This window comes from Saccostrea cucullata, unplaced genomic scaffold, assembly GCF_032062105.1.
Source record: "Saccostrea cucullata isolate Sc308-1 unplaced genomic scaffold, CSIRO_AGI_Scuc_v1 ctg197, whole genome shotgun sequence".
Classification (NCBI taxonomy): domain Eukaryota; kingdom Metazoa; phylum Mollusca; class Bivalvia; order Ostreida; family Ostreidae; genus Saccostrea; species Saccostrea cuccullata.
In genome coordinates, this window is record NW_026938805.1 from 1 (window position 1) to 144,179 (window position 144,179).

Here is a 144,179-nt window from a genome sequence, read left to right on the forward strand (position 1 = left end):
CGCCCTAGTACTAGAACCCCTGACCCTGGAGCCATGAATTTCATAATTTTGGTAGAGGACCCAATGCTCATTACATTCATCCTAACAGTTTGCCTACTTGATGTCCAGGAGTAAAGAAGAAGATTTTTAAATATTTCATTAATTTTAGTGGTTTTGGCCCCACCCCTCAGGCCCCAGGGGGGCAGGGACCATGAAATTCACAATATATGTTTCCCTTTACCCATAAATTCTGTTTACCAATTTTGGTTTAAATTTATTCAGTGGTTTCAGAGAAGAAGCTGAAAATGTTCAAATGTTAACACACGACACACGATGCACGACGGACGACGACGGACGAAAACGGAGAGCAATAGGTCACCTGAGTGACTCAGGTGACCTAAAAACACATGTGGTGTATTTTGGCACCTGATACCCCTGATGTTTTGAAGGTTCATGTTTGCTCTGCTCCTATTTTGTATTGTTGAATGGACTTTAAAAAGTTAAGGATTTCCATCCCCAATGGGACCAAATTCTCTACCCTTAAATGTCCGTCAAGTACACAATACTCTGATATTATATTAAGGCATTTTATAGTGGAAAAGGTTTTCCCGCGATAAATTTTCAAAAAATTCATTAATGAAGCAGTAGTTAATTAACAAAGATTGCATTGAAGTCTATGGGGAAAAGCGTTTTTTCAAAATAAAAATTCAAATAATTTGAATATTAATAAATCCTGAGGTGGAAAGACGCATTAACACATTAAAAATAGAATGACAATTGAAAACAATTTTTTTAAATTGATTTTTTGTATTAATTAAAAAAGGGGAGATAACTCTTACTAAAATTCAAGGTCATGAAGTAGGACACATCCCACTATACATACTTATAGTAATAAATGGGAAGTATGTCTAAACAAACTGAGTATTCAATGCCTACATATCTGTTATGTTTTTAATTTCTTTGAATTTGTTCCTATTAGGGATTGAAGACCTTAAGTGGAACGATGGGAGCATAGAAGTATCAAAGAGGGTTTTGTTTAGTGAAATATAAGAAAGTTTCAGTATTTCTGGCTAGAACTGGTGATAAGACGTATGCTTTGACAAATGCAGGGAAGTGTTGGAAGATTGCAAAACACAATGCACGTTACAGAAATACTCCGTGTTCCCCAGAACTGTGATATGCCATTTATGGAACCGATATTTAATAACAGGCAGGAAATTGAACAAGAGGCCACATCGCTCACCTGAGTAACTTCGGTGATGCAGCTCTTTACCAGATTCCCCCTCTTGCTATACCTATCATGCCCCACTACCCCCTTCCCTTTTATGATTTTAAAACTTAAGAATCTACACTACCCCAGGATGCTTCCACATAAGTTTCAGCTTTCCTGGCCCAGTGGTTCTTGAGAAGAAGATTTTTAAAGATTTGTTTGATATATTTCTATGTAAAACACGGATTCCCTATTGTGGCCCCGCCCTACCCCCGGGGGTTATGATTTTAACAATTTAATATCTGCACTACCCAAGGATGTTTCCACATAAGTTTCAGCTTTCCTGGCCCAGTGGTTCTTGAGAAGATTTTTAAAGATTTGTTTTATATATTTCTATGTAAAATTTGGGTTCCCTATTGTGGCCCCGCCCTACCTCTGGGGGTCATGATTTTAACAATTTAATATCTACACTACCCCAGGATGCTTCCACATAAGTTTCAGCTTTCCTGGCCCTGTGGTTCTTGAGAAGATTTTTAAAGATTTGTTTTATATACTTCTATGTAAAATTTGGGTTCCCTATTGTGGCCCCGCCCTACCCCTGGGGGTCATGATTTTAACAATTTAATACCTATTTTACCCAAGGATGCTTCCACATAAGTTTCAGCTTTCCTGGCCCAGTGGTTCTTGAGAAGAAGATTTTTAAAGATTTGTTTTATATATTTCTATGTAAAACTTGGATTCCATATTGTGGCCCCGCCCTACCCCCGGGTGTCATGATTTTAACAATTTAATATCTAAACTACCCAAGGATGCTTCCACATAAGTTTCAGCTTTCCTGGCCCAGTGGTTCTTGAGAAGAAGATTTTTTAGTGACCCCACCCTATTTTTGTCTTTTCTTGATTATCTCCCCTTGTAAGGGGACTTGGCCCTTCATTTTAACAATTTAAACTCCCCTTTTACCAAGAATGCTTTGTACCAAGTATGGTTAAAATTGGCCCATTGATTCTTGAGAAGAAGTCGAAAATGTGAAAAGTTAACAGACGGACGGACAGATGGACGGACGACGGAGAAAATGTGATCAGAAAAGCTCACTTGAGCCTTCGGCTCAGGTGAGCTAAAAATGAGTACTAGTGCTTCAATTATAATGCATATTTATGCGGATAATTAATCGAAAGGAGGTATGGATGTTTTTGCTTCCATGAACGTTGAATGCATCTTGAGAAGGCACGCCACTTAGAGCAGAAAATTGAAAATAGAACTACAAGAAAAGATATCGAGTTTGTGGTCAAAAGGTCAAAGGCCAAGGTCATAAATTCATAATTTTAATTCTCTGTTTTAATACTTTCGTTTCCATGCGATATTTTTGAGGTAAAAAAGGTCAAGATTGAAAATTCATACATTCTGTGTGTAAAAACTTTCATTCCGGACGATATCTCAAGAAGCTTTTAAAATGAATTTTATTCTATTACTCCCTTCGGACTCGCCTGTCCTTAAAGTCCCCACCCCCGAGATCAGCACATGTTCTTCCTTTTCCTCAAGCGGGGGGCAAAAATTTTTGAATTAGCTTGTTGATACATGAACGTGCATGGGACAATTTGATGATTAGAAAAGCGGGGTGAAGCAGGTTTTAAATAAAAATTTCTCCGCCAAATCAAGAAAAAAAGTGAAATACGAGAAAAACCCTTTCACCACCTATTCAAGGGTTATGACCAAAGTTAACATTTTTAAAGGTAGGACAAACTCCGGGGTCAAGGTCAAAGGGTCAAGGTTGTTGGTTTCTAAAGAAAGGCCTTGTCTCAAAGATTACATATGGGAAGTATGAAAGCGCTAGCCCTTACCGTTTTAAAGTTATGGCCAAGGTTAAAGTGTGTAAAACGTAGGTCACACTCCAAGGTCAAAGGGTCAAGGTACTTGATATCCATTGAAAGGTCTTGTCACAAGGATTACATATGTGAAATATGAAAGTCCTAGCCCCTACTGTTCAAAAGTTATGACCAAGGTTAAAGTTTGTAAAAAAAAATAGGTCAAACTCCAAGATCAAGGTCAAAGTTGTTGATATTCAATGAAAGGTCCTCTCACAAGGATTACTTATTTGAAATATGAAAGCCGTAGCTCTTACCGTTCAAAAGTTATAAACAAGGTTAAATATTTTTTATAAGTACAGAAATCTCCAAGGTCAAGGTCAAAATGCCGAAATTCTTTGTTCAAATGAAAGGTCTTACCAGAAAGAGTCGATATTTGAAATATGAGATCCTTAGTATCTACCATTTAAAAATTAGGGCTAAAGTAAAAATTTGGAATTTTTGTGTAAAAGTGGGTCAAACTCCAAGGTCAGGGTCAAAGGGTCAAGGTTCTTGATATCAAATGAAAGGTCTTGTCACAAGGATTAAATATGTGAAGTATGAAAGCCCTAGTTCTAACCCTTTAAAAATATGGTCATTGTATTTTTAAAGTAGATCAAACTCCAAGGTCAAAGGGTCAAGGTTCTTGGTATCCACTGAGAGGTCTTCTCACAAGGATTACATATGCGAAGTATAAAAGTCTTAGCATTTACTATTAAAAAGCTATAGCAAAGGTTAAAGTTTTTTCATAAGTTCAGAAATCTACAAGGTAAAGGTCAAGAGGTCAAGGTTGTTGATATCCAATGAAAGGTTTTCTACAAAGAATACACATGTCAAGTATAAATGTCCTGGTTTTTTTACTGTTCAAAAGATATGGCCAAAGTAAAAGTTCAAAATTTTTGTATAAATTGGGTCAAACTCCAAAGTGTCAAATTTGGTGGTACCCAAAAGAAAGGTCTTGTCTTAAGGAATATACATGTGAAATATGAAAGTCATAGCTCCAGTAAATCAAAAGTTAAAGGCAAGGTTAAAGTTTTTGCGGACAAACAGACAAACAGACAGACAGACGGAGGGACATGACAAAAACTATATACCCCCAAAACTTCGTTTACGGGGGTATAAAAATTAAAATGAAAGGTATAACAAAACATTTATTACTGTGTTCTCGGGCAAAATGCGTTTTGTCGACCCTCGAAACAAACTGTCTACCTTCGACCTAACGGCCTCAGGCAGACAGTTTGGTTCTCGGGTCCGACAAAACGCATGTTGCCCTCGAACTCAGTCAATAAATGTATAATGTCGTGTATATGGAGTTTATGTCGAACAGTTGATTTGATACGAGAGCGTGCCTGTTCTATAAATTTCTAAAACGCGGTAAGCTCCTGACAAATAAGTTAACGATACAAGGATATTAAAATTCTTTTTATAGAGTAAACATTTCACAAATTCTATTCTTGTCAGCAAATACAGATATCGTTCAGTTGAATGCTGTCTGGCGTTTTTTACTCTAAATTGTCTATGGAATTTTCGTTTTCCCGCATTACAAATACTACACCGCGGATGTGATCGATCAACAGGGGATGCTTACTTCTCCACGGCACCTGATCCCACATCTGATGTCTTCAGAGGTTTACCCATTCTCTCAAGCCACGGTTAACGTTTGCAGTCTGCATATAGCTCTCTCCTACCAGAATGGAGAGGATCATACATTTTGGCCGTGTTTTGAGACGATGAAGTTACCCTGATTCCATATGTGCATTGTGCTAGTGGATTTTTTAACTTGATTACTCACTGTACGTTATTTCATTTAATTATTAGATGCCCAAGAATCTTCAACGTCACTCGAAAACATTACTTGTGATTTTTAATATACTAGTATTTCTTTAAGTAAATATGTAAATATAATTTAAGAGTTATTCCTCTGTACACATTACCGTAAAACAATATACATGTATGGCAACACATGGACATTATGGGAGGCGGGGGGTATCGTTTAGTGAGCTCATTGCTCACAGTACCTCTAGTTTCTATTACTAAAATTTGAAATGCTTTCAACTGCTTAAAAAATACATGTACATGAAACAATGTCATGAAATATCTTTTATGTTAATCCTATTTAATTATATGAGATTAGATAAGGTATTTTATTAAATTTTTATTATAAAATTTATTTTATCATTTTTCGGGTATGTATAATGTTTACAAGTTTAGGTATGGATAAACTAAAAAATATTACGGCTTTAAATTCATAAAGGCACAAATTAATTACAAACACGTTGAAAACATGTGCAATTTTACAGAAAGCATGCTTATGTTCAATTGCTGGAAACCTTCTATAGTTGAATTATTCACATTTTTCTGCTAAGGACAAAAAATGATACTTAGAGAAAGAACTTCACGATACATGTAAAACAGTTTCTCTATAGTTAATCGTTACGTTTTGGATGGGGGTGGGGTGCTTACGTTTATTTAGTTGTTAACGTCACAATTCAATTGACTTCACAACCTAACAAAAGGAACAAGATGTGTTTGTGAAACACTGATGCCCCCGTATGGCAACATAGCAAAGATTATGCTTTTCATAAATGCAAATTTAATTAATTCGTACCAAAAGTAGGGTATTCTCACTGGAAAACGATTATGAATTTTGAAAGTAAGCCAATGTTAAAGTTTTTAAATAAGTTCAAAAATCTCCAAGGTCTAGGTTAAAAGGTCAATGTAATTAGTATCAAATGAAAGGTCTTGCCACATAGAATACTTAAGTAGAGCATGAAAGCCCTAGCCCTAACCGTTCAGAAGTTATGGCCAACGTTCAATTTTTTTTAAAAAGTAGGTCAAACTCCAAGGTCAAGGTCAAAGGATCAAAGTTCTTGTTATCAAATAAACGGTCTTGTCATAAGGATCAAATATGTAAAGTATGAAAGCACTGGCTCTAACTCTTTAAAAATGATGGTCAAGGTTTGCTTTTTTAAAGTAGGTCAATCTCAAAGGTCAGGGTCAAGGGGTCAAAGTTCTTGGTATCCAATGAAAGGTCTTCTCACAAGAATTACGTATATGAAGTATGAAAGTCCTATCCCTTACCGTTCAAAAGTAATGGCCAAGGTTAAAGTTTTTTCACAAGTACGGAAATCTACAAGGTCAAAGGGTCAAGGTTGTTGGTATCCAATGAAAGGTCTTTTAACAAACATTGCATATGTGAAGTATAAATGTCCTGGTATCTATTGTTCAAAAGATATGGCCAAAGTAAAAGTTTAAAATTTTCATGTTTAAGTGGGTCAAACTCCAAGGTCAAGGTCAAAAGGTCAAATTTGGTGGTACCCAAAGAAAGGTCTTGTCACAAGGAATACACATATGAAATATGAAAATTATTCCTCCACTAAATCAAAAGTTATGGGCAAGGTTAAAGTTTTTGCGGACAAACAGAGAGACAGAGAGACAGACAGACAGACGGACACGACAAAAACTATATACCCCCGAAACTTCGTTTACGGGGGCATAAAAAATAAGTCTAGACCTAATAAAACAATATGTGTTTGTGAAACACTGATGTCCCCGTATGGCAACATAGCAAAGATTAATCTTTTTTAACTGCAAATTCAATTAATTGGTACCAAAAGTAAGGTATTCTCACTGGAAAACAATTGTGAAATTTGAAAGTAAGCCAATGCTGACATTTTTTTTCAATTAGTACAAAAATCTTCAAGGTCAAGGTCAAAAGGTCAATGTAATTGGTATCAAATGAAAGGTCTTGCCACATGGAATACTTATGTAGAGCATGAAAGCCCTAGCCCTAACCGTTCAGAAGTTATGGCCAAGGTTCAATTTAAAAAAAAATAGATCAAACTCCAAGGTCAAGGTCAAAGTTCTTGTTTTCAAATGAAAGGTCTTGTCACAAGGATTAAATATGTAAAGTATGAAAGCACTAGCCCTAGCCCTTTAAAAGTTATGGTCAAGGTGTGCTTTTTTAAAGTTGGTCAATTAAGGTCAAACTCAAAGGGTCAAAGTTCTTGGTATCCAATGAAAGGTCTTCTCACAAGAATTACATATATGAAGTATGAAAGCCCTATCCCTTACCGTGCAAAAGTTATGGCCAAGGTTAAAATTTTTTCACAAGTACGGAAATCTACAAGGTCAAGGTCAAAGGGTCAAGGTTGTTGGTATCCAATGAAAGGTTTTTCAACAAAGATTACATACGTGAAGTATAAATGTCCTGGTATCTACTGTTCAAAAGATATGCTAAAGTAAAAATTTAAAATGTTCATGTAAAAGTGGGTCAAACTCCAAGGTCAAGGTCAAAAGATCAAATTTGGTGGTACCCAAAGAAAGGTCTTGTCACAAGGAATACACATATGAAATATGAAAGTCATAGTTCCACTAAATGAAAAGTTATGGGCAAGGTTAAAGTTTTTGCGGACAAACAGACAAACTGAGAGGCAGAGAGACAGACAGAGAGACAGCTAGACAGACCGACGGAAACGACAAAAACTATATACCCCCGAAACTTCGTTTATGGGGGCATAAAAATGTACAAAAAATGAGTACTTCAATTATAATGCATATTCATGCAGATTATTAATCGAAAGGGGAGGGGGGTACGGATGTTTTTGCTTCCATGAACGTTGAATGCATCTTCAGACGGCACGCCACTTAGAGCAGAAAATTGAAAATAGAACTACAAGAAAAGGTATGTACATGTTGGTAAATGCCCTTCCTAAGTATATATAGTATAAAAATTGTTTCATTTTCTAGGGAGTCTGTAAATAAACTTTTAAATATTTTTTTAGTTGTCAATCCTTTTGATTTACATGCCTAAGTACTAGTTTGTCTTGGGATCATCCTTTTCCCCAAGATCATTCTCGGGAACTTTCTTGATCAAACCGCAATTGCACACACTAACATGTACGTATCAAATGATAGAAATATGTACAAGTGCTTTCTCCTGATAAAAAAACGTACATGTGCGTATTTACTGCTAGAAAAGGGTACATGGGCGTGTCTACTGATACAGAAAATGTACATGTCCGTATCTGCTGATAGAAAAAAGACACATGTGCGTATCTCCTGAGAGAAAATTTAAGGTACATGTGCCTTTACTTATATTTTTACTGATAGAAAAGGGTACATGTGCCCATCTACTGATAGAAAAAGGTACATCTGCGTGTCTACTGATACAAAAAAAAGTACAAGTACGTATCTACCAATAGAAAAAGGTACATGTGCGTATCTACTGATAGAAAAAGGTACATGTGCGTATTCACGACTGAAATTTAAGACATGTACCCATTAATACAATCACAAATTATTATTTGAAGATTTTTTGAGCCAAAAATCTTAGCAATATATACATTGGAGAAATAAAGTAAATCGTCCGTATTAAAATTCGGAGAATGAAAATTAAAATTACATTTCAGTTAAAAGCTGTGATCATGCAAATGAGGACACTTACAGGAAAAGGAATTTTTATTGCAATATAAAATTTTTTCTAAGTAAAACTTTAACGATGTGTTTGCTAATTAACGTTTTTTTATGCCCCCGTAAACGAAGTTTCGGGGTTGTATAGTTTTTGTCGTGTCCGTCCGTCTCTCTGTTTGTCCGCAAAAACTTTAACCTTGCCCATAACTTTTGATTTAGTGGAACTATGACTTTCATATGTGTATTCCTTGTGACAAGACCTTTCTTTGTATTCCTTGTGACAAGACCTTTCTTTGGGTACCACCAAATTTGACCTTTTGACCTTGACCTTGGAGTTTGACCCACTTTTACAGGAAAAATTTAAACTTTTACTTTGGCCATATCTTTTGAACAGGAGAAACCAGGACATTTATACTTCACATATGTAATGTTTGTTTAAAGACCTTTCATTGGATACCAACAACCTTGACCCTTTGACCTTGACCTTGTAGATTTCCGTACTTGTGAAAAAACTTTAACCTTGGCCATAACTTCTGAACGGTAAGAAATAGGGCTTTTATACTTCATATATGTAATTCTTGTGAGAAGACCCTTCATTAGATACCAAAAACTTTGTCCCTTAGACCTTGGCCTTTGAGATTGACCTACTTTAAAAAAGCAAACCTTGACCATAACTTATAAAGAGTTTTGGCTAGTGCTTTTATACTTCACATGTTTGATTCCTATGACAAGACCTTTCATTTGATAACAAGAACTTTGACCCTTTGACCTTGACCTATTTTTTTAAAAATTGAACGTTGGCCATAACTTCTGAATGGTTAGGGCTAGGGCCTTCATGCTCTATATAAGTATTCTATGTGGCAAGATTTTTCATTAGATACTAATTACATTGAACTTTTGACCTTGACCTTGGAGATTTTTGTACTTATTAAAAAAACTTTAACATTGGCTTACTTTCAAATTTCACAATTGTTTTCCAGTGAGAATACCCTACTTTTGGTACCAATTAATTAAATTTGCATTTCGAAAAGCTTAATCTTTGATATGTTGCCGTACGGGGGCATCAGTGTTTCACAAACACATCTTGTTTTTCTAATTTTTTAAACTAGTTTTATGTTGTTCGAAATTTAACGAGGACATTTTACTAGTTTTTATGCGTTGCTACTCGGATTTTGTAATTGATAACCTGAACTTTTTCTGGGTTGGGGTGAGGTGGTGGTTGGTGGGTGTGGGTGTCTGAATTTCACATGGTTATGGGAAAAGCTCATAGACTACCCTTCCCCCTTATCTTTTCCCGTCTCTAAAGTTTATAGATTACATGTGACCCAAGCACATTCCTCTTTTCCACGAGTAATTATAAGTATTTTACATCTAAAACCAGTGAAGCGGACTATGAAGTCGTAAATTTCAAATAATCTAACGTCATATTCATTTATTTTCACAGGATATTCAATGAATTAACGGCACGACATCAAAGCATCTCCACTTTGAAAACACAGCTTCCTAGTTTTCCGATGTAAACATGCCCCGCCCCTTTTGCCAAATACAGACAGATGAACTCCGCTGGCACCCCATCGAGGGCACACGAATGATAGTTCCCCCAACATCCATCACTTGTCGAGCTGAGAGCAGAAAAATCGGTTTGGTAGGGTGAACCTCTTTGGCAGTCATGGATACTTACCAACAGTATCCGTCCCAAATGTTGATGAATTGGGGAGTTTATTTGACTGACCAAGGAGCCATGCAAGGGGGACAGGGCGTCTACTCGGACCCCTGGTCTAACCCCGTTTCGACAGTAAACACGGTCAACACGGTCACATCTCTTCTGAAGAATGGCCAAACTATATTTGGCCAGGATTGGAATACGGTACCCATCAACGGATACAATACTGTAAGTGACCATTTTATTATTTTTTTCACTTCAATTTTTATGTCGTTAAAACGTTTCAGAATGTGAAGAATGTCTAGAATCCAAGAGGCAATACTTTATAGATCTATACAAATTGCAATGGACGAAGTATGACAGATAAGATCAGAATTATAATGTGGGAGAGGGATACCCCGCTGGTAATCCTCTGTGAGGAGTTTAGTGAGGGATATCGTGTTTCAGAGTCAAACCTCTTTGAATGTTTATATCAGAAGTAACGCAGCTAGAAACTCAGCATGCAATCGAAATGGTAAAAGCTCACCCCCAACCGCGAGTCTCTGTTGCAAATTGGAACACATAAATCCTAAAAGATAAAGAATTCAGTCAATGTTGTATTAAATTACAAGAATGTATAAATGTTGCACATTTGACATTCGTAACCAACTGTCAAATGTTTATTCTTTTTTCAGCACCCCTATACAGCGGCTCTGCCTGCAGCTGGTTACGATAACATTAACGAGCTGGCGGATCAGTTCTGCGAGCTGTCGCTATCCGTTACCGACAGAAAACCCAATAAACGTCCACCCAGCACCTACCTCTGTCATCTCTGTTTTACCAAAGGTCACTTCATCAGAGACTGCCCTCAGGTGAGAAAAACAGACTATGGTTTCAGAAGAACCCCATTCCAAATGGTTTTTGGAGAAAATTAAAAATTTTGTTAATTTGAAATTGTCTGTTAAAACCGTCAAAAAAGAAAAATGATGAGTTTGAAATCTGTAAATACCCCCCCCCCCCAAAAAAAAATCATAATCAAAAGAAAGACTAATGCTTCAGACTCCAGGAAAGATGTACTTTAGCAAAAAATTGGTCAAGAAGCCCTTACTACACTGAATTGTCAAATAACCCCAATAATTGCAGACAACAGGTCATCCGACTGTTTTAGTAAATGTATACATTCCAGGGTAAAGCAGGTGCTTTGATGTTTATATCGATATGAATTTTTTGAGCTGGTATGAATCAGGAGCTGCCATGTTTTTCCCATCACAGCAGCGTGTGTGTTTATAACACACTTACATGTCCTATCAGCTGTTTGTGCCTTATCACTGGTAACCAAAATAGAGCTGTAACCCTCCTAGTGCAGTGTTACCTTCATTACTGTACAGTACCAAACTATCATCACATTGTTATCTGATGCTCAACATCAGCATCACGTTTTTGATGCACAAAAGTGATGATTTTTGTGTGCATGCATATAGGCTGGTAAAGTGTTCGTTAAAATATCGTAATAAAAGAGGAATTCTTGAGTTTTCTGGAGTTTGTGTGTGGTAGTCATTTTAATCCTGTAGTACATTGTATTTTAAATGTAACTGTCCCAATCTTATCACAAAAAAAAATCACCTAGTTAAGAGAGAAATTACCAATATTATGAAGCTAAATATTCATTAATTTTAATTCTTTAATAATGAATGCAATATACATGTAGTTGGGTGGGGGCAGGGGTGATCATGACATTTGTTTGAAGGAAGTGCAATATTGATGAAACAATCCAAACCATACTGCATGTAAGAAATGCGTAAAACTTGGTATAAGTTATCATTTCAAGAATTTGAACTTTTAATCGATATCATGTTGAACTGTATATCAATTCAGTTTTTATATTAAAAGTGAGGAATATTGATTTCAGTCTGTCTGTCCATTTATCTGTCTTTCTGTGACAGTTTCATTTCAATAAGATATCTCGAGAAGCCATCAAGCATTTGAAATATTTTTCATTATAACTCCCTATGGCCTAAAGAAGACCCAGAGGTCAAAGGGTCAAGGTCATAAATTCTGTGTTTTAACACGTTCGTTTCCATGTGATATCTCCAGAAGCCTTTGAGCTTTTGCAGTGAAATTTAAGACCTAACCACCTATGGCCTAAGGAACACCCTTATGTATTTTGAGGTCAAAAGGTCTAAGGTGAAGGTCTGTGTGTGTGTTTAAAACTTTTATCTGGGCAATATATCAAAAAGTCCCAAGTTTGGCAATTAAATTTTTTACACCACCCACCCTTCTGAAAGTGACCCCATTGACCCCCACCCCTCTATCAATGCATTATCTTGAACTGGGGACACAGATTCTCTGAATTAGCTTGTGTCTTGCATTTCAATCATGCAACTCTTGTATTATATGTGTATATGAATTTGTACAAGCAAATGACATTTTCATGTTGCCCTTTTGGAACCTTCATTTGGTAAACAAACAAACATGTTGCGCTAAGCAAAGAAATCTTGGTTCCATGGTATGGGCCTACTGTGAATTATTTATGTGGAGTATATCATTTGCGGGTATTACTTTTGCAATAAATTTTATTTAGTATTAATAGAAATACAGTACCTGGTGTGACCAGGGACCTACTGTAAAATCACATATTTTCATGGAGGCAAATTTTCGAGGTTTGAGAAGAATTAATGGTTTGTTGGGAATTGATTTTGAGGATGGACAAGTGTTGAGAAGTAATGTATGTGAAATTTTACATTTTGAGCTGTCCATGTATTTAAGGGTTTCTCCATACCTCGAAAAAAAAAGATAATTAACCCCCCATGAAAATTAGTGATACACAGTATACAGCATAAGCATAATTTTTAGCGGGATTTAATTTCGGCATTATTTGCAAGGGTGCTAAGATTGCTAGAATTGAATATTGCTAAATATTAAATGTGCTTTATTTGCAATTTTAAAATCACTAAAATTACATTTCACTAGAAATAAAATACCAGTTTTTAGGAACAAATTTCTAAATTTTCATCTCTCTAAAATGTCCACTTGTACAGTACATGTATAATGTAATTTACAAAGTGCAGGGAGCACCAATAAGGAATTACAAGACCTTTGATTAAATATGTCTTCAAATTATTCAGATAACAAATGGCAGGAAATTTTAAATGGACATCAGAATCTTGAGATTAAAAATACTGAGCATTCTTAAAAACACAAATACAGCAAAATATTATTTGAATATTGTGTACATCAAGGCTGCCCAAAGAACTATTGGTGATTCAAATGAGCCATGGTATAAATGTTCATCAAATATGTTTTTTGTCTGCCAAAACATATGCTTTTATTATTACTGAAGGCATTCAGGTTTTCATCAAGAGGATTTTGTGGGTTTTATGCATCTTTCAACATAAATTTTCATATGAGTAGGATATTAAATGGATTAATACAGAGTCTGCAATGAGAAAATCGGAAATTATCCTTATTTAATGGCTTTGTTGTCTTCCGAGCGAAGATGTGCATCAATTTCTCTCCTCCCCCCCTTCCCCAATATCCAAGCTATCTTGCATATATGGAGTTAATTCAATATAATAAATATAATATGATATGCAGCATGTATGAATTAATTTTCCTCTAATTTTGCAATTTCTAATCTAATTAACTTACTGAGAAATAACTATGCAAATCATATTTAAACAGGCCAGACCAAAGGGGGAAGGACTGACACCCTACCAAGGAAAGAAGAGATGTTTTGGCGAGTACAAGTGTCCTAAATGTAAGAGGAAGTGGATGAGTGGCAATAGCTGGGCCAACACAGGACAGTCGTGTATCAAATGTAACATCATGGTATACCCGCACAAACAGGTACGCAGCCTTAGCTCAATGCAAAGAAGCCATTCGTGACTCAAAAGTGAAATGTTTGAAATTCAGTTTTTTGCAACATATGGGATTGAATGATTAATCTTTAAGATGATTCATACTGTATATCTAATAATAGAGTTACATGTACTTGGTATTTGTATAATTGTGGAGATATATGTGTTCCTAACCCCTTCCTTGTTCCTTTTCCAGAGACCCCTGGATATGCCTGATGGACTGGATGTTTCTGACCAAAGTAAGGTCCACCCTCAACATCTGTGTGAGAAATGCAAGAGTCTGGGGTTCTACTGTAGGAGAACTACATAAAAATCACATGCTTTCGATCTCCTCAAAATAACCTATCTCTTACTTCCCCATTAAAGTCTATATATACACCAGTATATACACCTCTGTATGTGGTGAGATTGACGAGTCCATACATTTTTTGGAGTTGGTTTATTTTTTAGTAAATATATGTTATATGTTTTTAAAGTAATCCCCAAATCTTTTTGAATGGATTTTTTTAACATTTTACACCTTTGTTAATAACTTAGATTTAGATTTTTTTTTAAAAGGAGGGAACATGATCGAAACTAAAGTCAATCATCTTAAAAAAAAATGAGAAATATTAAAATTGAAAAAAATAGAAAAAAAATACTTTTGAAAAATAGTTATTAATTAATGACTTTTAGGACTTTCCTTGTTTTCTCATGTAATGTTCCATATAATCAATAATCCATCTAGTCATATTAATTTACTAGTAGTAAAAATCCCATTAAGGGAGGCAACCTCTGTCAATGTGGAAGATCCTTGTGAGAATGTCTGTTTCAATCTTGAGAATTGCCATTTACATGGAATATGATATATATGAATAATTTTCATACCTTTTGACATTTATATATTAAGGATCAGAATACAAAGGTTTCTGATAACCATTTTGCTTAGAACTTGACTAAATTAATTGTCATATCAAGTTATCAACAACATATGTCCAGATGGTTTGAAAAATTCACATACCATGAAAATGCATTACATAATATTCCTATTTGATGATTTACAATTATTTAAGTACCGGGGGTATTTGCAAATATTTAAATATGTAAAAGTATTTGAAAAAAAAAAAAATTATAAATTTTTCATGAAAAGAACTTGAATAATGTATGGTAATTGAATTATGTAATAAACTTTGTACTTTGAAATTGTAAAAGTATGAATCTACCCTTTGATATTTTGTATACTTTTTTCTACTTCATTTTCCAATTCAAAGGAAAAACCATTTTTCACCATAAAAATCTATGCCTAATTTAAGGCTACATATTGACACATTTGTCAAAAATTGTTGATGCACTATATGCTATTTAAAAGTTGAGATCTGGGATTATTGCACATTCCTGATGTACAGGATTCAATATAAAAAGAAAAACGTTAATGTATAACATTTACATTAGTATCTGATTAGCATTGTCAGGAAAAAACAAGATTCATAGCGATTATAAGATGCTTCCAAAGGCAGCTGAGGCTTGGTTAACAACCGTGCATCAAATATCCATCTTTTGTGTTGAAACTAAGTGATTTGCTGTCCATCTATGATTTACAAGATGTCAAGTATATAATAAAATTTGAAGAAAAAACAGTCCTGTATGTAAATGAACTTTAGTTATAATTAACTGGGTCAGTAGTTTAGTAAACAAAATGTTATATTGTGATATAAGGAAGGACATGTATGTAAATTTGGGAACATAACATAATATGTCAGCTTTATATATTAGGAAGACGATTGATTTGTATATTGTAGAGGATTTGCTTTGTAAACACCAGAGCTATTTGTATATATTTGCTGTGGGTTTTATAGTTTTTATTTGAGGTTTCATATACTTTAAACATTTCCATTGTTGTGGTTTATTTGTGTATGGTGTAGATAATGTAATATATTATTTAAGTTTTTCTTTATTTAGTTACGTGTAGGTTTTTTCTTTCATACTTCATTTTTGTACCAAAGGAATAGAATGTGATTATGTGTATATAGATTGAATTGTGAGTTTGTCTCTCTAAGCCAGGCAGGGAATTGTAAGCCCAGAGACAGTGTCCTATCGTGCCAAACAAGATGTACTTATATCATTTTCAATTTCTGCATGCTATTTGTTGTGAATTCATTGCCATTAAAATATAATCAAATTTTGATACTTTTCTTGAATTTCATTCAGTAAACCAAACTCACTGAATACCGGTACTTATGATGAAGAAAACTCATCGTAATTTTCATCTTTTACTTCCAAGTGTAAAAAAAAGATGCCCATGTTGATCTTACAAACAAAATATAAAAAATCAGAGTATTTGATAACTGGGACTAGTGAGTATTATACTGAGATCAGTCTTGCATTGTGTCTGCTGTCAACTTGAACACATATGACATACTTTCACTGGATGCTTGGGCTTGTGTGCCTGAAACAAATTATAAAATGTCATTAAAGTCAAAATCTTCATTAAAATTAAATTGAATTGCTTGAGTCAGAAAGGCTGTACAAAGTTACATGATACTAGTATCTTTGACATTTACAAAATTAATCATTCAGATAATGTGACTCAGTCCCTAATTGCTAATTGAGAAACTCCATAAATCAGCCCTTACAATCTGATTAGGTGTAGAAATAGTAAAACTAGATGAAGCTAACAAAATAAATTACCACAGTATTATCACAAGGTGGATACCCTTTAATATGAAAATTTGTAAAACCATTTTTTTCCTTGTTAAATATAATAATATTAGACTACCTACACATTTTACATCAAGCCAACATTTTCACAGCAACTTGTTTGCAGATAATGCAGAAAGTATGAACGAAATGGATTTTGTGTAAAATAAAGATGACTGATGGAGGCTCCAAAATGAAATGTCAGAAAGTACAAGAGGTGGATTTTCTAATGTTAAGATGATGCAAGGGGTGGAGAATCATGCAATTTTAGTAATTGGTTATTAGATTTGTCAACTTTTATTTCTAATTTGTTTAAATTGGTAGAATGTCAAAATATCCAAGCAATTAAAAGATAATTAATAGAAGTTGACAGAATGAAAATATTTTATGCTGAAACTCAATCTTGTGTAGACCATTTTACAATATATTGTTAAGTACATGTAAGTTAATGAGAAGCAGCTAGGACACAGTGAAACAATATAGGACCATCACATATCAACAAAGGGAAGACCTTTGCTCTTGAGTTTTTAAGATAATAGAGACTGAATGTAAAAGCATTAGAATTATCCTTAAGTGCATTGGTGTCATTTTAAAGAATCTAGAAACAACAAAATCAGATCCTCAATTAAAGTGACCTGGAGCAAGGGAAACATCTGTAAGAGTTGTGTCCCATGCTGCTATCCCAGAGGAACTTGAGAAGTCCTAATAACAGATAGATTGGCTTGTCTGTTTGATATCCATGATGTTTGTAAGAATGAGACATTAATTTATTTTCAGACAATGTAACACCCCCCTCCCCTGACCCAGGGGGCATGAAATTAACCATTTTGCTAGATGCACCTTTCTTCATCATAAATATATATACTTGGATCATTAGCATAATAGCCAGGAGCAAAGGAAAAGATTTTCAAAGAATTAATGTATTTTTACTGTATAATCAAAAGACCTCCCCCCCCCTACACCAAATGGCAAAACCTCCGAAACAGGGGCCATAAAATTCACAATTTTGAAAGAGGCACCCTTGCTCATCATAACTATGTACTTAGTTAGTTTATTTAAAACCCAGAAGCAGAGAAGAAGATTTTCAAAGAATTAATGCATTTTCACTATATGATCAATAGTGCCCCGCCCTATCACCAGAACCCCTGACCCGGGGCCATAAAATTCACAATTTTGGAAGAGGCATTCTTGCTCATCATAACTCTGTACTAATTTCGTTTTTTTAATACCCAGGAGCAGAGAAAAGGATTTCAAAGAAATAATGCATTTTCACTATATAATCTATATTGCCCTGCCCTAACTTCAGAACCCCTGACCCTGGGGCCATAACATTCATAATTTAGGAAGAGGCACTCTTGCTCATCATAACTATGTGCTTAGTTAGTTTTTTTTAATACCCAGGAGCAGAAAAGAAGATTTTTGAGGAATTAATGCATTTTCACTATATAATCAATAGAGCCCCACCCTAACACCAGAACCTCTGACCCTGGGGCCATAAAATTCAAAATTTTGGAAGAGGGGCTCTTGCTCATCATAACTATGTACTTACTTAGCTTATTCAATACCCAGGAGCAGAAAAGAAGATTTTCAAAGAAATAATGCATTTTCACTATATAATCTATATAGCCCCGCCCTAGCACTAAAACCCCTGACCCTTGGGCCATGAATTTCACAATTTTGGTTGAGATCCAGGAGAAAAGAAGATGATTTTTAAAGATTGCATTAATTTTAGTGGTTTTGGCCCCACCCCTCAGGCCCCAGGGGGGCAGGGACCATGAAATTCACAATTTTTGTTCCCCTTCACCCACAGATGCTGTATACAAAATTTGGTTGAAATTGGTTTAGCGGTTTCAGAGAAGAAGCTGAAAATGTTCAAATGTTAACACACGACGGACGACGAAAGCCGACGGACAAACACGGATGGCAATAGGTCACCTGAGTGACTCAGGTGCACCTGAGTGACTCAGGTGACCTAAAAAGGCTCCACCCCTTGCACTTTGAGACACTCCATTTTGGAGCCTCCATCCCCTGCATTTTACACTTTTTCATTTACAAGGGGGATAAAAATAGCAACAAATGGTCCATAGATCCTATCATGACATATTCTCCAGACATAAACAGTTTTTGCACTTAGTATTAGCTTCCATTGATTTTCCATTGCAAAGTACTTGCTCAGACAAGATCACATGCAAGTTCTTTTACACCCTCAAATTTTGTTTGCATGGGGTATAATAATGCATTTCAAATCAAATTTTAGGACAAATCCATGCAATAATCTAAGAGAACATGTTAAGACAAAATTCAGTTTACAGACATGGACAGACAGATGGACATGCTGAATCCAAAATACCCTCTCCCAACTAAGCTTCGTTTGTGTGGGTATAATTACTTTTTTAAAAATCACAAACCTTATTGGTCAGGATCCATGGTAGTACACATATAAGAATTTTTCTCATTTATAAAGTAGGAGACTGGAGGGGTAGCTGTAGATTTCTTCTTTCGTATTGTCAATCTTTTGTTTAAATATCTTGATTTTTCAAATTTTTCTACAGATTGACTGAAAAAAAGAAGCATTTGTATCATCAGAAGTGTCAGGACGTATGTGCAAACATTTATACTACTTGCATGAATAGGACACTTCCCATCTTTCCTTGGTTAAGAATATCAATTTGATTCTTTCAATCTTTGAATGTCTCTATTAGTTAATGACTATACCAGGGTATATTAACAATAATGACTACATATTAGATAGCTCTTTTTCTGTGTGTGGGAATACTCTCACTGATTTGAAACAAAGAGGCATGTCACTGAAAAATCTACCAATAATACTATAAAAGCATATATCTTTAATCTTTTGAATACCTAGCTGAAATGGGAGGCCTTTTCATTTGTAAACACATTTTGACTGGCATCTCTGCAAAGTCCACATCAGTTTGGAAGTCAATAAAAGCCTCTGATTCTGTTGAAAATTTTATTCCTGATCTAAGTTCCCTGGAGTCAATTTGAAGGGATCCTTCCACAACCATTGCCCCACTGTTAGAAAAATAACATCAAGCAATTTTATATTGAAAAAAAAAAAATTAAAGTGTACCGAGCATATGAAGAAAAAAGCATTTATGTAGAATATAAATGATGCCTTAGTAGAGAACTTACCTGTTAGTGATGACTGAGTGAGAATTTTTGTACCACAAACTAATGCTGATACTTCCTGACAGATCAATAGAAGCCACCCCTAAAACACTGGCATCAACAATCAAGCCATTGGACAGATGTATCTTATGGGAATAGTCTTGCAGAAGTAAATTTCCCTGAAATGAAATTGTCTTCTTGTATTAAAAAAAACGTATTACATTTGGCAGTGTATTCTTTTTAGCGCATTTGGCGGAAAGATACTTCCACTAATTCAAGTACATCGCTAAATGTCTTAAACAATGATTCATGAATAAGAACATCAAGATATGCGCTAAATCAAATCTACGCTTACTTGTTTAAAAATCATTTTCCGCTAAATATCATACACGCTAAATATAATACATTTACAGTATGTTGCATATTTATCTGTAACGTAAGCAGAAGTACCCCCCTATACAAAAAAAAAAATACATTGTACATAACTTATAACCTCACATAGTGCACTGTGTCTTATTCAAAGAACTACAAAGAAGATGTAATTTATACAAATACCATTACTTCTTGCTTTTAATATTTTTTCCTGCAAAAAAAGAAACCATACAAATTGCATCAGCATGTAACAAAGGGACATTGCTGTACCTGTAGAGCTGAGACTGGTTCCGAGGGGGCATTCCACACAGCTGACATCAGTCCACTCATCCCTCGGAAGAACTCCACGGGGCGGAGCAGGACGTCCATCATAGTCAGGGACAGCCCAGCTGTGGCCTCAACAGACTCCTCCCCTTCCGCCGCATCCCCTACCAGGGCCTCTATCCCCTCAGCATATATCCCAAACTAAATGATTAAAAAAAATTAATTCAGGTGAATTGGATATCTTATTTGAAAAATATATTCTTGGTTGTACAATTACCAGTTAAAATTTTCAGAAGACATTGCTGAAGAATACATTACCGTTAATAGTGGTTGTGTCGCCAGTTTGTTTAAAACATTAACAACCATTGCACTTTTCTTCATGACTCCTGTCTTTGTATTTTCCTGGTATAAACCATATGTGCAGTTTGTTCCTGAAGTCACTGAAAGACACAATCAGATAGCAATTAATATACAACAATGTACTTAGCCAAATGTATACCAAAAATGTTGGAAATACACTTTATATTTTCATACTTTCAGAAAAATTTCAATTCTTTAAAATATCAATACCTAAAGTGGTTAATACCATTGCAGGAAATATAAAGGTCACATAAAATTTTCTAACCTGCAAGATATCCAGTGAATGCACTTGATTTTCCTTTTTGGGCAAAAAGATAGTAGTTATTTACTCTAGGATCAGCAAGCACTGAACTTAATCTTGATCTATCAAAATAAGAAAGTTTAATAATTCATCCGGATTCTTGTCCACAGACTTATTCATGATGATTTAAAAGGCAGGAACTATACATATATTTCACATGACTTTATGTGTCTTTTCGTAACTAGTTTTACCTGAACTTTGGATCTGATTCTGACAGGTCTTGTAGTCTTTTAATTAGGTAAGTTGAAACTTCAAATTCTGTTTGATCATACATCGCTGATAACACAATATTACACAATTCTCCTGTTGAGAGTCCATTTTGTAGAAGAATTTCAAGAGCAGCAATTCTAACACTTGAATCATAATTTCTTTTATTCTGATGAAATATGTACTTCAGCACTGGAATTATCTGTAAATCAAGAGTGAAAACAGAATACAGTCAAACTCATTTAGTAAGAACATGGATATAGCAAATTTATGGATGAAGCAAAATTTCTCCACAATTCCTCATTAAATTTTTTGGTTACATTGAACCCTGTTGAACTCTGATGTACAGTCAAATCTTGTTATCCAATGATTCGAGATATGGAGGGTAAAATACTTAAAGAATAAGTGGATGGGACTTTCAAATCACTTCAACATATCCATGATATTCAAGATATCGGTGTTTGAGATACAGAAGTTCAACTGTTTTAAATTTATGGATATATGCATGGAACTGATTTTCCATCCAGTAGAGGTTAAAAATCACAATACATGTACATACTTCTTTTATGAAGAAATTTCAGATGTTAAATTTAAAATATTAATCTGACACCATTTTCATAAGTATTTAAGTTTGAAATTGTTTTCATCAAAAAACTTTAGTAAAACCAAGTTTTGCATTTATTACCTCTTGAACATATTTGGTGATCATGAAGGAAAATTTGTATATTTATATTGGAAATTTGCTCTATATTCTTTTTCAAACATGTTAAAAAAATACCCAGAGAAATGAATTCAAGATTTGGTAAATTCACAGGTCCCAAGAATTTCACCATAACCAAAATTAGATTTTACTGTATACCTGGTACACCAATCTTATTTTTGTGAGCCTTCCTCAATATTATTATAATGTAGTTACCTGTAACCACTGGTTTCTTACAAGTAATCTACAATTTGCCAAATAATGGTAAAATATTCTTTTGTTATATATGTACCTCCTCTCTGTATGCATTAATTTGTAACCTCCTCAGGGCCTGGATGGCAGTCAGTGACACTGTTGAACTCTTTGAGTTTTGTGCTTGATCTAGTAATAATGGCAGGAACTTTGGGAGCCCTGAATTCCCAGCAGATCTAATATACAGTAGTTTACACTCTTCTTCTTCACAAGATTTTACTTCAGATTCCAAATAATTCACATAATCTACAATTATCTACACAAAAGAAAATAATCATTATAAGAGAATTAAATTAGTATCAAATGCATTCATGATTGACAAAAATTAACAAGAATGAAGAAATACAGAAATACGAACAACAAATTTCAACATGTAGGTACCTTATGCAATTACAGAAACATGACATTCCAGTGAATTTTATACATGTTGTTATTGAAAATCTTTTTTATGTCCAAATGAGCTATGATTATGTCAAAACTTACATGATAATCCAAGCAATTTCCATATGGCTTACAAAAAGAATTTACAATTGCCCCCATGCCAAGAGCAACTGACTTTCTGAGATTTTCATTTGGCACCTTCTTCTTCATAAGTTCCTAAAGTAATATAATTCATGATTAAATATACATACATGAAATAACTCCAGATATGACATCATTATTAATATGCACAACAATCTTAATAGTATTCCAGATATCAAAGTTTGAATATTAGTCATCTGTATCCAAGAACAAGAAAATATGCAAAAGGAAATCTGCATTTTCTCAAGTCACGGATAGGAGTTGCTCATAGCTCTAGAATGGGAGAGGATTATACACTTTGGCTGTAGTTGGTAACGAGAAGATGAGAAGGCTACTCTATCTGTATTTAGATAGCTAACATTTGGTAACAAAATTGTACCATTTATTTGACCCAGTCTTTATTCTTAAGTCTTACCAGCATATCTTTTAGTAGATATTCCCCAGGATGAGTTGCAAAAGCTGAGGCCAAAATGAACCTCTCTGGGTAATCTATGGCAGATTCATCCATAAATGAGATTAACTCCATCATTGATGCATGGGCTGCAGGAGTCTGAGTAGCTGCTCCAACATCTATCAGCTGTTTTCTACACATAACAAATTTTTAAAAAATATACATCAAACAAAAGGTCAATATTCTGAATTTGCATTTTTCCTTTACACAAAATAATTGCATCAATATTGGAGAATTATTCTTGTCTGCTCTAATCCATAAGACCTTTGTACCAGTCAGGGTGTAACATGGACTGGTTTTAACTTATTATAGGTTATTTACACTTTGGTATACTTTCATTTTAATCCAAGTGACCAACTGAATTCTTAATAAGAGGATTGTTTTGAAAAAAAAACAAACAAAAAACAAACAAAAAACAAACAAACATGTTAATTCAATTCTTCACACCATACTTGGAACATTAAGTTAGGCATGTTTTGAAACAACATACACATGTAGATACATTCATGTACATGTACAGCGTGATGCTATATACTATACTATAATTTGACAAGAATGTTATGAAGACAAGAAAATATCTTACTTACACGATGTAATAGCTATCCTGGTGTGTCAAAACTTCCTCTATTGTTGATTTACCAGAATTTCTAAATGCCCTCAGAAGTTTTAGAAAAGCTTTCCCTGAGACAATTTTTGATAGTTTATCACTCGTCAAGTCCTCCTTCACAGATTGTAAAATAGATACAGGCTGCAAAAAAATAAATAAATAAATTTAAAAAAAATAAATAAATAAAAATAAAACTAAATTATTGTCATCATAGGGAGCACTGTTTTTGATATTTTATAACAAGTATAGCAAGATCTACAAATATGATCATAACAAAATTCTAAACTTAGATGATCTGATTCAAAACTGAATATCTTGTCCTCATAAAATAAATTTATTATATATTACATAAGCATTAAACATTCACCTGATATAAATTTTAAGGTGATTAACGAATGATTGTACATGCATGATCAATTTACTACTATTCAGTTATCAATGATTTGCTCACTTTTTCACAATTTTCTAAGCACTCCTGTACTTCTGGTCCACTTGGTAATAACATCTCTTGATATTTTTTAGGCTCATCTATTTCAAGATAGAAAATGAATTAATATTTCACAACAGAAATAAAAGAAAAAGAAAAAAATCTTAGAATAAAAGATATCAAACTGTAAAAAGAAAAAAATACCTTTATATAATAAATCAAGTGCATCCTGAATACTGTTTGTCGCAACTTCAGCAGTACCTACTGCTTCACTAATGTAGTTTAATCGCTGTCTATAATGAAAATTGCAACAAGTCATACATGAATTTTTAACTTATCGAGTTCTGTTACATATCAATAATTATCTTAATTTTCCTGATTATAAGAAAGAAGAAAGGAAACTACATGTGTATTATATGTTTCATGCCTCTGACTTTATTCCTTTCCTTTTAAAATGCAATTTAAACTGCAACATGCATTTTGTATATAAATAACATTAATGAAGTGAAAAGATGCCTTGGAACCTACATGGCTACAACAGCAGCATTTAGCTGTGGTCTAGCGTTAATGATGATGGAATGTCTGGAGGAACCAGTGGCTGATTTGATGACTCCATCAGCTGTGTCGTAATGTGTCACAAATGTATTGTCAGAAGATACTCCAAACATCTACAATAATCAACATCTCTTCAAACTTTTACAACGGAATTAAAAAGTTGGTCCTTCTGTTTTGAAATCAAAACAGACAATTCAAAACTTGGAACTTATTGTTATGAAGTGTATATCAGAAAGATACTCTCATTAGTTAAAGTAATACACAGATCATGACCTGATAGAAGTGCTCAGAATAACTTTACCTTATTGACATTTACAAACTCTCCTGCTATCTCCACATTCTGACAGTTCTGTTTAGTTTTTGTGATTCTGCCCCCAGACACTGCATAGTAGGCACTGCACTCTCCAGAGACATCAACCTATCACATAATTCAGAGTTTTAATTATTGTTCGCATAACGTAGTTTAAATACAGTGATCAGTGAGTCCCTTACTAATTCAATATACAAATACTGTAGATAAAGTATTTTACAATACTAAAAGATCATTGACTTAAAGCATAATTATGGACTCTAATACTTTATAAATAAATTTAGGAATCCATATACCAATCACTATAGACTGTTCCATGATTGTTTGATAAACATCATATTTATCTGTCAACTAAAATATCATCAAACTGACAAACATTATTATTTAGCCCTGCTAAATAGAAATTTTTAAATACTCATGCATTCAATGATGTTCATGTCACTATATCATGACATATCAGCTATGTATGGTACCTCATCTCTCTGACCCTCAGTCTCCTGTAGTTGAAACAATGACAGGAGTCCCTTCTTGATGTTGGCACAGAATACTGACTCAACTTCCGAAGCATATATTTTTCCGACAACTCCATCAGTGTATTCAAAATAAATTGGATATTTGAGAAGCTTCACTAATTCTCCCTTTACATCACGTCTGGAGAAACTGGAGACTGATGCAGTGGTAATCTGTAATTTTCAAGAAGTTTAAAATATAGTATGCCATCTACAATGTACTATTAGGACTAAGAAACTGCACATATTATTTAACAATTAACAGTCATTTATATAAATTAAATTTATCTTACAAATACTAAATAACACAGTAGTTAAACATTTATGCAGAGAATACCCTGTTATATGTCAAAATGCTTTGTTAAAAATTTCTGGAGGATTTATCGGGTACATTGTGCCAGTATAAAACTTTACCTGCACTTTTAGAAGCTGTGTATCACCAGCTCTGAATACTGCTCTGATTTCAAATTCTGTTGTCAGTTGAAATCCTACAGATTTTCCAGATGAAACTGCCTCATTGAAATTTACAATTGTTTCATATGTATATTTGTAGGTTTTCCCTTGTCCAAAATTGAGTGAAACACCTAAAAGTACATATCAAATATATTTATTAAGTCACCAAATCTAAAATATATATATATAATGTATATAATCTAAACATACACATGTAATACTCATTGCTGTTCTGACAGACTGATATTCTTAGCTCATTTTTTAAAATTTATATTCTATTTTTCTATTTTAAAAATCCATTCTTTCAAACTTCAATTTTTTGTAGACATAGTCAATACTGATTCTATCATTTGAAATGTTGGTATCAGCCATGGCACTGTAACAAATTCAACAATATTCTGTGTGAAAACATTGTACTGACTACTCAATCTAAATATGAGACGCATTTCAGGGGGAGTAACTCTTTCCAAAACTTTCTGTAATAGATGGATATATATACAACCCAAAAGCACAACTCAGGAATAAAATTCAACCATTCTTTTTTAACTCATAATGAATAATTATAGTAAAAGGTCAACCATCTTCAAAAATACATGCACTTCAAAAACAAGAACAAATTAAATTACACATTTAATTCACACATTAAAAAATTTACAAAATAAAAAATTAAACTTACATTCATAAAATAAAGCAAACAAACAAATAACCAATTTAAAACTAACACCAGTGCTGCCTGCCATTTTGTACACGTGTATAAAACACTCTGCAGTTGATGAAGATATAAAGTCCACACGTTCAAAGTTCAAAAACATGTGTGCTTGATAACAAGTGATGTCATGGTCTCCAGTTCAATGTAAGTATGAATAATGATAAAGACACAAAATACCACACATAATGACTGAACAAACATATATGATTTGTGATAATTATATACAGATTATGCAGGAAATATATACTTAGGGCTTCTAAAGAACTACAGTGTTTGTAATGTAATATAAGTTGATAACATACTGCTTTAGGCGATGTAACTCAGCTAAAAGCTACAAGCTAGTTGTAGGGGATATGATTGCATATAAATATAGACAATATAGATAAACTCTTGTATTTTATATACAAAAAATAAAAACATTAAAAAGTTTCAATCAGTTACTGTTCATGGAAGAAGAAAAAAATAAAAGAGTTTACCAAAAACGAAACCATTTTTGTAGCAGACGAATTCACACTAAACTCTCGCATCATGCGAGATCGAGATTCAATATGTCAGCCTCCATGAGATTAGTCGGTGCGAGTCGGGAATTGGAGTGTTCTTTGAAATAGTCCTTGGTGTGGATGTCCAAGTAACCTAGACATGGATTCTGTTACAAAAGATGAGAAAGAGGAAACACAGGCCAGTGCCACAATGTCAAAGAAACAGCTTAGAAGACAGCAACGACAAGAGAAATGGTTATCCATAAAAGCAGATGTTAGGTAAAAAATTAATACATTATTGAAATGTCAATTTTAGTTAATATTCATGCCATAGTTTGACGTTACAACCATTTAAATGGTCGAATACGCCCTGATTTATATTAATAATTAGCCAATAAATCCCTAGATTAGACCATAAACTCATACCCCGGTTCTACTAAACAGTACGCTAGTACGATAGAGTACTTTAGAGTACGCTAGTAATATTTTATGATTTAATGCAATAAAACTGCTTTTTGTATGTTTTTCTACTTTAGTTTAACATAATAAATATATTTTTTAAATAAAATGTGCATGTTTTCCTTATTTTAGGAGTTATTTCAACTTTTGATTTCAGGTTACGGTTTATTGTTTGATCCCGATCCAAATCTAATTTACCTTGAAATGTTTCATTAATTGTTAATGTGAAAAATATTTAGTACACGTAATGCCATTAATGTAATTTTTGATAAATAAAATTTAGTTGAAATTAATTAGTTTTAAACAAAATAGTAATCGAGATTGGGGTGTTAATATAATCTTTAATGCATTGAATAATGAATGTTGTTTTCTTGTCAAATTATTGGTAAAAACAAATATTGGAGACAAGTATTGCAATATTATTTTATAATAATGTTTAATGAAGTTGTATATACATAAATAAACAATCTAATTGATTTAAATTACACAATTTTACTAGCGTACTCTAAAGTACTCTAGCATACTCTGTTTAGTAGTACCCCTCCTACCCCTCTGTATAATACATACAATACACAATCTTAAATGTATTTAGAGTGAGCTGGGTCTCTGAATTTTGTTGTTGTTGTTTTTTGTTTTTTTTTCCCTAGTGCATCCTTGCAATGTCAGGGCACAGGGGCCTGTAACATACTGTATTTGATTTTACGTAATCACTATATATATACAAAAGAAAGCCTTTCTCTTTTTGTATACATATAGTGATTACGTAAAATCAAATACAGTATGTTACAGGCCCCTGTGTGTCAGGGGCCCTGAGTCAACATGTCCTATATATTCTATATTATAGGGCTTAAAAGTTACTTCTCTCATTGAGAAGCACCAATCAAATAAAACTTTCAGAAATAGTTAGATAATATAAACAGAAAGGATTTAGTTGACACCTCAAATGCATGTTCTACAAGCTTTTCATCAAAGAATGGCTTAATTAATGTGATTGGTTGACTGAAAAAAAAAAAGAAGACTACTAATACTATGGTCTGCCCATGAACTATTGAATGAAAATGGCCAGGGGTCCCATGGCAGCGTGTTGATTCAGGACCCCTAGCATTGCAAGGACTTATTCAGTGATGAATTTTTGATCATGCATATAAGAATAAGATAATACTGAATTTTCTTTGCAGAGCTAAAGAAAAACAGAGAAAGAAACGGAAAAGACGAGAGGCCTTAGAAAGAGGAGATGTCATGGCACCTACCAGGAAAAAGTTGCGGACTAACACAATGGCTAAATCTTCTTGCAAAACTTCTGTAGTTATAGATTGTTCTTTGGATAGTTATATGGGGGAGAAGGTAAAATATAAAACAAAGATTACATATTCTTTCTTTTTGAAATTTAATTTAATTTTAATTACAATGACGACAGTAAAAAGCTATTTTTGAAAGATTCATACTAGCTTCATACAATATCAATCATCATAAATTTCTCGCCATTTTCAGGCTTTGGTATTAAAATTCTCTTTGGTAAAAAGCATGCATGTTTTTTAGGATATAACGAAGCTAGTGAAGCAAATACAGTTTTGTTACTCCAGCAACCGAAGAGCACAGAATCCTATGCAGTTTCATGTCACTGGTGTACATGGCCAGACAAAAGCAAGACTGGAGAGCATTGGAGATTATCAGAACTGGGATGTATGTATAACTGTGCGCATACATTTAATTTCTGTCTACAACAATGATTTCATTTATTACATAAAATACATTTATTTCTGTATTTCTTAGGTCACTCTTTGCTCCTCTTTAGGCAGTAGGGTATAATTGGTAGAATTTTGAAGTATTTTAATTTTACCACAACTTATTTTAACTACACTTGAATTGGAGTATCCTCATATAAGAGTATTCATTTTTTATCAAAAGATTACCAATACCGTCCCAAATTAGTATAGGTTTTAGTAAGAAATGTAGGACTTTGAAAATCGTAGGACGACTAATGATTAAAGTTTAATGAAAGCTTCTTTGTATAGTGATGATTCACATTTTCAAAAATCAGTATAAACCATATTTAATACATGAGCATGGCCTTGAAATTTTTCAAGAAGAATATAAACTTGACGGTTAATATCCTTTCTGTAGAAAGATATTTTGGGCACACAAAATAATTGTTTCAAATCCTATTTCACAAATACAGGTGAATTTTACCAGCAAGGATTACCATGAAGTTTTTGAGAAGGAGAACATTGTTTATTTGAGTAGCGAGTCTGAAAACACACTGCAGGAACTAGATCCAAATAAAGCTTACATCATAGGAGGACTTGTTGATCATAATCACCACAAGGTTCAAAGCTCTTCACATACCGTATATCATTAATTCAAGTAAATGTAGTATGTCACATTATTGCCATATACCTTGAGTGTTAGGTTAATGATCATGTTTTTACTGTGCATTTATATTCATATTAGGTGAAAATTTTGAACAGGAATCTCTTTTTTTTTAATTTTTTGAAAATTCATTTTTGTAGGGATTGTGCCATTCCTTAGCAATAGAAAAAGGTGTAGGGCATGCAAGACTCCCAATCTCCGAATTCTTGGATATGAAAACCAGAAAAGTTCTCACCATAAACCATGGTAAGAATCTGTAAGAAAAATTATTAAGGAGAAGGCAAACTTTGTACAACAAATTAAAGTGTACAATATTTTTTCCATTTGGAGATTATCTTTTTGATTTATATTCAAAATTCAAACAAAATATCCAATAAAAAATGTACATTCCATTTGTCGGGCACATGATAAGTTAAAACCTTGTTCCATATTCAACTACAAAACATTGAATTTTCTGTTTATTACATTTTCTTTGATTTTCCCTTTGCCTATTTTGTCTTTTTGTATATATATACAGTCATAGTGACATGACGTATAGTTGCGCGGTTGAGACGTCATAGCTAAGTGATACGAGATTGAAAACATTATAATTCCAATCTTAATTTTATTTATTGATTCCTTGTGTTTTGATTGGACGAGAACAAATTCAAGAAAAAGTTTACATATCGATGAATTTTTCAACCAGAACTACTTTCTTGACTGTTGTAAAAACAATGAAAACAGATACTTCTAGTCCGTTTTAGCTAAATTATGATTACAAGAAACTTACAATAAAAAATGATCGAATGAATTAATGAATGAAAAGGAGATAAACAGGACTGACAGACGGGAATATTATGTTTATGTCACTGTCGGATCACGAGTGTGAATTTTTGAAATTGCTGATCATGCTGTCATTTTCTCGACGTTCCATATCAGCTCAGTTGGTATTGTTGTGATAGGGAAAAGAAACATACCTCAGACTCTTGCTTTTTCAGCATCAAATTCATATATTTACATCCTACAGATCCCATATTCTCCCTAAATCTTTGAACGAACCAGAGTAAATCGAGGACGTCGTCGGTCTTCAACTTTCGTCATGACGTCAACATGGCCATGGTCAAGGACGAATTATTTTGGAGAATACGCATATTTACGATATTTGTTGACTTTAACAACATTCAATGAGTTTTTATAAGTTTAATTATTGATTGCTTTGACAAATAAAGTTGGATTTTATCTATATTCATCTTGAATACGTTTCTTTGCGGCATTAAGTATTCCTACGCTGGACAAAATAACGGATTGTATGGCGGCCTCAAAGAGAAATAGTTTTAATAATTTTAAAAATTCGTAATTGGAATTAGAAGAATTAAACGTTCTTTTTTCAGAATTTATCAATGTGTAAACTCTGCCTTTTTATTCACAAACTTTACATAAAAGTGCTTTGCACTTTTATTCAGTTTGTTAGTAAAAAGGCAGAGATTACACATCGATAAATTCTGAAAAAAGAACGTTTAATCCTATAGTAAACATGGATTTCAGCAATATATTTGGGGGAACTTTGGCAGTCTTATTCTCTATTAGAATGGTTTATTTACTCTCTATATATATTATAAAAGTCCAAGGAATATGTTTACAACACTCTTCGTTATGGGAAGGTAAATCGAGAGTTTTACCATACTTCTGATATTTGTCACACTGTGACAGGATATCATTTTGATATCCTTTCACACTGTGACAGGATATCACTTTTATTCAATGGATAAATTACAGTATTTCACTGTTGAAAATGTAATAAAAAAGGATATGTGATAATTTCATTTGATTCTAAAAAGATCAGATCAAATCATACCGTGTAGCTGACACTTGATACAGTGTTTATTCAATGAATGGAGTTAATTCTATTGTAAAAATTATGTGTAGTGTTGGCTATATTTCTTGCATTTTGATACATAAATAAAAGGATAGGATATTAAAAATAGAATGTGCTTTTTGTTTAGTGTTATTTTTAAAAATCTTAAATAATGCTTTGACATCTCTTTTTAGTGTTCGACATACTTTTGAAATACACAGAAATGAAGAACTGGTCTCAGGCATTTTGTTCAGTCATACCTCAAAGGAAGGGGGCCCATGTTAAACAGGATGTTGAGTCTAGTTCACAGACAGACAAACAAGAAAGTGAAACTAGTTCACAGACAGACAAACAAGAAAGTGAAACTAGTTCACAGACAGACATACTATTACAGGAAAGTGAAACTAGATCAAAGTCAGGCACACAGGAATACGAAACTAGTCCACAGACAGGCACACAGGATTGTGAATCTAGTTCACAGACAGGCACACAGGAATGTGAATTTAGTTCACAGACAGATATACAGGAATGTGAATCAAGTTCACAGACAGGCACTCAGGAATATGAAACTAGTTCATAGACAGGCAAATGGAGATGTGAAACTACCAGTAGTTCACAGATAGGCATCTGAAACTATTTCATAGATAAAAACCAGGATATGTATTAAATCTACAACACACAGAGACAATGAAGACCATCTCAAAAGTGAAAATAAAGATACAAAATCTCAGACTTCCTCTTTAATGGCAAAAATGAAGATTGTCTCAAAGGTGCAAAACAGGAAAGAAAATCTCAGGCTTCTTCATTAGTGAACTGAAACTGTTAAAAAAGTGAAGAATGAGATTGAAAATTTCAGACTTCCCTAATACATGTATCTTGCTTTTGTGGCAGTGATACCATGACTTGTGAGCAAAGTAAAGAGATAGGTCATTTGAGTGATGTAACAGGGTAAAGTTTGTTTAGTCAGAAATGGCTAATTATAAACTCAATTTTGAAAAAAAAGGACAACATGAAGAAAGGCATGAAAAGTGTTAAATAAAAATTCAATCTTCATCATAATTTTGTGGACTTTACAATCATCTGAAGAGATCATTCAAGATACATGGAAAGAGAGAGGGAGATAGAGATCTTATTTTGCATTCTAATATATTATTTCCCAGAAATAAAAATTGTCAACCTTTTAAAGGAAATTTATTTTCAAGAATAACTTGAGGAAACAGTTATGTTAAATTTATGGTCCTTTTATAATGAAACTTCCTCAGCCATGGGTAGATATAATCTCTTTTAAAAAAAATGCAATTACAACGAAAAGTGCACCTTGTTTGACTTTGTCAAGATGAACTGATTTTAATGATTATTGGCTGCACATAAAATCAATAAATGCCATGTAAATTTGGAAAATGGTTGAAAAATATAAAGCCACATGTTGATAACTCACATTTTAGAAAATGAAAATATCAGTAGTTTAATTAAAAACAGTATCTGGAAGTTAAAATAAAAAAAACGTACGTAATCTTGGTGGTGAAATATCTACATACTACATAGTCAAATATATAATAAATTTAAAACAAAATTTTTTAATGGGTATCTGAAAATTTCTCATTTCTTTCTGCTTCTGTACGTTGTCAAAGTTAGCTTTTACTGTATCCATAGCATTTAAACCTATTTTCTGTATACAAATCCTGAAAATGTTGGGAAGGGGATGAGACTTGATTCTGGTTTAGAAATGTTTTATTTATCCGATTTCAATCAATAAACAAGCGAATTAATTACTGCATTTTACATTTGTTCGAATCTGAAAATTGAAATGTATTGACATGGGTCTACAACGTCTTTGCTAGACCAGTGTCTGTAGTCCGCTCCACGCCGCTTGGGGGGGGGGGGTAATAATGGGTTGGTAATATGTGATTCCATTCAAACTAATATTCATTTGCTTTTAGTTTAAAGGTATTCAGTGTAATTAAAGGAAAATTAAATGAACCAAATTAATTAATTCACATGTCAGATAACATGCAAGAAGCTGGTCATTTTACACCTGAAAGGTTTAAGAAAAGTTATTTTTTTCCTTTTTGAAAATTTTTAAGATTTTTATTTTCTTAATACACATTGTAGATCTTTAGTAATCATTTAATTTTCATATACATATATTTATAAAGGGAGAGTGTGTGCATATATCCACCAAAGATATGTATGAAATCCAAATAACTTTAATAAGAAATACTCTACCCATAGACTTATGCTTGTAATTTTTTTTTATTTGGTTCCGTTTTTACATAGAATTTGTATCGTTTTACATCTATATTGATATTATCATCTTGTACTTAGAAATGACTCTCGTGGAAGTAAAATTTGGCAGCAAAGGTTCCGTTCCTAAGATATCGATAGTCTAATTCCGAGCTACTGGACTTCCGTCTCAGTCGGTAGATGGCGTATATGATATTGAAGAGAAATGTTTCTAAATCTGGATTAAGCTGAAAATGCTTGGATAAAACAATATTTAAGCGAAATTATGTATTTAAATTTTTTATTTTCCATTTAAAAATGCATTTTGTCTTGAACATGCATGGAAAGAAAAAACCCTAAGTCATTAATTTCCGCAAAGAGATTGGCGTGAAAAATTTCGATAAAGTAAAATTAGAATTAAAAATCCCCAAACAAGAAATGTTCGCTTTATACTGGAACATATAAATAAGAATATCGACTACCTCAGAATAAATACTTCTTTTAAATTCTTCTTTCGAAAATCATATATTTCATTAAATGACAGTTCGTAGACAGACGTATTGCAGAAGTGCGTATTCATTCCAAGATCTTTAAAAAACGGACACAAAAGGCAAGTTTGCATATCTGGACTGACACGCTTTGATAATCAGAAAAGTTCCTGTGGAATCGAATACTTGGCCTAAATCAATCCGATTGGATTCGTCTGCACATGATCTGGCAGGTAAACCGCTTTTTGCCTCCCACCGCCTCCCCTAAATACGTAATGTAAACCACAAGTGACTGTAAACCAACTCTACTGACTTGGAGCTACGTGCTTTTGTTTTTGTTTTGGTCGTCTGTACTAAGTACGGTGTTCCGTAGTATATAACCTCTAATCTACTGGAAGGACTTCAAAATTTTCAAAGTGGCTTCTCTTTCGGAACTAGAATTCTCTTTGAATAGACTGGACACGCTTTCAGTGATGGATTTAAACAGAGAACGAAATCAACAAAATTATTTCTTGAAGTCTACCTCACAATTCACCATCAGTCCGAAAAACGCTGGACGTTTAGTGCATTCTCAGCGAAAATCAGACGACGAAAAGCATTGTTATCTTTTGCAACTATCATTCCAAACGGTTTACTGTGACGCGGAAATTCCCAGTTCCTGTTACAAGAGACTTCCACGACTTGTGAACGGGATCCCCCTGGGGGCGGGGCAGATGGCCCGGGACCAGCTATCTACCATACAGTGGCGTTACGTGGAGGGGAGCAAGACGATGCATACTTTCATGTCCACTCCCATTTCCCAAGAAGAAGCAGAAGAAACCAAGCGAGCTCTCAAGGATCGGATGCTGAGACAGTCTCGCGAACTCTTTGGCGACATCACCGTCAAGGCCACTGTGATACTGTCTCAATGTGTCCACTTTGATGATGAATTTATCATCAATGACATCGCTGTTCCCAACGAAGAGGGGCTCCATTTTCGGGATTGACGTATCGGTGACTTTAGCAGATTTATTTATTACGAACCCTGTTGTCTTTCAAGATTATCGCTAATGCGATTTTCTTCATATTCAAGAAGTTTGTCCGTTTTTTGTGTTTTGTTTTTATCCGTTTTAATCTGTGATAACATGGAGTGATTTATCAAAATTTTAGCATGTATACATACCCAACATTATATAATAATCATTTTTATCTGTGACTTCTGTTTTTTTTTTTAAATAGCGGCGTTTTAACATGTGGATCTAGGGCACATGTATTGTAAAAAGGTATTAACTATTAAGTTATAAAAGAAAACTGGAATCATACCATGAATTCCTCACACAAAGCACCCGTCGTGTTGTTGTCAATAAGATAGGAACCACTGTATTCAAACAACGGTTCCCTACCTTGCCAGACAGTGCCAACACAAAACAGATGTCGGCGTGCAAAAATTATTTATATACAACATGCATCTTTACTTGTTTCATTAATATTTATCTGTGAACGTAAATTAGAAATTAAGCTGTTGCGTGTGATTTTGTGTTATAATAATTTAGTACTGTTAATTAATCACGAACCCCATGTATTTCCTTTAGTGCAATGATTTTTTTTTACCTGCTGATGCATACAAACCTCACTACCCCCCCCCTCTTTTCGATAAAAAAGTTATACCATTGAGGGACAGCAAGATTTCAGCGTGTGTCCTATCGTTTTGCAGAGGCACTTGTCAATCTTTTCAAAATATAAGCCGATGGATTGCCATGCATATGTGCATACATTCTGTATGGGAACTGAAAGAGGAATCAACAAATTTTACATGTTTGAAAGATACATTAACTATGAACTGTTCGATTATCAAAAAGTTTGGAGGTGTCTTAGACACACTATACTTAATAATAATAATAATAATAATAAATATAACCTGGTTAGTGCATGCACTATGCCTTCTATATATATCAAATACAAAAAATATGAATACAATTCATCATATATAATATTAATATGTTAAAGGAATTACAATCATAAGATTATGAATATAGTGTCCACGTATAGTTAATTAACAATCATAATATCATAATATAATATACAATATCTAAACCTTATTGTCTTCAAATAATTGTGCGACAGCTGATGATGTAATTTTCTATATTACGCTTAAATGTTCGTAGAGATGGAGAGAGTTTAATGTGTTGGGGAAGTTTATTCCATAGATGTACACCTGAATACTGAAAAGATGTCTTGAATAAGTTTGTACGAAATTTCGGCAATCTTAGATCATAATTACTTTCAGATCGAAGATTATACGAAGTAGAAGAATGAAATTCAAATAAATTACAAAGATACTGGGGTATCTTAATGGTAATGTGAACATTCAGTGCACCTCTGATTGCCCACAGGTAACCCAACAACCCATTCGCTTTGTGCAAAAGGGGCCGAGGCGCATACATTTTGCACAACTGCAATGCATTTATCGATTAAATTTCCAATCAAATAGGTTAAATTCTACATAAATATTACATGAAAGAGAAAAAGTAAAGTCTTGTATAAAGGAAAAGAGGATTTTTGCAACGTGGTGTTCATAAATACTCACCAGTGTTTTGTTCAAACATGTATTTGCCCTTGTCATTTCTTGATTTTAATATAAAATGCTTTGTAAAAGAAGAGCAAAACGGGTCTTTCGTCGAATTACTGTCTGAATTAAAATGTGATATTTTATCGGTAATGTTAGATTTTAATTTCAAAAGAGTACTTATATTCTATCGAAATTCTAAGTATTCACAAATTAAAGGTTCCAGCTTCGAAGTGCTTTGCAGAATTGCATGGGCATCCAGCCCAGGTCCACGTTCATGTAACCGCATAACTGTCCACTTCTCTAGAGAGAATTTGTAAGAACTAAGAAGTTTGCTTCACTCCATAAAGTAACTGGGTGCGTGATAAACCCTGCATGCAGGAATTCGATTTTCTCTCCGCCCGTAGTTTGTGCACTTGTTTCTTCGATTCTCCCTCACCGGAATGGGTCGTAATATTACTCCAAAACCTGTACTCGATAATGACAAGTAACATTTCTTTTAACAATATTACGACCCATAATAACCCACAGAGACTGCAGGGACGTAGCAACAGGGGGGGCCTGGCCCCCCACACTTTTTTCCCAACATTACTTTTACTATAGAAAATGTTGATTGAAGGGATGGTTGGCCCCCCACTTTTTTTCCATAGTAAAGTGATATCAAAGAATTGTATAAAAAAAAAAAAATGGAATTAAAAGTAAGTTGGCTTTGAAAAAGTTGGCCAAAAAGTTGCCCCCCCACGAAATAGGATTTTCGAGTTTGGGCAACTTTTAATTTTCTTTTTTTTTTTTTTTGCTTGTCAACTTTTTCAGGGTAGTAAAAAAATTTCTCTGGTTACCCCCCCATCCACTTTCAAAAACGATGCTACGTGCCTGGACTGTGTGTGTTCCACACATGCAATATTCATGGCCGTATAAACCAGGGGTTGGGGGGGGGTTGTGTTATAATTTTATCGATATATAATTCTATAGAAAACATAGCTACTTTATGCTTATGCCCCCTCCATTCATGAGGTACGAGCTTCACGCCTGCATGTTTATCATGAAGCACTTTATGAAATATGCCGGCATGAAACCGTAGTTCATGTCCTCATGTGTTCTTAAAAATTAAATTAATTCCTTAAATTAAAGGTGAAAAATCGTCGTTCGAATGTATAAAGAACTAGGGTTAATACACTTGTCGTCTGCAATTGGTTTAATTAGTCCTCTTACCAAATGCTTCCACAGACAGACTATGAAATACCAGTTTACTAGTATTTCTTAGTTACTTAGAATTAATTTGAAACTAGATCTAGTGATTAAAACATTCTCAGACACACTGCTCTCTCCAAAGCCATGTCACTTTGTAATAGCTTATGTTTTCCCAATTTTATACGGCGATTACCCCGTTAGTAGTGTATATTCCCATGTATACTTTGAACCCCTTTTATAGTCCCTACTGATCCTTGTAGGTCATAACTTGAATAAATATGATGTTGACATAATTATGGAAATCTCTACATATTTCATAAAGCTGTGTTTTATAAGATATACACAGGCATGAACAAATAAACATCTAAATATAAGTATTCTGTGAATAAACCTTTAAATAAATGAGTTCCCCTCTTTGAATTACATGTATATGCTTTATTCTTTTATGACCCCGTAAACAAAATTTCGGGGGTCTATAGTTTTTGTCGTGTCCTTCCGTCTAGCTGTCTCTCCGTCCGTCTGTTTGTCCGCAAAAACTTAAACTTTGCCATAAATTTTGATTTAGTGGAGCTATCACTTTCATATTTTACATGTGTATTCCATGTGACAAGCCTTTCTTTGGGTGCCACCAAATTTGACCCTTTGAGTTTGACCCACTTTTGCACAAAAATTCCAAACTTTTCTTTTGAACAGTATATTCCAGGACTTTCATACTTCATTTATGTATTTTTTGTGGAAAGACCTTTCATCGGATACCAACTACCTTGACCTTTTGACCCTGGAGATTTCTATACAATTACTAATGAAAAAACTTTAACCTTGGCAACAACTTTTGAACGGTAAGGGCTAGTGCTTTCATACTTCATATATGTAATCCTTGTGAGAAGACCCTTCATTGGATAGCAGAAACCCTTTGACCTTGGAGTTTGACCTACTTTTAAAAAGCAAACCTTGACTATAACTTTTAAAGGGTTAGGGCTAGTGCTTTTACACTTTACAAATTCAATCCTTGTGAAAAGACCTTTTATTTCATATCAAGAACTTTGACCTCTTGACCTTGGAGTTTGACCTACTTTTTAAAGAAGGGTGGGGCTAGAGATTCCATACCTCTCTTATGTATTCTTAGTGGCAAGGCGTTTCATTGGATACCAATTACCTAGACCTTGAAGATTTATGTACTTATAAAAAAAAATTTTACCTTGGCCATAACTTTTGAACGCTAAGGGCTAGAACTCTCATTCTTCACATATATAATTCTTGTGAGAAGACCCTTCATTGGATACCAAGAATGTTAACCCCTTTGACCTTGACTTTAACCTTGGCCATAACTTTTGAAGGGTTTGGGCTAGGGCTTCCATACTTCACATGCATATTTTTTGTGGCAAGACCTTTCATTGGGCAACAATTACCTTGACCTTTTGACCTTGGAGATTTCCGAAATTATGAACTTTAACCTTGGCCTTTACTTTTTGAAGGGTTTGGGCTAGGGCTTCCATACTTCACATGCATATTTTTTGTGGCAAGACCTTTCATTGGGCACCAATTACCTTGACCTTTTGACCTTGGAGATTTTCGAAATTATGAACTTTAACCTTGGCCTACTTTCATATTTTTGTTTGTTTATTTTATTTATTCCTTATATTCCACAATTGTATTTCCCGTGAGAATACCCTAATTTGGGTACCATTATATTAAAATTGCATTTAAGGTTAATCTTTGCCATACCGGGGCATAAGTGTTTCACAAACACATCTTGTTCAATTTGCAACAGCTTGCTGACTAGGAAAACAGACTAAAGTAGATAAAAAATATACATACTGTAACACATAGGATTCTTTAAGCTGGCTATAACCAGTTTCTTTAATTCAGTACATGTAACTCTCATACTTTAACTTCATCAGTTAAAAGATGAAAAATATCACTTAAAATAAAAATAACATTCAATAGAATGATATTAAATCAGTAATAAAAATTAAGTAACATTTTCATCCAACAGATATCACATAAATAACAGAAGTGTTTTGTATGTGTGTGGGTGGGTGTTTAGGGAGGGGGTGTTTTCCCTTCTCTTACCTAATAGCTAAGAAGCTCTGAGGCATTCACAACATAATCAATGTTCTACTCCTTAATTTTGATACAATATGACATAAAGCACATATATTTAGAATGTTCTTAATAGAGTCAAATTTTTTTATAATATCTAATACAAAAAGAATTAATGAAAAAAATATATACATTACATTCAAAGACAATACAAAGAGCAAGGGGAGAAAATTCATTGAAAGAATATTAAAACCAATGGATTGCTATAATGTGTATGATGATAATTTGGAATTTAATATCTGCATTAGTTTAGTACAAATCATCATTTGGCTTTTCAAAGATGCATTTTAATCAGTTTCCATGCTTATGAACAATCTTTAGTCCATTTGAAACCCAGAAAAACTTGTGAACACTTCAGACTTGGACTTTGAAACCTTTTCAATAGCAACTGCCATATCCTTCATTGTTACAGGTCTTAGTCTGTCTATTTTCACTTTACTGAAAAAAAATGAGAAATAATTGGTATAAATTATGAAAATAATGCAATAATTTCACTAAAATCTTCTAAAATTTTACACTATAGCAACAAAAAAACTGAAATAAATTATATCATGAATTGGACATATTCACACTGTATCCCTTTTATTTCATAAACTACTCAACTCCTTATAAAAGGGGGGAAAACTCTTAACAATGATTAAGACTAGAGTACTCACTAGATATTATCTGACTGGTTGTCCTGGATTAACTCTCTGATTCGATTGGTTGATGCTACCCTACAAACTTCCTTTAGGTCACTCCCTGTCATTCCCATAGTTTCTTCTCCTAACTGTTCATAATCTAAACCCTATAAATTATGATTTAAATTTAATACTTGTAGAATTTCTTTATTTCAACAAAATATTGCCCAGATCAGAAGAGTTTATAATTATTTAAGTCATATATAATTTTATATGAAAAATCTGAATTATGCAATATAGAATTAAACATACCTCTGTGTCTTCTCCATACAACACAAGTTTTAATATATTGATTCTTTGAAGTTTTTCCTGAAAAATAAATTTATGAAAAAAAAAATCTGTATTTATATATTTTGATGACAAATATAAATTTTATAGAATTAAACAGATAATAAACCTTTCTATCGGTATTCAATAAAAAGTCTGGGATGAAGTAGAAAAACAAACATTAATTTAATATAGGAAATTCACCTTGGACAATTAAAATTACATAAAAAACCAATTAATTAAAACACAAGTTTTAATATATTGATTCAGATAAAATCTTTATGCTTTATCCAATAAATAAATAAAGTGATTATTGAAAAAAAAATTTTTATTTTTAACATACTGCTGTATTAAAAATTAGAAATTGCACAATTGTAGCGCAAAGAGATTCATATATTTCACGACTGGGAAAAATGACAAATATATATTTTTAAAATAGGAAAGAAGTTTACGTAAAAATTATGTGTGCAAACAGGAAAATTTAAAAAGAGTAAAATTTGTTTCATACAAAGAACAAGTTTTTAAATGGTAGCTTCATAAGAATGGAAGGAGAGACATTTTGAATGATTAACTCCATCGATACTTCAATACCCCCTTATGGCATGGACGTTGCGTTGCGCCTATATGGTTTTGCATAGTTTCCATACCTAATCGATTAACTGCATAGACTTTTTTCTATTTTTTTAAGATCTCAATAATATACGAATCAGTACAAAAGACATTATAGTAGAAAAGTAACATGTCTTGATATGGATATTCAATTTTAAAGTAGAAAAAAGATAAGAAAAATCTAAGAAATGAAAGATTTATAAATATAATTTAATGAAATTTGGTTGTCACGTCGCTTACGAAATTCACCATGACCCCATAGTAAAAAAAGTTGTAAAATTTCAAGATTTTATTAAAATTACACACCATAAACAAAAAAACAGACAATTAATTAAAATTCGTAATTCAATGTGGTACAACCCTCGTAGCATACCAAATGAATCGATATCCTTTTTTATCATACATTGTGAGCATTAGGACATGCTTATATATGTATATGCATAATGTAAGGACATTTAAAGTGTTTTACTGTTCATATACAATGTATAATGAAATACACTATGCTGTACATGTACTTTGAAATACCTAACTTACTGGTTTTTTAATGCTAAATTGGCAAGGTAATCTTCTAAGAATGGCTGGGTCAATGTCACTGGGACGATTTGTTGCTGCTATGATCATCACCTGACATTTGGGGTCTGTAATAATGCCATCCCACATACTCATAAACTGAGCCTTGATCATTGCTGTGGCTTCATGGTCCTGGGAACTTCTGGACCGTAAAAAGGAATCTACAAGATCAATTAATTTTAAAAAACACAGTTATTACACAATAAAGCTGACAAAACAAGTTGTAGAAAGAGATTTAAGTGTAATAAATAACATTACAATATTTGTTACACAGTCTTGTAATGAGCTAGGAATGCTGTATGAAATTTCCCAGTCGTGTATTATCCTACAAACAGTCACTCCAAAACTAGGCACCTAATTTATCACACAAATCACATTATTAAATATTCAGTAGTCTATGGTATGTAAAACTGTTTTTCAACACTATGTGTTTTATCACTTTTGTTCAATGCCTATTATAAAAGCATCATGTTGTGTCATGCTATTGTTATTTTGTAAGTGATTCATGCAGTAGTAACTTTAAGAGTCTGACAGTTTTAGAAGAATTCTGGTACATGTAATTTTGTTAATTATTAAGTAACCAGGCAAGCCTCTATTGACAATTAAAAAAATTCAGAGACTCAAGTTGTTTTTAGAGATACAAAATAATGTTTTAACCTTGTATTAATTAATTTTTAAGTGGCCATGTAAAAACATTTATCATAAGCTAGAATTTCATTTAAAAAATAATAGGTGGAGTAATACTGAGATAAGATGTAATCTATTGTTTCAACAACTTTTGTAACATAAAATACAGGAACTAGGATGGAAAAAATACTATTAGTGGATTTAACACGTGTTACGTGAGAGAGAAACGATAAGAAAAGTTTTGAAAAATATTTTTTTTTACCTTTATTCTTCATATGGATCTTAGAATATAAATTATTCATTCATATATGTACACTATAAAATACAAAGTTTTAAAGTGAATAGAATTAAATAATCCAATTACCCTACTTTATTCATTTTCAGGGGTATCTGATAAAGAATAGTTGCAGTAGTTTCTATTGAACCCACCTGTTTTAAAGTTAATACATGAATGTTTGAAATATTTAGAATAGTTGCAATAGTTTCTATTGAACCCGCCTGTTTTAAAGTTGATAGATGAATGTTTGAAATATTTGTCCATGTAAACATACAATAAAAAAAATAATAAAAATTTTTATTTTTAAGCTAGTGTGAGTAAAAACCTACCACTGGCTCATTCATCTCTGTTGTTGCTTGTGTATATCAAAGTTTTTAGCAGGAGAAACAGTGCATTTATTTAAATTTATTATAATTAAATGTCTGTTCATCTTTTAAGGTAAATATTTTTGTTTATCTATTAAGTAGATCTAGATTTTTAATTAATTTGAAAAACAGTTGAACTTCAGTATCTCGAACTCTGATTTCTCGAATATCATGGATATGTCAAAGTGATGTGGAAGTCCAAATCACATTTTTTTTCTCTGCCCCATCGGGTTCGAGATAACGAAGTTTGACTGTAATACTTGGTCCAGAATATCAACTTCTTTAATTTATCTAAAAAATCTTGTCATGATGAATCCCACTGCAGAAGTATCTGTCAGAGAAATAACAACATCTCTCCAAAAGAGATTGTTATATTGAAGAAAATTGAAAGACACAAACAGAAATTGAGTTCTTACCTATTTCATCTATAAATATAATTGCTGGCTGCAGTTTCATAGCCTGAAATATATAGAACAAACAACTGTAAACGTATTACATTTATCTGTGTATTCTATTTAGCGATTTTGGCGGAAAGCAGAGTCTGCTAATTCAAGTACATCGCTAAATGTCTCGTATACTAACTTTTATAACTAGCGAATTCAGACAACGCTTAATCAAATCTACGTTAACTTGCTGAAAATTGAATTTCCGCCAAATATCGTACACGCCAAATGTAATACATTTACAGTAAAAATCATTACTCATTCAAAAATGGAAACAAGTTAAACCAAAAATTCACAACAAGCCCCAGAAACATAAGAAATCACAATGTCTCTCTGTCCATCTGATTATGTTCTAGGAGTGAAGCATTTCCATGAAGTAAAATAAATCTTTCTGACTTGGTCTGGGCCTTTTTTGATTGATTGTACAATGTACATGTATGAATATTTTTAGGACATATCTACATCTTGTTATCTTGGAATCTTTTGAATTTCAAGGGTTTATTGGTTTGTTATTGTTGTTACTGTTTGTTTTTTTTTTCTTTAAAGAAAAATGTATAAAACGAAGTTCAGTCAAAATGTTCATTGTGTTGTTCACTTGTTTTCAAAGCTACAGTCCTTATATGTTTCTGTTGATGAGCACATTGCAAGAACAAGTATCTAGTATAGTTTTTTTTTTACATTGTTTTGTAATACATGTATAACCTAAAGTACACAAATAGTACTGAGATTAACCTCTGTGTCTGCTCAATGATAATACTGAGCTATAGAAAATAACTTTAAAAACCAAAAGAATAAACAGACCAATGAGAAGACGGCCTCTGCTCTTTTTTGTGATTCTCCATACCATTTATCCACCATTGATGAAATTTTGAAATTAATAAATCTGGCTCCTAAAAATAAAGAACATACGAAGGTAAATATGTAATTATTATAACAATAACTTAATCCAAAGACCCAGATCACTTCAAGTTGACAGGCACAGATCATTACATCAAATGAGATACAAAGCATCTGTCACCAACATGTGATCTAGCTCCTTGAATCAAGTTACTGTTTTGATAATAAATTCATTATATCCTCTCCATTATTAGCTAAACATAACGCAAGTAATTTTTGAAGTCAAAAGTACAACATTTATCTGCGAAACAAAACACATTTTAAGGGAACTTTTTTTCAAAGGTAAGAGAGAAACTGGATTTTTTTTTTGTACATTGTTATTATTTTCAGAGTGTTGATAGAGATTCAGAAACCATACTGTGGTGATCTGAAAAGTCAGAACACAATATTACATAACTGCTTGAATTTAACAGCAAAATTTAATGACACACAGTTGGGTATATAAGTAATGCATTCTTTGATGTCAGATTAAAAGTATTAATCTCATTCCCTTTTCAGTTGTTTTTCAGTAAATTAGTAAATCAAACTGTACACAGTTTAAAAATGTAACAATGCACTGGATCTCCTACCTGCATCTTTAGCAATTGCTTTGGCGACCATTGTTTTACCACATCCAGGAGGTCCATGTAACAAGAGGCCTGTTGAAAAAATACCTTAAATTTATGAGTTCCTCAATATAATCTTTAATCCTACTGTTAGCTTTTTTTAATGTGGAAAATACTACTGTATTTTAAATATATTTTTAATACTGGGTATTGAATCAAATATGTACATGTTACTATGTAAAAAAGAAAAGAAAAAGAAATTAGGACTAAAATGCAAATTCATACACACCCTTTGGTGGTTGAATTAAATATGAATCTTTGAACAAGTCTCGTCTTTTGAATGGAAAAATGACTGTTTCTTGGATTGACCTGACCACATCATCTAACCCCCCAATGTCACTCCACGAAACATCAAGGCTCTCTGGTTCAATCAAGTCAGCTGCGAAACAAAGCTCATATTCTGTCAACTAAAAGGTAATCAAATGAATATTAATACATTCTATTATGAAATAATAATATATATATTATATAATAATATAATATTTTCTGTATCTGTATCAATAGTTGTATGTCAGAGAATCATCTAGGGCTTTGATACGATAGAGAAACTTTATAGATTATGTTGTTCAAATGATTTCCTTATGGACATAGTACATTTACCTTTACATTAGTCACACCAATTCTTTTCATCAATTCTTTAGCCTGAAAGAAAAACATAAAGATAACATTTTTAATAGTGTATTCACAAAATGAAATGAGTTATTACATTAAGCTGAAATGAATCATGAATCATTGACCTCCATTCTTCCATCAGAGTCGGATGTGATGAGTGCAAGAGAGCAATTCTCTACACTAAGTGCTATTTCTCTAGAATACAATATGAATAACCTTTTAACATTGAAAACCGATGTAATTTCCATGTTTTCTCGTTACCATCACAAAGAACATACTTATTAAGTTAACCTTGCTTCTCTATTCTCTAAAACATTTCTTTTTAAAATAGAAGACACGAATTCCTTCACAACCAACCCTCTTCTCTGCCTCCTTCTTTTGCTTCCTTGTGGGGTCCATCATATCAAGCAGAATTTTACCCAACACGAGAGACAGCCCAGCGGACAGTGCCAGTCTGATCAACAGAGATGTGAACTCGCTCATCCTTGATGGTGGAACTTGTTCAACTTGATGCTCAACTCTGACAGGCTGGATGCTTGCTTTGGATATCGAGTCTGTAACTCGAGTAAAGAACTCGCTTAATGTCATGGCAAATCACTTGACGTCTGCTTTGTACATAAAAAATCAAAAAGTAAGGAAATTTATCTGTGTCTGGCAAAAACTACGTCTGATGAAATTACATCGAGATCGAAATACCATGTGTATTCAAGATAAGTTGTTCTGTAAATGGTTCTTGTTCTCTTTGGGTACATAATTTTCAAGTTACCCGGTATTCTACAATTTAATGTCCGAGGTGATAAAATGGTTGGCAAAAAAAAAAGAGGAGAGAATAATTGAGTACTGTCCGGACCCTCTCCCCTTTACATTCTCAAACAAATTTTAAAAAGTGATTTTTTTTTTTTAAAATGTTATTTAGAATTTAAACCAAGTTTTAAAAAAAAAAACAGTTTGGTAATTTAATATTAATAGGTTCATGCACAGTTCCTATACAAATGTTTCCATAAAAAAACTCAGATCATTTGATTATCAGTTTGGGAAGGGTAGATGATAAATAATGTTTTCTTAAGATGTTGAAAACAGACCATAATTGATGCAATCAATATGGTAAGAAAATTAACTTTTCTTGTCTCCCCCCTCCCCAGGAAAAGAATTTATGGGTTTGGTAGTTTCTTCATCCTCATCTTTGCTGGCTAAGGGTTTCTGATACGCTACTCTCCTCATGAAGCCCTGTTTTGATCTGTTAAGGAGGTTTTGGTAGTTGGTATACAGTGCCCCCAACTGAAAATACATGGCTGTGCCCCCCCCCCCCCACTTAAATTGCTTCCTATGGGCTAAAAAAATTGTCCCCATCCGTTTTTGAAAATAAGTTATCTGCTCTTCACAAGGATGCGATTAAATTTTATGATCCGTTTTCAGTCAGGTCGTCCGCTTTAGCATCCAATCTGTTCAAACAAACTTATTGAAACTGCAACCATTTTTCACATAGATCTGCATTTTCGAGGAGGGGTCCGCATTTTCTAGGTGGGGGGTCACATTTGCTTGATTTATTTACATTTCATAACTCTGTAAATTCTGGACCCCCCCCCCGACTCCCCTCTAGATCCGCGCTAGATTTATAGCACAACCCAACCGAGGGCTCAAGTGAGCTTTTCAGCTTGAAATTTGTCTTTTGTTTGGCGTCGTCGTCGTCTTTGTAAACTTTTCACATTTTCATCTTGAATTCTTCTCAAGAACCAGTATCCTTAGATAAAGGGATTCAAGTTTTTCAAATGAAGGGCCATGCGTTTTCCCAAGGGGTAATAATTACGAATTCATGAAAATCAGTGGCAGATTCAGGGGGGTTTGGGGAACCCCCCCCCCCCCTGCGCTCATTGAATTTTTTTTTACAAGTGTCATTAAATATCATTTTGTTACATTATTGATAAGACTCTAATTGTTTGTACAACTGTGAAATATGCATCAACTACGTAACAGGAAATCGCTTTCCGCTAGTGAAGTCACAAAATCACAGTACAATGTAGGCAGGTACCAACAACAGAAAACTGCATAGTTACGGTGCTGCTCAGTAATATTCTTTTGCTGATAAAATGCATGTTTTTTAAACTATGAATAAACTAGTATTCAGTTTTTTTTAACGTTTTAAAAATTGCATTAATATAATTTTTTTTGTTACAAAACCAGGTTGGCTTAGCAAACCCATCTAGTTTTGACAGATTCTCCAGTTTATGTAATTGTTCTTCAGTTTGAAATTTCATTAATTGTACACGTGTTGACAGTATAAACTCAAGTAAGTTGAAAAGCACTAGTTAGGGATTCTGAAAAGAATTCAATTTTTAATTTTTTTAGTGTTTAAAAATATTGCACATTAGTTGTATCTTTGAAGTCAGCTTGACATACGACTAAATTCATTGTATTTGCATTTAATTAAAGTAAGACAACTTCAAGTCAATTGCTTGTAATCCTAAAATTGTCAGATTCAGCAATTTTTAAAGCAAAGTCTAAAATCTTGTGTTAAAGTTAAATTAAATTGAAAACATTTTTTTTTAAATTGTGATGATCGGTCTTTAAAAAACTACAAAAAGTATCCCCAAAATGCTGGAAAATACACAATTTAGAACCATTTAAAACAAAATTTTTTCATCTTAAATCTTTTTTGAAAAGAGGGGGACACCCCCTCCCATGCCCTGCCCCTTGGCCCTTTGGGCCTCAACTCCCACCCCACCCCCACATGAACGTTTGGATCCGCCATAGCTGCAGATTTGTAGCTCTCCGAAAAAAATATATTGATAGACCGGAGAATCTACATGTGAAAAAACTGTATATTTATTGCGCACAAAAAAGTTTACATTTGTTTAAATTGTTACCTAAATTGCAAAAAAAAAAAAAAAAAAAATCTAGAATAAAAAAATCCTTACTTCAAATCGCTCTCTCGTAGTTGACATCAACAAAGCCTTTTACCAAATTTTTTTGAAACCAAAATGGCAGTATAAATAAGCGAAATGTCGGATGATTGCAATATCAGGGCCAGGCCGACTATTAACAACAATTATGTAGATTGTTTGGTTGTGGAAACAATGAAAGAATATGTTAGGAACACACGGTGAGTAATAATTTGAGATTACAGTTTTAAAAACATGGAGAAATAAAGTTCTTTAGAAACCGCGCACTTTTTTGTGTGCAATAAATATACAGTTTTTTTTAATGAATACTGTAGCTCTCCGGTCTATCAATATATTTTTTCGGAGAGCTACAGATCTGCAGCTAGATCCGCCACTGAAAATTAATGGCATTTTTTTTTCAAAATCTCCCTCCCAAGAACAAGAATCTCATGTGAAATCATCGAGAGGAAGTGAAGATTTACATTTGTTTAAATTGTTATCCCTCATGGTAGGGTGGGGCCACAAAGTTTTACACAGATATCAGTTCAAAGGGGGGCTCTTTAAAAATCGTAGAACAACAAAGCCCTTTTATGTATTTTTTTTTCAAAAGCATCCCAATGTAGTGTAGAGTCAAGTATGTTCAAAACATAACCGCAACCCCCTGAAACAACTTTATAAGTTTTCACTTTTTTCAATTAATTTTGAACTGATTTTTCCTAGCCATAGCTTAAGTCTCAGATGAGTGAAGTGGTTTACAAGCTTTCTATGCCATATTTGTTTAATAAATAAAAGATAATAAAGTTCTTTACTAAGCAAGTTAATTATTGTGTGAATGATCAATATATTATCAATGAATATTGATGACTATAACAATTTTAAAACTGACTGTTCAGAAGAAGGGATAGCCGGACGAACCACAGTAACAACAATTTACCCAAACTGTGCAGGTATACTGTTTAAATGATTTTATTTAGACTAAAACGATGTGATTTTTTTCTTTTACTCATAAGTAGGCAAAGTATGGCAGGTGCGATACGACACATTTGATGATCAAGTTAACAATTTCAAAGAAGCTGCGCACGCGTTTTGTTTACAACATGGCGGTAAAGGATACATATTTTAATTTTTGATTACTATATGAAGACCGTTTTTGCCAAAATAGGGTCATTTGAAGTTAATTGCACTCTTTGGACAAAAAAGAATCAGTTATTGTGAAAATGTCACAGCGTAAGTTTGTTTCATAAATGAATATTCATCACATTTTTGCAAAATTTATTGAGATTCGGAGCATGACAAAACTTGTCTAAAACGTGCGATTTCGTATTTATAACTGTCAAGACATACTTGAGATTTTATTGAAATTTTATCATCCTTTGCAATAACTGAACACACACACAACACCAAACACAATACAATACTCGTAGATTACCCTCGGGAAACTTCCTTTGGTCTTGCTAAACAAAAACAATAAACCAAAATAAGATTGATGTTTAGTGACAGGGATGATTGTCTGAGAGAGGATGGAATGGAATGGGGATAAAGTATGGAAATCAGAGAGGTTTTAGTGCCAGTGGCCAGATAGCTCAGTTGGTAGAGCACCTGAGTGACTGTAGATTCAGGGCAGGGAAGGGGGTGTTGAATCCTGACATTGTCTATGGCATTTTTTTCCATTCCTGTTACATTGCAATTCAACGAGTGTGACTAAAATGGGTACCGCAACCCCCGGGAAACAACTTTATAAGTTTTCCGGGTTTTTTAATTAAGATAAATACTGATTTTTCTAGCCATGAAATTTACAGACATAGTTTATAAGTATAGGTTTTGCCTTCTGTTTTATAAATGTTAAATCAAAATGTTTTGTTTTTCGATGTTAATTATTGTGTGAATTTCAATATATTATCAATGAATATTGACGATTAACAATTTTAATGCATCGAAAGTGTTTGTGATATTTGCATTTAATGATTGTTTATTAACTTCAAATAGTTAAATTGTTCAATCATTATGAAATTAAATCTCAATTATTAGGGTTTTTGGCATTTTTCATAGACACATTTGATGATCAAGTTAACAATTTCAAAGAAGCTGCGCACGCGTTTTGTTTACAACATGGCGGTAAAGGACACAATTTTAATTTTTGAATACCAATGAATGTAGATTTTTTGCCAAAATAGGGCCGAGATACATCTAAGAAATAAATTAGAAAAAAATAATAAAAATATGTAAATAAAAAAAGAGTCATTTATATTTCAATTATATGTCATTATCTGATAAGTTTTATAAATGAATAATAAAAGGTTTTGCAAAATTTAATGAGATTCGGACCAATCCCAGGTGTGCAAAAAATGCGTATATTTTCAATAATCGTGATTTATAACTGCAACAGTTAAACGTTTCAGATTTTATTGAAATTTCAAAGATCCAAATGAAATAATTGTAACACACACTGCACGAAACAAGTATAAATCGCCAAAATGAGTAATCCAGGCTCGCTACCCATTTTAGTCACTTGGAAAAGGGCAATCGGTGATAATCATTGAAAAACACAACATTTTGACCTAAAACTTTCAGCGAAGGCCAATCCTAGAATAATAAACTATGTCAGAGAGGTTGTAAATTTCATGAAGAAAGAATGAGTATTTATTTCGTGATTATCAAAAACCCGGTTTTCGTTATCGAAAATCCCGGCCCGGCCCGGGTTTCGCTACCCATTTTAGTCACACTCCAATTCAACTCAAAATGTGAGAAGAATACACGGTAATATTTTGAAATGGCAGCTTAAATATATGGAGAGATGGCACACTTTTTGTGTGCAATAAGTTATTTTTTTCATTGGAGAGCACTGTAACTCTCTTATTGGCCATTCAGTGTTACTTTCAGACCAGCAAGGTACAGATCTGCAGCTCAATAAAATGCATTTTTATAACCCAAAGTGATTAAATGGCTATTTTGGAGGGAATATTACTGGTTACTATTTATTTCTGATTTTTTTTGGGGGGGGGATCAAAGATAAAGTTTACACTTCATTTTTGAGTCTAATAATTGACATATTATGGACTGAAGAATTTATTGCTGATGTAAATCATACATAAACAACTTCCACATATGCTGAAACACAAACAAACTACAAAGTATGTATAAGGATATTACATTTAATCAGTTTTATTCCCATTTTCCCACTGATTACAAAAAAAAAAATGTTTAACATGAGTCTCAGAGATGGTTACTAGATAAGAATCAAATATTACTGTTTTCAATGTTACCTCAGTGATATAATTATATTTCAGTTTGGCAGCATCCCTATGTTAATGTATTCAAACACCTTGATGTGGCATCATGGAAAAAAGCTACAAAAGAGGGGGATGTCAGTGCTATCATGGTAAGACAGAGTTTTTTTTGTAGCCTCAATCTGACTAAATGGTTATTTTCATACTTGTAAATGTGTTTTAAATAATAATTGAATCATGACATTTTTTTTCAATATTAGGACAAAGCCATCAAATGTACTGTGTACAAGATAACTGGCTCTATCCCTGCTGGGAACTACATCCAATTACCAAAGCTACAGACCCAGTCCTTGGGACTTACAGGAAAATATATCTACATTCTGTTCAAACCTATTCCAACAAAGTACTTTGTGGTGCATATTGATGTGGCTACACAAGACAATCTTGTTGTAAGAATCTCATTTTCAAATTTGTTCAAAGAATTTAAGTCAACATCTACATGGCTCCAGTTTCCTTTTCTGTGTAACACCCCTAAAGGATCTGTTCATTCGTTAGCAGCCCGTGGAAGTACTAAAGGTATGTAGAAAAAAATACTCCACATGTAACTTGTGTGTAAACAGCAATCATGTATGATTAGTGACTGGCTCTCAAAGAATTTGGTGTAAGTTGTCTGCATCATCAATGTCATCTAGTACCTGTGCATTCCATTATTTTGATATGAATAAATAGTGATGCAACTGAAGTTAACACTTCCTGATACAATCTAACAATAATTTCACCTAATTTCTTGGCTTGTCTCTTGTGGAATTGAGTTTGCTGGATATATTTTGTTGGGGTAAATTTATTGATATATATGTGCTCATCTAGTGTCTAAAGACTCTTATTTCAGGTCATACTTTATCCTTAGCTTTTGTACAATATATTGGATGTAAAAAAGTACCAGTAGATGACATCTCTCAGACTGGTCATCAGATTTATATCCCATGTTCATATAGCTGATAATTTTTGATAAATTTCAATGCTGTTATGATTTTTATGTTTTAGATCATGGTGGTGTGGCTCCATTGGCCACTAGATGGACAGTTTTATGTATGGACTTCAGCCACGTCTTGTCATTATATCTGAACAGAAAATTCTCCTACCTCAAAAGTGTCAGACTGTGTGCCAATATGATGGTCAAAAATATATTCACCAGTGATAATCTGTATGAACCAGGTAACCTTAATAATCCATAAGGCTGATGTTGACAGTGCATTTCCCATTATCATTATATACCTGGTACATGGCTTTTATGCTTTGTTAATTTGCTCCAAGAATTGTTTGATGCATGCATATACATGTAGTTAGAATAATTAATAAAACAGATGGTTATTCTCTACTTTAAAACAAATTTTAGGTCTCACAGTTGAGAAAGCAAAGAAGGCTGGTCTGTTGGGTAAAGGACTAAATCCTATGTGTAGAGAAATGTCCTTCCCCACCCAAAGAGGAGAAAACTGGAACGATCTGTATGATTTTATCAGGTTTGTATTACGAACTTCTTACATCATATGACTGTCATAATGGCTTAAGTCCTGAAGCATTCATTCCTTTATGGAAGGTCATAAGATCAACTATGATCAGGTCCAAAATATGACTTTACAGGAGGTAGTGACTTCCTTTTTAATTTGCATAGCGATGCCTAGTGAGAGTCAAAAATATTTTGGTGAGAAGCTACAACATATTGGTAGTACAGTTTAAATTGAATAAAATTTGGCTGAATCTCATTGTCTCCATATCATTTTATGTGTACATGTACAGTGTATTTATCAATAGAAGATGTACTTGTACTTCTGTTAAGATGTATTTCTGTTTCCTTAGATTTCCAAATGACAGCACAAAGAAACCCTTTGATTCAATACAGTTTTCTGATGACCCAGAAATCAGACAAGGTTGGTAAAGGCTGTGATATCCAGCTTTCATTTACATTCACATTACCACTCTTCAATATGCATGCAGTAAGTATTTACTGTATAAAAACAATCTTGTTTCAGTCCTCATAAGTGTTGATTGTGTTATTGGAAATAGCTTTTGTGTTTTAAAAGTTCTAACAGTTTACCTTGTATATTTTGACAGATGTTCCCAGTGAATCTGAGCCGAAGAGAGTGGCATCTCGTACAGTGAATGTCAGTCAGTGTGTCTCGGATAGAGTAACCATGATCAACAAAATCACACAACCTAAACAGGTTAGTGGAATCAGATTTGAAATGTTAATGGCATGAAATGAGCTTGATATTGACTATACCTTGCAAATGATACAAAGTTGGTCTGCAAGTGGCCTCTTTTATAAATTGGTGCAAGATTTTCCCATTAGGACTCGCATATTGTTCTTAAAAAAATTTTTGGATTTTTACATGTAACTTCCTTTTTTCAAGAAAATGAAGCGGCACAAGGTGACCAGTGAGCTACCGTTTGTGGGGGTGGATGATGTCAGTATTGTACAGGACTCGGCGGGGGAGGTCCATGTTTTTGCCCACCCTGAGGAGGAGGTGCTGGTTCACCAGGAGGATCCAAAAACTGGGAAGGTGGGGGAACCAGCACTCGACTTCATAATTTTTTCTACATAAATTTCATAAAATTATATAAAATGTATTTTACCACAGAAGCCAAAAGCTCAAGGATAAAATAAATTTTAAAAAGTGTATTTATTTAGATATCACATGAGGTCTTACCACTCACCATTTTTTAATGTACATGGTACTTACAATGCTTTTTACTGCATTTGATGAGAAAGGAAAATATAATTCTCTGATTTTTTATTGCTTTTTTAAAATTATTTATTATTTTAAGAACCTTATTTATTTTAGCCAAGACAAATTACAAAAGTATCCACTGGCTCATATTTACAGCCCAAAAATCCTGATTGCAAGGTACCTAAAGAATAAATTTTATCGAGTATTAAAAATTGTTTATGAGACACTAATTCAGATTTCATTAATTTCTGACAAAAAAATTCCACCTTTTTTATGTCCAAATGATGCTTAAAATTGCTTTATTTACATTTAATTTTGTAGAGTCTTGAACCAGACCCAATCCTGCGACTGAAAAGAATAGTGGGATTTGGTGGATGCTCCTTTAGGGATGTAAGTTATTTTTACTGCTGCTCCTTTTTGAATAAGTTATTTTTACTGCTGCTCCTTTTTAAGTAACTTATTTTTACTGCTGCTCCTTTTTGAGTAACTTATTTTTACTGCTGCTCCTTTTTTGAGTAACTTATTTTTACTGCTGCTCCTTCAGGAGTGTTATATTTCTGCTCCTTTAGGGTTATACTCAGGGTTGAATATTGTTACTGTAGCTGGTCCCTTAGTTATGTTGTCCTTTCTCCTTTTGTATGTCAACCTGAAAACAAAGAGAAAACTTGTATTTATTTCATACATTTCAGGCACTTTGGACATCTGATGGATCTACAGTCATTTACCCATGTCATGCTGTTGTTGTAGCAATGAAAGTAAACAATGGCCACCAGAGATTCTTCATTGGTCACACTGATAAAGTAAATTTAATTAGAATTCCACTTTTATTATAATTGTTTGTTTCCAAAGAAGTAACAGGGTCCATCCATCTGCCATCCAATTTTTTTAGCACCTTTTTAAATTAGTAACATAACAGTAATAAAATGGCAGAAAGATTATTTGTAACAAACTACGAGGCCCTGTTGGACTTTAGCAGTTCTTTATTATTTATTAGACCAAATCAATTTGAATCACTTAGGAAGTAGCGCAAAGTATTAAGATCTATTTTCTATATACCAGGTGTCCTGTATAGGGTTGAATGGTGCTGGAACTCTGCTGGCTTCAGGACAGACGGGGCCTCTCAGTGTCGTCAGACTCTGGAAGTTTGACACAGGGGAATGTATGGCCATGACCAAGACACACGCTCACTCACTTCACTCTCTAAGGTAGATAAATGGAGAAAATCTTTGTTTAAAAAGTACATCTAGTACATGTATATAAGTATTAAAATAGTTTAGGAGTATTGGATATTATTTAAAGACATAATTTTATAATATATATTTGATATATTCACTTAATGTAGATATCATGATTTTATCATAATTCATCAAACAAATCTGTAATTCATTTCAAATATTGCATCATTTATGTGCTATTCTGTTGTCTTTTTCCCAGTTTTTCTCATAGAGGCAGCACTCTTTGTGGGGTTGGAAAAGATAACCATGGAAAGAATGTAAGCCCATTTAGTTTATTTATTAGTGTATGTGTTTATATTTTCCACTGTTGCATTTTTATGTTGTTACTGTAAAATCTCATCTGTCTGTGTATTTTGCAAATTTTATCTTTGACTTCTTGTAATGCATGCCCTGTGCAGTGTGTGGGGTGGTACTGTAAAAAAATGAAAGTATTATCAAAATCCTTTAGATGTTGGGATCAATGCTATTTTACATTTTAGATGGTTGTGATTTGGAACACTTCAAAAGTGATGAAGAGTCGGGAGATCAGTGTGATGGCTAAAGCCCACTCTGATGTAGATATTTCAAGGATGAAAATTGCTGCATTTGACGACACTAGGTAAAACATATGATCATTATTACAAGAAGTTCAACTAATCACAAGAGTTTTAGTGAGTATACAAATGACATTTCATTGCATGAAATGAATGTTTGATAGAATGGTCTCATGTGGGCGTGACAATGTGAGGTTATGGAGGGTCAAAGAAGGTCAACTGAGGTCAGCACCTGTCAATCTAGGGGAGTATCATTTGATGGAGTTCACTGATGTCTGTTTTGAGGCAGGTTATCATGCTGACAAAGACCCAGCAGACAGGATAGTGTAAGTTATAGACTTGTTTTGTGTGTAAGTTATGGAATTGCTTTGTGCATGAGTTATAGACTTGGGCTGGGATTCATAAAGATACTTAAAAGAATCCCAGCCCAAGTCTATAACTATCTATACTATTTTATTATTTTAGAATTTTAGGAAATCTATAAAACAGTCAATGATGACTGGAGATGCTTAATATGACTTGAAAATAGAAAATAAATTTGATTGATTCTAACAATGGTATAAAACTGTTTATGTTGAAAATGAGAGCAAGAAAATAAGGATTTGAAGAAAAAAAATTGGATAATATATGTTTTTTTTTCAGTTATGCATGTAGTAAGACAGGCCATGTGTTTGAGATTGACCTACAGAAAGTGACCATTAAACATGTACGCAGACTGCTGCCTAATGAAAGCAAGGCAAGCAAGGACAAGCAAAAAGGTCAGGAAAAGTTACTTTAACAATGTTCAAACTTGATCTCAAATTTTTCAAAGATGAATTTTCATGCCTTTCATTTTATTTAGGTACAGGATTAGCAATAAACTGTATGAGTGTTAACGAGACGTTCTGTGTCATGGGGTCAGATGATGGATACCTGAGATTGTGGCCTCTGGACTTTGAGCATGTGTATCTTGAAGCTGGTATGAACTGTTTAGTAGAGTTTAATTTCATTGATTAAAAAAAAAGCTTTAAATGTTACTCCACCTCTTGCTATGATTTGTGGTAGTCACTTTACATTGAATTTGTCAATTTTCAGAACATGAAGGACCAGTAACAGCTGTGGACTTCTCAGCAGATGGAATGAAAATTCTTGCAGGAACTTCCACTGTTAGTTTAAAAATTAAAATTTATGTAAGCTTTATCATCTTAAAAAAGTTTATCCCATAACTGTTGTGCTATATTCTTTTTGCTTTTGTACTCCAACAGGGTAACCTAGGTATACTGGACATTTCCACCCGTGGGTACACCACTGTCATGAGGTCCCACACGGGGAGGATTTCTGGGGTAGCTGTGGACCCCTATAGGAAGCACATGGCCACTGTGTCCAGCGACTTCACCATCCGAGTGTGGGACTCAGAAACCCTACAACAGGTAATTACATTTTATCTAATGAGTCTTTTATGACAATGGTTCATGCACCTGTACTATGAATCATGGTGTCAATTCAACAATGATATATTGTTTGAAAAGCCTTCCTTTTAATAGATTTGTGCTTTTTACAGCTGTATGATTTTAGTGCTCCTAATGAGTGTCCCTGTGCCATTGCCTACCATCCCTCTCGCCAGATATTTGCCTGTGGTTTTGAGAGTGGAGTCGTCCGTGTGTTCAATGTCCAAACAACCAGCATGCTAGCTGAACACAAGTAAGAAAAGACCTATATCTATGTGTTAAACATTCAAAGTTTGTAATCTATTTTTTTTATCATATTTTAACCACCACTTTTTACAGAATCTTTGTGAATAAAATCTCAATTATGGTAATAACTGTAATAAAAAGAGAGGAATTAACATACAGTTTACGATCATGTAACCTAAATTTTACAATAAAACATTTCATAAATATCTGTATTTCATTATTCTGTGTTATTATTGTTTTTGTAGACAGCATCGTGGTAAGATTATAGGCCTGGCCTTCTCCCCGGTGGGGGACTTTTTGTACAGTGCCTGTTCCCTGGGCTCCATGTCTCTGTATGATGCTGAATCTGACCGTTACACACTACTGAGACTGCTAGCCAACACGGTGGTCAGGACAGATAGACTGGGACCAGAGGCCATCGCTGTGAGCCCCGATGGAAGGAGGGTGGCATTCATTGGGCCGTCAGAGTTTACAGTTTGTGTGGCAGATGCCAAGTCCCTAAGTGAGGTATATTTAATTATTGTCAGTTTGGGATTCTATCATGTATGTTGTAAACAATCCTTAATTTGAATTAGACTGGTTTCAATATCTGTTGAAAAGACACAGGATGTTCATTGTCATTGGATCTGTAATTCTCAGCTTGTAAATTAATTTCTGTACATAAATGAAAATCTTTATAATGTATGAAACAGGCAAAAAGTACAACAAAAAATACTGTAGATGCTAAGGAAATTGTGTTTAGAGTATACATTTTAGAAAATGATAAACTATGAATATTTTCAATTATTAATAAATTTTTAAAGCAATTCCGCTCCTGAAAGCATAAATGTGTGATACATGTATGTAAATTTTTCTTTCAACAGGTACTGAGGATAGACGTATCCAGTAGCAGTTCCTGTGACTCTAAGTCTGATAACTTGGACTCAGCTGAGCGAGTCTACTTCGCACCTGAGAGTGTGGGGCATCTCCTGGTGACTACAGCCAACAACAAACTCCTTAAGTTTGATGCCAAGTCTGGCAGACTTCTCTCAGAGGTTAATACACATGTATTGGATTTATTTGTAATACTAAACTTACCTTGGTTTGAATAAATCCACATTTATTTTAACAATTCTAAATTTAAATTTGTTTCTCAGATTGGAAACATCCATCGCACTGGCTGCAGTTGTCTGGCCGTGTCAGAGACAGGGCGCTATCTTGTGACCTGTGGGGACAAAGTTATTAAAGTTTGGGATTACAACATGAAACTGGATATCAACTTTCAGGTAATTTGAAAAACTTAAACCTGATAATTTTTATTTGATTGAGAGTAATATTTCCTGAAGTATTCATTACTATTTGAACATAATTTGTAAATCTTTTGTTGCATTGAAATGTTAAAAGTGTTTCCATCATTAAATCTGTTAAAACAGGTTTTCATTGGCCATTCTGAGAACGTGAGTAAGGTGATTTGGACACCAGATGGGAAGAATGTCCTCAGTGTTGGGGAAGCCATTTATTTGTGGGACTTCATGGCTTTCAGACCCCCTTCACCACCTAATGAGTAAATTTTCATGTTTATAAATAATTATCTAGTAAATGCATAATTTTTAATGGACACATACTGTAGCACTCCAGCTAAATGAAAAGAATATTAAGTTTGGGTTGAAGTATTATTGGACTTTGTTTAGTTTTAGATTGAAGCATGTGAAAAAGACCATTGAAGTCATAAGCTTTTTCTGTAAAATTGTTGATATCAGTAAGCTTTAAATAACTGTCAATAAATTTATTTTCAGGGGAAGACAAGTGAGGGAAACAAGTTTTCCAACTTACCCCCAACCAGGTTTGTTTTTCCATCTAAATACTTTATATCTTTTTCTACCTGATGTCTTTGACATATTTTTTAAGGACAGACGAGACGTTCCTCAATAATATATAATTTTTTCCAAGACTTTATTATTGAACAAATACTACTTTAATATGTTTACTCACAAAAAATTGAGGTACCTTTATACCAGGCATTTGTGTGAGGTACCAGATGATGGAATTTCTTATATAATCCTTTAGGGAAAAAATTAGTTTTCCAAAATTTACATTTTGAGTGTTTTGAATTTTTAAAAACAATTAAAAACAGGTTTAGAATTCAGAAAGTAATAAAAATTTAGTATATTTTTCATACATTATGAAGATATACAAAACAGAAATTTGGGGAACGTATCGTCTGACCTTAAATGCTTAAATTTTACTTCCTTCACAGAAAGAGTTGGTGACAGCTTACAGGATTTAAGTAAAAGCCTGGCTGATACATACCTAGATATGCCTCGCAGAACCCCACCCAGACCTATGAGACCTACCAGTGCAGGGTCACCAGGTCATATTGCTGACCTTCACCCTCCAAGGTCACTAAGGTCATCACCAGGACGAGTAGCTGACCTGAGTTCAATACACAAAGTCTATGATGGTTTGTATTTGATTTGAAATGAAAATTTGTTCATTTTTCTGTCCTTTTCACACAAGTGATATTCAATCAAGTAAAACTGACCTAAATTTAAAGACCTAAAGTTGTTGGTCAATGCCTAGTTCTTTGGGGTTTTAGTTAGATATTTTTTTATTGTGTTTCAGATACTGTCAGCAGTTCTGTACTAGCAGATAGAACATCAGAGAGGAACATTATGATAGACCAAAAAAGTGAATGTGATTATGTAAGTTGAAGTCTGCTCTTCTGTTTTAATATCAGACATATTTATGAAACTAATATTACAGATGCATGTACAGTCAATTCTCGAATTATCGCCATTCGATTCATCGCCATTTTCGCATTACCGCCATGATTTCCCAAGAAGGTTTTTCCTGCTATATAAAATTCTCTTTATAACGCCAAATTCGCATACCGCCATCCGCCACCCTGTTTTCACAACAAACGTCCATTTTTAAGTGTCAATTATCTCGATAATACCACCACAGGTGCATGTGGTCAGTGAAGCGCGGCTAATTGGTTGACGCTATCCCTGTTGTAAAGCATGCAAAGCCAGTCATCCCTGTTGTAAAGCATGCAAAGCCAGTCAAGGTGCAATTAAGTAAATTAAATAAACAATAATTTTAACATGAACTGTTAGAATAATTTTGTTTTCTGTTTAATAAAACCATTTATAAATCAACACTTCGCCACGAAAGCGGTCGTTGCAAAGTACGCCGATAACGATAAATATTTTGATGATCTCTGCTTTTAAAAACAATGCAAAGTTTGCTTAAAAATTATTAACAAGTCAGAAATTGTGAACGTTTCATTAACAATGATTTCATAAACAATGAATTTATTCAAGAACTTATTTTGCGTACTATAGGCAATATATCACGACGATCGACCCAGCATTTTTTTTTCAATATCAAACGTGCAGATTTACATGCATACACATGTACTTGTCTTAATTTCATAACTGAATATTTTGTTTTAGCAAAATTGTACATTAAAAAAATTACTTGAAGTATTTTCAAACATAGAAATATGTTTATATATACATGTACATGTGATAATAAGAATAGAAACGCTAAATGGTATTTCTAAGAACGATAACTCTATGTCTTATTTCCTAAAAGATGGAAAATTCAATTCATCGCCAAATTCGTTATACCGCCATGATTTCTAAATTACAAAAGGTGGCGGTTTATCAAGAATTAACTGTACTTTGATTGAAAAAATTAGAAAAGATAATGTCTTGTTTTATATTAGAAGATTTTTTTTTATTTATTTATTTGATTGTGGCATAAAAAAAAGATTTTATGATTTTTTTTTTTATTTGGAATTTCAGATGGAAATATTACCTAAAAAGAACATGCCACAAAATTTATCAGATTCGTATCAAAAGTTGAGATCTGCAGACAACAGTCGACAAAATACCCCATCCAAGACCCAGACAAAGAGAGCTTTTGGCAAGCGACCAGAAAGTAATTCTCCTGTAGGGGAACCAGTCAAACCTTTGTGTGCTAAGCACTTTGTAGCTAGGGAGAAAGAATATGGTCTAGCTCAGGTGACTTTTTTAATTATAAATTTTGAATATTAACTGGAAATTATATCAGGCATCAAAGTTTACATTATCATTGCTGGTGTTACTTATGCTAGGAATGGAATTTTCATACATTTTCCCTCATTGTTCAAATTTTGTAAAAATTGAAAAGTGTGGATCAGATCTTGAAAATGTTCTTTTATCTGATTTATATCAAAATTCCAGAGGCGATACACAGCTCCTCCTAACCAGGCCGGAGTCAAACTGAAGTCTGTGATTGGTTATAATGGTAATGGCCGCGGTAACATGGTGTGGCACCCTGACACAGGTACAAGTTTGTTATGGAACCCTGCATAGGTTAAACTTAAGAACTACTGAACTACGTATCTGGCATCAAATACACATGCTAGCTTTCCCTGTGTAACCAATAGAGTAACATATCCATTAAGATTGTAGCAATATCTAGGAGCTACATACCAATTACGATCTTGAAGGCATTGACAGTATGCCACACTCCACTTCAGAATTGATATTTCACCAACTGTGTCAAGAAGTTAAAAAGGTTTGTAATGATGGACTATACAGGAGTGCTTTGTAAATATGACATTCAATATTTCAGGTCTTTTCATCTATACTTGTGGTGCTAGCATTATTATTGAAGACTTGGATTCTGGCAAGCAGAACTTCTTAATGGGTAATTATTATTATTACATGTAATATGTCTTATTTTAAAACTTTTATTATACATTTAATTGTTTAATGATGTGAAGAAAGTTGTAGAATTCATATTTTTTGGTTTTATTGTACAGGTCACACAGAAGAAATATCGACATTAGCTATTCAGAATGATTGTCAGGTAAATCATTGCAAGAAATCAAACACCCTTCAGGAAACTTGTAGAAGTTGCTTGTGAATATTCTTTACATTTATATGAACTTACTACATGATTTAATCTGTGGACATTTCAGGTGTTGGCCTCAGCCAGTGGGTCATTTGGAATCTCTCCCAGTCAGATTTGTATCTGGGATCTTCAGCAGCAAGTGTGTAAGAAAGTGCTTAGTCACCACGAACATAACATTGTGTGTCTGGACTACTCCAGGGACGACCGATTCCTTATATCTGTTGGTTAGTACTCAACTTCTTGTATATTTACCTTAAAGCATACCGTATAACTGGTTTTTAATGCGGGTGCAAATTTTTGCGATTTGATCCTGAAATAGGTATATTTATTTTTTGCGATTTTAATTTTTGCGATTTCACTTTGACAATAAAGTCTATTTTTATTGAATTTTATTACTAGACATTTAAACAATCAAGTCTATTTTTATTTTCTATTGAACAAACCAAATCAATTTAAAATACAGGTGACTATATAACTTAGCAAATTTACTCCTAATCTCTCGAACTTCTATCTCTCGATATTTCATTGAATTTTACTCTCTATCTCTCAAAGTTTTGATTGCGCTTGTATACACGCCAATCAAGCATAAAATAGATGCAGTCTGAACTTACCTGGAAACAGTGAAGGCCTTGGGCTGTTAATTGGGTGTTTACATAGATGACACTACACCTGTGGGTCGTCCGTGTGTTGTTATAATTATTGGGTTATTATTCACAGGGTAAATTAGAAACAAAGTCACAATTATTTTGAATTGAAACCGAGACGATAATTCTTTGAAATTAATTTATAGAAATTCGTTTCAGTAAGTTCCCATAGACTATGAACTTTCATTTATGATTATAAAGAGTTTATATAATCCCAGTATGGGAAATATTACACAAGAAATTCTTTTCTCAAGGACAGAATACCGATTAAGAAAAACCTGATAAGCACTGGTGAAGGACCCGATCAAGCCACGGAATAGCGAAACCGACAATTGCTATTCGGGTTTCATGTAAATAAATCATGAAATACAATGTAGGAACAAATAAATACTGAATCTTTAGGAATTCGTTTTATTTATTCGAAAAACAATAATTGTTGTTGATATCAAGTAAAATACCTGTAAAATACGATTGAAAAATGTGCAATGGCATGTTTTATATATATACTTCCGGTATCTGTAAAAGTAGAACTTTGATGATCGCAACTGAAAATTCCGGATTTTATTTACGTATTTTTTGCGATTAAGACTTGATCGCAGAATTTTGCAAAAAATAGCACCCCATAGACAAATCCAGTTATACGGTATCTATTGTAAAAAGGAAATGGGTATGGTAGGATAGCTCAGCACAGAAAATCACCTGCATGGATTGCAGCGTTACCTCTGATGTAGATCCTTTTCATCCATAGTATATGTATAAATAGTGATCATATGAAAGTCAAGAATTTCAGTTATGATGAAAGAGATTAGCAAAAAGAAACTAAGTGACACAGAGATACAAATTGATCCAATTTTTTTTCTCTTTCCTTCTCTCTAAAAATTGACTTTTTCATTACAGGGGACTATCAGGACTGTTGCATTGTGGTCTGGAGTACACTAAATTATGAAATCCTGACAACGTCCAAGACAACCACAGCCATTCATGAGCTTAGATGGGATCCTTTCTCTGTTAACGAGTTTGTGTCCGTAGGGCAGGGGGGATCTGTGCTCTTCTGGCTTCTAGATGAAACCAGAAATAATGCATGCCTCAATGTTCATGAGGCAGATGTGCCAGAGGAACTGTTGCAGAAGCAGGGGGTAAGTCATTTTTGGAGCCAAAGTATTTGATCTGTGTTCTAGGATATGTGTGGCTCGTTTGTTAACAATAAATATTCTCATAATCATAATCAAACTCAAACATTGCCATCATGTACCCAGGTATATCAGAAAAGTAAAATGCCAGAGGAATGACTGAAAAACTCTTTTGATCTAAGATGTAAACATTTCTTCATTATTTGTCTTTATTTATAGAGTAATAGTGTCGTTGAGTTCACATCTCTGGATTTCTCTGGTGACAGCACCTTGTATGTCTCCACAAACAACGGTAAAATGTCAGCCTGGGACACCAGACACAACACATGCTTCATGCATTGGGAGGCAGACAACTCCGAAATAGGTCAGTGTCACCTGATGCTAAAATGTGACACAGGATATTTAGAATATTGCTTTGTATATTATGAAGATAATGAATTGAAATGCAGAACAACTTCGACATATAAAATAATCAGTATCTTAAATCCAATGGTTATGTTGAAGTGAGTTGGAAGTTCCAACTATTTTTCAGATATTTTAACCTCAGTATTTGGATATCTAAGTTTTCTCAAGCCCATTAATTTTGAGATAATGAAGTTTGACGATAATATTCATATTAACAATATGTTTACAATCACACATCTTTTTGTTGCAGGGATTGTGATCTGTAGAAATGGACGCTTGTTGACAGGCAGCGTGGGTAAGAACCTTAGAATCTGGTCACTGACGGGGGTCAGTGATATGAGGTCAGGGGATGGTCCGAGCATGCCCAGTAGTGGTCTGACTATGGAAGATGAAATGAACCTTGATGGCTCAGTGGTGGCGGCATCTTTTGATGAAGCTCTAGATATGGTTAGTTTATTGTGACTTTTTTAGTCAAACATTACATTGTTAACTGTTGAGGTAAGTTTCAAGGTTTGTCAGTTTAAGAAATTTAGAATAATAAATAATTCTTGTAAATTTAACACGTATTTGCAGGGCATTGTGGGAACAACCTCTGGAACTCTGTGGTACATTAACTGGCCGGAGAGGGAGAGCATCAGGCTTGTCTCAAGTCATGTACAAAAGGTAGAAAGAGTTTAAATTCTTCCTGACATTCTTCAGTAATTCCATGTAGCCATTTTCTTTATATACATAAGTTAGATGATTTTCTGATTTGCATCAATATGTATTGTTTAGATAAACAGTCTGTCAAGCTTTGGGAGTGAACACTTGGCCTCCTGTTCTGATGATGGAACACTCAGACTGTGGAGTGTTGGCAGTAGAGAGCAGGCCCTCCAGTTCCAGGTCCTAAATCAGGTAGGAACAAATTAACTGAACACCTTGTTATGATTGATTTAAAAAATTGTAAAATTGAATATGGGGGTAATTAATTAAAACTTGAAGGATATCTAAACTATGCTACAAACTCGTTATCTTGAACTTGATGGAACCAGAAAAACTTCCAGATAGAGAGGTTTCAAGATATGCTAAAATAATAAGTGGTTGGGACTTCCAAATCATTTCACGATACCCATCCTATTTGAGATACCCAAGTTTAATCATAGTTTTATTTGCTTTGGTAACTTGAAGTCTGTTGGTTCTCAGAAATGTACCTGTTTAGCCTTTGCTCCTGGAGAGCCTCCTACAGAGGAGGATGAGAAGAACAAAGTGATCCTGCCTTTAGTGGTGGCAGGATACAGTGATGGCACAGTCAGGATGTTTGACATCAATAAGGAGGAGATGGTCCTCAAGATGCATCCTCACGCTGTCTCTGTTACTGCCATCAGTTTCTCCTCGGAAGGTAATCATTCCATCAAAGTCTTTTTATTTATTGCTTAAAAGTATTTTATAATGTTTTATGAAAAGTACAATGTTAAAGCAATATTAGGGCTATTTCTTTATTCATTTGAACACATCTGCATTGGTTTGCAAATGTATAATACTTTGCATACAGAATATAAAGACTAAAATCTGTATGTGTTCTAGAAGTTACGTCATTTGCATTTGCAATATTTTCATCCTTGCAAAACTTAATTAGTCATGGGTGAGAGAAAGCAAGTTTATAATGTTTCCAATTCTTTGACAGTACTGAGATTCAACATGAGATATAGTACTTTGTTTGTTGCAGGGAGGATGATAATTTCTGGAGGAAGTGATGGCTTGATTGCTGTAAGTAGTCCCACTACTGGAATGACTGTAAGGGTCATCAGTGACCATAAGGGGGCACCCATCACCAACATAGATGTCACCACTAGGCAGGTCAGTGTCAAATTAAATATACTTAATTCTTTGCACTATCTTTAGGCACTGCTGAAGAATTTAGTTATACCTATCTAATAACATTATATTGTTATAGGAGGTGGATTCCCCAGTGTCTGTACCTTACCTGTGGTTGGCTACTAGTGCTGATAGGCGTGTCAGTGTCTGGTCATCTGATTGGACCAAGGATTTCTGTGAGCTTGTTGATTGGCTGACATTCCCTGCCCCAGCTTTTATGCCTGATGGATCAGTTGTCTGCAACAAAGACAAGGTAAAGTGCATCTACTTAAATGTGATTGGAGGAGGACAGCAATATTTAAAAGTCAATGTAGGATTTCCTTTCCTATTAAATGATTTTTTTTTATTATATTATACAGAAATCTTGTGAAAAGCTGCCACCATCTTTAGCTAAGTTCTCAACAGAAGAGGACGACATACTGGTTTATGTTGGTTATGGAATGCAGAAATGTATTCAGTTTTACAGCCTATCACAAAGAAAGGTTTGGTTTTTTTTAGTAAAATGAACTTATTCTAGATTTATTTTTCACCAAAGTGACCATAAAGGAAAGGTTCTGTATTAAAATGAAGAGTTTTACATTTGTGATTTAATTTTCCCCTTCCTTTGAACAGGTGATAAGAACAGCCCCTCTAACCCACTGGCCTAATTCTTTGGACATAGCAGAGGGAACACCTTTAATAGCAGTAGGAGTCAATGGTGAGGGAAAAAATAAATTGAATATGGCACAATCTCAAGTCCATCTCTTTTGCAATTTTGGATACCTCTATCCTTTTAATTTATTTTTCAGAATTAATACCACAAGACTTTACTTGTATTAAAGTGTTCTACATACTATATAAATTGTGAGATTCCTCTCATACAATCTCTTCATGAATTTTGGAGGCTAAAAAAAAACATTTACCTTTCATTTACGTTTCAATACTCCACTTACAAAGTACATGTATTTATGTTGGACAGTTTTAACAAATCTGATCATTTCTTCCATTGCAGAGCGCCTCGTCAAGTTGATAGATTATTATGAAGGTAGTTTCCAGGACTTTGTGGGCCATTGTGACTCTGTAAATTTTCTACAATTTTCCCAGGATTCAAAGCACATGTTTTCTGTGTCTCATTCAGAAATATTTATTTGGGAGGTCACAGTATGAGAAGTGATCATAAACATTTAGAATCATACAGTATGTTACTGTTTCACTCGTTTTCAAAACTGATGAAACTGTTAGAATGTATATTTCCTTGTTAGAAAAGCACATTGTTACAACTTGGAATTGTTGTATAAAAAGTTATTTTTATAGAATAATTTATGCTCATGTATATAATATAATAATATGCTATTTATTAGTATACATTGTGTAATTATTTTTACATTTATGTACATGATATATGTTGATCTTAGTAAATGAATGGAATACTATATCTGGGCTTTCTTTTTTCATTCACCTCAGCTGAAGGATCAAGCATTATTCAGTTAAAATTGGTCTTTTTAGGTCAGCAAATCTGTTTATTTTTTTATTTCACATCTGTGGACAGTTTGATTAATTTTCAAAAACCTTGTCAAAGATGACTTTGGAAGTTTTCTTCAGTTCTGTTTCCAAGGGAGACAATTTTTGCACTTGCATACATATTTTTGTTGTATTTTATAAGTCACTGAAGTCACTCAAGAATTACAAAGAATCGAATACATGTAATTTATACTTATCTTTGGCATGGTCTAAGCTTTGGAGCCACCAAATAGTGGGCATTTTCCTTATGAAGAAATTTCAAAGAACTATATGCGGTATTAACCAACATTTGCCCCCCAAAATCAAACTTTGATGGAGTAATATTTAATTAAGTCCTTAAACAGGGGAGTATATGCTGACTTCAAAGCACTGAATAATTTCATAAGTAATGGCGTCATATGTACGTAATGACGTCACAAATATGACGTAAATTTCAGTTTTTTATGAATTTTGCAGAAAAATGTACATATTTCGTCGATATTTTAAATAAAAGTCACCGAGCGCAGGATAAATATTTTGATATAATGTGTAGAATGATAATATCAATGAAATACATATTTCCTGAACACACATGAATAAATTTTTGAATTGTTGAAATTTTGCTCTTTCTGAAAAAGGATATGGGCTAGTTTGTGACGTCATAAAAACAGAAATTGTGAATACACTGCTCTGGAACTATAATAATACAATTTATTAGCACATTTCAGGAAGTTTTCAAAATTTGACTTTTGTGGGGGCAAACATATGCAATATACCGCATATAGTTCTTTGCATGAGCTGGAAGCTCAAAATAATAAACTTTTCTGACTAATCCTGGTTAGTTTGTGATATAGCTCTCTAAACATTAATGACATTTCACATTTTGCTTACTTCTTTCTGAGAACCAGTGCACAAAATATTACCAAGCAAAGCAATGAGCATTATATAGTAAAAAGTACTAATAACATTCCCGAGTAAAAGGGCAAAACCCCTTTCACTTGAGGGAAACTTAGAGGGGAAAAGAGGTTAAATAAGGATTTGTTGATTCACAAAATCTTTGAACCAACAAGTTGGTCACAACATATTTTGTAGAATCAAATTCAAATTAATAAAGCCATGTCCCCTGGGGGCCAGTTCAAGGCCATAATAAGAGAAGATTTTCTTCCAGATGATGGAAATGTTTGTGTGTTTCCTTTAGTTCTTGAGGTTTTAAGAAAAGCTATTTTCATTCAATAAATTCCATAAAAAAGACGATGACTTCCTTACCTATAAAGTGAAATTTACCTCACTCAAAGATGTGTTTTCCAAAGTAGCTTAACTTTCCCAACTTGTTTGGAGTCAATAATGGGAAATGTTTTTTTTAAATTTGTTTAACCAAAGGCAATAAAAGAGCTTTCATGTTATGTCAAGAGAAAAAAAGTTCAGATGAGCTTGTAATGATTAAGTATTTTATTTATTAAGGTAATACTGGCCAACTGCCCTGAAGTGCACCTGTATTTAAATGTAAATAGCAGATGTTACACTCTAGGCAAATTTTGAGAATTTTATCAGTTCCAACATTTTATTGCTAAATAAAATTTTCACTGAGACTTTAATTAACATCAGGTAAAGAGTCAATTAATATAGGACTTCTAATAAAAATGTAGAAAACGATCACATATAATAAACATACTTGTGATTCATGACATTAGAAATCAAACTGGAAAGCTAACATACATACTAATTTGTGTTCACTACTTTTTAATAATAATACTTTATTAACTCACAATGTATAAACTTGGATTAATGCTGTTGATTATTGCAGCACCAGGCTGGGCAGCTATAAGTGAGTATACTGTGACAAGACTCTTTTTTAACTCCCCCCAAAACAGTGTAATTTTAATTTTTTTTTTTGCTTTTCAAATTCAAAGCCCCCATAATCCACAAGATTCAGGGATACATAGTTTTATGCCCTGTTTGTCCATCTGTCTGCAAAAGCTTTATACCCTTGCCCTTTTTGATTGGTTGGAGCTATTGGCAGTCATATTTTACATATGTATTCCTTGTGGCAAGACCTTTCTTTAGTTACTAACATATCTGATCTCTTGACCTTGGAGTTTTGACTACTTTGCAAAATAATACCAAACCTGATCCTTGGGTATAACTTTTGACCACTTAGTACTAGGGCTTTTTTATTTATCAAGTATATTTCTTGTGACAAGACCTCCCTTTGGATACCAAAAATTCAATCTAATTAAAACTAGATGTTAGATCCGCTCGCATACTCGCTACACTTACATCTAACAACATCCCATAGAGGGTCACATCAGAGGTCAAACTCGGAACAGCTCTAGACTTCGCTTCAACAATATACGATGATTTTGCAGGCGACGATTTGATTGGTTGATAGAATTTGACCTCTGATGTGACCCTCAGTGGGATGTTGTTAGATGTTGGTGTAGCGAGTATGCGAGCGGATCTAACATCTAATTTTAATTAGATTGCCAAAAATTTTGACCTTGACCTTGGAGTTTGACTTACTTATAAAAACCTTTAACCTGGGCTAACTTTTTCACGGTTGGTGCATTGCCTTTCATATTTCAGTGGTATATTTATTGATACTTCTGACCTCTTTTCTTTGGTTAACAGCTTTTTGATCTCATGACCTTAGAGTTTGTTTTGCATTTATGAAAATTAAATTTTGCCATAAGCTGCCATACAGGGGCATCAGTGTTTCACAAATACACTGTACGTCTTGTTTATTTTTCCTAGCAAATTGAGAGGACAAATTAAGCTCTTTAAACCTGATGTGTGCAGTACTTATAATCTATCGAATCCTGAAATGTTTATTGACATTTTTTTTCTTATTTTAGACAAAATATTGTAATATATCAATTTAAATTGCAGATCCTTGTACCTATATAAGGGGCATAACTGGCCTCAACTTCTATGAGTCCCTCCATCCGAGTGGACTGTGGATTGTTATGAACTGTGCTAGAGGCACAGCATACAATGCTCAGACATGTTCATGCTCTGATTTCATTTTTGGTGAGTTCTGGGTTCAACTTATATTTGACAAGCCAAAAGATTTTTTTTCTTTTTCTTAAATAATCGAAGTATTCAGAAATAGGAACAAGTGAAAATAACAGCCACCATGAAAATTCTTGAAGGGAAGGAGTTTTACTCTGTGATAGAGTTCAAGTATATTTTGCTTTATTCTGTTACAGGTTGCAAGCTGTATGCTACCTCCTCTGTGGACAAGTTTGCCTTCTTTGTCAACAACATTCTGAATTACAAAACCTGCTCCTCTGGGACTGTGTACCATCCAGACCTCTGTGGATGCTTCGAACCTAAAACTTCTACAATCCTACAATAAGTTTTGTTCGATAAAGTTTAAGATCATACACTTGAACATTAATTCTGCATTAAAAATTTTCTCATATCTTTTAGTTTGACTTATTCAGACGTTCTCTTTCAAAATATTATTAAATTCAAAGTCAAGACTCATAAAGCACTTGAGAGAATTTACGCTCTTAAGTCTGTATGCCAGTGTGGAGAACATGCTTATAGCAAATTGCCAGGGATGCCCTAGTTTGCTTTGCTACATGTATAAACATTATAGTTTGTACATTTTCTTTTGTTCGTCCACAATATTTGGAAAAGGGAAATTACTCTTTTTTACTATAAATTATGATTTCATTATGCACATGTTTTACTGTATCAACATAAGACTAGTGTTGGCAACGAGTACCCGGTTAACCGGTTAAGCGTCGAACGATGCGAGTATCGGTTAGTAAAACTGCTATTCGGTTACTCGGATAAAATAAATTCTACATAGTAAAGGCATAGAAAATGAACGTTTTATAATTTAAATGTATACTAACTTACACATTTCCCTAATTTTAGGTACCGTTAGACTTGATCTAGTGCATGGTTGTAGTGGATCAAATTGTTTTGATTAGTTTTCACAGTTTATATAATTGATAGCTTTGATTGCTTGGGGTATACATATTTTGAAGGCCTGAGTTATAATTACCTCATTTGATAATTTAACGAGATGCTGCCGCAGACATAATAAGCTTGGAGTTGTAACAAAAGAACAGCTGATTCAAAATCTGTTAAATCACCTAAGCTTAAAATATTCGGAAACCAGCGATTTACTGGACACTCCACATATTACATACATGTATGTAACTATTAATTATGGAGTATGTAAATAAATATTCTACTTGATTGCGACATATTTCGGGGTCTGAAAAAGAAAGTGTAAAATGATGATTGACTGTGACGTATTTATTTGCCTTCTTCAAGTGTCGAATTCCCTATTAATTTTCTTTATTTTAAAATCGTAAATATATGGCGATATCGTATGTTTGTATTTTAAACATAATGTCCCTATTCAGTTTCTTTGCGCATTACTACTTCCGATAAGTATAGAATAAGATAAATAAAAGATATTGATACTTTTACCAAAAATCATCCGAGTAACCGGGTACTCGATCGGAAGATGAAGCGAGTAACTGGTTACTAAAAATCGTCCGATTTGCCAACACTACATAAGACTCTTCATTACAAAGGAATAGTCTGGTATTTATAAAATTTATTTCAAGAGTAAATGTTATTCATTCATATATACATTGCATAAAATTACATAAAATATAAAGTTCATATTACAAAATATTAAAATATGATATCCTACTAAATTGGAATGGGAATGTACATAATGATTTGTGTGTCTGGAATGTTATTTTCAAAATGTTACAAAAAATGTTGCCTTTCACCTGTACTCAAAAATTACATGCAGAGTTCAGATCCTAACTAGTACATTTATATATTGATCACTTTCAAATACTCTACAGATAAATATAAGCATATGCATTCCTTCCAATCAAGGACCCACCTAGGGGGTGCAAAATAGTTGCTTTTGAGCTCCAACATAGTAAAACTTATAGCCACTTTTGTCATGAATAATTTTTTTCAAGATTATAGTGATCTGTGTAGAAACTGTCAAGTACATATGATACTGAAGTTGATCCAGGCTATATCAATGGAATAATGGCACAGGTTACATGATGAATGGAGAACATTGAAACTAGGAATGCTTAGAATGAAGATTCATCTCCTTCGTGCATGTCTTCAAGCTTTGTTTTAGGCATGTTCCTGGATGAAAAAAAAATCAAGAAATCGTATATACATATGAAGTCAGCTAAGAATTAATTAATTCTATTTAGATGTAATCTCAGCAAGATTCATAGGGACTAGACATTTTGGTCTAGTGTCCCTGCATGTCTGTCATACAGACACCAGACCAAAATTTTAAGTCTTTATGAATCTCGACAAGATTAATGTACACATGTAGATGTATTCGATCACAAAATATAATTTGAAAACAAATCAAACATAACTTAATTCTAATACAATAGTTCAATAAATATTTGAAATGTAAAGTCAGTCTTTATTATTTACAATGTGTACATTTCTACCAGAAAATAAACTGCCACTTGTGTAATTTTCCTATTTAAATTGAACATACCTATCATCTGGAGGACGCCTCCTGTTTCTGTCCATCTCAGCATACCTGTTATGCAAACACACAATAATAGTTCAGATACATACTTTATAAACACAGCACCAGGGTGGCTTTACAATTAGAATGGTGAAACAAAGCATTGTTCAAATGAAGTGATCTTTGCATTGCATTAAAAAATATCACCATACCATTTACACAAATTTTGACATAAAATGAACTTAACAGTAAAATTTAAAAAAAAGATGCAGATGAAAATTTGTATCTCAGATACCACAGGTATGTTCAAGTATGTTGAGAGTCCAAATCATCTGTTCAGATTTGACACTCTTTTTAAACAATCAGCATTTCACTATATAGAAGAGTTCAATTGTTTTCAATCTTAAAAAAAGATTCTACCTGTCATCAGGGGGTGGACCATCTCTATATCTGTCACTAGGGGGTGGAGCATCCCTGTATCTATCGCCAGGGGGTGGTCCATCCCTGTATCTATCACCTGGAGGTGGACCGCCCCTGTATCTATCATTAGGTGGGGGTCCTCTTCTTTCCCTTGGGGGGCCATCTCTGTACCGATCATCAGGGGGAGGTCTCCTGGAACCTGGTTCCCTGAATCCATAAGGAGGTGGACGGCCGTCTTCACCTGGTGGTGGTGGCCCGTATCTTCTTCTGTCGTCTGGTGGACCGTTCCTAGGGCGACCCGAGGGTCCTCTACGATCAGGAGGAGGTCTCCTACCATCAGGAGGACCCCGCCTGCCATCATAGGGAGGAGGTTCTCCATAGCCACGGTTATCGAACCCACCTGGACGTGGACCTCTTCTTGGTCTTCCATCTGAGGTGTATGATATAGGCTAAAAAAACAAATAGCAGTACATCAGTATTGAATTTATCCCCCCCCCCCCAAAAAAAAAAAACCAACAACCCCAAAAACTTGTCTTGTTTTCATTTTGTATTAAATGAATGCCTTGTACGGTTATGATATCAGGGATACAGGTCAGATGGTCACTAAGGTATATACAATTTACAATTATGTTATGACAAACCCACAAATCAATATATCACATACATATGTTAGAAAATAGGGGGAAATATTGCTTGGCACACTTTTTCTTCCAAATCAATTTGTTCAAGGTAAATGTATATCACTGTGGGTTGTGAGGGTATACACCACCTGGCTTGCCATATAATGATAACCCCCTGCCCATTGCCAAATAGCAGTGAGTACTGTATTAAATACCTGGTAGGGTTTTGCTTTTGTTGGTTTCTTTGGAGCTGTACCAGATTTCAGCTGTTCCCTAAAAAAAGAAAAGCTTAAAGTTTACAAAATATTCAAAAAATGTTTTCCTCAATTGCCTTTAATGATCATGGGAATTAACTTAAAATATTTTCTATTTTTCAATATAATTATATAAAATACATGATAACTGTCTTGCAATATTTAAGTGATATTTGGGCAAGGGTTAGAAAACATGATAGAGGGTGAGGCTTGCTGAGTTCTCTATCACACATTCGACCCGAGCCAAAATATGGCTTATATTTCAAGATAGGTTTTACGTACTTTGTTTATTTTAACTGAAATGGTAATGGATTAAATGGACAGTATAAGCAAACATGGATATATTGGGTCCCGTGCATATGTAAACCAGGAAATACATCTGAACTCCAGCTTACCTTGTGGTTTGTTCGAAAACGAGTCTGCTCTTGTGGCACACTGCAACACCATAATCACCAATGGGACGGAACTGAAAAATACAAATTACAGAATTAATGGACTTCCATAACCTTTGAATTGATCTGTAGGATCAGTAGTAATCAGTCCCAAAACTACTAAACATTCATCTCCTTTTCTATAAAATATAGGCCTATTATAGTTATGACTTACCACTAGATCGCGTCTGTAGGCATTGGCTCGTCTTTTGGCCTGCACAACCAGGGCTGCGGCAAATCCTGCTAGCATAAATGCAAGGATTACGAAAAATGGTCCAAGGAACTGATCGTCCCAAGAAATGAGGTAAACATGACGAGTTCGTAGCGTTATCACTAGAATTCCAACAATAGCGGAAATGACTCCAGCTAGGAAACTAGCCACCGCGATCTGGGCGTAAAATCGCCCTGGTCCCAGGAAGATGCCATTTAATTCCCCCCTTATTTGATGCTGGACAAAGTCATGATACGCAATAACAGTATCCTTATCTATTTCTTTCTCCTTCATGGTAAAATATTCTTATTTATCGCATCTTCAAATTTACTTTACCTTCACTTCCGGTAAAAAATAAAAACTCCGAAGTTTGAGTCACACCTGGGGCATGCGCAATGAACGTTTACCTGGAGCACAGGTTATGGAAGCTCATACGCGTCATAACTGTGAAATAAAATGGACTTATTTTATTAGGGTCCCTGCACAAGTTATTTACACAAAATTTACTTCATAAATGCTATAATATATAATATACTATAAAATTTTCAGTAAAACAACCAAAAAGTCACATATAATTATGTGCCATAAAAAATTAAGAAAAATTCTTGAAAAATAAAAAAAAATATATTTTCCCTTTAAAATATGGATTATGAGTATTTTTTTCCTTACCAGTAAAGCTTAATTTCAGCATCTCAAACACTCATATCTCAAACATCCTGGAGATATATGTCAAAGTAATTTGGAAACAAGAGGCCCAAGGGCCTTATAGGTCACCTGAGCATTATGCAACAACTTTCCAGTGATTGAACTTGATTCATGTTTTAAGTCAGATGCTATGGCATTCACAATTTTGAAAGAGGCACCATTGATCATCATAACTATACACTTAGCAGTTGCTTAGTTTGGTTACTTAATACCCATAGGCAGGGTAGAGGAACAAAAAATGCATTTCAACACATGAACCCTGACCCTTAGGCCTAGATCCACACATTGCACAATTCTTGAAAAGGCATCCCTGCTTTTCAAAAATATTTGATTAATACCAAGGAGCAGATTTCAAGCAATTCATTCATTTTCAGTATATAAGTACAGCACCCCTCCCTCTATGGTACCCCTGACCCTGGGGCCTTGAAATTCACAATTATGGAAGATTAGGAACCTTGCTCATCATAACTATATAGGTAGTTCATCTGCTTAATACCCAGGAGCAGAAAAGAAAATTTTCAAAGATTTAATGTATTTTCACTATACAATCAATAGAGCCCCACCCTAACACCAGAACCCCTGACCCTGGGGCCATAAAATTCACAAAGAACTATATGCGGTATATTGCATATGTTTGCCCCCACAAAAGTCAAATTTTGAAAACTTCCTGAAATGTGCTGAATTCAATAAATTGTACGAGAAATATAAGTTAACAGAAAATATTATAGTTCCAGAGCAGTGTATTCACAATTTCTGTTTTATGACGTCACAAACTAGTCCGATTTTATATCCTTTTCCAGAAAGAGGACAAAATGGACAAAATTTCAACAATTTAAGCTTTAAAATTTATAGAGCGCATGTGTGTTCAGGAACAATATTGACATATTTCATTGATATTATCATTCTACACATTATATCAAAATATTTATCCTGAACACACATGCGCTCGGTGACTTTTATTTAAAATATCAACGAAATATGTACATTTTTCTGCAAAATTCATAAAAAACTGAAATTACGTCATATTTGTGACGTCATTACGTACATATGACGTCATTACTTATGAAATTATTCTGTGCTTTGAAGTCAGCATATACTCCCCTGTTTAAGGACTTAATTAAATATTACTCCATCAAAGTTTGATTTTGGGGGGCAAATGTTGGTTAATACCGCATATAGTTCTTTGGAACAGGCATTCTTGCTCATCATAACTATGTACTTAGTTTATTTAATACCTAGGAGCAGAGAAAATTTTTTTCAAAGAATTCATGTTTTTTCACTAGAAAATAATCAACAGAGCCCCGCCCTAACACCAGAACCCCTGACCCTGGGGCCATAAAATTCACAATTTTGGTAGAGGCTCTCTTGGTCATCATCACTATGCACCTAGTTAGTTTATTTAATACCTAGGAGCAGAGAAGAAGATTTTCAAAGAATTCATGTATTTTCACTATATATTCAAAATAGAGCCCCACCCTAACACCATAACCCCTGACCCTGGGGCCATAAAATTCACAATTTTAGTAGAGGCACCCTTGCTTATCATAACTATGCACTTAGTTAGTTTATTTAATACCTAGGAGCAGAGAAGAAGATCTTCAAAGAATTCATGCATTTTCACTATATAATCAATAGAGCCCCTCCCTAACATCAGAACCCCTGACCCTGGGGCCATAAAATTCACAATTTTGGTAGAGGCACTCTTGCTCATCATAAATATGTACTTAGTTGGTTTATTTCATACCCAGGAGCAAAGAAGATTTTCAAAGAAATAATGCATTTTCACTATATACTTATTTAGCCCCGCCCTAACACCAGAACCCCTGACCCCAGGGCCATAAATTTCACAATTTTGGTAGAGGTACCCTTGCTGATTACAATCATGCAAAGAGTTTGCCTGCTTGATGTCCAGGAGTAAAGAAGAAGATTTTCAAAGATTGCATTAATTTTAGTGGTCTTGGCCCCACTCCTCAGGCCCCAGGGGGGCAGGGATCACGAAATTCACAATTTTTATTCCCCTTCATGCATAGATGCTTTATGCCAAATTTGGTCGAAATTGGTGCAGCGGTTTCAGAGAAGAAGCTGAAAATGTTCGACACACAACACACGATGCACGATGACGGACGAAAACGGATAGCAATAGGTCACCTGAGTTACTCAGGTGACCTAATAAAAACTAATTATTTTTTGAGCATTTAACCCATGATATCTCAGATATCTTAAACCTTTTTTTTCAGTATCATTGAGTTTGAAATGATGAAGTTTGACTGTATGATTATTAACCTCATGTTCCTCTTTTTGCCCCAAGCTTTTGCAAAAGCAAGGGGACATGAAGTCTCATTTGATTGCCTTCTGTCAGCCTGTATCAAAAATTTTAACCTTGGTCATAACTTTTGATTGAGATGAGATAGGACTTTCATATTGTACATATGCATTACCTGTGACATGACCTGTTCAAATAGTATGGATTTGACCCAGTGACCTTGATGTTTGACCTACTCTTCAATCAAAGAGAGCTTTCATATTATACATGTGTATTACCTGTGACAAGGTCTTTCTAATTATGTCATGATTTTTTACCCTGTGACCTACTTTTCAAAAACTTTAACCTTGGTCATAACTTTTGAATGAGATGAGATAGGGCTTTCATATTATACATGTACATGTGTATTTCTTGTGACAAGACCTTTCTTAATACCAATAAACTTTAATTTTTGACTCTGTGACCTTGAAGTTTGACCTAATTTTCAAAAAACTTTAACATTGGTCATAACTTTTGAATAAGAATAGATAGGACTTTTCACAAGATATTTCACAGGTGTATGACATGTGATAAGGCCTTTCTACATACATTATGATTTTTGACCCTGTGACCTTTAAGTTTGATCTACTTTTCATGAATGTTATCTTTCCTTATATCTTTCCATAGAGAAGAGACAGTGCTTTCATATTTGACATGTGCATTGCCTGTAACAAGATGTTTCTGAGAATTTCAATGCTGTATTTTTTAACCCTTGACTTAATGTTTACCTACCGGTAATTAAAACAAAATTTAAACTTGGTTATAAATTTTGCATGATATATGATAAGGCATACATATTTGACACAATATGCCATAAATAATGGCATCCCATCCACTAAGACACAGAATGCGGGGGACCATATTTCTTAAAATTTGCTTGTCCTTCTAATTTCAAGGTAAACTTTTTTCTGAGACTTTCAATATCCAGGACATTGGAGTCACTTTTCCAGAAACATACCATTTCAAATTTTATCTAACTGTTCTCTTCAATTAAGTTAGATCAAGCCTGGCTGCTCTCTACTTTTTCTTATGTATACAACAAAGAAAACACAAACTCAAATATCCCAACCGTACAATCTTATTACATGCTTGTACATTTTATATATTAAAAATTTATCAATTCTGTACATATATAATTTTACTAATTTTTTTTAACGTTTAAGTATACATGATATTTGATAACATATAAAATATAATATACAATATAAAGCAATTAGAAAACAATTAAAACATGAATTTACGATTGAATTCAACTGACATTTAAAAATTCACCTACATACTGGTAAAACATGTAATTTTTGATGTATGACAAATAAGAACAAAGAAAACAATTAAAACATGCATTTGACATTGAATTCAACGGATATTTAAAAACTCTCACAAACACAATTTATTAATGAATGACAAATGATAAAATCCCTGAGTGACTAGATGGAGGACTCTATCAGCACCTGACGTCTCGGCCGCCGTCCTCTGGCTGAAAATACAGAAAGAGTACAAATAACCACCATGTCATATTGTTTATACGAATTAATATGGTACAATTTCATTTATTAGAAAATTCTTCTCATGTTTATCTTTTTAAATAATCAGGTTTTTATCATTTACAGTAAAACATTTCTTTTTTCCTCATAATTAAGTTTATAAAAATATTTATCTAGAATCTTGCTTTTGAAAACCAGAGTTATGTAAAATCTAGTCAACCAATAATATTAATATGAAGTAAATTCTTTGTTAATATCACTATGTTTTAACTCTTTCTTGAAGTGAATGTTTCAAAGATAACAACAAATATCAATTATCTTTACTTCGCAACTATTCAATCCATGCTCCTCCTTTTATAAAACATTGCTTTATCATTAAGCATATTCCAATATAAAATGAAATACCTACTTTTTCCATATTATATGTGTGTTATGTAGTTTCTAGGTTTCTGCAGAAAATAACCCACTTTTCAAATATGTTTTATTCAATTTTGAACAAAACATGAAAATTTAGTTCACAATTCAAGTTACAAGTGTATTGCACAATATAAAATTTTTCTTTGTCCTCTTTAAATTTTCTTTTTCTGATCAAATCTTTTGTTTCCTGTGCAAGTTTAATGCCATTGGGCTTTTTTGCTGCATTTACTACATTGTACTTCTATTTGACATGTATGCTAATGCCTTCATTTTTTTCTTTTGCCCTTTCCCCCCTCTACATCCACCTGTATATATAATAAACTAAAAATACCAAACCCCATTTATCTCCAGGTGATATTTTTATATCATAAAGATGTACATCAGATAAAGATCAGAAACACTGTTACAGTAACTGACTTTTACAAAAAGTTCAATTTATAAAACTTTTTTTCTGTCTATAGAAACTTTCATATTGAACTGTAGCTGCAGATCTGTAGCGTTATGGTTTTATATACATGTATTTGTCTTTGACCGTAACGCTACAGATCCCGTAATGCAAAAAAGTGCAATTTACGGCTTAATATTTTTTGCGCACTTCTGGTGAGAATTTCTCCTCTTTCCGGCATCGGTCAATTAACTACCTTTCACTCCCTAATTCTAAGCACATTAATTAACTAATCTGTATATTTTATCCATCTCCCAGCTCTTTGTAGTCGTCTCTACAAGTGATAAACCCGCTTGATTATAATTATTTGTTAGATTGCTGAAAATTAACTTCAAGCAAGTTTATTGCCTGTTGAGACAGCTATAAATGGTTGGGAAGTGGATAAAATATACATATTGGCTACAGAATGTGTCTAGAATTAGGGAGTGAAAGGTAGTTGATTGACTGAAGCTGGAAAGTGGAGAAATTCTCCCCAAAAGTGTGCAAAAAATATTGCGCCGTAACTTGCACCTTTTTTGCATTACGGGATCTGTAGCATTATGGTCAAAGACAAATATATAAAACCACAACCCTACAGATCTGCAGCTAATTGAACTGTTGCTTAAAAATTACCCGGCATGCACTGGTGTATATATAAAAATGCAAAAAACATCATGGGGCTTCTCTCAACATGCTAAAATTCCTATCATTATAAATATAAGATAAGATCACTGGAATTATGGACTCTTGTTTGCCTTGAAACAAATTCATTAATGTAACTGAAGAAACCAGAAGTCTTTGTCCAGACTGTAGCTCTACTGGTTTGTACTTTTAATAAAGGAAGAAAAAGTAGCATTTGGGCTTGAAACTTTTTAAGTATTTTTACTAAATATGGCAACGCCGTTCAATGAAGTCTAAAATGGATACAAAGAATTATGTATCTTGGTGTAGGCTACTTGTGTGCAAATTAAGTTATATTTTGAAATCAGACCAAATTTATAAGAAGAGTAGCATTTTGAAAGTATTTCACAGAAATTTCTATTTTTAATAACCAGGACAACAAAGTTTATCAAAATCAAAAACTGATATTAAGAATTGTAGACTACTGGTGTGCCAAGTTAGATTAAAGGCAGACCAAAGCTGTAGGAGGAGTAGCATTTTGAAAGTATATCACAGAAATTTCTATTTTTAGTAACCATGGCAACACCATTCATTGAAATCAAAAACTGATATAGAGAATTATGTATCTTAGTGTAGACTACATACTTGTGTGCCAAGTTATATTGGAATCAGACCAAAACTGTAGGAGGAGTAGCATTTAAAAAATTGTTTGCAAACAGACAGATGGACAGCTAGACAGACTGATGGACACCTTACTATTGCATAAGCTCTTCTGGTCTCTGACCAGTAGAGCTAAAAATATCAATTGTATCATTCCTCAAAACTAATTCTACTGTTGTTGAATTTTGAGACCCTTAGACTTTATATCTATTTCATCTTTTTCTATTATAGAAAATACAGTGCTTGTGATTACATCACATATTTGTAACAAATTGCATTTCCATGGCTATAATTAACTGATATAGAAGGTTTTCTGTGATTTAAAATCACCAATCTCCATTGATCTGTAATCTTTGTCCTTATATGTTTAATAGCTGATTAAATTTAGAGTGAAATGACTTACGTGAGAGCACCAATGCAGCGCTATAACAAAACTACAATATATACAAGCTAACTGATTATAAATAGATTAAATAATCTTTGCAAATTCTTAAAATGCTTTTGGAAAAACACCACAGATTTTCATAAATTGTAAAATATTAAATACAATTGTAGTTTGACTACTATTAAGTCTGTTTAAAGAAGCAATACACTGGGTACAGTCATCATCATGAAGATTCAACCAAATACAGTTACCTGTTATGAGGGAACAATATCACCTGCAGATAGCTCTACCACAGTTAACTTTGTTATTACCATTTTAACAATCACAGCAATAGTTGTACTGCAACATTCTTGGATGCTTTGATGTTGGACAAACACTGGAACTTAGGAATATCAAGCTAACTACCTAAAAATGGGCTAGAAAGCCACAATTTCATTTGCTCCCAGTCTAGTCTGGAACCATTTAGAAAACAACTTTTCTTGTGGTTAAGTTTTTAAACAAATATGCCTTGTTGAAAAATAGAAAGTAATGATGTTGTAGAATTTGTGACTAGTTGTCTATTAAATATTGGATATTAATGTTTATAAGATCCTTATTATCACAAATATAAAGATGTGCTATGGGTTAACTGAAAACAATGTATCTAAAAGATATTTCTCATTGGCTGTTTTAAAATTAACCATTTCATCATGTAACCAAAAGCCCAACTTTCAAAGAGACAATTTTGTCAAGGGTTTTTAAAGAGGAACAGTATGACAGAATTTTGACATTTAAAGATGCCAGCTGAGATCCATCTAAGTCCAACATCAGAATGAAACATTCAAGAGTAATGCATTAAAACTATATTGCTGCAATAAATGAAACAACAAAATCTAAGTGGCAACCAGATACTGCAGATTCCTTATTTTTCACGAGTACTTATCATTGTGATAATGCTATCTAATAATGTCAAATTGCGAGAATATTTATTCGCGAATGGGCAGTTGAAAAAGAGAATTTACATTGATTTCAGCACCAAAAATGAAAGCGTGAAATTTTATTTCGCGAGTGATGCTTCTCACAGAATTACGTGTTAATAAATTCCTCACGTTTAATTAGGAATTTACAGTATATAATGCCAAGTATAACCAACCTTCAGTACCTGTCAAGTCCAAGGAAAATCTAAATGGAGTAATTGTGTTACCTAATTTGGACAAGAATGTTAAAATCTTTAAATCAAAATCTTTTTTCATATTCTTCACAATACAGATTTAAATAAATGGACTTGGTGAATTTTCAAGAAGATTGCTTATAAAACAAGACAAATATTGTTTAGTATCCTGGAAAATTTCTTATATTTGTGCCCAAATGCATTGAAAAAAATTGCATACTTTGGTTGTTTAAAAAAGAGAGAAGTATCTATGAAGGCAGATGGGCTTAAACAGAAAGAAATATTTCCAGGATGAAAAAACCATACTACCAACTGTGGCAAATATGGAGATATATTTCCCTGAGTATTAGAGATGTACACACATCAAGAACTTATTATAGAAATTATGTGCATAGAATTTTGATAATTGTGTCTTCAATGATTGTCAGACTCTTGATTACAACATGTATACACCGAATATTTTAAAATCTTTATTAATGGATAAAAATGGCGATTGTAATAAAACACTGATAATACAAGGAATAAAACAACAATTTTTCTCTCAAATAAGGTGTGCTAAACTACTACATCAGATATGGAAAATTAATAAGGTTAAATGAAATATGCACTAACATTAAAACAGCTGATAAATAATCACTAGCACCAGATATGAACATGACTATGCTATGCAAAGCAGCATCATATGTCCCAAGTCTTGAAAAAACACAACACAATTAAGCTAGGTGCAGGGCCTGCTGAGCCACTACGAGCCGGTTACAGGGCCTCACTCACATACATAATATATATGTACCAAAAATAATATGGTAATTATTTGCCTAAATGGTCTGTTATAGAATTTGTGCACACAAATATTGTGCTAAGGATCACAGATAAATTCTTGTGTGTTCTGTTACTGAGTGAGATTAATTTGGTTGAGTTGTAGATGACTTGAACTTGAAGTTGTAAGTTGAGAGACAAGTGTGTGGGCTAGAGGTGGGTCACAGCAGACTCCAAGTTTATATACTCGCCATTTACGAGGCCTCCGGGGGGAGTTTCTTCTACGTCTTTCCTGTGGAGAAAAAAAAGATGCGATTATGAATTTGGTTTGACAATTTAAGTGAAAATGGTCTAAATATATATTTATACTTTTTTTTTAAGAATTAAAAAATATATATATAAAATTCAACATTATGAAGAACAAAAGGTTTTTTTTTAATTCAAAGATCTGAAAAGTATTCTAAAAGCATGCATTCATACTTCCTAATTTACATCTGCAAATATTATCAAACTAAAGAAAATAATAATAATTTAAATACAAAGCTTAAATCCAAATTAGAACACAATTTTAAAACAATAATCATTAAGTTTTCAAACAGACAAAATGCATGCTTCTTCAACAAATAAAATCCCACAACATATCATAACAAAACAACTTTTCTAGACATGTTTATTTTTTCCCTCAAATAATTTTGATCAAACATGTACTGAAATTCTCAAAAGAGAATTTTAGTAACACTTACTTATAAGTTTTAATATTTCATAATAATCTTTTCACAAAAAAATCTTTTTATGCAAGAAGTTTTCTAGTCTTTTCAGCAATGTTTATTTTTGAAGAGAAATACCCGGTACTATATTCTCCCTCTTACTCCATGCGGTCACACAGACTAATGTCAATCCAATTAAGGACCTTTCCATTTTATGCCCCCATAATCAAAGGTTCAGGGGTATGTAGTTTTTGTCCTGTCCGTCTGTCTGTTTGTCTGCAAAAACTTTAACCTTGCCAATAACTTTTGAATGAATGGGGCTATGACTTTCATACCAGGTATTTCACAGGTGTATTCCTTGTGACAAGACCTTTCTTAGGGTACAATTAAATTTGATCAGTTGGACATTTACATTCTTTTATCAAGTTTCCAAATTTTAACCTTGGCTATAACTTTTGAACATGCAGTTGGTGCTTGGACTTCCATGCTTCAAATTAGTATTCATTGTGAAAAGACCTTTCAAAGGGTATAAATATTTTTGACCTTTTTACCTTGACCTTAGAGTTTGACCAACTTTTTAAAAAACTTTAACCTTGGCCATGACTTTTGAACAGTAAGGGCTAGGGCTTTCATATTTCACAGCTGTATTCCTTGTGACAAGACCTTTTTTTTATATCAACAATTTTGACCTATGACCTTGGAGTTTGACTTGCATTTGAGACTGTCATACTTGAGCATTAGTGTTTCACAAACACATCTTATTTTGTTTTGTAGGTAGAACTAGTAGATATTGACATAATAACTAATATATTGACATAATAACTAATGTACTAAAAGGGAGTGTATATGTGTGTGTGTGTCTCCAACAATTGGAAAATACTTTGGGGGTACTTATGGGGGCAAAGGGATATAACTGTAACAGAAAGAATACAGTAAAGTTCTAATCAATAAATCAAATTATTAATAGTGCCTAAAACCAGTGAAAATAAATTCTCTATTAAAATATTATTACTATTATAATCCTGCCTTCAATGAGTTGACTGAAAGTATAGTGATCGCTTACATTAATAATCAAATATTTTAATTTTAATCACCTGATCTTTTTATTCATTATTGCACAATATTTTAAGCAAGCTGATACAGCATACTGTATTTTTTCCCTTTGGACTTTGATTCTGCTTTTTGGGATTTTAAGATAAAAATTCTACTTTTTTGCTAAATCTAGCACAACTTACAAATTTGCTATTCCTATCCATGTATTAAAAAAATAATTTGCAACTTGTAAATATCATAAATAGCCCTTCTTTATTTGAATCTTCAATATTAATGTTTCTAGAATGAAATTCTGTTTATTCTTAATTTCAATAATGTTGTCCAATAACACTAGCGAGAGGAGATATATGTCTACATATAGATTTGATACAATTTTTTTAAGGGTATGTATAATTTCAATCACAGAGACACTTTTATAATTTGAAACCATGCTCATATGACTGATATTTCTAAATAACATCTACTGTGAATATAGTACATAATAAAGTACTCATTCAACTGCATTAGTTAATGACAGAAAATACTATCAATATACTGTAAATATCATGTAGCTTTAAATACAAAGATACATGTACTAAACATCTAGTTGCAGCAACTGTTGCCTATATACTCTAGATATTTTATTGTAAGAGTTGACTGCATGTATAAATTTCAAATCATCTTTTCTAGGTAAATGCCCTCATCTTCCGAAATTAAGACAAGACTTGTAAAGATGAATTGAAAAAGACATCCAGTCAAGTCAATGACAGTTCTGCAGTCAAACATTCCTGACAATCTAACAGTTCAAAATACTACGCCTAGGTTACAAAATACGTATCAAGTTCTACACTCATCCGAAGCTTTATAACCGCAGATACAGTGCCGTGAATCATGCATACCAAAACACATACACCACATGCAACAAACACCAGGTTACCTGTTAGTTAAAGTTTTGAACCTATAGAAAAGTTCACATTAAAAGGAAATACATGTTAGCTATAATCTGTTACTTGTGTCCTCCTCTGTTAGACAGATTAACTGATAGCGCTCTCTCCTAGTGCTATGCTGCCCTGCACCATCTTCACACTATATCCCATCATGCATTGCAATCAGTAGGTCTCCGAGTCTGTTCAGTTCCAGAACACTTTTCTTTCAGTTCCAAATGGTCACATCTATGCTTAGTTACCGTGGAAACATTTTAATTTGTGGGGAGTCAATGTTCATGGGCGAACAAAACTCTTAAAGTTCTTGGGGAAAATTTTTAGGGTTATTCTTTATAACATGATAGATTCAATGAATCAATGTTTGCAAAATAACCATTTATGGGGATTTAAATCCATGGGTAAGGTTGACCCACAAATTCCATGAACATTGGTCCCCTATGAAAAAAGCTGATTCCACGATATGTGACATATCATATGCTAAGCAAGTTTCAATCAGCTAGATAATTTTTTTTTTCTCTTCAAAATGTGAAAATATGCTTGACCAAATTCTTCAAGAGAAAATCCCACTGAGGCGTCATCCAAAGGAAAACATCCAAGATGGGTAAATTCTTCATTAAGTACTTAAAAGAAAATTTTTTCTTTAACTTTCATCAAATGATAGTCATAAACCAAGCTATGGTCTAACTTTTTAGTGTAAAATTATTTCCCAAGCTTGCATCGTTTAACTTGGTCTATTTTTAAAACAGGAAAACCTCCTAAATTGGAGAGTCTCATAGTATCGCAGTATGGGAAAACATGCTAACATGTGGATGACACAGACTTCAATTCTTATTTTTAATTTAACGATGTAATTCTACGTAAAAAATAAACAATTATACAAACTAAAGAATTTCAAAACACGAATTTTATTATGGATTTTTCTAGATTATAAATTCAGTGGTCTAAATATAATAAAAATGTGAATGGAAATCTGTAAAATTACGTTTTATTTGAATAAAAACTTTTCCGACGCATGTTCCATTCTTTTTAATCATTACAAAAATTTACATTTAGACGACAGACAGATAGTTTTATTCACAAAAATGATATGAGCTACGTATCTGATTTTTTGGAATATACTACGATACAATGGAACCCGCGATATAATGAGAATCGAGTATATATAGCTTTGGGTAAAAGGGGCAGATTTGAAATGTTCACACATTTCATACTGGATGCATTAGTTTAGAATAGAAAGCATGCACAGAGATTTTGGATGATTTTCCATATTTATTCACACAATTGCATCGGTCATAAGTGTCCTATCATCAACACATGGTCAGTATTTAAATTTGAAAAAATCCCTTTTACATAGTGATATGTAAAATGTGATTCACCATGAAAAACAGAGAAAAATGGAATAACACAGAATTAACTAATTAATAAGTTACAACAAAAAATAACAGTTTTTAAAACCCACAAACACACAAAAAATACATGTATATAAAATATACTGTATCTCAGTATTGTATACTTGACATCTAAAATGTTTTCTATGCTATAAAAACTAAAATCATTAACACAGAGAAAAATTTTGGGAGAAAAACTTTGGCCATTCTAGATACAATTCAAGGGACACAATTTTTTGCCATTTCAAAATGGCCGCTGAAATTTTTACATCGCGCACCTTAATATTAGAAAAAAAAGTTTTTGTGTTAACATTTTAAACCAAGCCTTCTAATGAAGTGTGAAAGATTTTTTTCAATTTCCATATGCAAAAATAAAAACAGCCTCTCAACCTTTTTATAAAGATATAAAGATGGGAATCTTGAAAATTAATTTCAGATTTCCAATAAATGTACTATCACATGCATTTCTTTTCACAGTTACACCTGCGGCCTTTTCCTAACGATCAAACATTTTTCCAATTTAAACTTACATTTAACCAAGTAAATATTACAGATGCTCTCCAGAATGGTTCAACAGTGACAGTATCATAATCTAGCTGCAGATCTGTAGCTTTCTGGGATAGATACATGTCTAGACAAATTATCTATCCAAGCCAAAGAGCTACACTGCTACAGCTCATCAAAATCCTACTTAAATTATAATTTCTAGAGCTACAGCTGATTTTACAATCATCAACAATAAAGTTAATCAATACAAAATCCATCTCTGAGAGTCATTATAATAGCATGTGAAATTTATAACCTATAACCTTTTTTTGCAATTTTTATGGCACAAAAATAGCCAGCAGTAAAACAAAATAAAATATTAATGAATGTATCCACTGAAACAAAAATAAATCAAAGTAAAATGAGGTAAACATAAAGGTATCCAGTCAAGCCAATAAAGGAATGATGTTACCCAGAAAAGAACTTCGAATTTAGAAAGTTGAATTAAGTTTAACAAAACCAAAGAAACACAATGGACAATAAACTGTATTTTTATACAGGTGTTCATTATATGTAAAACTTCCTTCAACTTTTGTGGGAAATAAATGTACATGTATTACAATTTTCACAATTTTTGAGATAAATATCAATTTTTGATTTCATCTACAATTTCAAAATTTGGTACTTGTACTAAATTTCAAATTACACTGTACTTACCAAATTTTAATATAAAAACTATCAAATAATTCTAGAAAAGCATATCTCATGCAAGAGCTCCAGCAAAAAGCTTATAGCATTGTAAAAGACAAGAATGTCTGAATTTCATCACATGTCAACTTGAGGTACTGGTATACCAATGCCCAACTTGTCCCTAAATTTTAGCAATGCAAAATAACATAAAAATATATCTGTCAAAATGCCTATATTGTTCTCTGGACATTAGTAAAGGTAAAGGGACTATTTGGTCATAAACAAAATTAAAAATGAGATCATGCTTAAACTGTAATTAAATAAGGGGGAGGGTAATAAAATGAGGTTCAAAACCCAAACAGTTAAATATCTGCCAAAAATATAACTGGCCAAACCATTCTAACATATGGCAAGGCTGCAATACGTACACTATACAAGAGTACCGAAATCTTCGACCCTGTCAAAAGCAAAAGTACATAAAATCGACATTGTCACGGAACCAATGGCACAAACAACATGAAGACATTGTTAAAGGTTTATACAATGCAAAGAACAGCTCACTTGCCATTTATACGTGGCAAATTTTTATACATACTTGCTTTCTCAAAATTAAGGCAGTTTGCACTTTGGAAGTAGCATTTTTATCAGTCATGATTGGCAGCATTCTGGATTTCATTTCAATTTTTTGGTATACATGTATTCTACATATTAAGGCATATATTGGAACCATGCAGGCCTCTTCAACATTTCATTTCAATAACTTAACTGATTGTCTTACATAATGGCCTTTTTGCAAATCTCAAAAGAAAATAATAATATCATACTGGAAAAAAAACCCTTTCTAATTTCGAAAAGATGTCACTATTATTTGAAATGGATTTCCTGTTCTATAAACTACCATAAACAAAAAATACAAATTAAAATTCTGCAATATCTTAGCACTAATGAGATAGATTAAAATGTTTCATCACACAAATAAAGCAATGTGACATACTAAAATAACCATAAACAACTAAAATAAATAACATGGAAGATTGAAAGAATACAATTTTCCCATAATCCCTCAAAACACCATAAATCTGATCTACATAAACAACGAATATTAATAGACAAGAAACATAGATCTTTTGAAAAAAACAAACACAGGTGACCATACTACACACAAACTCCTAACAACCAATTTCGTGTCTGTTAGGATGACTGAGATTTAATGACAATTAGCGTTATTCAAGATGAGTTGTGTAATGCCCTCAGTAACACTGAGCTTTGTTTAAGTAGAAAATCAGTATATTGACAGAGGATAAATGACCAGCAAGTTCTGAATTCTACATGAAGAAGTGCTTTACAACAGCCTTGCTAACTGATCAGTCGTCTACCTGTGGGGTGAACATGACTTCTATCCTCAATGATGTATGAAAACTTGAAAAATTGGCATTTGTTGAGTCCTTTGTTTCTATGAACAATGGATGAAAACAACTTGATGGAAAAAAAAAATCCAGATATCAAAAAGGCATGTGAAATGAATCTCTATAAAGAGTCGACATGTGAGATGTTATCTGAACAACACAACAAAATATCTACCTGGTAATATTAAAATCTTATGTACAAACACACTGGTGACAGTTAATCATCTATCAATGATTCCTGTGAAACTATCTTTATGTTTGTAAGGAGATGATGAATAGATACCAACCAGGAAGACAGTTAAATTACCCCACAGCTGAAATGTCCCATGTTATAACTAATACATGTATTGTACTGATAAAAAGTACAATGATTGGATGTCAGAGGACATTTTGTTCTATGATATATATGTAAATAAATTTATTCTATGATGCTTTCTGACTGCGGTAAAACTTGAAAACAATAATATGAAACAGAGATGACCAGAAAGTGCAAGTGAAAAGACTCACAACAGAAACTTTTCCAAATGTTAGTACAAGTACCTATAATGAATATGTATATATAGGTGTTACCCATTTTCCTTGGTGACTATTTGTTAGTGGGCAAACCCTGACTATCTACCCCTTTCTTCCTGTTAAAAAGCATGCAGATGGATTTCAGTTCACCTGCCAAGACATGCACAATTTTTACATTTATATTATCAACTTGTAACAATAAATCCTTTCTTTGTACATACATGTACAAAGAAAATTCAAGTATATATTCAGACATTATTTCTCACTCACATGTGTAACCAATAAATCTTATACGAAAGTAAGAAATGGACATACACCACCACAAGGGTGGGAAATACTGCAACAATAAAAACATAAATATATTGCACTTTCATCCCTCAGGGTTGCTATATGATGTCATATTCCACCCGCTCTGTGTTATAAATAGCTGCTCGATAACTGTACCTCTCAGACAGGCTCCGCTGGACTGCGCCCCGATGTGAAGGGGACGCTCGCTTATCTAGGTCGCCTGACTCGTCCACTTCACCGATGACCGTCTCCACCAGTGAGGGCTCCAGTTCTGGGAAAGCAGCCATGTGTGCCTTTAGAAGGTAGACGTAGGTCTTGTACCGCTTCAGCTAGAAAGTAAATTATATAAACACATTAAACAAATCTGTTATTTGAAAATACACTTGAATTAAAAAAAAAAAAAGAAAATGAAAGTAAATACATGTAATTGATTTCATGTACTATTTGTGACATAATAGATTAACTGGTTCTGTATAATCTAAGAATTTCACAGAATTTTGTACTGCACACTTTTAATGTATAAGTTAAATGTTCTAACCTCATGCTCTAGATAATTTTCTTTCTCTATGTAGTCCTGTATAATTCTGGCTTTAGATCCTTTCTCCGGAGGATACTGTCTGTGATCGTGCAAATCTCTCTCAATCTCCATCCCTTTGTTATCATGGCTCTCTAATTGTTCTCTCTACAATCAATCAATTTTACATTGAATCAAGAAATAAATAACAAGTTTATAAACTTCAATGGGAATTGAAGCCTTGCTAACTGATCAGTCGTCAAATCCTGTGAAGGCCAAAGGCTTTCTCCTCAAAGATGATATGAAAACTTGAAAAATTGGCATTTATTAAACTTTTTATTTATGAACAATTATATATACATTTGAGATAGACAATTACATATAAAATTAAATATATTCGGATTTAAATATTGCATAACTGGTCGCATGTGAGATGTTATCCGTCAAAAGTACGCAAGGTGTAAATATTAAAGGCGGTTATGTACAAACACAGGCTAAGAATTCTATCAAGGGAATATTTTGTTAAAGGCTACTTGTGATCAGTAATAGTGAACAGATTCTTGTCTGGGAATATTTTTATTTGTGAAAATTGATTATTAATCCTGAAAATACACAAGAAACACGTCCGAGAATTTTGAAGATATATATGTAAATAAATTTATTCCGTGCGCCTGAAAGGGCGGTAAAACTTGAAAACAATAATATGAAACGTGATTAGCCAGTTAATTTGCAATCAAGTATAAAACTTCATCAAAAACATTTTATCTACGATTTCAGTAACTAAAGGCATATTTATGATGTTAACACGGAGACACTGGCGATAGTTTACATTGAAGTACAACAGATCGAGGTGTTTCTCAGCTGTTTGTGGCGTGATTGCAATGCTTTGATATTTTCCAACAGATTTACACATTTATTGTGAGTAGAATTTAATGAAAAAAATACAGTTTTAGCCTATATCATGAAGATTTAACTTAAGGTCTAACAAAAATAAGGATAAACTAAACAGTTAGAGACTGCACAGCTGACAAAAGTGACATACAACTTGTAAACAAAAGGCTAGTTTCTGTAGGTATATTCTCTATGTACACAGGTTAAATCGATCGCCAAAAATGTATGAAGTACTTGTTCGTGTTGTTAATAAAACAATTATTTTACTTACTTATTTTCTTCATTTTATACATGAAAAGCAAGTCATTTTATATTCTAATGCAATTGTTTTGTAAAACACGTTTTGATTGGCTAATGCACTAGTGTTTGAAGCAGTAAAACGAGCATTTACGAGAGTGAAAGCTTTACATTGTGATGTAAATTATGTAAACACAAAAACACAATGCCCCATTTGAACATATTTTATATAACAAAAAAAAATAAGACGTAAACAACAAACAAAATGTATGGATTTCATTACTATTTGTGAATAATAGATTAATTTGGTTCTGTATAAATATTAAAAATCACAAACATCCGTTTTACCGAATTTCACAGAATTTTGTTTGCACACGTTTAATGTATAAGTTAAATGTTCTAAATCATGCTCTAGATAATTTTCTTTAATTTATAAGTAATGGTAGATATTATTGCGCCGTGTGATTCGGCCATGTATTGACTTCTGACCTGTGACAAGCTTCATACAGAATTGAAGATATTTTCTCTCTGTATGTTTATATAGTGGAAAGATACCACAAATGTATATACTGTAAAATAAATTTCAGTGCTACAGTTCTATAATCCTTCCACAAGGTTAATTTTCATAAAAAAAATAAAAACTATGGTGATGTCTTTTTTTTTTTTTTTTTAATTTTTATTTATTTATTTTTTTTTTTTACATTTTTTCTTTTTAAAATATATAAAAACACCTTTCATTTACAGTTAAGCAGATAATGCACGTACCAAGTTCAGTTTGGTATAGGTTGCTGGTAACAAGGAGCGCTGGAACTTCTTCTGTGACCCTACTGCACTCGGCAAGGCGGGGGCGGAGAGACTGGCAGCCACAAAGTTGATCGTGTCAATCCAAGATTGAAGTTCTTTGCTGTCACTGTGTGATAGAACAAACCACATTTTTTTTTAACACGCTACACTCCTTATTTAGCAAGCAAAGTAACAGTGGACCAAAGGTAAGATCATTTTCTTTCAGAAATACAATTACCCATCTTACTTTTCTTAATGACATTAGAATAATGTTCCAATTTCAATGTTATTTGCTGACCACTATATACAGCTAAAATAAAAATTCTTAATGTTCAAATTGTGAATAAAATACAGTATTGTACAAAATCAGTTACTCCTTTTAGCTTCAAAATCATAACCATGAAATCCCCGTGTAACCTTGTCTGTATGAGGTATTCGGCCCAGTCTGCTGTCTCCAGTCGGAACACGTGTTGTTTTTTGGTATAGTCTGTAGCTTTGGAGGCCAGACTGTGGTGAATCCTGATGGCGTTCTGTAACCCCTCTGACCCCTGACCTTTACTGTGCTGATCTTTGTGAAGATACAGAACCATGTCACGTAGCGATGAGTAAAACACCTTCCATCCTCTCTTACCAAGTGGAGCTAAAGCAAGGAATTTGATTAAGGCCATAATAAATAAATTGCTAGATTCTTCCACTTATTTATCAATATTTTTTATTGAATCTACAGTACCTGAATAAAAGTCATATACTGTAGAAACATAAATTTTCGTGGGCATAAAATTTCGTTGTTTTGTCATCAAAAATAATTTCGTGTGCATTTAATTTCGTTGTTTTAAAACTAACCCTATTCAATATATAGTCAGATAAAATTTTGTGTGGGATTTAATTTCGTTGATTTTTGTTAACAACGATGATTTATATTTGTTCAAATATCTCTTACATCACATCATCACCAAGACCCTTGTTTAAAATATATATGCATGTATTACAGCAATTACTATCTTTTTAGCTGTCAAAATCATGTAGAATTAAGACAAAGAAAAACAGAAATAAAAAAAATCGAGGCATGCATCTAGGAATATTTTTATTATGGCCTAATTACTTCCACTTATTTTCAACATGAAAGAAACCAGATATGTTCATTAATACTTTCTCTTCCACAAAAATGTTAACCACTCACTATGACTAATATTTGCCATTCAGCCTCAATTTGTTATAAAATGGTTTTTGAAAGATCATGCAATTGTTAGCAATATAAGTCTTACGGGTTTTAACCTACGATGTGAGTATTGGTTAGTAAAACTGCTATTCGGTTACTCGGATAAATGTGTATTTTTCATGGTAAATACGTATAAAATAATTCTTATGTTATTTTTAAATGCATGTATATTGACACATTTCCCCAATTTAATTACCGTTAGGCTTGCTCTAGTGGTTCACTAATAGGATCGATTTAATTAGTTTTCACAGCGTATATAATTGGTGGCTTTGATTGCCAGGTTGGGGGGGGGGGCACGTTTTGAAAACCTGAGTTATAATTACCTCATTTAGACATTTGTTAGTCAGAGGAACATACTTTAACAAGATGCCGCCGCAAACATCTAAAGCATGGACATATTTTAAAAGAACGGATGACTCGAAATGTGTCAAATGCAAATTATGTGAAATCGTTTGTCTTCGCCATGTTTTGATAAAATTATTTTCTTAAACAAAAACAAACTGCTCGTTTCAAGTGACAGTTATAATCAAAATTCTTTGAAGATTTTGTGTGCTTTTTTGAGTTTGTATTTGTAAATAAAGTTACATGTGTGGTTTATTTGTACCAACAAGCAAAAGGATGAGACGAAAAATAAATACGGAAACTATAACAAAACATCATCCGAGTAACCGGGTACTCGATCGGAAGATGAAGCGAGTAACCGGTTACTAAAAGTCGTCCGATTTGCCAACACTAAATATAAGTGATTACTTTTATTTAATCACAATTGTTTTAAGTCTTACTTTTCCTACTATCAGGCTCTTTACAACATTTTCTCATGATATAACCACTCTTATATTCTGTGGTCTGACTAGGATCAGGGATCTGCAAAAGAGCACAACATACTCAGCATCAAATGCGATATTTAGAAATATATTGTGTAAAAATGACCCTGGGAAATATATGACAAATATCACTATTTATGACGTACGTCTAAGTAGGGATTGTGTAAAGCAATGGTTGGCTGACTAGGGGCAGATAACTTGTCATCTACTTCAGAGATATTATCCTCATCTTCCTCATCTCTGTCAAAAAAGAAACAAGATATTACCACATTGATCAAGTCCACTTATTTGTATGATGAACAGCTTACCAATTCTCATCACATTCACGGTATTGAAAAGAATATAATGAGGACAAGTCTTTGTAAAATTAATTTCAAAATCTAAATTTTGTTTCAAGATTAAGAAATTACAATGTGCTGTCTACAAGTATCTTTAATTTCCTTCAAGCAAGTAGCTTAAGTGACATTCTATGCAGCAATCATAAAGTCTGATTCAGTTTACAGATGATACATACATGGCCCACTCTATCTGTTCTGTCTTTATGGCATGGTAAATGTTTTTCAAAACCTCCTTGTTAAAGTTCTCTCCGTCATTTAATTCTGATAAATTCTCAATAAATTCATGACAGGTCATCCTCTTCTTAATGCCCTATAATCAAGAAAAAGACAAAAAAAAATGTCAGTAATCAAGAAAGAAAAGTGTTAGTAATGCTATGGTACACATGTAGTACATTCATATTTGACACAATATGCCAAAATAAATGACATATCCAGTTTCAAAATATCGGCAAAACCGTAAAAATCGAAATGTCCGATGAAATTCTCTCAAGTATCGGTCCGTGTGACCGATTGTGGTGAGATTAATTTGTTGTAAATGTATTGCAATAATAAATGTAAATTTTCAATGCAGACGTTAATATCCATAATCTTATCCATTTTGCAGTTCTACTTGACTTATTTACTTCCAAAAACGATCGTTTTTTCAGTGTTGGTAAACGCATGCAGTATATATAGGTCAAAAAGTGCAATGCCCATTAAGAAAACATAAAGGTTATTCAAATTTTTTTTCTAATTTCTATCATAACTGCTATTTATATATGATTCAATTTTAGAAGTGAGAAATAAAATTTAAATCTTAAAAAGAATTCTAGAAACCTTGAGAAGTTTTTTTTTCAAGAATTAACTTAATTTTTTTTATAATTAGTTGTTTCTTTCACCCAACATATACTTAGGGCTTAGGGTCACTTTATTGCTGCCACACGCCTGTGTGAGCTGGTGTCATGCTTGAATAAATTATACATGTAGTTGCATAACCCTGGTATCACAATCAATGTTTGTCCACAAATTTTTTTACATATTATATTCAATGCCTTTTTCTTTGAATTACATTTGACATGAAATATACACTGTATATTTTAAAATTTATTTGGACTGATAGAATATGCTTCGGACCGGTAGACACAAATGTGTTAAGAAATAAATAACATCTGCATATCCAGTAAGACTCTGAAATTATCTCAATGACAGAAAAAATGTTAAAAATGAAACAAGACAAATTAATTACCTGTCCGTGAAGATCAGTGTTAAGCAGCATAATGGCACAAGTGAGAGTATGACAGGCATCTGTGTGTAGAAAACATATCCATGTTATTCTTATGAATAAGCAAACTACATTTATAATGCAGTTCCAGTTTGGCATTTCTTTTAAATCAAAGCATATTCATAACTTTTGCCATATTTCACATTTTAAAATGATTTAAAGTGTATCCAGACATAAATGTGTTCTCATATATCAACAAATAGAACATTTTATCTGAAGTTTTGAACTTTTGATATTTTTCACAGTGTCAATGAACAAAATACAGTATAACTGACAATTTTACAAATTCCCTAACAAGTGAATATCAAAATCTCTAATTTTAAGTAAAATTCAGATGTAATACCAAGACTTACCAACAGAGTTAAATTCTCCTGGATTGCATTCCAAGTATCGCCTCGAGAAGTGATCAAGGACTCGCTCTCGTTCCTGAGTTTCACCAATAAGAGAAAAATGACTAAGGAATTTACGTAATGCCATATCTAGAGTGTCTTTCTCAAAGTTAAAATATTTCAAGTATTCCTCAGCCACCAGTGCACTAAAATCATTTCTGTAAATAAAAAGAGATTTTAAAAAATGAAGAAAGAATTATAGTTATACATACTTGTGCTCACAAAAAGTACACACCTCATTATCTTAAACTCAGTGGGATAGAGAAAAACTTCAACAAACTTTAAGATATCTGAGGATTCAAGACATTGAGCATAAAATACTAGTACTTAAAGAATATGAGATTGGGATGTCCCAATCACAGTGACATATACATGGTATTCAAGATATCAGTGTTAAAGATATCAAAGTTTAACTGTACGTTTATTTGTGTCCATTTAATAATAAAGTCTTACATGGCACTATAGTGTACAGTAATAATTATATTATCTCAATGGCCTTCATATATCTGGAGTACTGAGGACTATGGAAATTACATTTTTTGTCAATTAATCTTAGATGCATGAAAAATGCAAAAAAGTTAAACTAGTTGGACTATTTTATAGCGATTTCATAAAAAAATCCAATTTACTGTATGTTCACAATATTCAATAATGGACTATTTTTCAAATTATTATGAATGATAACTATTTTTAAAATAGCATTTAGCAGTAATCAATTACTAATAAAAACTCTTTCAAAAGGACAACCTTGAACAATCTGTAAAATATTTCAATTTATACTTAAGTACCTGGTACATAAATTTGAAGGACAAAAGCACAAATAAATGTATTATAATTCCCTCAAGGAGATGGTATGTCTTGGCACTTCCATTTAATAACCAGGATGCTATTATTTCATTTTGAGCAAAAACGTTTTAAATTGTAGAAAATCGCTGGTACCACTATTTTTATACATTCTGATTATTTATAATTGCTTGTCATAACTGAACAATTAAATAAATGGTTCAGAATCCCTAGTCTCTTACATCCATAATATGGTTCGCTTCTAACTATCCCTGCAATCTACCATTGTTAGCTCTGACCATCCTTTTAAGCTACACTGCTAGCTTCTATCTATTCCAATAATCTACCACTTTCAACTTCTAATCAGCCCTGTAATCTACCACTGTTAATCCATATGAGATACTGGTTAAAATTACCATATCTCATAATCAAATACTCACTTCTTTGAGAGATGTCTTGCAACATCAGACTTTTTGAACCCATCCATATGAAACAGTCTTTTAGCCAGCCTATGGGCTGAAGGATGGTCCACACTTTTGACTGGTGGCTGATACTCGAGGAGATTGGGGTCCATGGAGGGGTCCAGGGAGTCCCTCTCGGATCGATGCGAGCGGTCAGCAGACTGGACACTATCATCTAGAGGTTTGGCACAGATTTCATGGTCACTGTTTGTATCACAGGCATTAGTACCGTTCACACTGCCATCCAGACTTATAAAGCCCGGTATGAACTCCCGGTCGTGATTCCTGTCAGCCTTCGTGTGTTCCGGGGAGCTCTCCACACTCCTGCTAACATTTGTTTCTCGTAAACTCGGTCCTTGCTGAGGGATCTGGTCCAGAGAATGTGCTACATCCTCTTCAATGTCTATGCTTACAGCAGAGAATTCACAATTTGTTCTTAATTCCTGACTTTTACTTCCTCTCACAGTTTGATGACTAGTTGACACAATTTTATCAGCACTTTTACTCGTCACCAGCTTCCCTGATCCGACCGAGTCCTTCATGGCATCGTCCATAGTTAAATCCCCATTAGAGTTCTCAGGGGACACAACTCCAGAGCTGCTATCCGTCACACTAGGAGATTCACTGCCTATATTCTGTCTAATCACAGTCTGTTCAGACACATCTGATTTCACATCAGAGGACAAAGCGGAGCTTTGTGAAGAACTCATGGGGCTACCTACATCTTCCACTGCATCTACAGCGGAAGCCTTTTCATGGGCATCATGGTCTTCGAAACCTGACTCTGCTGAAACATGGTTTGTCTTTGTAATGATTGTAAGACTAGACTGACTGTCGAAGGATTCATCAGTGCTGTCTGAGGGATTTCTACTTGAGGGATTGCGGGATTTTTGAGAAGTCCTGATGATCATTTCACCCGTCATAACAAAGGTCTCGAAACCTTTGGCCTCCCCTTGAGCCAGTCTTTTCTGGCCATTCTCCACCCCATTGATGTCAACAGTTTCTGCGTTCTGTGTAGTCCCGTTATACTGGGGGTTAGAGGAGACCATGGGGACAGGGATCCTGGAGGGGCTGGCTGTGACACGGTCCCCCATCATGTGTAATGTGCTCTCGCATCAGTGATTCATCTTATCTAGTTTTCACCTGTGTAAATATAGATAAATGTTGTAAAAACAATTCTCTCATTTAGATAAGAGATTTTTTAAAAAAAATCAATCACTCATGTCAAAATGGTACAAATAATTAACAAATCATTTGCATACGAATATGCAAATGAGTCAAAATTATGGCAAACCTCAAAACAAGAGTGGCCTAGTTTACTATGTTAATGTATGAATAAAAGTCAATAATTACAGTAAATACAGGCCATATTATTTCAATCTCTTCACAGTATCTTAAACAGGAAGTTAATATTTTAAAATATCTGAAAAGTAATTAAGTGCATGTATATCATAGTTTGTGTACATATAAATTAGAATATTCCATATATTATGAATGAACTACAGTTGCTAAAGCACCTTAAAATGAAACGGAATTTGAAATTCAGGGAAAAACTAAGTATCAATACACATACTAAGTAGTGGGTTATTTTGTTAGGTGTAAAACTTCCTTATTTTCAATTAATGAAAGACAATATAGCCCTTATTTTGACTTTGAGACTAGATTTCATTAGTAAACAAATTATGGAAAAGTTAATAATGAAATATCTTCACTAAACCATGCCTAACACTTTGACTAACAAGATATAAACTAAAAAAATGTTCATATCATAAAATAGTTATATAATTTTTAAAAAATATGAAATTGTGGTGAAAATATATTGAAGGAAGAATATCTCATTTTTATCTATTTTTAGAAAAATATTATATGCTCTATGAAAGGTGCAGCACACGTCTGTGTATTAATATTTGCATGACTGTAAAGAAAACTCTTTTCATCTTCCTAGACTTTGTATGCAGCAAACGACAATAAACTTTAACAGAAAACACATATTGCCACATTTAAATTTTTATCACTGCATATTATCAACTCAATGCATTCATTGCATTGATGTGTATTCATTACAGTCCACTGTTTTAAGGAGCTACTCTGTAGCACAGGAAAGTATTCTTTCATAAAACAGGAAACATTAATGAAACTGTATTGAAAAACACTTTCTGCTTTTATATATTTAGCATTGTCGAACCTTTGGTATTTCATTTAACAGCTTCTAATAAAATGTGTTTAACAATAAGAAGGTATCATAAATACTAAGTAGAGAACTAACAATATTCAATACATATTGTTAATTATAATACAGTGTAATGATTTACATGTTGTTGTTGCTTTATTTTTAAATCTGAAGTGTCAGAACATATTTCCCATTCTGCATCATGGCAATCTACATACATGGGTGGATACTAAATTTGTGATTTGGGGCTGGATAACTTCATTCAGGCAGGGAGTCTGGGGGCTGCCTGAAGGCCCCCAGAAGTTAAAGGCCAAAACCCTGGTGGGGGCCCAGTGAGCAAAGCCCTTGGACATTCCTGGGTTTTGGTGTATTCTACGAGTAAAACCGGGCATTAAAAAGTGGCATTGAGTAGTTGTACACTATGATATTTCATTCTTTAAAAGATGAAAAAAAAAAATGAACAAAAAAGGCATTTTTTACATCTACAAGAAGACACAAAAACCTTGATTTTTTAGAAAATTGACCAATACTTGGTCATTAAAGAAAATTTATTACCATTTATTAATTGACCCTTAATTATAAAATCAAATTATGGCATTATTAATAGCGAGCGCAGCGAGGCGGCGCAAAGCGCCGCTCGCGTAGCGAGCTCAATAGACTAACGTGTACGAACGGAGGAAATTCGGGTTGAAATCTGCACATTGTTCCAAGAAATTTTTGTCTCACCGCGTGAAAAAATTCTAAACTCCCAGTAATCCTTTGCGGTGCATAGCAACAAGTTGGCTAAAATATAGCAACAACTTACTTGAAAAAAAAAAAAATACAAACAACGATTGATTGCAGTTTCCATGCCATAAAACTATCTTTTGCGTCCTGAGTCAACAGGACTTTTTATCTGACGTCATACTTTCGTCACTTTAACGGTTCGGGTATTTCCGATTTTGTGTCAAACATGTTTGGGAAGTGATTTCTTTTTATTGTTTAGTTTTCTTTCTTTTTTCTTGAATGATAGACAGTTCATGTGTAGGTTTATGATAGTACATAACTGCGCTCGCCCCATGTCATGTCAAACATTGATAATTTAGGGTGGAGGGAGGCATGTGCCCCCACCCCTTTAATCTGCCAGTGATATATCTACAAATATATATGTCTATTCTCAGTATTCTGTTTATATGTCTCTCAGTCTGACTCAGCACAATTTTCAGTTATATTTAAAAAAAAATGTCTAAAAAAATATCATGAAAAAATCCTCTAAAAACTTTATAGTTACTACAAATTATGTAACGTTAAAAATTTACATATCATGGCAAGATATTTTGTGAAGATAAAGTAAAAAATAAATAGCAAACACTGACAAGTGAAATATTCTTGAATGTGTACGTGCATGCCTCTGTAGCCAGAGGGCTGTACTCTGTTTATAAAATGTTTACCTGAAGTTGATTGAAGTTTATATCATATTACATTGAGAAAATTCGGGATATCTACTTAGTTTATATTTCATTTGTCATTGAAAGTATTTTTTGTAAGCAAACTGTTACTTTCATGTGAACTCTTAAACGAGCACATCTGGATAATATTATCTGGTAACATCTCTGGCTTTGCCGTAGCTTCTCTTATCTAAATACAATACATCTTTCAGGGATGGAGAATAAAATCAACGGTCAAAACTTGTAAATTCTACTAATTACCTGATTCATTCATTGTTGGTGTAATGAGGTGGAGAAATTCCAACATTCTAAATACTACTGAAGATGAAAAAAGTCTAATAAATATAAGCAATCCTTTTCCATCCAAAATCAACAGGAAGCCAGCAAAAGATTTAACTTCCGGTTTAGGTTAATGGCGTGTATATTAACCGCAAAATCATGTAAATTCCTCACTTTTAATAAAATTGTAAAAATAACCTTATGAATTATTAAGGTATGTTTAAATTATGCATTTTAATAGATTCTTTTTAACACTAAAATTTCCCTGGTTTACCCCCCCCCCCACAAGATGATATTACCATCTGCTAAAGAAACACTACTTTAATTTAGCAATGAAAACAAATACTAATGAACTCCAAATATGACAAAGTAAAGCGCACGACACCGATGCCCTCCTTACGACAGCTTTTCTCAAATGCAATTTTAATGCCCCCCCCCCCCCCCCCCCCCCGAGAAACAGGACTTGTCTCAATGAAATACAAGGTTAGCTTTTTTAAAAAAGCTGAGTGTCAGCCGCTGGAATACAGAAAGTTTCTTTCTTGTTTTGTAATGGTTTATGATTTGATCTATCCATCATGTTGTGTTCCTTAAATGTAATAAATGCCAAGAAAAGTTAAATTATTGTAATCATTTTCTTATTTGTAACATAATGCCACATACATAATAAATAATAAAGCATAGAATATTTTTTTTAAAATCGTGACCATTACAATGATCTATAAATTCTCTTTCAGAGAAAACATGTTATACCGGTAAATGAACAAAAGCCACCATTAAGATCACGTTAAATTCTATAAAAATGATATGCAGATTATGATGAATAAATGGAATTGTGTTAGATCGTTTTTAAATATTATTAAATAACAGTTTTCATTTGTTTGCATTTCGAGGCAATGCCCATCTATAATTAATTTAATTTCTAAGTTTGAGCATCCATTTTAGTGTTATTAGGAAAGAAAAGAATTGCTTCCAAAAAAGTAATGAACGCCACAGAAAATAATTTTAAATGGAAATTCAAAATATGTTTATACATGCAGTACGTACATATATACATGTACACAAAATGTTTTTGATGATGTCTACCATCATAGCAAAACTATAGATTAAAATACTGGAATCCATTCCCCCTCTCTCCTTTGAAAACTATAAATCAGCATAGTTCTCTCAGCTATCGCATTTCCACTCCAAATATGGGCGCGGTTCACGTGCACAAGCGGCACTTACACGTCTATCATCATGTAAATTATAAGAATTTTCTGTCTTACAGTGGTCTTCTAGCAGATGTTTTCATAACTTCCATCATTAAAGTGAAGAGAAATTGATCTTTTTTTCTCACTATTTTGGGACATTTGTGGCAAGTGGATTGTTGTGTGAATTCCGAACCGTACATGTCTTATGCAAGGTATTGAATACTGATCGAGGGAGTCTTGCATCAGGCATCCAGAGGAATACACAATTTTAATCTTGGCTTGCAATGGCGATTGAGGGAATAAATGTACTTATCATCTATTAGAAGCAAAGAAATATTTTCACAGTATCATTTAAAAACTGACAAATATCCCCCCCCCCCCGAGGTCGTGTGTGCGTGTAGAAGCACGCCCTCAGGAAAAAATTGTGCAAATCTTTTTCCAGAATTGATAAAATATGCAGTTTCATCTGACTAAATATGAATCTTTATTCGGTTGAGTCATGGCCAAAATAAAATATTTTAAACTTTTTGTTGGTAAAACTCAAAAGTCAAGGCCAAAACGTCAACATCAATGATACCCAGGGGAGGGTCTTGTTTTTAAAAAAAACTTTGGTCTACTGGGTATGAATTTAAATTAATAACAGTTTTTGCAAAAACCTGCGACATCATAGGAGGATGAAGATACCTTAAAGTCAATCATAGGCAAGACTTTAAGTAAAATTGTTGGTATGCAGAGGAAGAACTTTTCACAAGGCGTATACATGTACGTATTACTATCTGTTTAAAAGTTTTCATGGTTGAAATGTCCAAGATTAAAGTTTTTTAAAATAAAGTGGTTCAAACTCCCCAGGTAGCACAACAACGTTATTAAAACGTTATCAAAATGTTATAAAAACATTTTCTAAAACGTTATTACAACGTTATTTTGTATGGTTTTTTAAACGTTATCATAACGTTTTTCAAAAACATTGTCCTGCAATGTTTGGAAAACATTTTTGAAAACGTTTTCAAAACATTTTTAAAATCGTTTTCAGAACATTTCTAACATGTTTTAAAGGATAAAAAAAAATTTACAACAAAAAAAGTATTGTACTTCCTATGGTTTTAATTGGTTTAAACTCTTTCACAAATATAATCCATGAACTCTTTTTTACATCCACACAGTCAATAACAGTCTTCTTAACAGGGAAGATTTGTCACAATTGAAATAAGAAAAAAAAATCACAATATCCTTCTTCCTTTGGAAATCATCTGTTTGGCACTTGGACTTCTTTGTTTTCTTCTGAAAAACAAAGATATAGAGAATAATTTTAGAAGATTTAAAAACTATACATAGTCATAAATCCGATAAATACAAGAAAAGTGTGTATGTTTTTGGCAACAGTTCTATAAAATATATACTAAATAAACATGATAAATCTATCTCCGTTATGCATTCGTGTCAGGAAATTTCAAACATACCTTTAAAATTAATACCCCGGTAAATCCCTCAAAGATGGTGTGTAGCAAACTTCATTCTGTCCAATTCCTCTCATAACGTGTAATATTTAGTCTTTGCAAACAGCCGCTGTAAAATGAAAAATGATATTCAGTTTGAGAATTATAAATTGAAAAATATATACATGACACTGTGTATAAATACAAATCATTTTACATTTCCAAAGAAGTATTAAACCAACTCGTTAAGCCCCCCCCCCACCACACACACACAAACACGCAAACTCAATCTACTCGATCTATTTAAAATCATGTGTTGAAGTTTTCAATTTGAAAATCTATCTCTAAGCCCGGGGTGATTATACTAAAGTACACATTAATAAAGAAAATTCACACTAGACACAAGACATAATACATATGTAAAATAAATGCACAATCATGATAAACTTCAATGATCAGTTTACTTCAAAAACAACCAATTAACCGCCCTCAAATATCCAAGATATATACAATCATTTACCATTGTTTACAAGGAATGATTCAGGCTTATACAAACACATGCAAATACATGTATACACGATGAATACTATTTTAAATTCAACATACCATACGGTGATGTAAAATATTCCCTAAACCCTATTCTTTGTCTCTCAAGAATGCTGCCCGGTTTTTCAAAATCTTGGTAAGTTGACCTATATAGATCACGTGGAAATAGTTTGCAGCAAGGAGCGGTTTCATCAGCGCTGACCACGGCATCCCGCTGTGTCAATCAATTAACTTTTGATAAACGCGTTATCCAGGAGGAAACAACGGGTACCTGTAAAGTGCGAAACGAAATAGAAACGAAACGAAACGAAACGAACTGAAACGAAACGAAATCTACCGAAACGAAACGAAACCTACAGAAACGAAACGAAATCACGACGAAACGAAACGAAACCTGCCGAAACGAAACGAAACAAAACTATCAAAATGTTTGGGTTTTTTTTTTAAATCAAGGTACATGTATATAATTATATATGTGTAACTGCATGTGGACTTTTTTTACTTCAAATAAAATCTCTATATATATTTCAAGCACTTGTTAATATAAAATTTTAAATTATTGATAAATTATGCTCCCTTCTCAGTCTAATGATGTATTTACATGTTTACCAGCTGCAAATATGCACGAGCGTACTATGCATGTATAATTTCAATATGTGCAGTGTTTTCTAATTTTTATATCTTACTCTTATTTTCAGTCCTTATTTATCTAGATACCATATATCTATCAAAATTGATGTTGTTACATGTAAAGGCTCGTTTATGTACGGGTCGAAATAAAGTCACTGTACTGTTGTATTGCGAATGTCTTAAAACATAGGATAAACCAGCGACTTAGAGTATTTAGTAATCCATTCCGAGGTGTCTGATTTTATTGTTCAGTTATACATGTAACTACAACCGGAATCTTGTACATCCTTTCCACGTACATACAGTCCTATTTTTATCGAGGTAATTTTCGAGGTAGAAGAAATGAGTGGTTTGCAATAAAGAGGCTCCATAACAGACGTCGAAAACAATTTAAATGACAAGAAAAAACTCTCTCAAAGCAAACGATGTCAATTTTAAGTAGGTAAATTAATCAGTAAGATATTAATAAAATATGACATAGGCGTTGGTGTTAGCCCCCCCCCCCCCCCCCAAGTTTTCTTTTTTTGCAAAGATATATATTATATAGGCATTAAGGGGACGACCATTTGATTCTGAGGGGGGGGGGGGGGGCTGGCAAATTTTTTTGAGACGGATTATTTATTTTCATGCCTGTCAAGGACAGATTATTTATTTTCAAGATTATCGAGGACAGATTATTTATTTTCTTCTTTGTCTTACGGTACCTTGATCGATTGATTCTAAAAGACTAATAATCATTAATATACCATAGGCGGATTCAGGATGGGGGTGGGCGTGTATAACTTCGTTCAGGCAAGAGGTCTGGGGCCGTCTTAAGGCCCCGGTGGGTCCTGGGCGAAGCACTGGTGGAGGACAAGGGAGGGAAATTCCCCAGAATCTCTTGGGTTTTCGGGTATTTTAAGAATAAAACCAGGACAATTATACGTGTAGTGGTATTGGTTATTATGTACCAAAGTATGACATTATTAATATTGGTCATGTCATACTTTGAATGAAGGGGGTCCAGGGGGTGAAGCCCCTTGAAGCTCGTGGGTTTTTGTGTATTTTAGGAGTAAAACCAGGCACAATTATGTAGGAATTAGTTAGTTATGTTCCAAAGTATGACATAATTAATACTAGTCATATCATACTTTGAATGAAGGGGGCCTAGGGGGCGAAGCCCCCTGAAGCTCTTGGGTTTTTGTGTATTTTAAGAGTAAAACTAGGCACAAAAATATTGGTATTGTACTAAAGTATGGCAATATTAATATTATTCATATCATACTTTGAAATTTTAGGGGAGGGGTCATACACATGTACGCCTTCCTTAAATCCGCCACTGTATACTTTGTATTAATTTATCGGGAAGTATACTTCTTTGACAAGAAAATTTATCTTTTGTGGAGCTTGTATTGAAAGTGATTCATCACATCTACTGAGTGCACATTGCCATGCTGATCAACTAACTACAAGTATCCAGTCTGGTAATCTGATTTTAAATACTATTTGGTTTTAAAATGCCGAGCGAAGCGAGCCAAAAAAATGCTGAATTGAAGGTTCTGAGGTTAATTACACGGAAATAAAAAGGTATTTTCACAATATTTAAATATCATAAGTCAAGGTCAGATTATTTATTTTCTTTGCAGAGGAGGACAGATTATTTATTTTCAACATTTTCAGGGACAGATTATTTATTTCCAAAATCTGCCACAGAATCAAATGGTCGTCCCCTAACCTTTTTGTTGGTTAACCCCCCCCCCCTTTTAATATCCTTCCGACGCGTACGCCTATGTATGAGCGAGCTTGAAGCGAAGCCTGTGGTGCTTGAACTATATAAATTTCATATGAGGTAAAAATAGACAATATCACCATTCTGAAAGTTTTGTTTCGTTTCGTTTCGGCAGGTTACGTTTTGATTTGGTGATTTGGCGGTAGTGGGAATTTCGTTTCGTTTCAGGTGTTCTATTTCGGTACTTTAAGGGGAAACAACACAAGTGAATAAATGAGCAGAACTACATCACAAGAAAAAAATTAAAATGGCTTTTTATACATTTTTCACAATCATTATTTTTTTTTTTAGGAAATCAAATTGGCATATAAAACAATTTAAAAAAAACTGAATTAAAAACATTTTTGTTTAATTTTTTTTCCTTAATATGCTTTAAAAGATATCACCTAGTATTAATAACAAACAAACAAAAAAGTAAATACTAAATGTATATTTTTTAAGAATTGAAATATATAGAGGTATTTGTTGAATAACGGTTTTCCAAACATTTTAAGACAATGTTATATTCAATATTTGTATCGGAATTTATAATAAATTTCATTCAGTTTAAAAATAAATTTCTTAAAATTTGAGTCAACGTACACAACACATGTATATTATATAATAAAAAATTAAATATTTTTTTTTAATGCTTTTTAAGCAATTTTCTTATTATAATTAAAAAAATGTTATGCAGTATTAAACGTTATGAAAAATTTAATTTTTAATTATAAAAAAATATATCAAACGTTATCAAAAATTTTTAATCGGAATATAATGTTATGTGCTACCTGGGTCCAAGGTCAAAACTATTAATGGAAAAGACTTCTCACAAGAAATATTTTAGCAAAGTTTAGTTTGGTCAATTTTGCAAGGTCAAGAGGTCAGATATGTTGAAATCCAGAGGAGTTGAAACCCAGAAAACTGTAAGATACATGTGTTTAAATTGTAATTCATGTAATGAAAAAAAATCAAATTAATCTAAAAAAAATCGTCTTTTTCATCGACAAGAATTAAATTCATTGAAAGTGCAGTAGGGCATTGTTGTTACGTAATGACTTTATGAATTTTTGCAGTCCAAAAGTTAATTTGTAACAGTTCGATATTAATTGCTATATTTTATGAAAAACTGAGTATAATTCTTGTTTTCACAAGATAATATCTCGCTTAAAAAAAAAAATCACGGCTGGTATCTTAAAAAAACACGAATTACGTACATGTCCTAAATATACCACCATACATTAAATCATCAAAGTTAAATTTTTAATAAACCCATACCCGTGGGAATCAATTTCAGGGGGGGGGGGGGGGTGCATAGTCATATATTTTCAGTTGGAGACACTTTCAACTACCAAAATTTTTAAATTGTACATTTAGGACATATATTATTCAGACTTTGCAGTGGGGGTGGGGTGAGTTTTTTTTTCAGCTAGGTTATTAAATGATTATCTGAAAATAGCATTTTTTAAATGTTGAAATGCCTCTCGGAGCCCTTGATTGGTAATTAAAATATCTTAACTATATTTCCTAAAGTACACTGTGATCTGTTTGAATTATTGTAACCAAAAAAAAAAACCCAACGCAGCTGAAATTAGCAGTTAGTGAACAAAATTAAAGTTTAAAATCCAGAGTTTAAATAAAATGTAGTAGTCTTGGTGGGAAAAATAGGGTCGGATATGTTAATAACAAAAAAGCATTCCCCCAAAAAGCGGAGTATGTATGAATCAAAATTGTACGACTTAACAAAAGATGTGATCATGTGATCAAGAAAATTCGGGTTGGAAATTCGGACCGTCACACTCAGTTGAACATCAGATATAGAGATGTCGAAATTGATCGGGGCAGTAACTGTGAGTATTTTGAAACACTGTGTCTCTTTAGAATTTACAACATACTTAAATAAGTTGAGATCTACAATTTTTCTACTCAATGTTTGTTGTATAATTCGAAAATTGATTGATGAAGAGAATTCTTTAAAGAGTGCATTTGTTATAACGGTCATTGTCTTGTTACATAAGCTGCTTTTGTTGACTTTTCACACTTTTATCTACATTACTGTCATCTGACCTATACTATATTTATCGATCATTTTATGAGCAAATGGTTTTATGTTTCCTGGAAATATCAAATGTTACAGAATAATTTATTATTTTACCATTGTTTACTACGCATTGAGTTAATTTCATTGACTATTTCAGCTATACCCCCCCCCCCCTACCGTAAAAAATAACAAAATACCTTGAACTTCCAAATGAAAAAAAAAGGTGACATTCAGATTTGGGGGGGGGGTCATTTCAGGCCACTAAATAATTGTCTGAAATTTCTATATTGAATATTTTTTTCTAATTTTCAATGCAATGGATCATCATTTATTTCTGTGTCATGAAATCAAAAAAATGAACATCTTCATATACAATAAATGATGAAATATTTTGAAAGTTAATTAGATATAAATTCCCTGCAGATAGATTGAGTATGATTATAATCTGGCTTTGGTCAAAAGTTAAGCTATGATTAAATTTTTTGAATGTATGAACAATACCATTCAAATATAATTGAAAATTATTTCAATAATGTTAACATTATGTTTCTAAACATATAAAGTCAAATTCATGTAGCCAATACTATACAAGTCTGGTCTAAAGTAACACCATAAAATCAATTATACATTTTAATGTTATGCCTGTCATTTTAAATAAAAAAAATTCTTTATCTTGTTTTTCAGAGATATTACGTTACTTATCTTTTCTTCACTAAACAAATATTTTCCCCCTCTTATTTTTCCCCTGACATTTCTTTCCTTGATCAAATTTCAAACATGAGACATTTTCTTTCATAATTTATTTTAATGTAGTCTAACTGCATTATTTCATGAAAGATAATTAACTCTTAAGGGGGGACCTATGTCTGAAAAGTCTTTGTGTGAATTTTTCAAAACTTTGACATTTCTTTCCTGACCACTTGCTCTTAATTTTTAGGTATTAAAAACAATACCTTTTTATGCTAATTTTTACACAGGAACACGTGCAAAAACAGTGTGAAATGCTAAAAATAGATTATTTCAGACATTATTGTTCTACTTCAAATATGCGCTAAAAAGAACCAAAAATGTCAAATCACATTCGAAATCAAAAGGTATTTAATCTATATGACTTTTTTCTTTAAAATGATGGCAAATTCATTATAATTCATCTTGCATGAAAAATTATAATGGAGCGCAATGTAAGTATCATCCTGTTTTTCTTGTCATATTTTTTACAATTCCGACATGCATAACAGATAATATCTTTAAAAGTCTTTGTGTGAAAATGTTGTAATTCATATTTTTTTTAAAGAAATGATTCATCTCTTTATTTTAAAAAAGAAAAAAGTATACCTTTATGATAAAATAAACGAGAAATATGATGTTTTCTTTTATTTTCGTACTCTTGTGTTATAAATATTGACCTTTCTGCACTAAGACAAAGGAATGTAAGGACTGACAAACATCCGAATATAAAACTATTTTGCGAAAAACGAGTATTTTGTTTTGATTAGAAATAATTTAAACAGATTAATTCATTTCTTCTTCATTCTAAACATTCTGCCCCCCACCCCTTTAGACTTTATACAATAAAATCTACATGTACTATACATCAATAAGCAAATATAGGTACAAGTACATTTCTTAAGTTTTTCTTAGTTTTATCCAGAAAATACATTTAATGGTAAACATAAAATTAAACATACAGAGTATTTCCCTGATTTTAAGCCACTTTCTTCGCTGAATTTTATCTTATCTTTTTGCAGTTATATATCAGCATATCGAGGTATTTCTTCACAACTGAAATTGCTATGAATTATCAACCAAAGGAAGAGAATTCTGATATTAACAAACTCCATAAATCAAATAAAACTGTTATTAATGATGAATAAATTTTCTTTTTGTAAATTGTGTATGTTATTGATTATTAACAATGTTATGCCTATATCAAAGTTTCAAAAGTAAACAGGTAAAATCAAACGTCGCTATTGTGACGTCACATAACGCTGCTTTGACGTAGAACGACATAGGTCCCCCCTTAAAACATTTTTCTATGTTTGTTTCAGTTCAGTTAAACTGACATTGCTCTAATCTATTATATAATAATCTGTATCGTTCATAAAATTGTATGATTGATCTAAATAATTGATAAATGCCCATTTTGTATACTAATGCTACAATACGCCATAGTGGATTTCATATCATTAGTGGTAACCCCCAATACCCTCATGCATTTTTAAAATATAAATATTTAAAATGGTATAATTCAAATGCACACAAATCTTTCTCAGATTAGTCTTGAAATTTGGAATGTTGTGTTTCTGTGTAACAAAGTTTATTTGTACAAATAGGATTAAATTATTGTGATACTATAAATTATATAATGCTAAAGGAAGATATTTCCATGCTCAAGGATAGTATTTCATGGGACAATCAACCCTAGGTCATGTAGAATAATAACAACTAACAAAAGAAATCCTAAAGGAAGAAAAAACATGTCTTATGTCAATTTTGAGATTTGTGCCTGTCTTTGCTCTCATAGATTGTCTTAATCATTCATCATCAACAAACAGCACAGGTTAAATATTCAAAAGTTAAGTAGACCTGTGATACACAGAGTTTAATAACTGTGATTGTTTACAATATACTGGTATGTGATACTACATGGTATTACATGAACAGCTGTCCATTTGATATGGTACTATATACACATATAAAAATATAAGAACAGAGAAAATCTTGAATGGAAGAGCAAGGACAGCACCAGAGACATTGTCAGAAACCCACGGTCGGTCTCGCTTCTCTTAAGAGAAGAGAGAGATGCACCAGAGAGAGAGAGAGAGAGAGAGAGAGAGAGAGAGAGAGAATTAAATTAGAACTGATTTATTTTATTAAGACAGGGCTTGTTTATCTAAAATTCCGGCCTGGTACTATATGGCAATAAAACAGGAAAAACAGGAAAATTTAAAAGTTGATTATGTTGAGTTAGAAGAGAAAATAACCATTATTGCAGGTGAAACATTGAACCAGAAATTTATTTACCCCAGCTAGCAGATTTTATGCTGAGATATCACCGTTTTAAACGTCTTGGATAAATGCAGAGATATTTTAGAGGATTTTGAATCCTAAGTGATTACATACTTATTTTGCTGATGAATGAATTAAATGTTACTGATTCTCAAGTTCATTGTCATGCATCTTTGAACTTTGAAAACTAATGTCATCAACAACTCTCCTAAGAAAATATCCAGAGCTAGTATTTAAAAAAAAGGATTTATATGTATGTTTATTTTTCAAAGTATTTATGGCATCTAACATGTCTAATAGGTAATGAATCAAAATGATATATAGCGCCCTCTTTCAGTCATGCTAGAGATAATTTATCAAATTTAACAAATGCACCATTTACATACAAATTCATTGACTACAAAAAGACATATTATATCTTTATATAACAGTTCCTATTTAATTATCTTTATAATTTAAAAAAAGGTCATCATTTTGACTTTTTCTGCAACAAGTGCACTATAACTATATTACAGGTACATAGTGAAATGTGGTTGTAGTGCATATCTTAAACAAATTCATGTCTACAGCAAAGTGTTTTTGAAATTTATTCCTACATGTAGTTGTGTTTTATACAATTATGAACATTGATATTAAATATGATTTAAGTACATTTATTACAAATCAAAAGTGTGTGTCCTTGTCACTGCTTTAAACATGATGTTTATAGAATCCTAATGTATTTATCATGTGTGGGCTACAATTTTTATATCACTATAAGGTCTGAGAGTTTCAGCACGTAAATTGTAGGTCATGAAGAATGCACCTTACAAGATGGTGAAGTTAACTAAGACTTATTTCTATTTGACAGGGGCCGCTGCTCCCATACTGGGAGATTGTGAGGGAGCAAGTGAATTCCTCCTGTGAAGGCGTGGAGCCATGGAAGATCATCGTCTGTTCCTGTGGAACCACCCTTCTGGTCCTCACCGTCAGGAACATTCTCTTCTCCGACGAGGACAGTAAGTGTCTGTTAGGAATGTTAGATTGGTTACAGGTTGATTAACTTATATTTAGACTAAATTAGTACTTAAGGGGCTTGTTTCTTCTCTGACCAGGAAAGTAAGTGTCCGTTAGGGATGTTGGTCACTTTACTATAATCTTAGCTGTAGCCTAAATTAGTACTTTAGTGGTTTGTTTCTTCTCTGACAAGGACAGTAAGTGTCCATTAGTGTTATTATTTGGCTTAGTCACAAGTCACTTAACTACCGGTAATCTCAACTATAGTCTAAAGTCATACTTAAGATTTTTTTCTTGAGTACATGGATGCTATATATTTGTATGCTTCAACTTCCTTGGGGAGCAATTTAGATGGGATCAAGTCGCTGTTACAAGTTTATGATATATCTTCATGTGTTTTGTCCCTTGTTCTACATGTTATAAGCATCCAGACAAAAAATAAAATGCTATGGTCTGGTGTGTGGGTTGTGGTATCTGTAAACTTTTTAAAATGTGGGCTATATCTCAAGAACCACTTGTCCAACTCAATCAAATCTGCCACAGTGTAATTGCATGGGTAAAGTACCAATAGGGCAAAGGGAATGGTTTCAAGGTCCCATCAAAATTGACCTAAAGTGACATATACTGTAGATCACCTTATTTTCGCGAGATAGTCATTGACTCTTGATTAGCGACACAAAATTTTCGCGAATTGTGGTTATTGCTACATATAATCTTAAGGAATACTATTATACGCAAGAATTAAATTTTCGCGAGCACACTGTCTCGCATAATTACGCGAAAATAAAGTTCTCACGAATAAAAAGTGATTTACAGTAGTGCATCAAACAAGAAGACGATCACTAGAAGTAGGTTGCAGTGAGCTACTTTATACATTTTATAGCTATTCATTTTGAAAACGTTTAGCTAAATGTTTAATTTTAAAGATACTAAGAGGCTTAGAATCACCAAAGCTTGTCAGTTGATGCATCTTGGTCCTCCCCATAATTTGCCAATTCAAAAGAGTTCAAATAAATAGCTTCAATTTATATGCATTTTTAAAAGGAAAATGATTTTTGCTATACCAGAGAATGAAAGAAAATAACTTTTGTGGAAAATGAATCTATGAAAAATTGATAGAATAAACATGACAATATCACTAGCTTTATTCATTTAATGTGGATTTTTATAGGATTATTGTAAAATATTACTTGAAATTGTCATTTGACTTTTCAAACTCATAAATACCCTTTTGGAGACCTCAAATTTTTTCACTTTTCTCGACAGCCCTAACCAACAGAACAAAAAAAGAATTTTTTCGCTTGGTGAAAAAAATTCCATTTGTCCAGAAGAGGATCGCAGAGGAAAAGAAAAAGATAATGAAGGACATGGAGCATGCAATGAATGCAGAAGTCGACAAATACATCACACACTTACCAACAGAGGGACTTAAAATGGTGAGATGTCAGAATAATGAATCCTAAACTATATCTGACAGAGAACTTTTGTTTCAAGTTCTGTATAAAATGGCCCTGTTATTATCTAGACAATTATCTGCATATGTTTATGTCAAATGTTGTGAGTAAGACTTCATAATTTTTCCAGCTTCTACACGTATTAAATAATTTCCCTTTAAAGGCTCATTTATGGAAGAACAAATCATATTCACTTGTGTTTGGCTTGTTCTGTTGAGTTATTTGAGATTTTGTGCTTTTCTAATCTTTCATGTTATTGTATTTCAAGGAGACCCTCATGGAAGAGTTGAAAAGATACCAAGATTTAGGTTGGTTATAATATGATCATATTCATTTTGATGTCAAATACACTCATTTATGTAATGTACTAAAAACTATGAAATTATTATCACACATACACAGATATACAGATATAATTCTCTGTCTGATAACCTTGCTGCAAGCTGCAAGGCTGTATTACATGGAATTGATGTAATTAAGGATAATGACAGTGTCATTTCTCCTATGTCATTCTGTATTCAGGTTTTTCTACACATTAAAAATAAAATATAAGGTGACCTTTTATCTATTTTTAGCCAAAGTGGACTGGAGCAATGGGACCATATCAGGCACAGTGTACAGTGGGGATCCTACACTCACTCATTTAATGGAAAAGGTCAGGACACATCCAATTGCAAATCCCTTATTATCCTGAAAATTTCTGTTTATAGTTTGCACTAACAAAGTCAAGTAAAGCTTATCCTTGATAACAGTTCTGTTTACAAGTGGGACCACCCATTGATCCCACTTGTTCAGGGATCAATATGAATGGATGTGAATGGTTTGTGTGTGGAAATCAGCCTTGGAAGCTCAACTGGTAGACCACTTGTTCAGTGATACAGGGGTCCCAGGGTTTATTCCTTGTCTTGCCATACATTTTCCCCTTTCCTGTTACATGATAAAGTGCCTGGGCTATCCCTGGACTTGCAGATGAAAGTCCTGCCAGGGGCATTAGGAACATGGATTGTGTCTAGAGGGCAGAGACAATTAAAGGAGAGAGGAATGTGTTAACACGGTTTGGGCCTTCGATATCAGCCTGCTTAGCTTGGTAGAGCACCTGACTAGTGATACAGGAGTCCTAGTTCAATTCCTTGTTCAGCCATACATTCTCTTATTTCTCCTTAATCAGATTTATGTATACATAATTGATACAGTTATAGGCATCAATTTCTTATGACTTTACACTTGTAGGTGTATGGAATGTTTGCGTGGACCAATCCTCTCCATGCTGATGTATTCCCAGACATCAGGAAAATGGAGGCAGAAGTTGTCAGGATGTGTTGTACCATGTTTAATGGCGACATGGAGTCCTGCGGAACAGTAAGGGACATTTAAATTTAAAGATCATTGACTTTTGGGTTAAACAATTACTGTTGAATGGGTATGATGACATGTCTATTGTCTTGTTTACAGATGACTTCTGGTGGCACAGAAAGTATCCTGATGGCAATGTTCACCTACAGAAACATCGCAAGGGAGAGGGGCATTAAAATCCCTGAAATGTGAGTAACATATGTTCACAAAATTCATATTGATGCACATGTACAGTATTACGTGTACTTTAATTTTGCAAACATTCTGATTTCATAATTCTTCTTATAGCATTGTGCCAATCACAGCTCATGCTGCTTTTGATAAGGTAAGTTGGTTGGATTACCTATTTTTCTTAAATGCAATGTCTGTAATTCCATGGACTTTGGTATGCTCACTTTATAACACATTTATGATATTATTTACTTGGGATTGCCAGACTTAAAAGAGAATGTGCATTTTATTAATACAAAATATTTCTCCATTCTTCTCCCATCAGGCAGCTGCATACTTCCACATGAAGATAACTCACATTCCTATTGATGAAGAAACTAGAAAAGTCAACATTAATGCCATGAGAAGAGCAATAAACAAAAACACATGTGTTGTACGTATTGTGATACATCCAGGCAAATCCATTTATAATCAAATGTAGTTACTTACATTCTTGAAAACAGTAACTGATAGAAAACTGACTATCCAGTAGTTATAATGAATTGTGGCAGTTAACATTCACATTGGATATTTACTGGTTTGATAAGTAAAATGATGGGTTTGAGCAAGACATATTTTTGCCGTTATGCATCAGTCACAAATATTGTGGATGTTTCTAGCATGCAAATGAAATACATGTAATAGACAAGTATTTTGATTTTTCAGTTAGTAGGATCAGCACCACAGTTTCCACATGGGACCATTGATGACATAGAATCTATAACTCAGGTATGGATATTACATGTACTTATGACATCCTTCCTTGTATCTTGAACACTGTAATCTTGTTAAAGTGAATTGGAAGTGACAACCATTCATTCTTGAAGTACAGTACTGGTAGTTAAACCTTCAAATCTTGAATACTTGGATATCTCAAAGTTTTTCTTGGCCCCATCAAGTTTTTAAGATGAAGAGGCTTGACTGCACATGTACATACATGTAACAGGGTCAACTGATATGGAATCTTTTATCTGTGAAATTAAATGTTAACCATATTATTCCTTTCTACATCTTCTATAACATTGTAATTGTATACCTGTATTTTCAGTTAGGGTTGAAGTATGGCATTCCTGTCCATGTGGATTGTTGTCTTGGGGGCTTCCTCTACCCGTTCATGGAGAAGGCAGGATTTACTGTCCCTGTGGTAGACTTCAGATTACCTGGGGTCACAAGTATCTCAGCTGATACACACAAGGTAGGAATCAAACAAACTAGATACAGAAAACTGAAATATGCTTATATCAAAGTACCAGGGGTGAAGAATTTTGATTCATTGTAAATGTAACTCATTGTAAATGTATATTCACTATAAAAATCACTTTGCTGTAAGTGCGAGTTAATATTATTTGTGTTTGACGGTATAGGTCTTGTTACTAGGCCTGGGCAAAATATCGATATTTCGGTATATTAAAAATCACATATTGCAATACGTTTTTGTAAAGGGTGACTAGGGAATTTTAATCAGATATTATGTGTGTTTGACTGTTTTAGTATAGGTCTTTAATAAAATGATTTTTTTATTTATACTTTCATAGTTAAGTACATTCTACATGCAAATTAAAGTTAATATGATAAGAAAATGTTTAATATTGATACCAGTTGTCGCAATATATTACGAAATATCTGGCCAATACCCAGCCCTACTTTTTACCTATGGTGCTTAGTCTCTCTTGGAATAAATGTTTAATATGATGCCTGTTTTTCAGTATGCCGTTGTTGTTTTTCAATATGCCTTTGTTGTTTTTGTACAAAAATACAGAAATGACTACAGAAAATTCCAGTTCTTTGTGCAGCCCAACTGGCCTGGTGGTATCTATGCCACAGCTGCCATTGGAGGTAGATAAATTCACAGTTATGTTACCTGTCTGACTAAATGCTGGCAACATCTTTAGCTATTTTTTTTTTTTTTAAAAAGAACTGGACTTAAACTTTTCTCATTGTTTAACAAACACTATTTTATACACATTACTTTAGCAGTAGTAATTCTATTTTATCTTATCATGTTCATAAATTTAGACACATATACACATTTATACTGATTTTAGGTAGCCGACCTGGTGCCATCATAGCGGTGTGCTGGGCAACCCTTATGTACTTTGGAGAAAAAGGTTACGTTGATTCTACAAAGAAGATCATCTCCACAGCCAGATACATAAAAGCAGGGTATGTAAACATTTTCTGGAAGATTGAATAACATCATTCTTAAGCAAAGTGAGTTTTAAACTGCTCATTGCTAGACATAGTATTGCAAAGCTGAGATGTATTTTTAGAGTTGTTATAAGATTTTGATTGAAAATTTTTGTACTGGTACTTGATACAGGCTGAAGAAAATCCCTGGGTTCCACATATTTGGGGATCCTCAGATGTCAGTGGTGGGGTTTGGACCAGCAGAGGGATTCAAGTACAACATCTTCACCTTCTCCGACATGATTGCCAAACGAGGCTGGAACCTCAACCCACTTCAGTTTCCCTCAAGGTTCTTTTCATAGTTTAAATAAATAAATTACACTTCATGTACATGTAGCCGAAAAAAAAATCACATTTTTCTGTGAGGTTGATGTAGCTGTTTCCATCTGTAAACTTTTCACATTTTATCTTCTTTCAAGAACTGCTTGGCCAATTGCTAAGCAAACTTGCCACAAAGCATCTTAGGTAAAGGGGATTCAAGTTTGTTCAAATGAAGGGCAACGCCCTCATTCAAGGGGAGATAATTGGGAATTAATGAAAATTTGGTGGTATTTTTAAAAATCTTCTTCTCAAGAACCTCTGTGCCAGGAAAGATGAAACTTCTGGGGAAACATGCTCAGGTAGTGAAGATTCAAGTTTGTTCAAATCATGACCCCCGGTGGTAGGGCGGGGCCACAATGGCCGACCAAAGTTTTACATAGAATTATATAGGAAAATTCTTTAAAAATCTTCTTCTCAAGAATAGCAAAGCCATAATTGATCATATTTATATGGAAGGTTAAAATACCCCCTCTTAAGAGAGACAACTCTTGCTAGAATAAATATCTTATGTTCCTTTATAAAATTGCCAAGTTGAAATTCATTTCTGTCAGTTTTGCTCAGCAAAATATGCTAAAATTGATTTAATTTTTTTTTTTAAATTGATTAACACTAAATCATAATTTTATATGGTTGAATAGAGGAATAAAGCTGAATTTTTATTGAAATTCTTCAGCTCTGAAACTCTGTCTATTTTAGTGTACATCTTTGTGTGACTCTTCTTCACACAAAAGAGGGAGTAGCTGACAAATTCCTGCAGGATTGCAAAGAATGTCTAGAAGAGTTGCTGGCATCCCCTGATGCTGAAGCAGGTGGAATGGTAAGTTGTGGTCATTTTGTCTACCGGTATGTAATTTGTTACTCTATTAATTTTAATTTTACCCAATTTGTATAAAAATTATTCATGCATTTGATGCTTAAGACAGTTGATACGTTATTCTGAAATGTATCTGGGCATATTATTTCACGAAAAGAATTAATCTGGACTTGTAGGCTGCAATGTATGGTACATCCCAGAGTATCCCTGACCGTTCCATGGTTGCTGAACTTGCTGGGTGCTTTGTGAGCGCCCTCTACACTACAAATAAAAGGGAAGAGGCCAACGGAACCGTTCCAACTAACTAGGGTCATAAATAGCCTCTAGGTAAAACTCTGTCTCTCCCAGGAAGTTTGTACTGATGATATTATTGACAGAACAAACTGTACCAAGTAAGCATTTCAGTGACAAAGTTACTACTTGTTCCTGGTGCTCTTTATTGTTTTATCGTTCAAGTATTTATTTTATTGTGTCTCCCTTAGAAAAAAAAATCAAAGTTAAGACTTTCATAGATAACTTATTTATATACATGTAGATGCACAAACAATGCAATTCTGAATATAGAGACTGTCTATATACATGTGCACATATTTTCAGCGATTTATTTTACTGTGATATATATACTCTATAGTACTGTCAACATGGTCATATTTCTGAGTTGAAATATCTAACACTTCTTCATTTTACTAATTCAATGAGTGTAAACTTTTGTTTTTTACTTGGATGTATTGATATTATGCCCCCCCTTCGAAGAAGAGAGGGCATACATGTATTGCTTTGCTGCTGTCTGTCAGTCCATTTAGTTTCCGTTCATTTTCTTCACAACCGTTGCACCTACTGAAATGAAATTTGGTATACAGATTTATTAGATGAATATCTAGGTCAAATCCTGTTTTGGGTACAATTGCACCATTTTTCTTCACAACCATTGCACCAAAGGTTGCACAAATTGAAATGAAATGAAATTTATGTGCTAAATACAGTTCAGTTTCTGTTTTTTATCATATTTGAAAACTTTTCCATGTATATAACATTTATATACAGTCTATACTTGTACATTGCATATATATACTAGACTAGTTCTCATTGGTGAGTGCTTATTAAGAATATTTTTAAATTATTACAAAATAAAAATTAAGAGTTGAATTTGAAATTCAGGAAAACACTTTCAAAGATCCATAATAAATATACAGGTCATTTTTGCAAATTTTAAATCAGTATTGAATTGGTTTTGATTGTTGTAATTAATGTATCATATCTTATCATGATTTATTTGAAAATTTACATGTACATCTGTATGTATTTTGAAAATGTGAAAAAATCCTGATGTAAAGGAAGTGAATAAATTAATATGATATAGAAAAAAGACTTTTATCTAGAGGTCAAAGAAGATAAGATTTAACAGTATCGATGTAACTTAAATGACATACCGTATAAGTGGAAATTTTAGCGAGACGCAAATTTAGTGATTTGTTCAATATAAAATTGGTGTTTATTTTTAGTGAGATACAAATTAAGCGATTTAAAATGTTCACTAAAGAAGCTTTTACAAATAAAACGCAATTAATTTTTAGCGATATGAAATTTTAGCCATCTCAGCACCCTCGCTAATAATGCCAAAATTAAATCTTTGCTGAAAATTCTACTTATACGGTAATATAAATAATAATGCGGGTATACTCACTGTAGACACATGTATGACATTTACTTGTTATTAAGCATGTATGCATGGCAGATCAAATGCTTTCTGTTTTGCCAGTTTTGAAATCAGTTGGATCAATTTTAGCAATAATTTGAATATACCAGTTACAGATGATATTAAAAATTGATAATTTTTATTCCTGACCTTAGAGATCTCGTGTGAAGATTTTTTTTCTTACTTTATGACGGTTTTTGTTTGTGAATGGTACATTCGTAAAACTAAATGAAATTGTAGAAAAGTTTTATACTTTTTAATATTTTGGGATTAAAAAAATTGTGATTGTGATTTTGCATTATGTAAGAATATTCTATTAAATTAATGAAATATTACCTACAAAATAAAGAGTAATAAATATTGTATTTATTGGTTCTATCAATGAAAAGGAAGATGGTTCAAAGGTAGGGCTGTATCAATATATCGATATATCGATACGTATCGATATTCAAGAAAAATATCGTATCCAAAAATTACTTCCAATACGTATTGGACAAGCAGTTTTTCTTCTAATTCTGCTAAAAAGATGGGAATTTTAATCAGCAAAGATTATATTTCACTTTTACGTATTAAATTGATCAATAATTATAGATTCATAAAAGAAATAACACAGTTTTTATAGTTATTACAAAATTCATAACATTTTTTTTTAACATGTTGATTTTACAGTCATTAAAAGTTTCGTTTGGAAGTGTTTTATTTACTGACTATTGGATAAGAACTATGAAATGGGTAATAAAACACTAATTTTTTTTTATGAAATCCATGCATTAAATGATTAATAAGCCTTTTTTGATGAACTTGTTTAAGAATCCAATATATCGCATATCGCTTTAAAAAATATTGTATCGTATCGTATCGAAATTTTTTGCTCAATACACAGCCCTATTCAAAGGAAAGGGTTAAGTGAAATTATACTCCCCCTTCTGTGCTTTCAACATTTGGGAGTTCTGGAGCATATATTATCGTTTTACAAACAGCGTGACATTTTGTTTGGTAGGGCGTGCTAAACTTTTGTATGCTGATTATCAGTTTACTCATCGATTGGATGTTTGATTTCAATGGAATCAAAAACACTTTGCATATGAAACATAGAACCCAACAATACCACTGACAATACTGACCAATCTTATTGAATCACATGTTAACTAGCATGCAGTAAACAACAATTACACGTGGACATACGGACAAAGCAAGTTTTACAACCTATTATGATGATATTGATAGCTACATAGTACAACAGTAGCAGAGTAGCCTTACTAATTCCATTCTCTGAATTTTCTTATACGTATATAAAACCATCTGGTCAAATCATAACAAATATAATACATGCTTTTTTGAGGACAGAGAACGGGCTTTGACTGACTGCGTGTTGCTGGTGAGTATAAATACTGCACTGGTGAACAATCATTCAATGTGATTGGCCAGTATTCTCAGGATATTGTTGAATTCTGAGTTTCATATGCAAATCAGTATTGATTCCATTGAAATAAAGCATCCAATCGATGAGTAAAATGAAAATCATCAAACACAATTTTAGCACGCCACATCAAGCAAACTGTCACGCTGTTAGTAAAATGATAATAATTTTTAGGGCCCCGCAAGGATTTTGTACATAATCACTCTGTCTGTCTGTCTGTTCCGTCCACAAATTTTCTGTTTTTTCTTAATAACTTTTTTTTAAAAAAAAATTTGGTATGGTAGTTCAAGGCAAAAAGACATATTTTGATTAACACAAGGAACCGGTTATAACTTTATATAGAACTAATAGGTAAAGAAAGCCATGAAAATGTTCCCATTGTAAACTGAATACTGCAATGAAAGTTAAACTGTATGGAAAATCCAAAGCATTAAAGTTTTATTAAAAGTGTGCAAAAAGTTTGTTTTGAAGTTATGTCCATTTAAGTGGATTGAAGTGTTAATGTTTTTACTGTTTTTTTGTTGAAATACCCTACACAATGAGTTCTGGTTTCATTGAATTCTTAAAACAAGAAATAGATTAAAGAAAGTATATATATATATAGCCATGAAAAAGTTCTATTATAAATTCAGAAGAAAAATTATGGGCAGGGTTAAAGTCTTATCTTTATCTGTCTCTTTAAGAAATGAAAACAGACTGCTGTTTGTTTTGATGGACAGGGCATAACTATATGTAACACCCATTATTGTTTAGATATACATTCAGTGTTGAGTTGGGGCATGAAAATGTCATATATTTTTCAAATGGCATAAGTGCAATTGCCCCCTGGTCAGTTTTCTCTTGAAATGTCTAGCAGGAATAAAAAAAAACAGGAAAGTTCTTAACACAACAAGTAAAACATGTAGTTCTGTAGGATAAAGTTTTACAAAGTGTGCAAAAGTAGTAAGCAAAAAAACTGTGTCAAAGAAAAGTCTTGACACAAGGAATACACCTGAAATATAAAAGCCATAGCTCTAACCATTCAAAAATTATGGGCAGGGTTAAAGTTTTTGAAATAAAATAGAGATGGATGGCATATCACTATATGTCAAAATTCAATAGGGGGCAAAAATGCAATTGCAATTGACTTGAAATGTCTAACAGGAATAAACAGACTTCACAACAAGTACATGTATTCTGTAGCTTTTACTAGTAGTAAGCAAAAATGCTGTGTCAGTTTATCTACATTGAATTAAAAAGATATATACGAGAGGGTTCTCTTTGATTTAAATAGAGTAATGCATAACAAGGTGTCTAAATTCATGCAAAAATGCAATTATGACAGCTAACAAAGAAATATGTGTCAAAGACTACATTAATCACCTTGTATTCAAACTGCACTATGCATTTTTTTCTAACAACTTTCCAATTGATATATCTTTTCTTACAAAAAGTGCATTGTCAAACAAAGTCAGGAATGGGACTGACCCCTGAACAGAGAATTTGTTATAAATATTATATCGATTGCCCTCTTTGGAGTGGTTTCTTTTTTTTCTTTTTTTTTTGGAAAATGACAGTAGAGAAATTATTTGTGTTTTGGGTTTCTCGCAGGATATTGTTGCCCGTAAAAAAAAACAAAATGGAACAAAATATTTACATTTTATTTTGTAAATGTACCAATCAAAAACTGTGTTTGTAACAATAACAGGAAATAATGTTAGGTTGTAATATTAGCACCCAGCAAGCTTTTAACAGTCAAAGACAACAAAATATAAGCACAATATTAGAACATAGTAAAAAAAACATGATTTTAATTTGTTCATGTAAGAAAAGAAAAAATTGAGCAGAAGTAATAAAATGTGTAGAGCAATTTCAATTTACTTTATAAAACACAATACCAATATCTTTTACATAGAAATTCCTGTACAGCACCAGAATTCCCCACAATTAATGTCAAGAAAGTAGGGGAAAAGGGGTAAGTAAAGATTTATAGTACAAATTATTATAGTCATCCATCTGGAGACTAACATTCTGAACTAGTAATACTTTATTTGACATGGTATTCTTTGCTATCTAGTAGTATGTTGGCTTTTAGCATATTTAACTCTATCGATATTATCGGTATTAATTGATTCTTGACAGAAAACAAACAATTACATTGGTCTGATGCGCTTCAGTAAAACATGCTTATAATGAAGTCCAGGTACAGACAGTTTTGTCTCTTTGTTGACTTAATTAATTATCCCTTAAAGTTTTGATAAGGTTTAAACCTTGGGAAATTTAAATTACTTAGCTATAGGTATTTGTTATAACTGTGTTCATTATAAGCATGTTTTACTGTACCTGCTGTAATGAAACTAACACTTGTAGGATACAGTCTTTAGCACTTGTTAATCATATTAAAGACATACTTGTTACTTCATGAACACAATTGAAAACATTCTTACAAGTATTAAACATATTCCACTTTAGATTGAGAAACGTATGATAACTTCACTTACACCTAAAAATTCATAATCGAAATAAAATTTGCAATTCTTAACAATTTCATTTGCTCATAAAGTAATTCCTCAATTAAAATGGTACAAAAAAAATATATCTGCTATAAAAGTGTACACTTGCTTGGGAAAGTTCACAATATTGATATAAATAAGTGCAGAAATTGTAATGACTGATTCATAGGTGGAATGTTTATTGGCTAAAAATGAGACATTGTCGAATCATATTAGTACAAGATGTGTGAAATGTGACATGGAATGTTTAATTAGCTTCATGTAAAAGTGAGACACATCAAATTACATACGTACACTAATAAAAAGTAGTTTGAATGGATCTAGATGCATGTGGAGACTAATTATCAAATATAATATCAGGACCACCCAAATTTTAAATTTCAATGTTTTATGAGATATTGGATATTAAAATGTGTACACGTGAATATGAAAAACCTAAATAGACATTGTTACAATAATTGTGAATGTCACATTATTTTTTCTTCTTAACTAATAAAAGTCATATATGAAATGGACAATAAAAAGTACCCTTTCATTTATTACAATATATTTATATAAACAGGACATGAAAATAAACTATGAAAGATGGTCATTGACAGATGATTGCATTGTACGCTGTAATGCCATTTGAATTAATTTCATTGCAATAAGCAGGAAACAAGTATTATACAGAGGGTTACATTGTCAAGCTTAAGAAATTATGAAAAACTAAAGAGGTTGATTTCAGTTAAATTTTGACCTAGAAATGGAGTACATCAGGCCACAAGTTTACTTAAGATATTGCAATACTGAGTCTTGAAAAAAATTCCTTTCAACTTTATATAAAGAGATCAATCAACTGAATGCTAAAAAGCATTATAATTATGTACATTTCCAGGAATGAGCAATTGTTAATTGCAACTTTACATTTAAAAATTAACTTCAAAAACAAAATGTGTAAAAACTCTGAAAATTATATTGAGCATTGATTATTATTGCATTGCATATTTATGCAATCAATTGACCTTTAACACTGTGTAATATTGCCTAAGTGCACCACTGTATTGCTACAACCATTACATTATGATTGCCAGGATTTAGTACATAACTAATTATCTCAACTTCAATACTTGTGTCAGTACGTCCTATTAAGGTCTGTACAACAGTACAAATGATGTATAAACATCCTGGATTTACTTCTGGAAAGACTGTTTAACACAATCTTATGACTCTGTAAGCCATTGAAACAAGAAGTTTAATTCATAAGGGTAACACACTGTTCTTAAGGTTGTGGACAATTCTTAAACAGCAACATAACATCAAAACAAACAAAATCAAAAGAAATACAAGTGACTTACTTTCATCTGATAAATTTTGTAACCCAGGCCCTGAATAATCTCAGTTTCTACAGTAAAGTCTCATGATTTGTCTAATACATGTATTGTATAATTTCTAAAACAATTAGTCAGGAAGTTCGCCAAACTTAAGGTTATAATGCTGAAGCTGAGTCTGCAGGATCATGACGCGCTTGACCGCTTCATCCGTGGACCTCTTTTCCGCCGCCAATTTGTCCTGAAGAGTCTTCAAAGAAGACCTATGAGCATTGTCCATGGTAGAAATTCTGCTTTCATATCTCTGAATGATAACTGAGTTACTAGAACTTAATTCCTTAATGTATCTCTCTAGTCGTACAATTTTCATTTGCATTTCATTGATCTTCACTTCTTGTTTCACTTTAATTTCTTGCAATTCTTTATTTTCAGTTTCTAATCGAGCACATTTGCTGTTAACATCTTCATTAATGTCTCCATTAACATCTTCGTCCTCTTCCCGGATTTCTTCTCCTCCTAGCTGGCCATTGGGAAGCTTTGACTCGTTGGGAGATTGTGCATCCTGGAACATAATGTCCGACTCCTGAACCACAGGAAAGTGGGTCTCCAATTCCTCTGTTGTACTTGAGACCACCACCTTCCTATTCTCGCCCCGCCTTTGGCCCACTCTCTTTCTCCTAGCTGGGGCCACAGGTTTACTTTCAGTATTAGGAGAAGTAGTCTCACCTGCCAAAGATAATAGATTAAAATCCAAATTTTGAAAGTTTGCTTCCTTTTCTGATGCATCTGTACCATATAATTCCTTGTTAATGCAGTCCATCAGATTAAGTGAAGTGGGCTGGAGAACACTAGTTCTGTCATAGGGCTCTAAGTCCAAAAGATTGCCTACTGGTACAGTCTCTGGCTGTTTTTCCCCAAATAATTCTTTCTCATACTCAATCATCATAAACACCAACTGGTGGGTAATATCAGCAGTTGCCATGAGCAATTCAGCACTATCTGCCTCTGACACATTTCGAATAATGTTTGGTCCAAACACTGTAGCAATATTCAATACAGTCATCTTGTTCACATCCGAATTTTTGCCCACAAGAGCCAGAAATTTACACAAGAAGGACAAAACATTAAAATTGTCTTCAGGGAGGTCAGTTAAGGCCACTCGTAAATCATCAATGGCTTTCTGCTTATCCTCGTTTGCTTGTGAGCCCTGGAATCGGAGGGCAATGTTCATGAACTTCTGGTAGTACTCTGCAGGTATCACTGATTGAGGTAGTTCTCGGAGATAGAGTTTTAACAAGGATGCTACTGTGTGTACATCAACATCATCTTCATCAAATATAACACGTTCTGCTGAGTCAAATTTTTCTTTCAGCTCTTTTATCAGCAGATTCCGACCAGGTAATCTGGAAGACATTGGCAAAATAAATATTGTGGTTTATAGTAAGTTAATAATTATGTTAAACATATACAGCTTTAAAATAATGTCTAACACAAATTAAGACAGAAGCTAATTTGAGATAGCAATAGTTTGTAACAATACAAGTTTGTGACCTTAATCTTTGTCCTTTTTACCTCAAAGTCATTACTCAAAAGGGATCAAGTTTTATTTAATTACAGGCAGTACTGAAATGACCTGAAAATCTTTTTTGTGACCTTGACCTTTCATCTTTTGGTCTCAGATTCAAATGGGACTTTTTTTTTAAGAGCAAGTTTTGACTCAATAGGATTCTGAAGTTGAAATGTGGAAATAAAAAAAAACTAGAAATATGTCCATAGGACATGAATGCCCTGCCAAGGGTATATTAGTAATGTAACATGAAAATTTGTATTAGTGTATGAAATTTGAACTTGAAAAGTGATGCAGTTGAATTGCTTACATCAGTATGTATCAGCATATGAAGTTTAACACTAAATTTCATTAAAATTAGATCAAGGTCAAAGGAAATGCCAAGGTCAAAAACTGTTAATGCAGTTGAAAAGTATGCTTCAGGATATGAAGTTGAATAAAAATATTATAAATGGTTTCTTTAAAACTGACTAAAAACATTTCAATAAAAGTGAGGTCAAGTTCAAAAATGTTAATACAGTTGAATTGCTTACATCAGCATATATCAGCATATGAAGTTTGACACAAGTGAGGTCAAGGTCAAAGGAAAGGTCAAGGTAAAAAATGTTGATGCAGGGGCATATCACTCATCAACATGTATCAACATATGAAGTTTGATAAAAATATCTAAAATGATTTCTTTAATTAAAACTGACTTAAACACAATTTGATAAAAGTGAGGTCAAGGTCAAATAAAAGGTCAAGGTAAAAAAATCAATGCAGTTGAATTGCTTACATCAATATGTATCAGCATATGAAGTTTGACACTGATTTAGGAAATGTGAGGTCAAGATCAAAAATGTTGATCCACTTGAATTGCTCCCATCAGTATGTAACAGCATGTGAAGTTTGATAAAAAAAATCTTGAATGGTATCTTTAAAACTGAGCTAAACACTAATGAAAGATAAGTGAGGTCAAGATCAAAGGAAAGATCAAGGTCAAAAATGTTAATGCAGTTGAATTGCTTACATCAGTATGTATCCGCATATGAAGTTTGACAATGATTTAGGAAAAGTAAGGCCAAGGTCAAAGGAAAGGTCAAGGTAAAAAATGTTGATGCAGTTGCATATCTCATCAATATGTATCATCATATGAAGTTTGATAAAAATATCTAGAATGGTGTCTTTAAATTTGAGCTTAACACTAATTAAAGATAAGTGAGGTCAAGGTCAAAGGAAAGGTCAAGGTCAAAAAATGTTGATGCATTTGCATAGCTCTCATCAATATTTATCAGGTTATGAAGGTTGCTGAAAATATCTTGCATAGTTTCATTGAAACTGAGCTTTGAACAGAGCTAAACGCAAAGTGTGACGGAAGGACAGACGGAAGGACGGAAAGATGGAAGGACGGAAGACGGACATGACAAACACTATATGCCCCGGCCATATTCATGGCGGGGCATAAAAAAAGGATTCTGAACTTGAGGGAAACCAGTGAGGAATTTCGTGATGGTTTGATATATATTCGAACAGCTTTAATAACTATATAATTATCATCATTATACAGTGAATATCAGCAATGAAGAGGAGTATGTTCTTATTTATACTACAAACCTGAAAATGCCTTCCACTTCTAGTCCATTCTGTGTCAAGAAATTGACACACTGCTCCATAAGGAATGGCAATCGTCTACCAAGTTTATGTTCATAAGCCATTGTCTCCTCTAAGCTTTGTCCAAATATAGCTAAACAAAAAGGAATAAGAAAAACTTGCAACTTTTCTATTCAACATGTTCAAAAGAACAACATATTTCTGTTTTAGTAAACATTTAGATAAATTGAAAAGAATGAAATTAATTTCAAAACCATATTTCAACCCAATCAAATTAAGTTCTATAAAAGTTTCACAATTTTGACAGATGATGTTGTTTATAACTAATGTACAAATATAAGACAATGACATGAGACAATGGGTTCCTCAAACATTTTTTACACCAGAAATTATCTGAAAGATTATCCATAGTATACTTTGAGTTTCTTTTCTTTCGTCCAGAACTTACCTCCCCCAAAGGAGGAGTACATGACCTTTCTCATGTCTTTGATCCATTTCTGTCGTTCCTCGTCATTGGCTGCCCATAAGATGTAGGTTTCATGATTAGGGGCCATTTTTGCTTGCCCTTTACCTAAAATCACATGGACATTGTTTTCAAAATCATATCTGGGTACTGAAACTCAAGAGATATTTATAACTTTACAGGGGATGGAATTAAACAATAATTAAAAATTCATCAAAAATTCTATTGGAATTTATTTTAATTTCAACTCAAAATCCAACTGCATTGCATTATGCTCAAATATCAATACATGCACCAATTATGTAACAGTTTTTATTATATAGCTAATAAATAGTCTCTAATAAAATACTACCAAAAATCTAGAGAATTTTAGCGTTCAATATTTTGAGATTTTATTGAACGCTGAGTTTGAATTATTTACACAAGTATGCCCGAAAAATTCCGAATACGAGCGTTCAATATCGAATGCCCCGTTGTAAACAAAAAAAAGTTGAAATTCTCAGAGCTAAATTAATGAAATGAAGTGGCATCTAGGTACGATGTGTTTATTTTTCACACAAAATGAAATTATTTATTAAAGATTTAGTACGTATTAGACCCATTAAAACCTAAATTAAGCAAATCATATCGCTCGGAAGGGTCAACGGAATGATGCTATATTGAACGCTTACAGTAGAGACGTTAATTTGAATATCGATGCTAAAAAATCATTAATTTGACTTTTTTTAGTTGGAATAATTATATTATGATAAATTACAATGTATGTGAAAATGTTTTAGCTATATAATAAAGGAGTTATTGAACTTAATTTGGTGAATATTGGCACTCATTGGCTGTTCAAAAATGCACCCGCAAGCTCGTGCATTTGAACAGCCAACTTGTGCCAGTATTCACCAATATAAGTTCAATAAACCTATAATATACTGTTAATCTTCTCAAATAAAACCAAGTTTGTACATTTTTTAACATCATGTGCTCAATTGTAAAAGCATTTACAATTAATACCTATAAATAGACTAGGATGATAAAATTATGGAAGCTGTTACATGCACATCACCTGATGTGCAATATGTTATTTAACAATGACTATAACAAGCCATAACAAACACAGTGTCAATATTTACATTGATCATGATATTTGTTCAACATTATCACTTGTTATTGTTTTTATACAATGTTAGTTCATGCAAGCTTATTTATAAACACAGTGTATCTTTTGAAATGAAATGATCATGTTAGTAATGCGCTATTGAAGGGTTTTTGAATGAAACAGGAAGTAAATCTCAAGCAATATAACAGGTCGACATCAACACAAGCCGACTCCATATCAAAGACATTCTCTTCCTGTTTTACAAGCATCTGACCACTGGAGAGCATTCACAGTAATATAGTTGAACTTATACATAGAATGTTCATCCTCCCTCCTAATAAAAGCATTTATAGCTCCTATAACACACAAATTAGTAGATTTGAGAAATTAAATTTTAATTCATATCTTAATGTCTTGTGTTGCTTATAAGTCCAACCTCCAAATTAAATAATTTAATTATAATACATGAATAGTCATACTGCAGTTATAATTAAATGACACGGAAGTCTTTAAAAAATCTTTGTTACTATTACTGTACATGTATCCTGTTTATGTTGAATTTTTACAAAGTTAACATTTTATTTCCTCTCCGAGTAAAATCATATTGCTAAATGATTAACAATGGAAATTCAATTTTAATAAAAGCTCAAGTATACAATTTTACGAGGGGTTATCAAAAAGTTCGTGGACTAGCGTCATAAAATTAAAACCGCTTTAGGCACATCAATGAATTTTAGAATATCTAGTTAGCATCATCTTTTCTATCTAAAGAATAAACCATAAATCATTAATTTTATTTTTTAATAAATAAGCAATGTTTTTGTAACCAATGGTATGTCCAGGCGGCGCAACTTCGAACACAACTTTTTTGCGACCTATGTGTAACTGAGAAAAACTCTTTTGATATGATCATTTGAAATCCAAATATCCCGTTAATTCAGGTATGTGTCGGGACACAATTGTTCCATAAAATATGAAATTTTCACTTCATTCTGGAAAATCTATGAAATTTTATCGTAAATTTTACACGGAATGTCCAAACAAATGAGGCCTTGAAAATGACGTCAAAAGGGGGGAGGGTTTCCGTTTCCAACATTCTATAAAGTTTTGCCACTGAAATAATTGGTATAGACCTAAAATATGTTGAAACTGGCTACAGAGAAATAATATGCATCCAGAGCACTCGTCTTTCAATGTCAAAATAGATTCAGAGAGAAAAGGGATACACAGTTAATTTCGATCTGCAGTCAAGGTGTGAAAAATCAATCACGTCAAAAAATGACGTTGATCATGCGTTGTAGATATTGAACTCCCAAAAGCAATATATGCCGGCACAATCAAGCGCGGATCTCTTCCAATGTTTTAATCCATTTGGAATAATTTATGCATTGAAGGCCACTGTTCATGACATTGTAAAGTCATATAAACAAGACGGGTTTAAGTCCTTACTCAGCTCTAGGGAATCTCATCAAAATAAGTGTATGAGGTAGAAGAAGCCGACATTGAAAAAACAATGACATTATCGGACGTCATGAAAATAAACGACGACAGCGCCGGGTGATCATATAATGTAGTTTATATTTTATAATAATTTCGCAAATAATGAACGTATCAGGCTAAAATTTTCAACATTTCTTTATTTTTTGTTGTTTTATGTTCAATATAAATTTTGAAAGCACAAACTACATAGTACTAATTTTATAGACTCAGTCCACGAACTTTTTGATAACCCCTCGTAGATCATAAAAACTTAATGAATTACCTCTGACTGTAAAGCGGAACAATTTAATAAACATCATGAACTTAAAAAAAAAAAAAGAAAAAAAAAGTTTTTTTCCTCTTTCAGTAAGGTATGTCCCATAACCTTCAGCATGGGCAGAAAATTCGTAATTGAAAAATATTCTTCAAACACTTGTTAACAATGGAGAGATCTTTTGTAAAAGAGAGAGAAAGATCTGAGAGAAAAAAGCAAGTTATACTGAAATGTGATTACTTCACCTGGGTCATCCATTAAAGACACTTCTAGTAACAAGAATAAATGATTCCAAAAAAAGGATAAATACAAAAGATTTTATTTATATCTATGAATAACATACAAATATTTACAGTTTATGGTTTTAAATGAATTTGAATTGAATGATTTTGATTGCTGTAGGTTTATTACCCGGTACATAAAGTTGAAAGCATTTACTTCAATAATCTATTTGAATTTCTTATTTAAAATTTTACATTTTTTATTATTTGTATCTTAATACTGATAAATGAAGATGAAAATTTTCTAGTAATTTGGAATGATTGTGAAATAAAAAAATAATTTTTGCAGATGCTTAATGTGATAAATATCTAATATTCATACACACAAAATCTAAATCTTTTTGCATCACAATGAATATACAGAAACTAAATATGGAAAGGGTTACATGTATCACTTTATTGGCAAAGAATGGCTTATTTATCTTACCTGCACTAATCTCAAACAAACATTTCTCTGGATCATCCGGGTTAAACGGAATCTCAGACACCCTGTTTCCCGGGAGGAATATGCACCCCAGGGGGCGGGAATCATCCTCTTTGGCGAAGTAGAAGAGGAAGTCATTGTTGAGACAGAACCATCGTCGATGCCAAGTCCTGACCATTCCCCCTTGCTTCTTCAGCCAACCACATCTTATGATTCGCTGACGTTGGACTGCATTCATGGTTTTTTCTGCATTCAGAAACAAATTAATTTTACAATAAGCAAAATTCTTGAACATGAATTTTTCAAGCATGGTGATTCATACCTAACTATTTCTGTTTCCTTTTTACATAAAAACCCAACATATACCTTTTCAAATATGGAAAATTAGTATTGATTTTGACAATTCATTGATGTTTCAAGGAAAATTAGAGAATTCTTCCTTATCCATTCTTTTGCTGAGACCTTGTTTGGCTGAATTAACTTGAATAAAGTGTGCTATTCGTCTAACACCTATATATCAAATAATCGAATTAATATCGATTTACTGATAAAAAAAGATAATAATATAAGAATAATGTCAGTTCTGCATCATAAATTTAAAGATGAATATACCTGTTTTTGGCAGAGATGTAATTCTCTTGTGTTGTTTATATCAAAAAGCTAATTTGCAATGAATAAACAGTGACAGCTGAATCTTCATTTGACATATAATCCATGTTTATTCAAATAAAAAAAATCAATGTTGCCAACTATAAATGGATATAATCTTATTACAAGAGGCCCAGGGGCCACATCGCTCACCTGAGCAAATCAGCTAGGAAAAAACACAAATCAGATCAGAACTGAAAAGTTTACTGAAGGGGGGGGGGGGGGGGGGGCTTGAATTTAATACTACTTTAGAATGCCTTCATATTAATACAGCATATGACTTTGCTGTTCTTGATAAAAAGATTTTTTAAAAACATTTTCTTCCTATACTATCACTAATCATTGCTTTAAAGTACTTTAGAAGATGATTTTTATAAAGATTTTTCCCCATATATTCCTATGCAAACCTTTGATTAGCCATTGAGGCCCCATCCTACCCCCGGGGGGGTCATGATTTGAACGAACTTGAATCTACACTACCTGAGGATGCTTCCACATGAGTTTCATCTTTCCTGGCCCACTGGTTCTTGAGAAGAAGATTTTCCCTATATATTCATATGTAAAACTTTGATCGGCCATTGTGGCCGCGCCCTACGCCCGGGGATCATGATTTGAACAAACTTGAATCTAACTCTACCTGAGGATGCTTCCACATGAGTTTCATCTTTCCTGGCCCAGTGGTTCTTGAGAAGAAGATTTTAAAATATTTTCCCTATATACTCCTATGTAAAACTTTTATCGGCCATTGTGGCCCCATCCTACCCCTGGGGGTCATGATTTAAACAAATCTGAATCTACACTTTCTGGGGATGCTTCCACATGAGTTTCATCTTCCCTGGCCCAGTGGTTCTTGAGAAGAAGATTTTTAAAGATTTTCCCTATATACTCCTATGTAAAACTTTGATCGACCATTGTGGCCCCACCCTATCCCTGGGGGTCATGCTTTGAACAAAATTGAATCTACACTATCTGAGGATGCTTCCACATGAGTTTCATCTTTCCTAGCCCAGTGGTTCTTGAGAAGAAGATTTTTAAAGATTTTCCCTATATACTCTTATGTAAAACTTTGATCGGCCATTGTGGCCCCACCCTACCCCCGGGGGTCATGCTTTGAACAAATTTGAATCTACACTACCTGAGAATGCTTCCACATGAGTTTCACCTTTCTTGGCCCATTGGTTCTTGAGAAGAAGATTTTTTAAAAATGATATGAATTTTCCACTCATTCATAATTATCTCCCATAATTATCCCCTTCTCCTAAAGATACTTTGTGGCAAGTATGGTTGAAATTGGCCCAGTCTTGAGAAGAAGATGAAAATGTGAAAAGTTTATGACAACGACAACGACGACGACAACAACTATGACAAAGACAGACAATGGACAAATTTTGATCAGAAAAAACTTGAATCCCCTTCTCATGATTATTGTAACTGATTAAAGATACTTTGTGGCAAGTAAACATGCTATCTTTTCCAAACAGTACCGTGAAAAGTTTTTTGGCCCATGGTGAAATAGTTATCAAACTATTCACCGGCAGCATTCTGTTTCCCTCATTTATCATCTCGGAAAATATATGATTTTATAGGAATTGTGACATACATATTATGACGTTACAAAACACGTGCAAAAGTAAAGTCAGCATCGGTACAATAAAACACTTATTTACTGACTATTCGGACAATAGATCACTTAAACTTAGTTTGGGTTTCGAGTTCAGGTTCTCGCATGGCTCTTTACAATGGCCCTTATTTGTATTTGGATGTCATGACCATGCCATGGGAGACAAAGATGGGAAAAGTGTCTGGATTGGTATCTGTAAAAGTTAATAAAGTTCTAAAGGTGAAGATATATATAGTATTCAAGCAGGTTTATTCACTGTTGGAAAGATACATGGGGTTGGAAAAGTAACTTTTTATACGCCCGTCTTAAGACGGGACGTATTATGTTATAGGCTTCGTGTCCGTCCGTCTGTCCGTCTGTTCGCTTTTCTTGTGTCCGGCTCATAACTTTAATACTATAAGGCCTAGAGTTATCAATAGGAATTAGAAGGTGTGACTATAATTAAAAAGTTATAGCCAAATATGGAAAAATTAATAGAAAACTATTAGACTTAGGATCATCAAACTTGGCCAGTTTATGCATCTTAGGTCGACCTATTTCAAGGTCACTGTGACCTTTAATTTAAGTGGAATTTAAAAAAAAAAATGTCTTTTTTTCTATTCATTTACACATTCAAAAAAATGTAAAACTATTGCACTCACCTTATTAGAAAAATGTTAAATCAAGAAAATACTTATTGTTTTTAGCATATACTTGACAGCAATCTATAACAAATATAATGTATGTTAGAGAAATTCCACCATCGGTACAATAAAACAGAAAATTGCATGTCAAATTAGAGAGAGAAATTAATGAGTTTAGTGTGAGGAGTACTAGCATCGGGACTAATAGATCACTTAAAAAACTTAGTTTGGGAATTTGATGAGAAGTTCTAATTTGATATTGCAAATTCTATTTTGATATTACATAATATTATGAACTTAAAAATTAATTTTATGGCTCATATTAACAATTAATGTCTGCTAAAAAAAAAATCATTGATGTTTTGTATGTTTTAATGTTTTATGGTAGATAGTGCAGATCCTTATCCAGTTAAAGTATTTGGATGTCATGACCATGCCATGGGAACAAAGAGGAAAAGTGTCTGGGCCTTTTATTTCCAAAATTAATTAGGTATTGATTAAGTTGTGTAAATAGTAATATGATAGGCAAAGTTCTAAAGGTGCAATAATATATATAGATAAACAAATTTTTTTAAGGTGTGTAAAAATTTTCTTAAAAGCAGGTTTATTCTTTTAACTGTTTAAGATACATTGTAATTGTAATTTTTTGACGGGCGTATCATGCTGTGGAAAAGTAACTTTTTTAGAGTTGTGGGACCAAAGTAAGTTAATTTAATCTTGGTCTGGTCCAGTTGAGTCGATCTAATTTGACTGGGTCTGGTGCACATTTTCCCTTCCCCTGTTTAACTATATCTGATTGCCAATCACTGCTCTGGCAAGACAACTTTGGACAAAATAATCTGAATATTATTAAACATTCTTCCAGATTAAAATTAAAAAAACATAAAAATTTCACATTTTAAATGAAAAATGGAGAAGGGGGTTCATGATTGCATCGCCTAACATATTTAAAGCAATAAAAATTCCGTAAATCACGTACCTGCTGAATTATGTTTAATAGCGAGCGTCGCAAAGCGAGCTCAATTAGTCAATAGACTAACGTGTAAGAACAGAGGAAATTCGGAATTGTACATACGTCAAGAAAATTTTGTTGTGAAACATTCCCAGAATTCCTGCACTACCCAATGTCCTTTGCGCGAATATTGCCAAATAAATAAATAAATAATAACGTAAAGCATATATCAGGCTTTCAGTTTGTAGAAATCTTTCAAAGAAACAAGAAATAACTCTGCAATGTTTTTCGACAAAAATTGCACTAGTTCTACAGTTTCAAACAGATGCTCGGCTGTCTCCGTAAGCTCCGACGAACTTTGTGACATCGTATGACGTCAACAGCTGGTCGCGATGTCTCGTGCGGCTTGACGTTTGAAGTGGCTGATTTTCTCAAGTGTTTTTGATGGTACAACTGCGCTCGCCCCAACGGTCACACCGTAAAACATATCATTGACAACAAACACAGTAAAGACAATAAAATGACTTGTGTATTATCAGTAGGATATATGAAGCTGTACACACAGATTAGGGCTGTGTATTGAGCCAAAAATTTCGATACGATATGATACAATATTTTTTAAAGCGATATGCGATATATTGGATTCTAAGACAAGTCCATTAGAAAGGGCTTCTAAATCATTTTAATGCTTAAATTTCATAACAATTAAGTGTTTTATTACCCATTTTAAAGTTTTTGTCTCATTGTCTTTACAAATAACACTTTAAACTAAAATTTTGATGACAGTAAAAGCAACATGTTCAAATAATTTTTTCTTTGTACTTTGTAATAATTATGAAAACTGTGCTATTTTCTTACAAATTATATCATTATTGAACAGTTTTAATTCAAAAAAGTAAAATATAATCTTTGGTGATTGAATCTCCCATCTTTTTAACAGAATTATACGAAAAAATGTCTGTCCGATATACGTATTGGAAGTTATTTTACGATACGATATTTTTCTTGAATATCGATACGTATCGATATATCGATATATTGATACAGCCCTAACACAGATGGTGTGAATATATTGCCCCTCAGGGTAATGCCCCGGTATTCAACTGAGAAAAAAATGAGGATGTCTGACATGCTAATTAATACTTTTAATCCCTTCATTATCAAATTTAAAAGTAATTGAACATTGAAGTCATGTTTAAATCTCTATTAAATTTTTATAGAGTGTATGGAAACTATGTGCATATTTGCTTAACATGCCATAAACTAATAAATAAATGATGTCTATAAACATCATCAGATAAGCAAGATTTTGGCAGTTTAGAGGCAGGATGTCACACGCGGAAGTTGAGGAAAAAAAACAAGATGAACGGCAATTAGCCAAAAAAATTACGACAGTCCTTCGCAACCGTACTACTTAAAAATACTGTTAGTTCAAAAAAGAAAATGGCACAGACCTTGTAAGCTTTACATCACGGGTTGTCGGCTTTCTGCTCTTTTATTTACAACCGTTCTTTCCATTTATTGACACTTCCTGTGTGTGCACAGGTTTCCGTGACGTTTCAAATTGAGAAACAAATTATTTTCTAACACAAATCAAAAAATGAATATTGTGCAATTTCCATTGTGGAATATTCACAAAACTATGCACACGAATGGGAAATTAGAATTGTGTAATTTAAATCTCGGCACATCGATAATTTATTTTCCTCAAAATCAATGACGTCACACACATCAAAATAGAAAGAAGAGATCAACAAATCCCGGCATTAGGTAAATTTCTTTCTGTCCTTCTTAAATGGTGAAATTTTAAGACTTTATTGTTAGAATCTTTTACAAAAATGTCACACCCATGGCATAAAAGATGAAAATTGTGATAACAAGTGTTGATAATCATAAAAATAAGATAACAAGCCGTGATCTGATTTTTGAAATGTCAATAAAAATGAAGAATATTGAATGTGTATTATCTCTGGAATATTAAGAAATTAAAGCAACGTATGATTTTTTTGACCTGTTTAGCGTAGGTGGTTAGAATCGCTCATAAATCATCATGTCGACTTGGGTTGGTTCCATGAAATTATCCAATATTCTGCCAATTAACATTTTGTCATGTTTTGTAAGATGGCAGTTGTACCATAAAATTGTAAAAAGAAGTGAATGACATATGTAAGGAAATAAAACTTTTGAAATCCCAATTTTAACATCCCTAGAGTGCATGATAGGCAAGTTTAATTTAAAAGATAGTGCCAGTTCCTCTGCTCGTAATTTCCCTTTGTCAAAAGTTGAAACTTATGATACAGTAGGCTGTATCTTCATTTGTGCTTGTTTATGCAAGACCGTCTGCTTCCAAAAAAAGTATTTCACATATATATTATTATAACAGTAACTTGATCCGAAGGGTCGTATCACGTCGAGTTGACAGGCGCGGATCATCAGATCTAACGAGACGCGAAGCGTCGAGTTTGATCTGATGATCCGCGCCTGTCAACGAGACGTGATACGGCTCTTCGGATCAAGTTACTGTTATAATGATAGATTTATTATATACCCCCTTATAACTACTTAAATATAGCAGAATAAAACTTTAGAGATCAATTGTATAATATTTATCAATAAAACAAAGCATAATAACAAGGGACTTTTTAACGCGCAAGAAAAATAACGTCATGTTTTTGCGTACTACGTCATCAGTTTCAGAGAGTGGTGATATGGATTCGGAAAACCACAGCGTGGTGATCCAGAAAATCGGATCAAGCTCTGTAAAATTAACAGTAACAAAACAAGGAAATTGATGGGTATATAATAAACATTTGTATATGATTAAAGGTAATATAACCAATATGTTAAGGTTTGTTTGCTCATATAGCAAATAACTATCTTGGATTATAACTAGTGATTCAGCGATAGTCGCCGACGATCGAAAAATCGTCGTCGGAAGCTAGGCGATGCCGACAATCGATAGCTTAACAGCAAAATCGATTGTCGCTCTATATATAGATACTTTAAACATAATGCTAAATCTTAACAATTATTGTATTTTTTCGTGTTTTGCACCTTTTTTCTCTTGTACAAAGATGGTACTTTGATTATTTTTAAGCATCTTCCATGTGCACACAAGTTCCTGACCATTGTCTGTACTAAACGGTGCTTGTAACCTTTGGTAACTGAGTCAGCAAAAAATTCGTAAACATGCTTAGAAAATAATACATTGTAATTATGGCTTAATCTAAATAATATTCCCTTCCATCAGACATAATTCATATAGGCAGCAAAATAATTAATGACTAAATATAACCATTAAGAGCACCACTTAAAAAAATCGTCTTTTAACCTGAATTTCCTCTGTTCTAATATGAAACGATATTTTCTACTCTCCACTCAAATTTTATGTATTATTTTTTGTAGTATAAATATTAAGAGGCCAGTCAGAAGATAAACACTATGATACCATTTTTTTTAATCATATATAAGGAATTCAAAAGAAGTAGTGTTATTTTTATTGTGCATTCCCATTCAAATGTGAACATTTATGAAGGTAGACAACTTGCTGAACTTTTACTTTAATTTTTTTCCTAATGTATACATGTAGGAATAAAATTTTAATGAAAATTATCATCTTTTAAAAATCAAAACCTTTAATCAAAATTTTCAACGTGTTAAACTGATCAATATAGTTAATATTTATAAACAATTTAAATGTTATTTAAAAAAATGAAACATATAATTGTCTGCAAGTTATCAGTTTCATAATTTTATATATACATGTACTATTAAAATTATTTTTCTTTGATATTTAAAAAAGTGTTATCCTTTCCTTTAATAATTGTAGAAAATTGCCATATTCATTAAATCTGAAATATTGGCCTATGTGTTCTTTACTGCAGTTCTGATTAATAACC

The 144,179-nt window shown here is 33.1% G+C and overlaps 9 protein-coding genes and 1 long non-coding RNA gene across 13 annotated transcripts; 4 read left to right on the forward strand and 6 right to left on the reverse strand.

Annotated features, from left to right (window-relative positions):
- Positions 1-10,030: 10,030 nt before the first annotated feature.
- On the forward strand, positions 10,031-16,103 carry LOC134251353 (zinc finger CCHC domain-containing protein 24-like). The gene is made up of 4 exons (XM_062733743.1): positions 10,031-10,333; positions 10,780-10,956; positions 13,766-13,930; positions 14,138-16,103. The coding sequence occupies exons 1-4, from the start codon at positions 10,112-10,114 to the stop codon at positions 14,249-14,251; spliced, it is 678 nt and encodes a 225-aa protein (XP_062589727.1). The 5' UTR covers positions 10,031-10,111; the 3' UTR covers positions 14,252-16,103.
- Positions 16,104-16,177: 74 nt separating this feature from the next.
- LOC134251351 (microsomal triglyceride transfer protein large subunit-like) lies at positions 16,178-26,957 on the reverse strand. Its single transcript, XM_062733741.1, has 19 exons — positions 26,713-26,957; positions 25,998-26,167; positions 25,548-25,757; positions 25,066-25,182; positions 24,738-24,877; positions 24,414-24,502; positions 24,234-24,310; positions 23,763-23,923; positions 23,140-23,308; positions 22,686-22,799; positions 22,243-22,458; positions 21,235-21,452; positions 21,008-21,105; positions 20,701-20,822; positions 20,389-20,583; positions 19,771-19,925; positions 19,480-19,650; positions 19,026-19,174; positions 16,178-16,366 (listed from the first exon to the last, which is right to left on the reverse strand). Exons 1-18 carry the CDS (start codon positions 26,846-26,848, stop codon positions 19,027-19,029), a joined length of 2,706 nt encoding a protein of 901 aa, XP_062589725.1. The 5' UTR covers positions 26,849-26,957; the 3' UTR covers positions 16,178-16,366; position 19,026.
- Positions 26,958-27,260: 303 nt separating this feature from the next.
- Positions 27,261-32,599, forward strand: LOC134251352 (uncharacterized). The gene is made up of 6 exons (XM_062733742.1): positions 27,261-27,503; positions 28,862-29,027; positions 29,223-29,366; positions 29,863-30,009; positions 30,194-30,299; positions 32,082-32,599. Exons 1-6 carry the CDS (start codon positions 27,385-27,387, stop codon positions 32,465-32,467), a joined length of 1,068 nt encoding a protein of 355 aa, XP_062589726.1. The 5' UTR covers positions 27,261-27,384; the 3' UTR covers positions 32,468-32,599.
- A 7,567-nt stretch (positions 32,600-40,166) lies between these two features.
- On the reverse strand, positions 40,167-47,074 carry LOC134251380 (outer mitochondrial transmembrane helix translocase-like). The gene is made up of 10 exons (XM_062733778.1): positions 46,747-47,074; positions 46,378-46,419; positions 46,007-46,184; positions 45,742-45,810; positions 45,077-45,165; positions 44,249-44,291; positions 42,528-42,724; positions 41,370-41,426; positions 41,094-41,224; positions 40,167-40,875 (listed from the first exon to the last, which is right to left on the reverse strand). Exons 1-10 carry the CDS (start codon positions 46,975-46,977, stop codon positions 40,755-40,757), a joined length of 1,158 nt encoding a protein of 385 aa, XP_062589762.1. The 5' UTR covers positions 46,978-47,074; the 3' UTR covers positions 40,167-40,754.
- Positions 47,075-50,359: 3,285 nt separating this feature from the next.
- On the forward strand, positions 50,360-68,970 carry LOC134251383 (WD repeat-containing protein 90-like). Its single transcript, XM_062733782.1, has 43 exons — positions 50,360-50,495; positions 52,556-52,647; positions 52,756-53,071; positions 53,540-53,710; positions 53,892-54,015; positions 54,353-54,423; positions 54,608-54,717; positions 54,907-55,056; positions 55,339-55,401; positions 55,546-55,614; positions 55,914-56,024; positions 56,284-56,429; positions 56,659-56,716; positions 56,939-57,057; positions 57,157-57,318; positions 57,635-57,750; positions 57,834-57,950; positions 58,067-58,137; positions 58,237-58,401; positions 58,533-58,672; positions 58,911-59,172; positions 59,529-59,699; positions 59,802-59,930; positions 60,078-60,208; positions 60,441-60,487; positions 60,902-61,105; positions 61,267-61,346; positions 62,454-62,672; positions 62,874-62,976; positions 63,268-63,342; positions 63,458-63,504; positions 63,617-63,773; positions 65,091-65,329; positions 65,543-65,687; positions 65,979-66,175; positions 66,302-66,391; positions 66,503-66,622; positions 66,911-67,106; positions 67,434-67,564; positions 67,662-67,835; positions 67,942-68,064; positions 68,195-68,279; positions 68,574-68,970. The coding sequence occupies exons 1-43, from the start codon at positions 50,486-50,488 to the stop codon at positions 68,726-68,728; spliced, it is 5,661 nt and encodes a 1,886-aa protein (XP_062589766.1). The 5' UTR covers positions 50,360-50,485; the 3' UTR covers positions 68,729-68,970.
- A 4,653-nt stretch (positions 68,971-73,623) lies between these two features.
- Positions 73,624-76,867, reverse strand: LOC134251394 (cleavage and polyadenylation specificity factor subunit 6-like). Its single transcript, XM_062733791.1, has 6 exons — positions 76,447-76,867; positions 76,236-76,306; positions 75,802-75,859; positions 74,967-75,415; positions 74,574-74,618; positions 73,624-74,200 (listed from the first exon to the last, which is right to left on the reverse strand). The coding sequence occupies exons 1-6, from the start codon at positions 76,774-76,776 to the stop codon at positions 74,143-74,145; spliced, it is 1,011 nt and encodes a 336-aa protein (XP_062589775.1). The 5' UTR covers positions 76,777-76,867; the 3' UTR covers positions 73,624-74,142.
- Positions 76,868-80,693: 3,826 nt separating this feature from the next.
- LOC134251331 (PH and SEC7 domain-containing protein-like) lies at positions 80,694-104,538 on the reverse strand. Of its 3 annotated transcripts, XM_062733727.1 has the most exons (14): positions 104,399-104,538; positions 100,520-101,683; positions 99,261-99,454; positions 98,872-98,930; positions 97,823-97,956; positions 97,455-97,548; positions 97,267-97,348; positions 95,683-95,905; positions 95,248-95,392; positions 93,379-93,522; positions 92,997-93,169; positions 91,062-91,090; positions 85,634-85,678; positions 80,694-80,962 (listed from the first exon to the last, which is right to left on the reverse strand). In XM_062733727.1, exons 2-12 carry the CDS (start codon positions 101,635-101,637, stop codon positions 91,063-91,065), a joined length of 2,394 nt encoding a protein of 797 aa, XP_062589711.1. In that variant the 5' UTR covers positions 101,638-101,683; positions 104,399-104,538; the 3' UTR covers positions 80,694-80,962; positions 85,634-85,678; position 91,062. The 3 variants fall into 3 exon arrangements, with proteins under 3 accessions (XP_062589711.1, XP_062589708.1, XP_062589709.1); XM_062733724.1 differs by lacking the exon at positions 91,062-91,090; XM_062733725.1 differs by lacking the exon at positions 80,694-80,962 and having other exon boundaries at positions 84,818-85,678.
- A 2,152-nt stretch (positions 104,539-106,690) lies between these two features.
- LOC134251325 (uncharacterized) lies at positions 106,691-107,828 on the reverse strand. The gene is made up of 3 exons (XR_009988717.1): positions 107,649-107,828; positions 107,067-107,172; positions 106,691-106,887 (listed from the first exon to the last, which is right to left on the reverse strand). It is a non-coding gene; the product is annotated as an uncharacterized LOC134251325 (long non-coding RNA).
- Positions 107,829-111,726: 3,898 nt separating this feature from the next.
- On the forward strand, positions 111,727-123,261 carry LOC134251326 (sphingosine-1-phosphate lyase 1-like). Its single transcript, XM_062733720.1, has 16 exons — positions 111,727-111,815; positions 115,866-116,013; positions 117,278-117,447; positions 117,734-117,773; positions 118,041-118,120; positions 118,696-118,824; positions 118,918-119,006; positions 119,107-119,143; positions 119,315-119,422; positions 119,695-119,757; positions 120,077-120,223; positions 120,735-120,864; positions 121,074-121,191; positions 121,349-121,504; positions 122,233-122,353; positions 122,527-123,261. Exons 1-16 carry the CDS (start codon positions 111,789-111,791, stop codon positions 122,656-122,658), a joined length of 1,695 nt encoding a protein of 564 aa, XP_062589704.1. The 5' UTR covers positions 111,727-111,788; the 3' UTR covers positions 122,659-123,261.
- A 3,831-nt stretch (positions 123,262-127,092) lies between these two features.
- On the reverse strand, positions 127,093-141,852 carry LOC134251359 (rho GTPase-activating protein 24-like). 2 transcript variants are annotated; one of them, XM_062733748.1, is made up of 6 exons: positions 141,735-141,852; positions 136,440-136,682; positions 135,977-136,000; positions 132,874-132,996; positions 132,429-132,558; positions 127,093-130,671 (listed from the first exon to the last, which is right to left on the reverse strand). In XM_062733748.1, exons 2-6 carry the CDS (start codon positions 136,672-136,674, stop codon positions 129,399-129,401), a joined length of 1,785 nt encoding a protein of 594 aa, XP_062589732.1. In that variant the 5' UTR covers positions 136,675-136,682; positions 141,735-141,852; the 3' UTR covers positions 127,093-129,398. The 2 variants fall into 2 exon arrangements, with proteins under 2 accessions (XP_062589732.1, XP_062589733.1); XM_062733749.1 differs by lacking the exon at positions 135,977-136,000.
- Positions 141,853-144,179: the final 2,327 nt, after the last annotated feature.

Bases quoted from the DNA above. Each gene is read 5' to 3' on its own strand.
- LOC134251353 (XM_062733743.1), top strand. From the start codon at position 10,112: ATGGATACTTACCAACAGTATCCGTCCCAAATGTTGATGAATTGGGGA. The intron at 10,334-10,779 runs GTAAGTGACCAT...TTCTTTTTTCAG, and splicing joins CCATCAACGGATACAATACT to CACCCCTATACAGCGGCTCT. The intron at 10,957-13,765 runs GTGAGAAAAACA...ATATTTAAACAG, and splicing joins TCATCAGAGACTGCCCTCAG to GCCAGACCAAAGGGGGAAGG.
- LOC134251351 (XM_062733741.1), bottom strand. From the start codon at position 26,848: ATGTTTTTGAACTTTGAACGTGTGGACTTTATATCTTCATCAACTGCA. The intron at 23,309-23,762 runs GTAAGTAAGATA...TGTTATGTGTAG, and splicing joins CAGGATAGCTATTACATCGT to AAAACAGCTGATAGATGTTG. The intron at 20,584-20,700 runs GTAATGTATTCT...TTAATCATTTAG, and splicing joins CGACACAACCACTATTAACG to TTTGGGATATATGCTGAGGG.
- LOC134251352 (XM_062733742.1), top strand. From the start codon at position 27,385: ATGGATTCTGTTACAAAAGATGAGAAAGAGGAAACACAGGCCAGTGCC. The intron at 27,504-28,861 runs GTAAAAAATTAA...TTTTCTTTGCAG, and splicing joins TCCATAAAAGCAGATGTTAG to AGCTAAAGAAAAACAGAGAA. The intron at 29,028-29,222 runs GTAAAATATAAA...CATGTTTTTTAG, and splicing joins ATAGTTATATGGGGGAGAAG to GATATAACGAAGCTAGTGAA.
- LOC134251380 (XM_062733778.1), bottom strand. From the start codon at position 46,977: ATGACATTAAGCGAGTTCTTTACTCGAGTTACAGACTCGATATCCAAA. The intron at 45,811-46,006 runs GTGTGTATGAAT...TTTTTTCAACAG, and splicing joins TTTAATTCAACCACCAAAGG to GCCTCTTGTTACATGGACCT. The intron at 41,427-42,527 runs GTAAGTTAGGTA...TTTATTTTTCAG, and splicing joins AATTTAGCATTAAAAAACCA to GAAAAACTTCAAAGAATCAA.
- LOC134251383 (XM_062733782.1), top strand. The intron at 56,430-56,658 runs GTAGATAAATGG...TCTTTTTCCCAG, and splicing joins CACTCACTTCACTCTCTAAG to TTTTTCTCATAGAGGCAGCA. The intron at 59,931-60,077 runs GTAATTTGAAAA...CTGTTAAAACAG, and splicing joins AACTGGATATCAACTTTCAG to GTTTTCATTGGCCATTCTGA.
- LOC134251394 (XM_062733791.1), bottom strand. From the start codon at position 76,776: ATGAAGGAGAAAGAAATAGATAAGGATACTGTTATTGCGTATCATGAC. The intron at 76,307-76,446 runs GTAAGTCATAAC...TGTATTTTTCAG, and splicing joins CCTACAGACGCGATCTAGTG to TTCCGTCCCATTGGTGATTA. The intron at 75,860-76,235 runs GTAAGCTGGAGT...TTCTTTTTTTAG, and splicing joins GTTTTCGAACAAACCACAAG to GGAACAGCTGAAATCTGGTA.
- LOC134251331 (XM_062733724.1), bottom strand. From the start codon at position 101,637: ATGATGGGGGACCGTGTCACAGCCAGCCCCTCCAGGATCCCTGTCCCC. The intron at 98,931-99,260 runs GTAAGTCTTGGT...TTCTACACACAG, and splicing joins AGGAGAATTTAACTCTGTTG to ATGCCTGTCATACTCTCACT. The intron at 97,957-98,871 runs GTAATTAATTTG...TCTTGATTATAG, and splicing joins ACACTGATCTTCACGGACAG to GGCATTAAGAAGAGGATGAC.
- LOC134251326 (XM_062733720.1), top strand. From the start codon at position 111,789: ATGTCGAAATTGATCGGGGCAGTAACT. The intron at 119,144-119,314 runs GTAAGTTGGTTG...TTCTCCCATCAG, and splicing joins CTCATGCTGCTTTTGATAAG to GCAGCTGCATACTTCCACAT. The intron at 120,224-120,734 runs GTAGGAATCAAA...CCTGTTTTTCAG, and splicing joins TCTCAGCTGATACACACAAG to TATGCCGTTGTTGTTTTTCA.
- LOC134251359 (XM_062733748.1), bottom strand. From the start codon at position 136,674: ATGAATGCAGTCCAACGTCAGCGAATCATAAGATGTGGTTGGCTGAAG. The intron at 132,559-132,873 runs GTAAGTTCTGGA...CTTTTTGTTTAG, and splicing joins GTACTCCTCCTTTGGGGGAG to CTATATTTGGACAAAGCTTA. The intron at 130,672-132,428 runs GTTTGTAGTATA...AATGTCTTCCAG, and splicing joins GAAGTGGAAGGCATTTTCAG to ATTACCTGGTCGGAATCTGC.